The following is a 133,666-nucleotide window of genomic DNA, read 5'->3' as shown; positions in this document are numbered from 1 at the left end:
AAAAAAAAAAAGAAAAGGCGGAGGATAATAAATGGCACTCCAAATCATAGTGTTGCTCGTGGTATATATAAATTCCTTCAAAATGCTCATTTGGTGATCACAATCAACTAAAGTAGACGAACATGTGGCTATAATGTTGACACAGATATTCCCCAGCCACAGCCAATCAGCACCATAGTATGTTCTATACTTCACATAACACAGGTTAACAGAAGGCTTACATAATGTACATTTGTGGCTTTGAATAAACTTTTAATCATAGAGGTAACCGAAGTATACGAAGTCTCCTCAGTTGCTTTAAGTATTACATTTTCTCAACTCACCATTTATGCTATACATTCAATAAATCTAATCACAAATATAAACAATACATTAAGTAGGTGTTTTATGTAAGATAATGACGATGCTAATAGTGGCTTACATTTCTAAGGATGATATATCTACCATAACATGTAAATATTACAGCTATTATTTGTTCAGCTGACAATTGTTGCAAGACATCTTATTACCTCTGATTTAATTTCAAGCATTTAGAAGTTCGGCAGGGTGACGTGTAATCAATATTGTAACTTCTAACCACTTTAGTTTGAAATTAGATTGCTCCTATAATTCCGGCGCCTTTTTGGGACATCTTCCAAAATTGGTAATGCAATGTTGCATCTTATTGACATTTAAAACTAGATGGTCTTCATAGAAAAAGATGAGAAAAAATCTATCTTCAATTATGCAACACCAATATATATATAATAACATATATAATTCAGTCGTCTAAATTCTGATTAATAATGATCAATATAAAAATAACCCTCCCAAAGAGGGAGGATGCTTTCCTGTCAATTGAACATTTTATCACCATGGGTATTTACCAATTGACATATATAGTAAATGTACCCCACACTTGGATTCTGAAAATGTCATTCTTGTTTTTTTGCTAAATATAGTGTAACTCCCTCTACGTTTCGAATTTGTGTTAATATAGTTATATGAAATACGTGGGTTGTAGTAATGTCAGCAATAACGTATTCAACAGACTAGTATAAATTAGATGTTAAGTAAGATAAGAATTAATTTTAACAGAGAGTCTAGCAAGAGGGTCGTTGATACCTTTAATATTTATTTTTGAAGTCTTCTAAAATGGGAACCGGAATCAGTAAAGAAAAAGAAAATGACAGAACTGGCGCAATATTCGACGCTATACGACACGAAAAGTTTCTGCTGGCTGCAGATCTAATTTCAAAAAGTACAGGGGTAAACTGCATTAACTTTTTTGGTAGCACGCCATTGATAGAAACCTGTAAGTACCGTAGAAATTCAATCAGAAAAAGGAGTATAGTTGAATGTGACCGAGAGTCATTTGTTAAATTCCTTATCGAAAATACTTGTGATAGCAGCAAATATGATATATATGGATGGACAGCTCTTATGTATGCAGAAAGGAATGGTCATAGTAATATTGCTAATATTTTGGAGAAAACAGAAGAGAATTATTAATTGGAAGTTTTAATAAAAGAAAATGTTGGACATAAAACAGGTCCTAGTAACCTTATGAAAATAGAAAAGAATTCCCGTTGCTGAGTGACAACTTAAACTACGGCTTGAAAGATTTGTTAGCTATTTGTTGTAGATATTTATTCAGAAAGTAATCCAACTTCGTCTTGAGTGTAATAAAAGGACATGTGGAATAGCTCTAACCAAACAAAAAACCAGAGAAGACAAATCCTCCTTTTGAAATTTGCGGTTCTGATCTTAAAAATAAGATTGTAGCTCATTCCAAGCTACGACGATCTGTTTGTCAAATATTTCATGTCAAACTTTGTAAATATTATATGTATGTTCTTTAAGATTGTTTAAAAAATTATATGTGTATAAAACAAACTATAATATATAGAACTATATTATATAAGTATAACATTTACTGTAATTGTATGTTCCTGTGACACAAAGAAAATACAGATACAAATTATTTACTCATAAAGAATTTTTATGGCTATCGCAATATAAAGTTTTTTATATCATTATTTTTTTTATTTTTACATCAGTAACAAAAGTAAATGAAATATAACCCGACCAAAGATCAAAAACAGCCGGAGGCTACCGATGGATCTTCAGCGCAGCGAGAAAATTCCGCACTGGAAGCGGGCCTCATTACACAAGAAACCAAAGACTGAGCAACTTGAAGCCCACCAAAAATAAATTGGGAATCTAAGGTGCTTCTGGAGGAAACACAAATCCTGCTCTTCTTTTTGCATTTCATCTTCGCTATTCAATTATTACAATTCAGATTCCTCCTCTCCACAGTTGGCGGATCAAGATAGAACTTCTGATCCACGAGATCATGATTTTCATTGGTCTCAATTGCAACTGGCTCCATCCAATCAAAATGCGCGAAGAAAATGATCAAATGTTAATGTAGAAAATGAAAATAAACAATTACCACGTGCTGATTGTGCAACAAATTTTTTACCCGAACTATATAGATTGACACATTTTATGTTATTTATCAAATAATTGGAGTTCCTGTGTATGTTTCTTGTGCAAATGTTAGAATGTAAACTTATATATTCGAATCCTGCATCACGAAATTTTTACAATTTGTACAATTTATACAACCATATTTTCACCTCCACGTTGAAGAAAGTTCAAGTGCTGCAAATGGTAAAAAATGATGAATAGGTGTTACTCTGGTCTACCGGTAATTGGCGAGAATTGTAATCACAAACGCTGGGATCTGCCAAGGGTTGAGACTAGAGGAGTAGATCGTAACACTTTGCTAGCGAAGGTGGTTGCACCTGTTATGTTCCTCATTGTTATCACAACTATATATCAAATTTTTAATATTAGAATAGTCTTTATTTGTTAAGATTTTGTTTAATTTCTAATTATTTTTATTTGAGATTTTAAAATAATATTGCAATGAAACTAAACCACAGTAAAATGCAAAAGTCGGGATTCTTCTTCGTAAAAATTATGTTCCAATAACGCCACATGATTTTTCCAATTGTAAAAATCGAAGGCTTTGTACGGATGATGCTCTATCGATTAAGATCTTGAAAATACATAATATTTATCTGCATTGCATTATTACGAGCCTTATGCATCAGTATCATTTTAGAAGACGAGAATATTTACTAGCTACAAAGCATCACTAAATGTAATTTTAGGCTTTTTGAGAACTTAAAACTAATGTCTGAATTGTTGTCAAGGGGAATTTCCATATGTTCAAGATAACACGATATAAAAAGTGTTTTGTAAGGGCAAACTAAAACAAAAAGAGGTTCAAGACATATTACCCTAGATTACATACACAAGGAATGATCTACAAGTAAGCTCTGTCGTCAATTGATTTATGTACAAAATTGTTATTCAAACATATTTTCTCAATTGTTATGACTTTTAAGAGAGGTATTTCACTTGACCATGTATTTTTTTTTAGAACAGTGGTTTTTGAATATTATTACATCACCACGTAGCCATGATATATAAAAATAATAGAAACTGAACCAAAGATTGTAGCTTTATACGTTCTGAAGACAAAAAGTCAACATAAACATGCTTGAACTTAAAAAAATGTACACAACTTCCCTTTTTCGATGAGATTATTGCCATTTTTTTAGTATTTTTTTCCAAACAAACTGCTGAAAGGGGCAGAGACGCTAATCAATGTTCTTTTGTGATAATTTTTTTTTATCTTTTGTTGAAATTATTTAGTGTGATTTATTCTGATTGCATAAAATTATCCAGATGTATTGCACCTGCGTCTCTAAAAACATCACAAAGGATCTCCTTTGTGCACAAAAGGATATTTAATAAAAAAATAAGAATAAGTTTTGAATTTCTTGCGCAAAACTAATGAAAATAAAATAGATAGTTTAAGATAAATTAATTGCTTTGATAGTGAAAATAATTTAAACAAACTTGAAAGAAAATATACCTGTTGAAGTCTAGATAGACTTGACACGTCGTTGTATTGAGTGTGCATCATGTTGAATTTGTATAGCTTCATTGTTTCAAAGAAGAAATTTCTCATTTTATATTCCTTTATTTCTGATAAAATTTTGAGTAAAATGGTTTAATTTCTCATTTCTAACTTCAAAAGACGATATCTTTGATCGCTGCTTGTGAAATCTATATATAGAAAACTTGTATATTTTTTCATATGTCTAAATTTTTTGTTTTTTTTTAATATGAAACTTTGTAAAATCTTATAGAGAAGGGCAGTAAACTTATGCATATCCGTACCAATTACAAAACACGGTTTCGTAAATCTTCTACTTAATTATAATTTAACTAAAGTATTTTAATAAAAATCTATATTTTTTTTTTCGTAGGAAATCATTTTCCCCCTATTTTATAAGCCATTTCTTGTTCTTTATGCACTTATCGAACTCCCTCCTTTGTGGTCCTTAGTGCTTGTTTGTGCTCCTTTGAGCACAAAGGAGGTCCTGTGCGGTGTTTTTAAAGACCGATTTGCACCTACCATAACCAACTGTTTTTGTAACAAGTTTACAAATATGCATATAGGGAATGTGTAAAGGGTATTTTTATTCCGCAAGAACTAGACAAACATCAACCTGTATGTATTCAAATATTTTTGTGAAACATGATTTATATGATTATAAAGAGGATTGATGGTATACACGTCAATGCTGATAACGAAGACTGTCAAGAATTATGTTTGAATGTAATGACTTCCGGTAATTTTCTAAGACAATTCGACAAATTCTAACCTATGAAATGATGACACATATTTTTACTCTTTTTTTTTGTATTCAATCTGTCTTAAACATCAGTCCAAAACATATTTTTTTCTATTTGATCTTTTGGTAAATTTGAATAAAATAGTAATATCTTTAAGATATCAGTAACAAGTTTTATATGCAATTACATAGATCAATAATGAAAGTAAGACACAAACATTTACATGTACATATATTAAAATAACAATTGAAATGAATAGTTAGAAGAGAAACTGACATCACCAAAGCAAAAAAAGCACAACGACGGAAAGAGAAACAAAAGTTCACTAAGTAAAACACAGACACGCAAAAGGCTATACAATACAAACTGAAAAAAAGCCAGAGTTTAATTAAGGTTATCTGTTTGGGCAAATAAGACAAAATCTCGCCAGGTGTGTTGCGCATTGTAAGTACATTCGATGATAAGTCCTAATTTTTTTGATTGCGCAATCGAAGAAAAAAATGACCCTACGATAATTTGATCATGTTCGTGGTTATCTGCGACACAGATGTTTCTTATAGATTAACCAGCTTTGATAAAACGTTCTATACTTCAAACAACATAGATTAACAAACTTTGTGTCTGTTAAACTATTCAAAAAGGTTTAATTGTGTTTCACAATTATGATGACCTTTAAATACGGAGTCTTCCGAAGTAAACAAATGCATTAATTTGTCACATTAATTTCTTTAAAAGTTACTTTTCTAATATTCGTGACACATGAACTATCCCCCGGCAATTCAGATCTCACATACAAACAAGACCTTTAGCAGAGCAGTTTTGAACACAATATCAAGGGGGTCCTTGATGTGGCTTACATTTATCACAGATAATATTATGTACAATGCCATGCTCCTGTGTAACTATCTTTTTGTTTATGTGTTAAATTATTCATCTTATCATTATAAATGAATCAACACCCAGCTTTGTAGACGTTTGTCAAAATGAAAATATAAACTGTTACGATTGCCTATTCGATTTCTTTACTTGTCTTGTTGTATTTCTAAATCAACTTCATAAATTTGTTATGCATAGTCTTCGAAGTGACATCCCCAAACATGTAGTATAAAAATAACAAATTAAAAAAGTCGTCACAAAGATGTAACTCTCGTAGTGTTGTTGTTATAAAAATATTTTATTGCATGTAGTGATTTATGATCAGGGACATAAACAATGACATCATGGCATTAGGTGGTATTATCAAGTTGGTAGCAAATACACTATTGAATACCAATCTCCTTATAATTTCTTGTTTGCCTTCGCCATTTTTAATAGCAAAACAAACTGTTATAAATGTAGTACGGAGCTACACTTTACTTATCTAAAGGATTGACGACAGCCTATGTGCCGTATGTGAATGTTTTCCTCTAGAACATTAATGAAAAATATATATATATATTTTTTTTTAAAAGATTCATTCATGTTGAATTGCACTTTCAAATAAAATAAGAGAACATTTTTCATGAAGCATAAGAAATAAAAGGTATTCTTATGTCTCCAGCTGTTGCTGTACAGAAAGACGTTAACAAAATGTCTAGATTTATTTGTCAAATTCGCGAGTAAATCTTATGCACGAAATATTTTTGTATATTTTGATCTGAGCGTCACTGATGAGTCTTATGTAGACGAAACGCGCATCTGGCGTACAAAATTATAATCATGGTACATTTGATAACTATTTACACCACTGGGTCGATGCCACTGCTGGTGGACGTTTCGTCTCCAAGGGTATCAGCATCCCAGTAGTCAGCATTTCGGTGTTGAAATGATTATCAATTATCAAGTCATTTTTATAAATTATAAATTTCCTGTTTACAAAACTATGAATTTTTCGGAAACTAAGTATTGTTCTTATTCTAAACATAGATGACCTTAGCCGTATTTGGCACAACTTTTGGAATTTTGAGTCCTCAATGCTCTTCAACTTTGTACTTTTTTGGCTTTATTACTATTTTCATCAGAGTGTCACTGATGAGTCTTATGTAGATGAAACGCGAGCCTAGTGTATCAAATTATAATCCTGGTACCTTTGATAACTATTATACTCAAGAAAAATGACAATGTTCAAACCGAAAACCATGTCAAATAGCTTTTATTATTCAATTATGTATTATTTGTGTATTTGTTGGCTAGCGTTATCTAATGTTTTTCTTGGAGGTTTTTTTTTATATTGATAAACGAAAAAAGAATTCAATATGTGTAATATTGCATTTACAAAACATTATGATTAAATACTGAAAATCAATCAATGACCGAACTTCAGTTAATATCGATGCCGTCTGAAATAAGACCAGGAGATTAACCATTAGATTAATGGGTTATAGCCATTGTTATATCATAGTTAGTTTATGTGTGTGTAACATTTTTACGTTGTGTTTCCGTTGTGTCGTTTGTTTTCTCCTATATTTGAGTGTGATTTCACATTACTATAAGACGTGTCACGGTACTTTTCTATCCCAAATTCATGTATTTGGTTTTGATGTTATATTGGTTATTCTCATCGGATTTTGTCTAATGATTAGTTCGTTGCTGTGTGTGTTACATTTTAATGTTGTGTCGTTGTTCTCCTTTTATATTTAATGCGTTTCCCTCAGTTTTAGTTTGTTACCCCGATTTTGTTTTTTGTCCATAGATTTACGAGTTTTGAACAGCGGTATACTACTGTTGCCTTAATTATAATTTCCGAAAGTTAATGATATCTACCAAATTCCCTTTATTTTTTATACACTTATTTTACAGTTAGTGTTTACAATCTAAGTCAACAAATTTCAGGGAATATTTTAACATAAAAAGTAGCCTTCCAAAACAGAATTTGAAAAATGAAAAAATTAGGGGGCCAAAGACGGGCCCTATCGTACTTTGTCCTTTTCAAGTGATGATCACACCAGGGAGTCTTGTGTATTTATGTATTATCACTGCCAACAATCAATAATACAAGACAGATATGCGCACAATGTCTATAATTTTGTTCCTCCCTTGATACTCACGAAATGACATTTCAAATCCAGGTGTAAGGTTAAGTTACTTCAAACTGTTAAATGCCCCACAGTCAAAAACTGTTAGAAGCAACGTCGTTTTTTAATTACTTTTCATCATTATTACTCAATATAATGTAGAAATCTCAAAGGACTAATTACAGTTTTTATTTTCTGCTACTTGTATGATTTTAATAGACATAGAAGGTCGTCATTACTAATTGGTTGCTAATTCACGGGTTTGAACAGACTGTTAAAACAATGTCTAGAAACAATTGCAAAACATCTGTGCATAACAGAATGTGCATCTACAACGAAAATAACAAAAGTGGTTATTTTTTACTCCTGCAATAGTGAATTCTGCTTTGATAACGATATGGAAAATTGTTTAACTCAAATATACTCGAGTTGAATTTTCAATTTATCTCTTCATTCATGTGAATTTCATCTACCTGCCACCCTTTGTTTTTTTCATGTTTGAACAGTTTTCACAAACACCCTTCGATTCCGACATTTTAACGTTCACTTTTAAAGAGTGTCACGCGACAAAGGAGAAAAGTTAATAAATGAAAAATGGACAAATTGAGGGTCGATTTATATAGATTCAAGGTCGTCAGTCGACTACAGGAGCAACAAGGCGACGAATCTTTTTTGGACGGTCAAATATACACTTTTTTTCATATGGAAAGAGGTCTGACGTCCTACAACACAAACTTGTCTGGCAAAACAGCTGTTTAAAGTCAGAGCAATCTCGGACTATTTGGGACGAATTGGTCTACAGTTCGATAAAAGCATTTTAGTTCAACCCTATAATGAAAACATACAATAATAAAACCGACGTACGTTCATTACATGTTCTAATTTTTCTTTTATATATAGCATCGAGTTTAACGTTAAGCCAGGAGGTATGTATAAATTTGTTTCAAAATTTTGTTATCCAAATATTCCCAAAAAAAAAATAGTCGGAAAAAAGTGAAATCACACAAATACTGAACTCCGAGGAAAATTCAAAAGTAAAGTTCCTAATCAAATGGCAAAATCAACACATTAAACGAATAGATAACAACTGTCATTTTCTTGACTTGGAACAGGCATTTTCTTATGTAGAAAATGGTGGATTGAACCTGATTTTTAGCTATATTATTTTAAATCGAAAGAACTTTAGAAAGCTTTGTACTCACATAATTTTTATTTTTTTGCATTAGTATAAAGAGCTTCCGATGTCATATTCTTATGGATTAATTTACTTTTGATTGTTCAATATCCAGTGGAAATTAATTCATATTCAGGTCGTATTGGCAACTATAATATTATGCATGACCATGCATATTTCAAAAAACTAAACGCTTATGTATTTCCTTACTTTAATTGCTATTTTATTTCTTCTAATTTCTGTAGAGAAGTGGGGTAATCATAGTCATTAAAGTATTGTTCTGGACTCGCCAGTTTTGATGATGCAGTCAAGAAGAATAGCCCAAATACAGAAAATAAATTAAACAGTTCTTTTTTTAAAGATCTTTATGGGTTTATGAAGGCTTTCATTTTTCATAAATTGTATAAATAGCAAAAATGCTCATGTTGAAACTTGTTTTAAGTTTGAATGGTTGTTAATTGTTAATTTGTATTACGAATAATTCGTAGAAGTTCTTTCGGGTTAAGGGTTAAAACGCTTATTCATATCCAACTGTTTTTTTTTTTGTCATGTTTTCCTTGTAGCATACCCAAATCAAGTTCATTTATTGGCCAATGCCTTTCATCAAGGGCACTTTTGTATTCGTACGGACACTCACAACCTAAATGGATATTAAAACATAGACAATAAAGCCGATTTCTTTAATCAATTTAAGTTTTTAAAATATATGATCGATCATTTGAAATTTGATTTAATTAAGGAATGACTGTAATATTTTTTCTGTCTATGAAGAAATAACATAAAAAAAATGTGGTGCACACTGAATAACGCATGTAGTGGGTTATTTCAAAGTGTGCACCATATTTTTAATGTTATTTCGAATAAACAGATAAAATATTACAGTTATTTCTTATAATTTACTTTCATTAAAATCCATTTTAACCGGAGTAAACCATGAAAAAACGTTGACGACGTCACGGTGACATGACTAAATTATGTCTCTGGGCTGATAAACTAAACAACGTCAGCCAATCAGAAGACGCGTTACATCCAAAATTAAATTATTTGGATATAAATACTGACTTCATGAAGGATCCTACGATCCTTTGGGTCTAACAACAAAGCACCACATGGGAACAACCAGTTGGTATAAAACAAAAACTCACACTTGTCCTCTCAAATGTCAAGATATTTTTCCCCAACATTATTGATACTCTCAATACGTTGATAACAATTAATAATGTATCACAAACTCTATACGTGATATTAACACCATCCTTAGTATCAGCAATGACGTATTCATTTACATGTATATATAAGTTTTAACAAAATTGAAATCACAAAGGGAACGAAGAGATGCTCTGATACTGATATAACTTTTAAGATTTGTGTTTTTATCTATAGGTTTATCCTTTCAAAATGGGAACAGGTTGTAGTAAGGACAACGAAAATGACAGAATTGGAACTTTATTTCGAGCTATACGACGAGAAAGGTTTCAACTGGCTGCAGATCTGATTTCAAAAGGTACAGGAGTAGACTGCATTAACTACTTCGGTAGCACGCCACTAATAGAAACATGTAAACACCATCGAAGAACAAGGAAAAGGAGTATAGTGGAATGTGACCGAGAGTCCTTTGTTAGATTCCTGATCGACAATTATTGTGATGTAAGCAAATATGATATATATGGATGGACAGCTCTTATGTATGCAGAAAAGAATTCTCATTATAACATTGCTGATATTTTGGAGAAAAATGAAGGTAAAAATGGAAAAAGATACGTATACAGTGATGAAAGTGAATAATTATTTGCGAATGATATTAAATGGGGACACAGGACAGAATGTCTTCAATCAAATAAAACAGAAAAATCTTGTTTGCTTAAGGAGTACTCAGGCAAAAGCGATCAAGTTCGTTTTGGAAAGTTTTTTTTCAAATAACACTTGAAGATCATTCAAAACCACATCTTTATATTTGGATAGGATGAATTGTATAAAATGTTTATATTAAACAAAAAATTGTTTTATGTGTAAAATAGGAAATATATGTTCATACAACTATATAACTATATGCAACAAAAATTAAAATGTATGTATGCTTATTTTAATTAAACATTGAAAATGAATAAATTATTATATAAATCAATTTTTCACAGCTTTTTGAAATTCATTAATGTAATTTTCAACAACAAAAAAGAATTTGAGAAAAAAAACGTCCGTTTTACGAAGTCTTATGATCATCATCATGAATTTGGTAACCGATAAGATATATTTGCGTATTAAAAACTCACCAACGATATGTTGTTGCTGTCTAAGACTTTTAGATACCAGTAAAGCGGTCTAATCTGTATTTTGAAAGTTTTTTACCTGTTCCTGATTGTTATATTTTTACTGAGCACGGGCTGATGGTGATGCAAACGTAGCATGTTGAAACAGCCGGTCCTTCTCCTTTTGGAGGTCATACATTTCCTTCTGTTTCTGTTTGCAACTTTGATGTTTCTCTTTCTAATCGAATGACGAGATTTAAACGTCGAGAATCTACTGTTATATTATTTATATTCAAATATAATTTCACCAAAGCTAAAAAAGATAAGTCTTAATAAGACTTAATTGATAACCTTGAAACTTCAAGGGTTTTTCGTGTTACGAATATCAGGATATTGAACTGATTCAAGAGACTAATTTATGAACGTGTAAAAAATTGAAAACAACACGTTTAATATTTGAAATCTGAAGATGTATAAGTACCGAAATTACCTACAATGACTCGCAGAATAATGTAAACACACACGATCAGATTTTCAAAAGTTTAATTTTTGACGGTCTGATGTTTCCCAGTAGATTTTCGAGAAAATCATTATATGTTTGCTTTTAATATCTCTTTAGTATATTTCGTCCCCTTTGAACACTAAGCAGACTTTATATAATCATTCTAAAATAACAGCATACAGATATAAGTAAAATATGACGGATGTTTATTAGACAAAAAAATAATTATATTATTTTTACATTGCATATATTTATAGATTAAGAATGTATTAAGAAACTAAGGTTTCAACTCCCGCAGGCAAAGTTGACATTAGATGGATTTTTTTTATCTCCTTTTATGTCATATAGCTCTGCAATTGTTTCGGTTGTTATATATCCTTGCTTTAATATATTTGGCTTTGAGCGTTCCTGGTGTAGGTTAACAACGATAAAAGCTTTGGATGCATGATAGTCGATTATCTTTAATGTAAATTGTTGATGAAATGATAATATGCATCCAGGTAATATAACTCCAAGGTTGCTTTCATATTTTTCCGTACACCCGAGTCTCATCATTCTAATTATATATGCGATGCATTTTTGAGAGTATTGAAAGTCTATTCGAATTAAAACCGTACTTGCTTATTTCTTTTTTATTGATCTTTTGGTCGTTTGTCGTTTTTGTAATAGCACTGTCATCTTGTTTTGTCTTATGAGTATCTTTTATCTCTCTTTTTGGAGTTCGAATTCATGTCTAGACAGAACTTCACGTTTTAAAATTAAATCGAAAACTTATTTTTTGCAAAATTTACAAAGTTTATCTACTGAGATTTACCTAAGCTTCACCTTATAACTTATGGGGTTGAATGTTTCTTTTGTATCGTCTGCTTCTGACTTAATTATAGAAAGTGGCAAAACACTGAATATTTGGTATATTGATACCCCTGAAGATTAACACAATAAATATTAATGCTCAATTGTTTTTTTTTTTTTTTAGATATGCTTCTTCTTTTTTTTCTAATGCATTATTAACCTGCATTATTAAACAAATTATGTAAAATGTTGATTGCAACGAGACATAAACCACCCAATAAAAGAAAACTTAAGCAACTTCTACATGTCAACATATGGTTTTCAATGATAGACATATATATGTATATGACGCCCCAAATAGCACCGATTCTTATGGAATTGTTAATAAATTTTTCAAAGACTAAATCTTTGGAGTAACATGAGTATGTTAGAGGTTTAAACTTATCAGTGAGATCTACTGTTATTCTAGATTGATGGAACATTAAGTGTGTTAAACAGTACCAGTTTTTTTAGTTAATTGATTTTTAATAGTATTTATATGCAGAAAACCTGATAATGAATACATACGTCCTTTAAACTGCATGAGGCTTTAACATGTCGACAATGACGTCTACAATTACTTGAATACTTTTTTTTCAAATAAACATGCAGACCACTGTGCACTTTAATTTCATTCAAAGAAGATTTTTTTTTGGTTGGCATATACAAGACCCTACTTAATGTTGGAAAGTATAAAGCAAATTATTCTAACAGGAATTCGAGCCTCAAATATATTTTTTTTTATTTAAAAAAAAAAACCAAAATTTAAAACAATTTCAAATTCAACAAATCGCTTATTTAAAACATTGGGTTCATTTTGAAATATCACACAACGTGACAGAACAACTTCATATCAAATATAGCTGTAAATATAATTTTATATTCAATTCTTATTTAATTAATTCTTCTTTCATTTGAATGGGATTCAAATATCATGGATTCATCATCTTTTTTTAGAGTGTTTGTCATCACAAAATCTCACACAGATTCAATTACTTCGCGCACCACATTCGTTCTTCTCTTTCTATTTTCTTTTACCAATAACTTTTTAATTGTACTTGTCTAAATATCTGAAGATAAACCTTTTGTTCTGCAACTAGTTTTAACACATCTTTAGTATGTAAATGCAATATTTCTAAAACAAAATCCTCTGATTTGAAGAAAAAAGCTTAAAGATTGCCGAAAATGTAGGCTTTGTCCGTTTGAGCATCCTGATGTAGATTTTGTGTGTGGAGTAATTTACTTTGTGATTAAAATGGAAATATGCAATAGGTACGCGTTCAGTCGCTACCGCATTATTTCAATTGTCAATTTGTATTGTTCATTTTGGGGGTTAAGACCTCAAGCTGTTGATGATATAAAAAAAATATAATCTTTGTATGAGGTCGATACAATGATATATCGACATTAAAGAAGTATATCGACTGCATACGAAGTCGTGATAAAAAGCTAAATTAAGCGTTTAGCCATCACATTTCACCATGCTTACATTCCTGGATACCACCGCGGTTGAGAGTCTTATATTTTTTATTTAAGTGGTAGTCGGGCTTAGTACAAGGCTACACAAATCAATGGCTCACAATTGCGATGAACAACAAGCTTTAAAAGGTCCCAAAATTGCCTTTTGTAAACCATTCAAACAGAGAAACCAACGGTCTAATCTAAATAAAAACGAGAAACGAAAAACGAAAAACGAAAAACACTTATGAACCACATCAACAAACGACAACCAATGAACATCAGGTTCCTGACTGAGGACAGGTGCAATCAAATGCAGCGAGTCGCCGACCTTCACACTACCATGCAACAATAGTGTAACATCAAAACATATGAAGACACACTATAAAATAGCAATTGAAATGGCTTAACTCAATCAAAAGACATATCAACAAAACATGTGAACATACATTAAACGAATACATTTGATCTATGACACAATGTAAAAATAAAATTAAAACTCTTCTCATACATGATGTATATAAACTATTTAATATCAGATGCTACTTTGATTGGATTGGATTTAAAGATTGATATTATCTTCCATCTCAAATAGCATGGTTTAATCTACAACTGAAAATATTTTCAATCGATTTTATAAAATAAAATATATAACTGTTTTGATTGAAACAAAATTCAAAATAATGCTTCAACCCTTGTACAATTACGCTAACTAAAGTACTAACACTTAATTAATGATAGAGTTTATTTTATAATCCTTATTCACAACTAGCTGCATTCTGTTCCTGCAATATCTCGTGAAGAGATGAATTTCCTATTTACCGCCATGGACGTGTAGATGTGTTCTGCTTAGTTTCGAGAAGTGGTAATTTTAGTACTTCTTTTTTGTGTTGTCCATCCTTCTCTATCACAGGAGAGTCTTGTTTGAGAGGTAGATTTATACTTGGTAATCTTAACTGCTCGCTAACTCTCATACTTTGATTTAAGTCAGGAGTAGAAGTTTGGCCATTTTGTGTACTTGTATTCTGTTCGTATTCCGACTGTTGTTTATCAAGAGACGACTCATCTGCTGATATTCCAGAATCTATAAAATTTTAGCGAGTATAACTATTTATCAAATGAACTCAGATAGTAGGTATACAAAAGAATGTCAAAACTCGAACTTCAATACAAAAATACTGTACATGAAATTAACATTAAACTTATTTCGTGTGTCGGAAGAGATATTCTGAATTTTCCCTCATCTCAACATTAAATTCCAAACACAGTATATGTATTAACTGTAGCCAATCAGATCAGAAAAATCCATAGGAAAAGTGAGGTAATTTTAAATAAATTGTTGTCACTTATGAGTTTGAATGTACATTTGGTATCTTTCGCCTTTCTTTTAAAAGGTATTTGTTTGCACATGTATGATTATTTCAAGAAATTTAGATTCGTCATCACTTTAGCTACATATACAAACTTTAGATATATCGTTATAACTTTACTGTTATCAAAATTCAAATCTTTAAATCTCAGTTCTTAGTGCTTTGATATTGACATGGTTTGCAATATACTATTCTAAAATTCCCTGTTGATAATGACATTAACGGTACCAATTGTTCTGCACCAGATGCGCATTTCGACAAATAATGTCTCTTCAGTGATGCTCGTGGCCAAAATATGTAACATCCAAAGCTTATATAAAAGATGTAGAGCTATAATCCAAAAGTTCCAAAAGTATAGCCAAATCCGTGAAAGGAATCAGAGTTTTGCATGAGGGAGATACATTCCTTAATTTATAATATTTTTTATCATTTTGTAACAGCAAATTTAATAACACAAAAAATCCGTATTTTCATGCCAGTACCGGAGTACTGGCTACTGGGCTGGTGATACCCTCTTGGACTAACAGTCCACCAGCAGAGGCATCGATGATACATTAGGAAATGATTAAGAAACTAAGATCCAACTACCTCCTACACATTCCGGCTTTCAAATATTTAGTTTCCTGATGAAGCTTAAAACGGAAAAACTTTTCTAAGTTGTTTTATTGGGGTATAGATAATCTCATTTATTCCTGTTGATATAAAGTACATTTAGAGACATTTTCTTTCCAATTATAATTTAATTACCCTGGAATTCAGAATTATCTGCTTTTATTCTTTCTATAGTATTATTAGCATGTTGCGTCGCGTCAGAAACTGTCTGATATTCTGTGTTGTCATTTTGTCTTTCTGTGTTGACTGTAGAAATAATAGTATCTGAAATATAACGACAGCAATAAGAAAATGATTATTCAAAAACAAGTTATAGACCAAGAACAATTATAAAAGAGTTGTATCTGTTTTGTAATTCTTGTCAGTCTAATTAATATTCAACCATATTCTTCTTTTTTCATACTTGACAGTAAAGTACAAAAAAAACAGACAATAATAAAGAGATAAATGCTAGACCGCAGAAATCCTAACAAACAAAGTTCAGATACAAAAGGCTGTTGCAACAAAACAATGTAAACTCAGCTAGCTAATTATAATCGCGAAACAAAGCTCAATAACAATCTTAGGATACAAGCTTTGTGAAATCTCACTTATTTTGTGAGCGGTCGTTCCTGTTTACAAATATGTGGATTAAAAAATCTTATTGAAATTTTTTACAGTTTAATTATGCTTATTTTTTCCTTGAAATAAGACAAAATTAGTTAAATATTTACCTGGACTTTGAGTAAAATTACTTTCAGTAGTCTTTGGTGATTTAGTAGACGGACTTTCTACTACGAAATTTGTTTCAGTGGTTTTTGGTGGTTTGTGTTTCGGCTTTGATTTCAATGGTCTAACTTTGTTATTCGTAACGTTTTTTCGAGTAAGTGGAATGAGTGTAATTTGTCGCACCGGAGTTGGAATAACTGTATACGGACTCTTCTTTTTCTTATTCATTTTCTTCTTCTTTGTTTTTTTCCGAACTTCAATGTTCTCAACTTTGTGATTTCTATTAGGCATTGGTCTCAAAAGAGTATATGATCGCCTTAATGGTTTTGCAAGTGGATTGTGGAACTGTTCTTTTTCAAATTTAGTTAATGAATTCGATCGTATCGGAAACATATAGTGAGGCACCGGTCTTACAGATGTATCATTCTTCTTTATAATCGAAGGAATTTCTTTTTTATAATTAACTTTCTTTTCCTTTATTGACATTAACACATGTGTTTGAGTTCGTTCTGTCACAAGGGATTTCAACGACGATGCTCTAGACAATTGTATTCTCCTTGGCGTTGGAGTTTGCAAGTCAAACAATGATTGTGACCTGTGCAGTGATGCAACAGAGCCTGACCTAGATAATATACTTGTTCTCGATCGAGACATATTTCTCTCTGAGTTAGATATTGGCATGAATCTTGTTGGTGGTCTAGATATCTTATCATTTACACCATCAACACCGGTATCGTCATATCTAAGCCCGTACTTGGAAACTGTATAATCAGCCAAATCTAAACATTCTTTGGTAGTTTCCGGAATTGGTCCAAATTTTCGCAAATCAGTTTGTGACTGAAAAGCAGATTTATTTGAAGCTCTCTTAGCTGTTCGCCATGGCCACGGGAGATATTTTGGCGTCGGTGTTTGAGGTTCGGGTAAAGAAGGCATAATTTTCTTTCGTTCTTTTTGAAGTTCTGTTTGTGACGTCATATCTGAAAATCATTATTTCATTCAGTACAGTAATACAGTTCCACTCAAAAATACATGAACTAAATGGAAACAGATTTCATAAAGAACATTTGTTTTACTAAACCTAATATTCAGTTCTAATAAATTTATGCACTTGTAAGTCAATTTCCCTTGTGTGATGTGACTGTGTATCATTTAGATACTATAAATAATCGTAATCTTATAGTATTTCAATAATGTAAATGCTTTTAAGGTTATAATTTCGTCAACAATAGTTACAGTGGCAGTTCTTTTCGCTGTATGTGTTATTATAAAACTTTAACGTAGAAAAAATTATATCATGAATTACCAAAAGAACACAAATGATGGTTAACCGTTTCATACTAGAAAAAAGACGTCCAAAATACACAAACAACATCGAACAAAGCCAGGGTACATATATCGTCACATGGCACATGCACATGCAACATGTAGTGAGGTTTAATAAACTTTATTTCTGCGTACGAACAAATGCACCTCTTTTTTCATTAAAGCCATGTGTCTTAAAGTAGAGACCATGATAAATAATAAATAAAAACAGCACCGCCCAGCTACCAACAGTACGACAGTTAAATCAAAGAAGATAATGAAAGACGACATAGCAGGGTCAAAATGGGCTCGTAACTGCAAGGAGAGAGCAAAGATAGACTTATTTCCTTTGGTATGTAGAACCATTTTACCGTATCAGATACTATTAATATTAGCAAAAAAAAAAAACATGTTGACTTTTTCAAATAAAAAAAATAAATAAAAAAAAAAAAGAGCATTTTGTTTTCCAATTTACACTCAACAGACACGTATGAAGCCTTTTAGGTCAGTTGACTTTTCTCGTATGTAACTTAATGCGGACGCATATCAAATGACTAAATCTTCATAAACCAAACAACGCCTTTGTTCTTTAACCTAATATGATTGATAGCGATAAACTTTTAATGAATTACATTATTGAATATATCAGACTAATTTGGATTCATTGGTGTTTACAATTGAACAGTTCAAATTCTTAAAATCTTAAGAATATACTCTACAGTAAACTACCGTACCCTTTGTTATACTTTTCTTTTCGACGGGTGGTATAAGTTCTTGCTTAGGTGCTTCCCAGTAATGTGAAAAATCAGGATCTAACGATGGTTCATTAAGAATCCTGTCATCATCGTCTGAAAAATACAAAAATATTTTAATTCTTTCATAAACAACAAAAAAGAAGTCACCATATTCACAAAAATGGTTTAATAAAATTTCAATCAAGTAAGATGACAAAAGTTTTAAACACAGGTGTATGTGGCAGGGTTCTGTGATTATTATATAGCAAACGTGCATACACGGGGCCTCGGTGACTGAGTGGTTTATGTAGCTATAGTTTAATTCTGTATTACTATTCTGTCGACACTGAGGTTGTGAGTTGAACCTCTCACACATTAATTTACTAGAATTGTCTGTTCTCCAACCCACGGTGGGAGGTTTTCTCAAGACAATCAGTCTTCTCAAAAATCAAAATTGGCCGCCACGACAAACACATATGACAGACATGACCCAACGACATGCAACTACTGGAATACAGGCTCTTGACTTGGGACAGGCACATGCATACTGTATACGGGTTAAATATCTTCCAAGGCCACCTCCGACCATTAACTTGGAACAGTGGTTTGACATTAAAACAAACTATAATCAAAATCAGTTGTATTGAAAAGGGCTTTACTCATTAGATCGATAAGAAACATGATGCAGATTTATGTTTAGATGATTTAAACCTGTTATATAATGATCTCTGATGAGATAAAATTTCATGCACCCATGAAGTACAGAAAAAAACTCGCTATCATAATGAATAGAGAACAGAGAAAAGCTCTATATCACAAATATTGAGATCTAAATTTGAATAAAACTCAATCTAACAAAACTAGGAAATAATATTAAAAGCCAAGAATTTGGTAACAAAATTACAAAGAAAGTTGTGAATAAATATTTTCAAAAAAGATGACTTAGAACACTTTTATAGTCAGTAAAACCAGTTTTCTCTAAAAGTCTAATTACATCCAACAGATAATTCTACAAGTGGAAGATGATAAATCTTTTAACAACACTATTAAAAGATGTTCGTGACAACTTTTAACACTTTTTTAAAATGTTGCAAATGACATAGGCCATGGCACTATTGTTAAAGAAAACACTAAATATTAATGCTAACACACAATATGATAAACACCAACACATTTTGACACTGCAGGCAAACTGGTGAAAAGATCAATATAAACATGAAAAACCTAGGTAGATAAATTATAATCTGAGCTACTGACGTTGGTGCACCCTACCTAACAATCATATAACAACACTTATAGACAACATGCTAGTATCAAATGAATATCCAAATTTCCAAACAGATTAAAAGAAGCTCAAGTCGTAAGTATATGAAACGTTTATGTCTGAATATTTAATTGAATATAATAGCTTACTATATGGTATGGTTTTTAATCTTTTTAGAAGGCCGTCCTATGACATTCTGTTGCTGACAACCTCTAGTGAGTATTACCGTCTGAGCATTCATTTCAATTTTCCCTATTTTTATCGAATTTTATTGAAAACATATTTCATGCTTTTGTCTATGCATTTAGAGAAGGTTAAAGATGTCAGAAATGAACAATCACAGCATGTTGCCCAGCCATATTCTGTATGTGCCTGTCCTAAATCAAGACCTGCAAATCAACTGTTGTCGTTGGTTGCTCTCTGTTATTTTTGTTTTCTGCTTCTCGTTTAAGCATAAATCCATCCATTGTCATTTTTTTTCGGATTGTTTTACATTTTTCCAAGCTGGTATTTTTTATTAGTTTACTATATGATATGGTTTTTAATCTTTTGTTGAAGGTCGTTCTATGACATTCTGTTGCTGACAACTTCTAGTGGGTATTATCGTCTGGGCATTCTTTCAAATTTCCCTATTTTTGTTTATGTTTTACGATAAAATATGATAATGTCTATTTCGCAAGTTCAGTATACATAAATATAAATTTTCGAACAAATGATGTGTGACTTACCTAAGCCTTGAGCTTGTTTTATCTTGAACAACTTAAGTCTTCGGTCGATGATGGCCCGTTGCTTAGCAACAACTTTATGTCTATGAATGCAGTACAGAACCAGTAACAACAAAAGAATTATAAACAATATGGCTCCTAGTACTCCGCCAATAATTGCACCAACATTTACACTATCTGTTGTTAGAATGGGTATTGGTGATTCTGTTGTTGTTGTAGATGTCTCCGTTGTTGTTTCGTCATTTTCAGTTGTTACTTCTTCAGTCGTTGTTGCTTCCTCTGTTGTTGTTGTGGTTTCTAAATATGTTTTGGAAATAGTGATGATATTTTTATTTCGCATTGGAAGTTCTCGATGTTACAAATTAGAGATAAGAGTTATTCGTAACAAGTGAATAAAAAGATGATTGCAAAACATTATTTTGACTAAAAGTTCCAACATATTTCTAACTAAGTTAACAATCATTCGGGAAAGGTATTTCTCATTCCTATGAGTATTATTCATTCACAGTTGATTAAGTTAAGGTTGAGATTGGTAAGGCATCCATAGCATTTGTGTATTTAAACATCATTTGCAACATTTGTGTATTCAAAAAGGATGGTATTAGTCTTCTTCCTTTCAAGAGACATTATCTGTACCATTTTTTTTTAAATATGACACAGTAAAAAATAACTAGAAACAATATACTATTGTCCTGCTGAACTGCATTTAACCTATAACATGTCGGTTTTGTCGCTATGCAACTCTGCTTAAATCAAAAAAAAAAAAAAAAAGCAGATTTTCACTTTTTTAAGATTTAAATTCCACGTTTAGCTTACTGATTGACAGCATAAGAATCATTTTTTTGCTGTAGTAATGTTAATAATTTGGAATGATCCTTCATAAAAGAAACAAGCCATTTCTGATAGATTAATGATATAAACCTTATTCTAAACATCAAATAAACTAGCTAGATTTTTAAAAACTTACTTACCACAAGTACCTGAAACAAAAAAAAATCTATTATAGATATAGACTTTACATTTTTGGGTGTTGTTAAAAAGAACTTCAAGTCACAACGATCTTTTGTTTTATTTTGTTTGGTTCATTCGTTGCGTCAGATTTTCACCTTCGTATACCAATCATCTCCATCATTTACCCATACAATGAATAGAGATGTATAATTGTTTGGACGCTTAATAATGTGTCATAAATCAGGTCAGATTTTATATATATAAGTGTAAATTACAAGTTAAATTGTCGCTGACTTTCCAGCGTTTCTATATTAAACTTCTTAGAGCCAAAAGTTGAAGTAAAAAAAAAATGTGTTTCAAATCATTAAATGCTGGCACGTTGAAATGACGCATAGCATTGAACAGTTAAATATATAGAGGGACGGAAAGGACACACTTGTGTTTTCCTTTCATCTGTTTTATGTCAGTTAAACTCGTTTTAAAATTAAGTTTCAATGTAAACCTTTTTTAAGTCAATAGATATAGATTAATCAGTCAATAATTCAGTGTGTGTTGTTTGTTGCTGTTAACATCATACATTAGGTCGTTAGATTTCTTATTTGCATTGGTTTTCGTTTAACATTTCAGGTCCTTCTATAACTTGCTGTGCGGTATAGTTTTTGCTTATTATTGAAGGCCATGCGGTGGCCTTTAGTTGTTGGGGTTTTTTTGTGTTTTTTTTTTACGTCTACGTCATTTAGTCTCTGTTGGAGGTGTCTTTAATTGGAAATCACACCACATCTTCCATTTTTAACAACTCTTTTTTTTTATTCGACACAAAATAAATTTTATAATATTTAACCTACATCGGTCATTTCAAAGGTCAATAAAAGTACACAAAAAAAGGTAACTGATCCCCCAAAAAATGAAGCATAAATTGTTCACAGTCAACCTCAGAAAATGTTTTCTGGTGTTATCATGCCCTTAACATTACACTACCATTGCTTTGTGATTACTAGGTGTATAGGGATCAATTGAGTTTAACTGGACAATGTTCAATTCGTTTTAATTAAACTTGAAATTGAAGGTGTAGCTAGCTGTCAAATTCATATTTACCTATTTGAATCAATTCTTATGTTTTATTTATATCTAAATTATAAAAAGTCTGAAATAAACAATTCACAATGCATGGGCTCGATAATATGTATCAACATGTCGTGTGTATTTTAGTTTAGACGCCATCTTATTAACAATCGAGATGAGCATTGGTGACTGACGACGGTCATATAACCCGATCCAGTGGTTGTTGTATATCATTTTTGGTTTTCTTTCTTAGTTTTCTCGTATGAATTGTCTTACTTTTGTGAGTTCGGGACCTGTGTACAGGTATGGGTTTTATTAATGGTTGAAGACCGTACGGTGACCTAAACTTCTATGTCATTATCTCACTTGGGGGGAGTTGTCTCATATGAAATCATTTCAAATCTTACTATTTCTATATTGAATTTATTCTGACGTTAGAATTCTGGCGATCTTGAACTATTAAATAACAACAACTGTGATTGTCATATCGTATCAGTTACATTCTGGCGATCTTGAACTATTAAATAACAACAACTGTGATTGTCATATCGTATCAGTTACATTCTGGCGATCTTGAACTATTAAATAACAACAACTGTGATTGTCATATCGTATCAGTTACATTCTGGCGATCTTGAACTATTAAATAACAACAACTGTGATTGTCATATCGTATCAGTTACAGACTTGCTGACCTTACCGTTAGGCGTGAGGGTCAGTAGGGCACCATCAGAAGGTAAAGAGCTGTAAGACTGATCGGCATCACATCGCTTCTGCGCATAACTCACTTGTACATCTCCTGACGTCACACCCTGAACAGCCTTCATTAGAAAAAAAATACTTACATTAAGATTTTAAGACGTGCAGAAGATAATTGATAATAGCAAATATCATTCAAATTAATTTATTATTCTAGTACATAATGATAATACAAAATAAATCATAAAAACCAAATAGTTTTTTTTACTGATGGATTATCTTTCTCTTGAAATGACATTCCTACCAAACAATTTTTAAAATCAATACTGGTCATAGGAGGACAAATTTTATGTCTTACTATTCTTTTTTCAAACGACGAGAAGACTACCAAGTCCACAGAATTCTACATACACATTAAATACTGAGCAACAGGAACACTACAAAAAACCTGTGATGATCTCAATCGTCTCATAAAGGGAAAGCAGATCCTGTTCAGTTCTGCAGATTCATTACATAGTTCTTTGGTCGTGCCGAAGCTTGTTTTCTATTTCTTTGGTCGTGCAGAAGCTTATTATCTATTTTTCATTTCGTGAAGAAGCCTATTTTCTATTTCTTAAATGGTGCTTTTTTTTATTTCTTTGGTTGTGCAAAAGCTTATATTTTATATTTTGCTTCGAGCAGAAGCTTATTTTCTATTTCATTTTAAGAATCTTTTGTACATGAAATTGATACATGTAAATTTAAGCTATAATCTTACGTACAGCGCATGTAAATCTAAACGTTGTCAACCCATTTACACTGGCATCATAGTTATACAACGATGTGTATAGAGTGCCTGAGCCATCATCTATAGTGGCAACACAACCTATTCTTCCTTCCGCTGCAAAAACATATGACATTCTTTAATATCTAATGAAAACATCTAAATAGACATGTGAAAAAGGGAAAGGTATGACTATTAGATGAGAAATAATACTTTTGGCATAAATACAGTAGTGGAGTTTTTTGTTTTATTGTTGTTGGTTTTTTCCTTGTTCTTTTGCGTTTTTTGTTGTTGTTATTTTTGTTTATATAAAAAAAAAGAAGATGTGGTATGATTGCCAATGAGACAACTGTCCACAAGAGACCAAAATGTCACAGACATTAACAACTATAGGTCACCGTACGGCCTTCAACAATGAGCAAAGCCCATACCGCATAGTCAGCTATAAAAGGCCCCGATATGACGGGAAACGTGAAAACTAACGGTCTTATTTATATAAAAAAGATGAACAAAAAACAAATATGTAACACATAAACAAACGACAACCACTGAATTACAGACTCCTGACTTGGGACAGGCACATACATAAATAATGTGGCGGGGTTAAACATGTTAGTGGGATCCCAACCCTCCCCCTAACCTGGACAGTGGTATAACAGTACAACATAAGAAACTATAATAATCAGTTGAAAAAGGCTTAACTCATCAGATGGATTTTTTTTATTTGTTTGCTTGCTTGTTTATTTTTCTTTTCATTTTTTGAGAAAGGCGGGAAAACGTCATGAAAATTAGTTTTTCATCATGCATCATACAATATAATTAAAAAGCCTATTTTAGTTTTCCAAATTATATTTTTTCACTTACAGGAGTATGCAATACGCTCAGCACATTTCGTATAGTCAAAGTTCATCTCTTGTTGTCCAGGGCAGGCAGAGATAAAACTGTTTGTAGCGCACTTGTCTCCACTGCCTTCATTGAAGATGTAGGTAAAGTTTCTGTGTAGCGGGTATGGACAATCGGTCAAAGCGTTTTCTTCAGAACCTGTGATAAAAGTATTAACAAATGAATTACTCAAACATAAGTGTTTATGACGTATTCACAGTTCACACTAACGAAAGTTATAACAATTTCAGCGATTACCATTATTTCCTCAGCAGAAAATACTATATTTATGAGATATGTCAGCAAAACTGGCCAAAATCAAATTTATCAAAGTAGAACGTCATCTTAATAATTGACCCTCGATGTCCTGTCTCCTTATTGTTTTAAACTTTCTCATTTGTACTGAATATGAACTCTTTCATTCACATTTTTTTTAATTCATAGTTAAACCTCAACTCCCCCTCCCAAAACTATACATGTGCCTTTACCCAAGTCAGATGCATGGTCAATGATTTTCTTTAGCTGTGCAATCAAGTATATTAACTGTTAAGACTTAATTGTCGTTTTGGTCGCTGTCTCATTAACGTGTGTATAGCATATTTTATATTTCTTTAATGTTTTTATTAGTTTATGAATACTTAGTAAATTAATAACGATGTTATAATATCCAATTGGTATGCTAGAGTAAAACTAGTAACCACGTATCACGGTGCAAAGCTTTTTGTTTCATTCGATATTCATGTCATATTGAAATTATTACGATACAACAGTTGGTTTTCATGGATGATTCTTGGTGTGGCTTAGATGCATTTAAATGACTTATAAAATTGGAAGAACGTCATGAAAAGGAGAAAAAAAATATAGACTGTCTGACAGTATGTGTTATGCTATAGGATTACGTCTTGGTGGGAAAGCGCCCATAGTCAAAATTTGATACATTTATATTCATCCACTTTCCTATAATCTGTATAACACGGTATACTACTGTTGCCTTTATTTAGTTTTATTCACAGTTTCCTTTGTTTGTTATGTACGGTCTGGATGGAAGTGGTCTTCGTTTATTTTTTCTTTAATTATTTAGAACTATTGTCTCTATTTTTTATATGTGTTATGTATGTATGGCACAATCGGCACTATAAAAAAACAGCACAATTAACACCTCAAAAGTTGAATACAACAAATATAAAAGCTTACATCATTTGTGATACTGCGAAGCACTCTTTACCTTTTTTTAAAAGTTAGTATTTAATTACAATACCTATTTTAACCATGCTAATGAATTCAGCAGTAGATGGTGTTTCTGTACATAATGCTGCAGCCGGATTACCAGGAGTTGCTGTGGCAGCATAAACATTTATACGTTCGTTAGAAAACTGGTTATTTGTAGCTATAAATAAAAAATTAATATGAACTAAATCAGATTTGCAGAGACGTTGCTTTTTGGCTTTTAAGTAAAAATAGAGAACAAAAAGATGAAGTTATCATTAAATAAAAAAAAATAACCAGCTTTTAATTTCTAGCATTCATATGACATATTTTGCAACTGGACATTAAACAGGCAATACAATAGTCAAAACAATATTAATACAATTTCTCTATACTCGTTTTATCATTATTGCAAGATCTAGTGGTTAAATTAAGACTGACTTATTCTTTTTACAATTTAAAATGCATTTAAAAAAAAGGTGGATAGCTCTTTAACATCCAGTAACAAATTTTACATGCATACTCAGGACAAGCAATTTCAAATTTGATATGAATACTAACGCTGCTAAATACGAAACTGTTCAACATGATGTCTTCGAGAAGACCAGCATTTGGTAGAAGATACTTTATTGTTCAAGACTTTAGATTGACTCGGCTGGAGTTTGGACCCTCAATCACCCTAGGTGAATCAAAAGTTCGGTTGAATTTTAGGAAAAAAACTACGATAGAATATGTTTATCCTCCCTTTCTTGTTGTCATGGATTGAATGCACATTTTTTGCATTGGCTAGAGGTATAGGGGAGGGTGAGATATCATAAACATGTTTAACCCCACCGCATTTTTGCGCCTGTCACAAGTCAGGAGCCACTAACCTTTGTTAGTCTCATATTATTTTTAATTTTAGTTTCTTGTGTACAATATGGAGTTTAGTATGGCGTTCATTATCATTGAACTAGTAAATATATTTGTTAAGGGGACAGCTGAAGAACGCCTCCGGGTGCGGGAATTTCTCACTTCATTGAAGACCTGCTAGTGACCTTCTGCTGTTGTCTGTTCTATGGTCGGGTTGTTGTCTCTTTGACACATTCCCCATTTCCATTTTCAATTTTACATAGAAGATTATTTATTTTCATGCTTATTTTTGGCTGAAATTCATACTTACGTGAGTGCATATAGAAATAATGACTGTTGGAATTTTCTGCTTGAATATTCATACATATATAAGCGTAGGATGACGTAGAAAAATAGTTAAAAAGTTCCGACCTGTAATTAGAAAGTAAAAGTTCTACTTACGTTAAAAAGAGATTTTATAACAAGTTGACAATAAGTAATTCAGACTATGCAAGTCTTCATGATTTCAGAATTAAGACACTTTGTATAAAATTGAAAGAATGCATAAAATTTCCCACATTTTAAAACGAAAGCTTGCACTTCCTTTGTTGTCAGCCAAGATTGAACAGGCAAAAACTACCAACTTTCTAACATAATTTCAGGCAAGCTGTTACTGTAAGGCGGACAGTGTAGTTTTGGTTAATTATTGATTTCCATGAAATTATTAGTCTAATAGCAAAAAAAGAATCGTTTTTCCGTATATTTTTTTTTTTTATTTATTTAATAAAACCTCGCCCGTTATCTTTATCAGCAAAAGCTTTTTACTTTGTATTATACTTACTGTAAAATGATATATGGAGACGTAGCATCATTAAAGCATGTCCAGTCGGTAGACGATTTACCGTTTATCTGGAATGCATGTTCTCCTAAAGTTAGTGTATTACTGGTTATGGTGATTGTTCCATATGCATTGCTATTCCATGTACCAATGAGACCACTGTCAAATGTACATCCGTTTACTGAATTACAAACACAATTATTATCCCTATGTTTGAAGGGACTGAATTCATGAGCTACATTGATTGAAATTTAAACAATATGACACGAAGTGAGGTAACTATAGAAAAAAGAGAGGAAATGAACAAAAAACAAAAATATACATTTTCTATAAAGTAATTCACACGTTCTAGATATACAATCATCTACCTAATTTCAATCCTTCTTAAAATAAACGATGTCAATTATTATAACTTTATAGGAAAAATATTTCATGGTAATGTTCATAACAAAATATGGAATAAACGGGACGACGTTTATTTTCTATTTGTTAACATTCCATTCCTTAATGGGGTGTTCCGTTCTCTCCTTCTTATAGAGTGTATACACATCAGTTTATTTTATAAATACCTTTTTATACTTAAGGTCTTTTATTGACGTTATATTTTGAATAATGAAAAGTATTACAGCATGTAAATGGGTAAACAAAACTTGTCAAAATGACAAATATAGAGATACATTGATAGAATATGATTCCGGTTGCTGGTTTTCAAAAGGAAGTGGCATGTTACATAATGCTTTAAACGGAAAGATAACCCGTAAAGCTTTATACTTTAAGAATTTTCTACACTCCTTCTTTTAGGCGTAAAGTTTTTGATAAAGGAAAAGTCTTGATGTTTAATCAAAGTGTCTGTTTTTTTAAGAGGGAAACAAAATTGATTTGGCTTATGTTTAGTTTGAAGTAAGATGAAAAAGGTGTTTCGGTTTGATTTCTGCTTTGACATTTTGTACAGTTTATTCTTAGTATGCTACATGTACAAGATCGCTTACTGCTGTACATCGTATGTCGTTGATGTATGGTGAATACACAGATCTTTATGTTGCAAAGTTTTAATGAACTTCTTGTCAGTCCACTTTGTTGAGAATGAAATAGGACGAGTTGATAAACGATATAGTTTAGATGTTCATGTGCCTATTCAAAGTCATGAATTTCGTTTGTGGTTGTCTCTAACTTAATGTGTTTTTGTCATAAAAAAATTATATGTGCAAGGTGACCTATATATTTTTCTTTTTCAAACCTGTAATTGTAATACTTCATATCTAAAATATGAGAAATTTCTATAAGACATTTCTTATTGAAAATAAAACTGGTAGCGAAAAAAGGGGTATATTCCCCATATAACTTTACAATATCAGCTGGAAAAATAAGATCATAATTCTCTGTAAGTTCCAATATACCATTAAATATTTTTGTCTCAAAATGGTAATCAGAATCAAGAGTATGTCTTCTCCTAATTGGTTTTTGTGTAGCCGATATTCGATATCAGAAGATACTCCGTGCACTTTGCATTATACAACGCAAAATATTCATAAAATGAACTATGAAGTTTTTTCCACGCTGTTACGAGACACGTATATTTATGTCTGTTTAATTTCAACTCGTAGTTATTGTATTTTGCAATTTATCTTTAAAAGGAGTCTATTATTTAAATACTATACCTACCAGTGGCTGAAAAGACAACAACATACAGTATCGTATGAGATAAACAATTCTTCATTTTTTGTCCACCATAATTCACTTTCGGTAAATATTTGATTTTTCTGTTGTTTTAAAGGTAAATGGACTGATTAACGACGAAACAAAAGAATTATGTCAGTTTTAATAAAGTAAAAAATTGGAACTGTAGAGTGAATACAAAGTTTAAAGAACTTGATCTTAATCAGTATTGTAATATTGAATGTATTTTGAGCAAGTCTGTTATTAAAGATATTGAAAACAATATATTTATTATGTACCAAAATAATTGGCATTTAAATTTACTAGCTAATGAAAGCAGTAAATTGCGTACTTACAGGTTATTTAAATCAAATTATTGTACAGAAAAATATTTAAGTATTACTATGCCCGGTAAATTTAGAAGTGCATATGCTAAATTTAGAGCAGGTGTTGCTCCGATTAAAATTGAAACTGGCAGATATGAAGGTATAGATGTAAATGAAAGGTTCTGTTTTAATTGTAGAAAAAATGATTTGAATATAATTGAAGATGAAAAACATGTTTTATTAGAATGCCCAGAATATGCAGATCTGCGAACGATATCTTTTAACAGTGTATGTAATATAGAAAGTAGTTTTAGTAATTTAAGTAATGAAGAAAAGTTTTTATTTATGTTTCATGATGATAGAGTTTGTTACTTTACAGCAAAATCTGCCATGAAGTACTTTTTAAGAGAAAGTGTATTTTATACTCGTAATAAGTTTCTATAATGTTGTTTGTTTTCTTTTGTATAAGTGTTTTTAATAGTATGGTGTTTTATGCTAAGATATATTGATATATGTAATAGATGTAATATAAATGTATTTTAATCTGTGTTTTTACAGTCTCTCATAACTCTTTTTAGAGTGGCTCTTTTTTATAAATTGTTAATATTATATTGTGTTGTATATTAAATGTTTTAAAGAGGTGAGACTCTAATAAATTATTTGTTTGTTTGTTGTTTGTTTTTTATGTTTTAGCTTTTGCCCTGAGTAAATGAGCGGGAACAATAAACATATGTTTCAAATTAAATGGGTTAATTAAATGTGAATGATTAATCACCGTTAAATATATTTGGACGGCCCTTTCTTTGTTAAAGTAAAATTAAGATCCGTATCAGTGAATATGTTAAGTAATCATGACGTGTCCTATCTGAATATAAATATCTAATAATGCAATCACTAATAGAAACTTATATATAAACAATTGAAAAGTTACATACGTAATGACACGAAATCAACATTATTATAATTATTTGCACCCGCAACCGTCCTTTCGGCTCTTCAGAAAATAACTGATGTGGCAACGTATGATACTAAAAGTTATAAACAGCTCCAGCAAAAAGGCGGCAGACTTATTACGAGGATGATATTTTAATTAATTCATTTGATATGTTTCCCTCAATTTTAGGTTTGTAACCCGGATTTTTTTCCCAATCGATGTTATATGACGTTTGAACACCGGTATACTGCAGCTGCCTCCCCCCCCCACCCCCCCCACCCCAAAGTTTTAAAGGGTCAGGCATATAATCATATACAACAGATAAACTATATGGTTACTAGAACGAAAACCTTTTTGTAACTTTGTAACAGCGACGACGGACATAAACAACAGAAAGATTGAATAAAAAAGCTACTATTAGCAATGAACCTACATAAAGAAGCAGGCCTATACGATTTAACACCTACAGTACTAAAAAAGATGGCATTAAAAGTAACACCATTCCTAACAATGATATATAGAAGATCATATCTCACGGGAAACAGCAAGTCTATGCCCAGTTTTAAAGAAAGGGAAACATTTCAAAGCTATTAATTATAGACATGTACCTATTACCTCCATCTGCTGCAATACTTAGTTCAATGACAATGTCATGATTTTCGGCTAAAGGATATTGTTCTATTTTTTCATAATTTCGAACCATTCAAGGAATGTATCTCCCACATGCATAGCTCTGATTCCTCGTATTTAACTTTTATCTTCTTGGGGTTTTTTTTATTCTGCCCTTCAATATTTGCTTGGATTTCAAATATCCTGGTCTCGAATATCACTAAAGAGACATTTCAAAATCGTCGAAATGCGCATCCGGTGCAGTACAATTAGTACCGTTAATGTATCACTACCACTCAGTCGAGAACTCTGCTGGTCGACTGAGGGTACCCGAGAGTGTCACCAACCTAGTGACCAGTACTTCGGTACTAGAATTAAATTACGGATATTATACTGTATACATTTGGTGTTATAATTTTTTTAATTAAGGAATATATATCTTTCTTGTGCGTAGCTTAGATTCTTTGTCATTTTTTTGGATTTACGATTGGTTCTTTTTAGTTTGTCTGCTCTTCAGCTGTGTGTATGTTTATTGACTTAAAATATTTCGATCATTATTGAAGAGACATTAGTAATCGAAATGTGCAATTGATGGAGAAAATACACATTTTTTTAAACAACTTTATAATCAATATTCAGCTTATTATCCTATTAGTCAATATCAATCTATAGAAAAGAAAATACGTCAATGAAATTGATTTTTTGGCTCCGAAGATTACCTTGAAAATCCGTCGCAGATGATTTCATTCTATGTAAAAAGTCAGTCGTAGGTGGTAAATGCTCAGTTTGTTCTTGTTTTCTGACAAATGTTTCAGATTTCATTCCAAGGTTTGGAGAAGACTGATCTGTTTCTTAAAATATAACAAGATAGTTGAGGATAGAGCAATACAAATATAAATTAAAACAAATGAATTGCTGTTGATTGTTGATAAATCTTCCCATCAGATAGGAAAAAAATCATATGCTATATACCCTTATTTGAATAAAGTAATTTCAATCAATATGTGAGTAACTTTGGGTAACATTAATCCAAGCCATTTTTTTCTGTGCAATTCCACGCAAAATTTGATATTACATGTACTAGTGTTACACAAATATTATATTTTCCCCAACATTTACATTTTTTCATTGCAAGATACCGTTAAAAATAATTTTGTAATGAAAACACGTTACTATTTTTTTTTAATTCAGGTCTTTTTAATTCCTCCCTAATATTTACACTTTTTACCGAATACAAAGAGACCCAGTTAACTACACGAGAACAGCAATCAGGCGTTTATTGTTTATAGCATACATCAAGCCGTTGGTTTTAGCTTTAGATTTTTGAGATGGCGTAGTCATTTGATATGTTTCCCTCAATTTTAGGTTTGTAACCCGGATTTTTTTCCCAATCGATGTTATATGACGTTTGAACACCGGTATACTGCAGCTGCCTCCCCCCCACCCCCCCACCCCAAAGTTTTAAAGGGTCAGGCATATAATCATATCCAACAGATAAACTATATGGTTACTAGAACGAAAACCTTTTTGTAACTTTGTAACAGCGACGACGGACATAAACAACAGAAAGATTGAATAAAAAAGCTACTATTAGCAATGAACCTACATAAAGAAGCAGGCCTATACGATTTAACACCTACAGTACTAAAAAAGATGGCATTAAAAGTAACACCATTCCTAACAATGATATATAGAAGATCATATCTCACGGGAAACAGCAAGTCTATGCCCAGTTTTAAAGAAAGGGAAACATTTCAAAGCTATTAATTATAGACATGTACCTATTACCTCCATCTGCTGCAAAATATTGAAGCATATAGTTGCCAGCCACATAATGAATCATGGAGATAAGAATAACACCCTCGTGCTCTAAAAATGTAGCACGGGTTTAGAAAACAGTTGTCATGCGAGACACAACCAGTGGAGATTATTCACGACATTATAAGGAACTTTGACAAGTGACAACAAACAGACTTTCTAGTCGTAGATTTCTCGAATGCCTACGACAAAGTAAGCCACATTCTCTTAATTCACAAACCTGGTCAATATAGAAAGAAAGGAAAAACATATGCTTCGATAAAAGGCTTTCTTTATGAAAGAACACAGCACTTTGTCATAGAAGGGGCGAAGTCTGACATTATAAATTTAGAGTCCGGAGTATCAGGTATCAGTACTGGGAAACTATTTATAGCATATAACTATAAGAAGACAACAAGCTAGCAGTGGGAATAAAAATGGATGTTGCAGTTCCACCCCGATAAATGTGTAGTTCTACTAATCACCAAAAAGAAGGAACCAATAAACAAAAATTACTTCGTCCACGGACACAACTTAGGAAATGTATCATTAGTTCAATTCAATCATGTCTGATCGATCTATATGATCATTGAAATAATTTTCGGTATGATTACCAACTCCATATCTCATAATGATAGAATGTCAAGACCACTCAGTTAAAGCTATTTATAAAACCAGTGACATAGATTACATCTAATATAATTTATTTCTAAAGTGCCCTTTCCATTTAATGAAGTTAAACGTAACTTTGTTGACACAGTAACCATGGTAAAATATTTCCCTATATTCATAAGAAAGGTTACAATTATCACTTTATCTCAGTGGCGAATTTCTTGACCCATTTTTCTTGGATGATGTTTTCATGAGATAGATATAACTCTCTGCGATATATATTTTTCCTAGAAGAATTAGATCTAATGCTCAAAGTTTTGTTTGAAGCAAGAAAGAATAATTCAATGGAGAAAAAAATGTATTTATAAGTTGAAGAGTCTTCCTCCTTTTGTGATTTTGGTTACAACGTTACGTAAATCTGCGTTTCCATATTTTTTAATCGATTATAAAATTAACTATTCTAAAAGGCTTCAATCCCGATTGCCTCACCTTGGTTTAATTGAAGCATCTACCAGTACGATAATTACCGATAGCAGCATAATAACAACTTCGGTCCTGACGCAAAACCTCACCAGAGACATAGATACTACAGGGTAACTACGAATACAAAGAATAGCCATAACTTATGGACAATACTAGTACACTTACGCCCAATTCAACATAAAAGAATATAAAAAGACAAACATGATGGAACAATTCACGAGGCAGTTTTTGCGTTTGGATAATTTCAATTGAGAATGCACACCTACGTCCCTTTTCTAAAACAATAATTATGAGGATCTGGAAGATGCAACGGTAGTTAACAGATCTTCAAATATCTTTAATTGATTTTTTGTCAGTACAAAAAACCGAAGGTGTCGCTCGAACTCTAAGAGGGGTGCATCCGGTTCTATTAATAGCGTTTCATTTATGACTGTGAATGCATCACTTGCTATTTGAATTGAAACACAGAAGTCAAAGACACCATTGTTTATTATAAATTTATTATAATGTTAGTACCGAAGCACTGACTAATGAGATGATTGTCCAATCGGTGACTAGTAATTCATCGATCACAAGCAATAGTATCGACCAGTACTAGTAGATGAAATTGATACTTAATAAATTTCGTGCATCTGAAGCTTTACTAGATTTTCTATCATCTGGAACGCTTATATTCAAGTTATGTAAAAGATAAAGATGTATAAATACTACCGAGTCGTAGGTGTAAAATATCTCTAAGAGATCAATATAACATATTTTTATGGAACATTAAATTCCGATTGGAACCTGTTAGTGTTAAAGGATTTAGTAAAACACCTGTTTTAATATACCTTCTATTCAAAAATAGAAATTTACTGATTTCTTTTATGTAAATAAATTTGATATTTTCTATCAACAGTTTTGCATGTTCTTTTGTTCTCTTATAAAAAAAAACATTTTTAAAAGACAAATATTATCATTATGAAGAATTCCGTCTTTATTGTTTCTTTTTTCACACTATCATAAACTTTATCGCCACGGTCTCACATAACTCTTCTGTTTTGTCTCGAGGTTAGGAAGTTTGATTTGTTCATCATTTTTCTGTTGTTCAGTATTACCAACTTCTGAGTTTGTCGTTATACTTGGAAGTTTAGTAGCACAGTACGATCTTTGTCTATCTAGTGATGACTCATCGGCAGATATGCCAGAATCTATAATAGAATAAAAACAGTTTTACATTCATAATACATATTCGAGTAAAACAATAACTTTTTCACCATTTTTTAAGTTGAGTTTGTAATGTAAGTGTAATACTTAGTTCAATGACAATGTCATGATTTTCGGCTAAAGGATATTGTTCTATTTTTTCATAATTTCGAACCATTCAAGGAATGTATCTCCCACATGCATAGCTCTGATTCCTCGTATTTAACTTTTATCTTCTTGGGGTTTTTTTTATTCTGCCCTTCAATATTTGCTTGGATTTCAAATATCCTGGTCTCGAATATCACTAAAGAGACATTTCAAAATCGTCGAAATGCGCATCCGGTGCAGTACAATTAGTACCGTTAATGTATCACTACCACTCAGTCGAGAACTCTGCTGGTCGACTGAGGGTACCCGAGAGTGTCACCAACCTAGTGACCAGTACTTCGGTACTAGAATTAAATTACGGATATTATACTGTATACATTTGGTGTTATAATTTTTTTAATTAAGGAATATATATCTTTCTTGTGCGTAGCTTAGATTCTTTGTCATTTTTTTGGATTTACGATTGGTTCTTTTTAGTTTGTCTGCTCTTCAGCTGTGTGTATGTTTATTGACTTAAAATATTTCGATCATTATTGAAGAGACATTAGTAATCGAAATGTGCAATTGATGGAGAAAATACACATTTTTTTAAACAACTTTATAATCAATATTCAGCTTATTATCCTATTAGTCAATATCAATCTATAGAAAAGAAAATACGTCAATGAAATTGATTTTTTGGCTCCGAAGATTACCTTGAAAATCCGTCGCAGATGATTTCATTCTATGTAAAAAGTCAGTCGTAGGTGGTAAATGCTCAGTTTGTTCTTGTTTTCTGACAAATGTTTCAGATTTCATTCCAAGGTTTGGAGAAGACTGATCTGTTTCTTAAAATATAACAAGATAGTTGAGGATAGAGCAATACAAATATAAATTAAAACAAATGAATTGCTGTTGATTGTTGATAAATCTTCCCATCAGATAGGAAAAAAATCATATGCTATATACCCTTATTTGAATAAAGTAATTTCAATCAATATGTGAGTAACTTTGGGTAACATTAATCCAAGCCATTTTTTTCTGTGCAATTCCACGCAAAATTTGATATTACATGTACTAGTGTTACACAAATATTATATTTTCCCCAACATTTACATTTTTTCATTGCAAGATACCGTTAAAAATAATTTTGTAATGAAAACACGTTACTATTTTTTTTTAATTCAGGTCTTTTTAATTCCTCCCTAATATTTACACTTTTTACCGAATACAAAGAGACCCAGTTAACTACACGAGAACAGCAATCAGGCGTTTATTGTTTATAGCATACATCAAGCCGTTGGTTTTAGCTTTAGATTTTTGAGATGGCGTAGTCATTTATAGTTTTAAATTCGAGACCATTTTTATTCTGCATAGGCCTGTCTTGGTTTAGATATTTTTGCCCGTTTTATATATTTAGCTATTACGTTTTCATCTTAATCGAACCAGATTAATCTTATTGTAGTCACATAATTATTATGCCAAAGAACTTATACTGTAGCATATAAGCAATAGTTATTAGTTATCATGAATAATAATACCTGGCGTGTTATCATTTTCTGCTGTTGTCGACTTGTTTGACGAACTTCCAGTGTTAAAGTTCGCATTAGTCTTTGATTTTCGCTTCTTGTTTGAGTCTACAGGTTTAACTTTATTGTTAGAGCCTTTTTTCTGGCTTAATGTTACAATCGGAGGAAGAGCTCTTGGCGTGATACTGTCCATATATGGACTGTTCTTACTTTTCTTTCCCTTCTTTTTCTTCTTTTTCAATGTATTTTTCTTCGGTCTATTTATTTTGTCGGACAGTGGTACCATTTCTGTTTTCGATCTTGGTAGAGTCTGGGAGAGAGGATTTTTGTTCATCTTTTTCTCAAATTTAGTAAGCGAATTTGATCTTATAGGAAACATGTAATGTGGGACTGTTTTATTATATTGTTTTGTTTTATCTATTATGGAGGGTCTATCTTTCTCATTTATAATTTCTGTTTTATTTACTACATCTGGTTCATTTATTCCCTTCTCTTCTTCCATCAAAATTTCTGTTTGTGTTCTGTCTGAGAAGGTTCCGATTGACCCAGTAGATAATGCTCTATACATCTGTATTCGCTTTAGAGCAGGTGTCTGTATATCTTTTGTCAAAGCAGCTGAACTTACTCCAGTGTTTATGACTGGTTTGTGTATTATCAAAGGTAATTGTGTTCCCTTCGGTGGGGCAAAAGAATTAAATGTAGTACTTGGTGTTGGTATCTGAATGTCTTGCATTGATAAAGGATCTATCGTCGATACCACCTGACTGTCAAGATCAGTTGTTGATGTTGCTGGAATATCTTCCATTGAATGGGACCGATAGAACGAGTCATCTGGACTAGAATTGCGTGTTGGTGGGCGAGTTTCGGTCGATTGAGGCTCTTTAAGAGAGGGAAGCGAGTTTGATCTAGAGATAACTGAACTTTCCCTAGACATGCGCATCAAAGATTTTGGTGGTGGTATAAATTTTGTTGCTTGTTTAGAAAGTTTTTTGTCGGAAATGGGAATGCCTGTGTCATCATATTTTATTCCATATTTAGATATTGTATAGTCAGCTAAATTTCCCTTATCTTGTTTTGAAACTAAGGCAGAAGCTCTTTTTGCGGTTCTCCATGGCCATGGCATATATTTTGGTGGTGGTGTTTTTGGTGGTGGAGTTGGCGGCGGCGGTGGTGGTGGTGGTGTTGGAGGTTTTCGAAAATTTATGTTCTTAAGTTTTTTAAGAAGTTCTGTCTGAGACATCGTATCTATAAGATAATAAAAACAAAGAGAATTTAGTATTTTCAATTCCATAATTTTTTCAATAACATACGCATAGTGTGAGTACGAGACATGGCTATCATCTTCAGGCAAAAAAAATATTTTATTTTTGAAACTTAGTAGAAAATCAATGTTCGAACTTTAAAACGTTCTTGATTTTAGAAAACTTAATGATTACTATTTACGAGTACTATAGGATACAGGATGGGATTCATCAGTAAACAAAACAAATGATATAATCGTTTGCACAGCAAAAGATTCAGGAATATTTTCCTTCAGTTCATCTTATGATCAAATGTTTTGAAGAAAAAAAATGAGCACATATATTTTTAATGGACCTAAATAAACAGCAAATGTTGGTCAGTTTAATTTTCCCTTAGTGATTTGCAACTCAAATAGTCAACAACATAATGGAATTTCAAAATTAAGTGTGTCATGTTATTCATGACAATACTGAAAAAACTTGCAACTGCAAAATGGTACCATTAAGACTGATAGTTCACAAGGAGCTAATGCTATATATAGCTAACAATAGGGTAACATCGTGGATAAAAGTATTAAACAGCAGTGAAAACAAGCTTACTTCCCGTTACAAGCACCGAAGTTCACCTTTCTTGTTTTGGGGCTTTCTAAATTTTTTGTTACGATTATTTTTATATTTATCCTGCATATTGCTTCAAACGCAATGACTCTTAGTTGTGAATTTTACCCACAAAAGGAAATGAAGAACCACTGGAGATTGATTTTTTATACATCAAATATGTATCTAAGCCCGATTTCACCAAAGTTTTAACTCAACTGATCGAATGTAACAACAAGAAAAAAGGGAAAAAATGATGATGGAATCCTTTGAAACATATAAACTGACTTTTATATCCAGCAGATAACAGACTTCAAAAAAGTTGATATGCACAGACTTATATTCTGTCATCCATACTATACATGTTCAATAGAAATTTCATAGTGAAGATGTTAAATGAAATAATGAGTAAACAGTTTGAAGGAACATATTTTTACCTGTTGTGACGTATCGCCTTAAAGGTCCAATGGGATCTTTTGTGGGCGTGTCCCAGGTCTCTGGATATTCAATAGATGGTATTGATCCATCATCGCTCTGATCATCATCTGAAATATTTGGAAACTGAATAAATCTAACTCAGTTAAATAATATTGTGATCAAGGTAAAAAAACGTTTACTCTTGATTTTGGTCATCAAATGGTTACTTTGATTTGATAAAACAAATTCCATTTATTTCAATTTAGTGGTTATGAAAAAGAACAGTTTCAGCTTCCCTAAAAAATAGGGGATAATACATATTTTATTAAGTTTTGATCAAGTGTATAAATTATGGCGCGTTAATAATTTTTCTGTAGACAATTCCTTTGTAGGAACAAAACATTCCCTTCGAACAGGAGATGAACTCATCAATTCCAATGAAAATGTCAACCTTTCCTCTTTGAAGGCACATAGGTATTTTATCATATGAATAGATTAACCAAACGACAGCTTGGGCTAGATCAACACCCATTCTTCATCAAAAGACAGATTTAATACGATATTGAAAGCTCAAGAATATCTGTGAAAATCACAAAGGATTTGCTTTAACCAATAACATTTAAAAAAATATGACTTAAGACAACTTCTAAAGAGGATTCTGACTTTACACAGGCAAATGAATAAGTTACGATGTAAAACCAGTTTTGTTTTAATATCCTATCTCTCACCATTTATTAATCGTGATAAATTAATCAAAAGGTATATAAAAGAACATGCAAAAAAAATAAAATCCAATTCATTGCAATTAACTTTTTAAAAGAAACGGTATCAAATAAGTATATACAAAACAACAATTGAATTGAAGTGCAGACTGCTGGTCTTGTGATATCCTGGTTCACGAAACGTCCACCAGTTGCATAGCGACAATGTTAAACTAATTGTAAAAAAAGCTAATAAAAATGCTTAAAATTCAGCAGGCATTTGTCAACTCAAATCAAAATATTTTAAAACAATCAAATAGTTGTTTCGTTTGAACTCTTGTTCAACGCATGTTCAAATAATTTAACACAAATGATGTAGCGATCAAAATGTTTATAATTGAATCTTGCAGAAATAGTTATGCATAGGATATTATCACTTACCCAAACCATCTTCAACTTTAACCAAATCATCCTTAGCATCCGGCGCTTTCTTTTTCCGCAGAAGACAATACAGAATAATTAACAATAATGAAATAACCAGTAAACCACCCAATACGGCGCCAACTATAGGCCATATGTTACTATCATTAGAATCAACAGCAGCTGACTCTGTTGTGTTAGTCATAGTTTCTGTCGTAGTTGCCTCCGGTGTTGTTGTCGGAGTAGCTGTTGTTGTGGTAGTAGTTGTCGTTGATGTTGATGTAGTGGTTATTTCTGTTGAAATTATTTAATAAATACTAATGAATAAAAGAAAATTACTGTAGTAAACATTTTACCTCAACAAGTAGTTTTGTTTTTTTTTTTTTTGGGGGGGGGGGGGGGTTATACATTTATACATTATATCAATGGCTGGAGTTATAAAACTGACACAGTGATATGTTTCGCGACGGTATTCTGTTGAATGAATAAATTTTGAATCAAAAACAGTGATTGAAAAAAGACACTTAGTTTGCACAGTTTGTTTTTAATGTTTTAACATTTATTTTTGAGGTGGAGAAAATGTTGATCGAGCATTTTTTCTATAATTGTAATCGATGTCTAAATTTGCCTCGTAATTTTAGATTCAAAATAAAACGTTTCAGCCAGAACAAAATATTTTGAGATAGTTATCCTCAACTCTGATAACATGGGGCGGTCATGTTAATTGTCCGCTGGGTAACAGGAAACAAACAAAATGGAAACCAATGTTGGTCAATTCAAAGTTCCGTTCGCAAAGCTGTTTCCGGATTGCGAAAAAAAAGTTTACAACATGCTCCAGTTGCAAAGAGATTTTACTACTTTTAGGTGAGCTTAACTATACATTTTGTTGAATACAACGATGATAAATTACAGTTTTATGTAAAGGTTAACCCACAATCATGCATTAAAAACAATGATAACACTTACAAGGATGTAGTAATCAAAAATTAAAGCGTACTTCGTGTTGGTATGTTATAGTTAAATTTAATTTCTATTTAAATAAAAAAAAAACTGTTGCCATTTGCCAAAATCCCCAAAACACTTAATAAGTAGCTTTTTTAGGATTTCTTATTTAATTCCATTTTCTGCTTTCATTATTGTTTCCCATTGTGAATGGTTTAAATTTTTTTATTAATTGTGTTGTTGTAGATCTCTGAAGTGTTTATGTCAGAAATAGTTCCCAAGAAAATTAAATTTTGTCTATACATACCACATGTACCTGAAATATTAATAGATATGAATTAGTATGACGAATAACAATGCGTTATCATTTTCTGAATACATTAAATTTAGAATTGGTAATTTTTTGAACATTGCTTTCCGGACAAAACATAATTAATTTGAATTGCTCTTTTTGTCTCCAAAATTGTATAAAACAATTGCCGTCTTTTTTTTTCGGTAAATATGTGGTTTATATGACTTTTTTATACCATTGAATATCTGATTTTCAAAAGAAACATTATTGTTTAATAAACTGAATGTGACTTTTTTCGTTTGTAATATTGGTTATTTCAAGCATTTCTGTCACGTTTTGTCATAATCAATTCAATAGTTTTAGAAAACAATCTAGTATAATGAAAGATAACATCTACAGCGATTCGAGCAAATTTTCTTCGACAAATCCAAACCAAGCCGCATCAAGATAGAATATAGTTTGGACCAATAAATGATCAAATATTTATCTTATCTGCCTACAAACAGTTGAATATGATACTCAAGATGATTTTAGGAAGATAAATACCACTAATGAACCTCTTTGTCTTCTTTATAGGGTCTCTTTTGGTCAATTCATACCTCCCATTTCCTCAAAATTTCAACTTTTCAGGCCAATAAGTAAAAATAATGCGGTAACTTTCACTCATTTATGATAGGAATATTATAATAAATGAGTTATTGAAGTATTTTAGCAGAATGAACAATCCATATATAATAGAAGATTATGTTTACAATGAATTCAGCTTCATCGTCAATATCAAAACTTAATAGCGATATTCTTAGACTTATGTTTCTCCAATAGAATTAACTTTAAAATAGGTTTGCTGATAATAAAGAAACAATTGCACCAAGGGTTTTTGGTGGTAAAATGTAAAATTATATTCGAAAGTGTTGCGGTCGTCGTCATCATACTTTGTTTTACAATTATGGAATGTTTATTTGTCATGAGGGTTCAACTTGTTCTACTGGAAGTGCGTTTCCTTTGCCAAATTAACACAGCGAAGTTGACAACCCATTTTTCAAAAAATAATGATTATGTAAACCTTCTACCGCCCTGAAGAAATCCAATAACGAAAAGGGAATAATAAAAAAATGTGACAAGAACTTTCTGTTTATGCAATAGCAACGATTTACTATATATATATTTATATCACACATTTCAAATCATAAAATACCATTTGGAGTCAATGTAATTAGTCCTCCATTTTTTCGTGTTCCAAAAGTTGGTATGGTGGTGTATGTCTGATCGGCAACACACTGACCCGGTGTATAGGTCACCTGAATATCTCCAGATGCTGCATTTTGGACTGCCTTAAAATAAAATTCATTTTGTTCATCTGATGCATCAAAGTCAGAATATGAATTACTGTAAAATCATTGTTGGAATACTAAATGAAAATTAAGAGAAGTTTTGTGCTATTTTTCTATATTTACAAAATTACATTTTTTTGCGTTACGAAATGATCACCAAGCGTTCAATGTTTTCTTAAAATGGAGAATTTAGTCCTAAATTAGTATCGTTAAAAGGTTTGTGCTGTTTGTGCTGTTAGTGCTGTTTATGTCTTATTTATGTACTATAATATCCTCGCCTGTTCTTTTTTTTTTATTATTCACTGCTGCCCTTTTAACTTGTTAACTCAGTTCACCTTATATACAAGCTAACTATGTTGTGGTTGTTGCTAATCTTACCGCACAAGTGAATCTGTATGTAGTCAATCCGTTAACTGTATCGTCAAAATTATACAAAGACGTATAGTGTGTCCCAGATGAATCATCGATGATAGACGCAACACAACCAAGTCTGCCAAATGCTGCATTAGATAAAAAGATTTATTATAAAAAACGTGATTTAATTATGTAAGATCTCGTCCAAACTTGTATTGATTTGTATCGCTTTTTTTGTCGATTAAAAAATGTAGTTGTTTGTCTCTATTTTTTCTTTTATGCATTCCATTTACATTAGACATTTTTTTAGAAGATCCTATGATATGTATCATTGTCAAAGGCTGTATAGGTGTAGATATTGAATTTGTTTTGATATCTTGATGGTTCATTTATGTCTTATTTTGTCAAACTAAAAAATATGTAGCAAACATATGTATGTCAGCGACTGACAAAACTCGAGATTAATTTTTTTCTACTGTTGACAGAATAAACACGAGTCTTATATTCGCCTCTTTTATTTTTTCTTCTCCTTGATTTGCCCCACATCTCATTTCATTTATATTTACATTACGATTTCACTACATACTCGTATACGCTATTTTATTGGCACATTTGTCGTAGTCAAAGTTCAACTCTTGTCTGCTAGGACACACTGAGACAAATCCGTTGTTCGGCGAGGAACATATATCTGTTCCATCAGTGTTGAAAACATAGGTAAAATTTCTGTATAGGGGATCTGGACAATCAGCTAAAGCAATTTCCTCTGAACCTTTGAATAAAGAAAAAAAATGTTTTTCATGTCAATTAGATGAAACATTTATGGGTGAAATTACTGCACAAAGTTATTGCAATTGAATTCTTTGGTTTTATCATTTTTACTCCTTTTATTAAGATATTGAAGATTATCCTTATATCCTTATGCATCAAGTCTTGTTTAACTGTTCCGTTCGTCTATTTTTCTATTCGTCGAAATTGTAGGAAGAGCTGTTCCTGTTATAATTCATTTTTGTGCATTACGCTAGAGGTACGCGTAACAGGTCGTTCACGTACCTCAACTGATATTTATTGGTGATAGATGAATGGTCTGTGTTGTATCACCCAATATTCCATCATTATAACTAAGGTTTTACACAACTTAATATATAAAAAGTCTTATCATGAATTGCATTATCTGCTAAACTGCTAGTTATACATGTAAATAAAAAAAATGGTTTTCTGTATTTTAAAGGCGCTTTCATGCTTGTTTGACCTGCCGCTTTTTGCGCCTATTTTCTAATCTATCCTGAACCGCAAAATTAAAAAATTTTCAATACTGTTCTTTATCTCCATGTTGTCACCAGTAACAAGTAAAATTTAACTTGAGCAATTTTTGTCAAACGGTTCATAAATAATTACACGGAAACTACATAAAGTGTTATTCTAAAAAAACTATCAAAGAATATAACTCCTGAATGTTAAAGAAGAAAATTGACCATACCAAACTTGATTTCATTTTTTTTTCATAAGTAACAACTTATTAAGATTTGAAAACAATTTATAAACGGAAATTGTTTGCACTCGCAAGCCCGCACATCGCCCGTCGCTTGCCTGTCGTACTTCGCCATTTTAATAACCGTATTATCTTAAAGGAAAACCCGATTTACTTACTTAAATTGGTCAAGAAAATGTTTTTTGTCATACTGTATATATGCGAAAATATTTGCTGCTTGACATTGAACAAAATCTATGTAAAAATAAAAAAAAAAATACAAATATTTGAATGAGTGTCAAACCCCATCCATTAAAAAGTAGACAAAAATATCTTTTACCAAAGCCAGATTTATTTTTGTCATATTAAAATGAATATTTACCTGTCCTGACCATGCTAATAAATTCTGCCTTTGATGGTGTTTCTGTGCAAATTTCCGTTGCATTTCCCGTTGCATTTGATGCTGTTCCAAATATATGTATTCGCTCACTACCTATAAAAGTATTTTTTGCTGCAATGGAAAAAAAAACTACAACAACAAAATATTATAAAAGTTCATATGATAAAACGAAATTAATACATTTTTATATAGTTTCATAACCAATATTAACCCCATTATGAGTACAGGTTGTTACTTTATTAGTAATGGAGGGCAAGTGCATGTTGTTTCTTTATTTTTGCAAATTTTTTTCCCTGTATTTTTTCAGACTTGGTGATGTCTTTGTTTGTTCATGCTTGTTGTTCTCTTTTTGCGTGCCGTTCTTTTTATTTGTACATGGATGCTGTTCTCTTTTTTGTTCATGCTTGTTGTTGTCTTTATTTTATTTTTTATGCGTGTTGGTCTCTTTACTTGTTCATGCGTGCTGTTCTTAATATTTGTTCATGTTTGTGTTTGTCTTTATTTGTGCATGTGTGTTGTATTCTTTATTTGTTCATGTTTGTTGTTCTTTATTTGTTCATGCTTGTTATTCTCATTTTATGTGCATGCTTATTGTTCTTTTTATTTTTCATGCTTGTTGGTCTCTTTTTTTATTTATGAAATAGGTTCTGTCTATGTTTCTTTAATCAATAAGTGTACGTATTTCTAAACCTGTCTTTGTTTTACTGTTTGGTGATTGGGAACATAGTTGATAAATATTTTACTAATCGAATATGATTTTGTAAGATGAATAACTGCTGAATGTTCGTTTTTTATATATTTTTTTGTCAAAAAAGGTTCTTATTGAAAATCTTTTATCCTTTTCTTTAAATGTTGATGAGGTATAATCCATAAAAAAGAGACGAAGTAAATTAAAAGAAGACATATTTCAATTTGCAATTACAAATATATCCATGAATAAATAATAAGCAGAATTTTTTGTTATTAATTTTGTACTTACGAGAATTCATATAGAAGTAATAGCTATTGTTATTGACTGCTGTTGCCTCCATGCAGATATAAGCAACGGACTCAGACGTATATAGTTCAAATATTTCAGACCTGTAAAACATTTAAATGGGTTTCTTTACAATTGTGTTAGTTATTGATAAGAAGCTTTCTTTTTTTGTCATTATATTTAGTTGAAATTCTAAATGATGCAAGCTTGTGTTTCCACATTTTGCTAACCAGCGCAAAGAAAAAGACCAATAGATAATTAAAATCTACAAACGTAGGTGTACCAGAAAGGTAATTTACTTAAAATAATTATTGGTTTAATAGTGGTGTCAATCGTGTTGCTCATCTCATAATAAAATTGTTCAAAAACATGTCATTAATAACTAAGAAAAGAGAAGGGGATTTTGATAGAATAATGGAACATTACGGATAGGAAATAAAACTCTAGCGAGTAAGGCACTACAGTTGGGTGCAGGGACAATTAAATAACGCGATAATGGAAGCTAGTAATTGTTTATGTTTGAAGACATTAAGAGATTGAAAATAAAGATAAGAACCCGTATGCATGATGGAACGACTTTAAAGAGGTTTAAAAAATGCTGAACAGACAGGTCAGGTTTGTCCTCGCGTAAACTTGATTTTATCCACAACATGTATATTTTTATTACTAAAGTCTATATAAACTATAATTAGAACATTTTGGAGAAGTATACAACTGATCATCATGTTATTGTTTTTGACAATCAAACAAACGGTATATTATGATAGAAAAATTTATATCAGGCAAGTCTAAAATAAGGGTTTGGCTATACCAGATATCACATAAACCTCATTCGATAATAGATTTGTATGTGTCACAGACACTTATCTCTGAAAACAACTGTATTGCAACATGAATTTTATCTAAATAAAAAAGAAAGTCTATGCACAATTCACTTTTTATCAACCTATGCTGAATATATGATACTCATATATAAGATGTAATTATGATATATAAAAAAAGAGGAGAAACTCGAAAAAGGGTCGTTCACTTTTTATAAATACGAAGCTATATCCAATTTTATTCGTAAATAAATTTAAAAAGAAAGTTTATATTGGGGGTCTTATGTTTAACTGGGAAAGTGTGATAAATACTCAAAGTAAGGTTGTACTTTAACTTTGAATACACATGAAAAGTTAGATTATATAGTTAAAAAAGACTGAATTTTAAATAAAAGTATATAAATACCTTAAAATAACATACGGTTCTGTGGAATTATCATGACACGTCCAGTCGGTTGTAGTCTTCCCGTTTATATTGAATGTATGACTTCCTAATGTTAGTACACTACTAGAGACGGTTATTGTATCGTAAACGTTACTAGTCCATGATCCAACTAAGCTACTATCAAACGTGCAATCAGCACTCACTAGAAGATAGAAATTATACAAGAATATAAATAAGATGCGGAATAGACCACAAATAATGGCTGTTAATTTGTTGCGCATGACAATGTACAAAATATAGTTTATTGGAAACGTTTTGATAACTTTATTCTACAAATTCACTTCGACTTAGATTTTAATTAACTGATTAAAATTATACAAATTAAAAGAATATTTGGTAAACTTCTTGCAGTATATCATGTGACTCTCCAACCCTTTTAACTTTGTAGTTCTATAAAACTTATACTCCAAAAGACTCGACCGGTACACACAAATCATTTAAACATCTAACAGGGAACGCTTCAATGGAACAATGTAAAAGTTACTTTGCTCCTGAAAACCCAATATTTTTTTTTCTCAAATACTTGCCATATTTGCATTAGAAAAATTTCGTTGATACAACATATACGATTCCTTCATATCCGTTGGTTGAATGCTTTGCAAATCAGGAAACTTTTTGGAACAATACAGTATAAACAAATACCACGCATTTACATGAATATGTAGGTTCGATCGCAACAATCTCGAAGGAACAAAATAAAAATCAGACAAGTACTATAATAATGAAAAGAGGTTTCTGTAAACATAAATCATACTGACGTGAATAAATTTGAGAATTTCCGCTTGTTCAAGACGGGAGTGGACACAAAGTAGGCAAAACTTCTATATATTTATAGTCAACTAGCTGTGCCAATCGGATGGATTAAATCAATTTTATTTTATTTTGTCGTAAGAATTGAACCTACGACATCCTGTAAAATAAGTTTATCTCTGATTTGTATTCGATATGTTTACATAATGTGAGTACAAAAACTGGGTTGTCCATTGTGGGTAAGTAGAATAAAGAAATCCATCTAGTTGGTGTGTTGGAATCACAATTGAAACTTACCAGACTGAATGTGCAGAACAAACAAAATTTCTGATAAAAATAAAATACATCCTTTCGTATCCATTTGTGTAATGTTTATAATGTCCTTTCCACCATTAATATTTAGAAGTTAGTGTTACAATAAAACTCATTGAATGACTTAGCTTATTTGTTTAAAACAAATGAAAAGGAACATTAGTGATATTCAACGATTTCATGGGGTCACGGGTAAGGAACAAGACTTAAATACTTTGACTTTGTTGATGTTAATCGAATGATTAAAGATTTCATTGGTTTCCATACAGTTTGTCCCATAACGTTCCCTTGTTTGTCTTATGATATTTATCTGTATTCTCTGTTGATATAATTTCGTTTTATAATTTTAGTTAATAATGCGTGTGCTCTTAATACTAGAAGTTGAACAACATTCATATGGGAAACAAGTTCGACTACTGGAATTTTTTTTATATATATTCTCATTCTGCTTATTTACTTTCTTTCTATTATGGTTATTTATATTATCAGTTTCTTTCTTCCATTCTTTTTTCGTTCGGTCTTGCTTTTTAATTTACTTTTTTAATTCTACCAAATTAAAATTCATCTATTAACTAAGTGATTTGAACCCTACATCTCGTAAGTAAAGTTCTTTTTATAAGGACGCGGTACATGAAAGGAAAGAGCCTGATGCACCTAAGCACTAGAAAATGAAAAATATTTGTACAAAACACCGGGGGGGGGTGGGGTGGGGGGGGTGGGGGGGGGAGTTGCAATTGTGGACTTAACAGTAAGCGCTCATAAAATAAATTATTAAATTTAAATGTGTTTTACTTTTGGAAGTGCAATGAAATTTTCAATGTTTTGAATGATAAAATCATCTCTTTTTTGGTTTGAGTGTGTTGTAAGAATCTGTTGCATTGATGAACTGATAAAAACAGTGTCAACAAATTAAAAACGAAGTCTTTAAATTTTTTACACATCTTTTCAATGCATTCCTTCGAAAATCGTCTACATTTTTGTTAAATATTGTCGATCCTTCAATTGAAATAAATATACAATCTATTGGTCTATTTAACAACCTCTCTTTTATGATAAACATATTCAAATAATTGGTGTTTAAAAAATGAAATGATTTTTACGACTTTTAATTTGTAGGTAATTAATCCGGTTGTTAATATCAACACATAGATACTAAACATGAACAAAGGTAAAATAACACATGCAATATTGAGTTACAAATTTAAAATCTTGTCTTTTGTTTAAACAATAAAACATGCGAAAAATAATCTAAAATTGTTAATTTGAATGGCAGGTTTTTGCCATAGGTTTAAATAGCCATCCTTTTGTAAAATATCAAAATGAAGAAAAAATGTTACATATTATTTTAATCTTTGGAATATTTCTGATGGATCAAAATGTTGGTACGTGACGTACGACTGTTTTATGGCTTGTTTCTGTTACTTCGTCAAAGTTGTGAGTATTTTTGTATATGTAGTTCTATAATAATTCCGAGGTGTGTTACATACTTCGTTTGCCGGTACAACTATATATTTTTCGTCCCATCAAATCAAATAATCACAAGATTGACTCATCAACATATTGATGGCACCAGAAAAACTATAACTTATAATTCAACATCACTAATAAAAGCAAAAAGCTCCTTAACGACTAGCAAAACAATGAAAGTTATGGTTCCTGTTATAAATGGACAGTATTCAAGATTGATAAACATCTTAAATAAGGTGATGTTGATTGATTTCAAATGAAACAAATATGAACCAGAGACCAAAATGACGTTGACGTAATCAACTATAAGTCACCGAAAAGCTTAACATTGATCAATACTCATACCAAATAATTAGCTTAAAAAATACTTGACATGAAAAAAATAATAGAACCAACGGCCTTATAATTAATATAAGGACTAACGAAAAAAACAAATATAACATACTGCAATAAACAACAGAACAAATGCCACTTATTTCTTTAAAAAAATCTACTTTTAACATTCCTTTAAAAAATCTTTCCCATGTTTTCCTCTCATTAAACTCCTAGTTCAGATGATCAATTATCAAACATTTCATTGGAAGTTTCTTGCTCAGCGGAAGATATTTTACTGTAACTTTTTTATGGTTTTAAGGTGGTCTTTGTACTTATCCAAGTGATTTACGAGGAACATGGCACGACAGCGTTTATGGGACTATCGCCTTTACAGATTCTTCTATGAACATGGAGACGAAAACATTCGTTAGTGGTTTCACCAATACAAACTTTACTTGTCAACTAAATAATGGTGATATGTATGTATCAAAGTAAGTAACATTTATAACTATATATAAAATGACTGAATAAATAGTCAACGATCAATCTTACAGGGCGATGGATCATGCAATATGATTCTGTACACTACAAAATATAATATATAACAAGTCAAAAAGGGTACAACATCACCATTAAATAACTATAAAATGAACAAATATTAGATATTTCGGATAACAGATATCCTTCTTCGGTAATAGCTCGATGTCAAATGAATCATGTCAATATATTCAAATTGAGACACTATCAAAATCTTGAAAGTTTATACAATGTAAGCGGACATCACAGACGCTGGTAAAATTTTAAAATTTCCAAACACGGCGCAAAGATTTCAAAGATATGCCAAAAAAAAATAGTTATTTGCGATGTGAACTGGCACAACTCTAAATTTGGTATTGGGCTTCAAAATCTCATCGAAATTTATTTAATATTCCTCTCATCATTTAAATAGGTGTATCGCACGCCTGTCATACTACATTATTAGCCTGGTATCTTTGATGAGTTAATAATATATGTTATCACCTTAATGGCATATTTCTAGGACTCTATAATTTTTTTGTTACAAATGAATTTTATTTTGAAGAATATTAAATCAGACGACGAGGGATACGGTACAGGCAAATCTCATCAAAAAAGAATTCTTCAAAAGACATTTTAATATTCCATAACACGGTCTTCAACCAGTATATGTACAAGGAATGTATATTTTGTACCTAGAAATAAAAGAGATATGCATCCTACAAATACTTACTATTTGTTTTATTTTTCAGAAGTGTTGAGTCTGTCACGCTAGGTATTCTTGGTGGTTTTACTATTAATGTATGGATATGCTTCGAAATAAAATCATTAACGACTTCATCATTTTATTATTACCTCAGATCAAGTAAGTGGCTTTTTTTCTTCCAACAAGCTTTCAATTGATATTTGAATAAACTTCTATTTTGTCACCGTATTATTTTTTGTTTTACTGTTTAGTTTTTTAATTATCTTCAACTTTGCGTTTGATTCTGCCTTTTGTTCTGTTTTGATTCATGTTCTACTGATGGGTCTGACATAGACTCTTTCACACATTCCCCATTTCCATTTTCAATTTTATTTACGTAACGCGCATCTGGCGCACCAATTATAAGACTGTTGTCTTTGAAAAATGTTCGTGTATTTTTAAATAAAGAAAAGACATTTTCGTTAAAAAGACTTATAGCTTAAGTCTTTGACATATCATTTCAGGTGATCAAGACAATTTGAATTTTGGCGATGTAGTCCCTGTTGCAACAACGGTTACGAGTGTAACAGAAGCCGATGTGTGTAATACTTCACCAGGAGTCGGTGAATTTCATATGCTTGTAAATCCTGGTGAGTTGTTTAGAACTTAACTTATATAAACATAACAAGACTATTCTTTTTCCAAATATTTCATACGAATAACGATAATGAATGTTAAATATTTCAAATTACATTGAAAATAAGAATAGAATACTATGTCGAATGTTCATTATACTGAATCAGTATATTTCTAGGTTTTCTGGATTATTTCGACTGAAAACCTGACTTAGAACTGCATTTCTGTTTATCACGTAATCACAAAAAAAGAACACGAGACTACTGATTTCCTCACTTTGTATCAAAAACCGACAGAGAAAACATAAGAAGGCTTTACTGTAGTAGTTAATAGGTACTCCAAAAACGTCATATAAAAATGATTTAATTTAGATATATGATTTGTGTAAGTCTTTAATGGTAAACATGTCTGCGTATTCTTGTTGTACTAGTTAACTTATATATTAAACAGCTTCAGCAAAGGAAGGACTAAGCGCTGTTCCTGTACCTTTGCTTGGTGATTTTACCTATACCATGAACTTTGGAACCGCTTCATCGGAATGTGGAGTATCTGCTTACTGGGAAGGGTGTTCTAATACAACTATTATCACTCTAAATAATACTGCATGTGGAAGTCAGTTCGTTGGATATTCAGGTAAATATATAAAGTAGCTAATTTTTTTCAAATAAAACACAATATAATTGGGTCTAAAACATCTGAGTGAATGGTCTGTTTTACTTAAAACAGTGCCTTGCAATAAATCATATCTTCATTGCACTGATTTTGTCTTTTACTATTAATAAGATCGCGGGAGGAATTTAAAAATCTGGTTTTTTTTTTACCTTACTCATATTATCACTTACATTTCTGAAAACCAAAGATAGTTCCGTCGTCTTTTCGTGCTACCTACACAAGTTATTAGAGAGTATGGAGTGACCCATCAACAGTTTGATTGCCCAATTATGAGCCACGATAAATATCACGTGAGCTTTCCATCCATAGCATCTACTTTTTTTAATGGGAGTCATGTTTTTAGGTCTTTATTTTTGTTTAGATTAATATTTTATGTTTGGATTTTTTCTAATTTTGGTCATCATATTGTATGCTTTTTGTCCCGTGATATCTTGATATCTTTTTATTGTTGTTCAACAGATCTTTTTTTGTGTTATTAATTTGAATTCATACTTATTCAATTTGAAAGTATGATGCATTTGATGACATTTTTGAAATATTTTTACGAAAGAAACAGCATAGCAGCTATCAGACGAAGTATGAAGAATACGTTTGTTCAAAAGACACATTGTGTTTATTCAGAATCAAAAGTTGTTTACCGATGTTTTACTCTCATAAATTCATTTAGAACATACAAGCCAATGGTGCAATAAAGGCTTAGGGAATCGCATTAACTCCAAAAAGGGCACTTTTTGATGAGTTGAAAGGAAAAGCGTCATCTGATATGCATGCTTCACTCGAAATGTGAATCAACACTCGGTCATTCCGCACAAGTGAACATTTCAGGCAAACGTAGGACAGCCAGTAGTTATTTTATTGACGCAACAATGTAGCAAATAAAACTATATAAACATTTCTTTTTTAGTTTACCATTAGAGTTATAGTAGTTGCAATTTATGATCGAGCAGTTAATCAGTGAAAGTCTAAAATTGTCGGAATGGAGAACAATACTCTTTTTATATGGTTCAAAATAAAAATTCACAATTTTTCATAAACTCAGCTTTTATTTAAAGTTTTAAACATATTTATGTATATTGGATATGGAAACAAGTTATTTCAAGTTATATTAATCGCTTTACACTTTGCGGGTGTGAGTGCTACCTTTTAGCGGCATTAGCAAAATCTACAGTGGTGTCTTTTACGTTAACTATGAAATCACACATATAACTTAGCAATTTAGTAAAAAATAGTTTCTGTTAATGGAGCAAAGTTATTCATTCTTTTCACTAATATATAAATTATAGCTGATGTTATATTAATGCAGTTTTATGTTAGGCTAATATCTTCCCTACTACTGGTTATCTTTAACACACATTATTTATCTAGACAAAAAAAATACCCTTAGAAAAAAGACTATGTGGTATGATTGCCAATGAGACATCTCTCCACAAGAGCCCAAATGACACAGAAATTAACAACTATAGGTCTTGCTTGTTTTATAGCGAAAACCTAGTTAAACTAACTACCTAAACAAAACAAATCCAATCAATGACAAAAAGCTCGACTGACTTTCAAATTCATTATACATTACATACTATGAATAAATCTATATATTATTATTATTCATTCCAGCGTCTGGATCATTAGGTTGTATCACATCATTCCAAGATACAACAAGTACCAGTGTTTATTATGTAGGGGTTTACAACTTTGATACTTCTGTCAATGGAGCGTCAACAAAACGATTTACGTGTTTTGTGAGTAAAATAAAAATGTTAATGTTGCATTTTGTTTTTGATTATTTTTGCTATCATATTATTGCTTTACATGAAGCGAATCGAGTGTGCATACAGAATCACTCGCATACACACCTACATATACTCTTCTAATGGTAAGACTTACAATCACCTTCCCCCCGAAAAACAATCAAGCTGGTGTAAGGGTGTCCTAAAATGACTATGAGTTGAATTTTTTTTTTGCTTCGTATGACTTAGGTGGGCCTCATTATGACTTTAAGATGAAAATATTAATAAAAGCGCTGCTCTTTTGTTTTTATGGGTTTTGCTGTGCACATACTGATTTTGTGTCATGAATGGATACTCCATATCCTTCCGTTTATATTCTTTCAAGAAAAAAAAACAATAATTATATTCTTCTGACATTATAAGTTATTATCTACTGTTATGACCGAACTGAGAACAGAATTTAACAACGTGAGGTCTTAAATTTTTTGTTTATATTATTTTTAGACGGTTGAATTTGATACCAATATTACAATGGTCAGTCAAAGTCCAAATAAATGTTCATCGGGTTCCAGTCCGACGGTTCTTCCTACAGATGGTGCTCTTCTTCAACTCACAACTGTCAGTAAGTTGTTAACATTACAAATATTGATTTTGAAGATTCACTTTGTTTTTTCACCTTTTTTTTCTATGTTTATATACTACAGCATAAACTTATTCAAAAAATTGTCAAAAATTGTCACTCAAAATATGCTATGTAATTTTCAATGTTTATGCAAATATCTTGCTTTAGGACGGAATAAGTCATACTTCGTGAAAAGCCACTTTCATTCAAACAAAAAGTTCTTTGAAACTGATATTAACAAGATGCTTGATTTATTGTTAAATGACGACACATTTGTTACGTTTTTATAACCTGTTTTTAATAGACAATCGGCATCTTGTCTTCTTGTCGATTTGTTCTTATGATTTATTTAAGATATACCTCATACAGAAGCTTCCTATTGACACTTCAGTAGTGTCTGCATATGGATTAAATATCTCCCAGTTGATACGATACTCCAGAGTTTGTGTTTCCTTCCTGATTTTCCTTGATAGCTGGTTTCTGGTTTCAAGGAATCTATTGAACCAAAGTTTGTAGCTTTGTAGTAGTAAAGTTGATGCAATCCCATCTAAAGTTTTAAGGATTCCATCATGGTTTAGTTAACTATTATGGAATATCCGTGCCACAGATGAACAGAAATATGTGCCGATTGTCTAAGTTAGATTCCGTTCCTATTGTCTAAGATTATAACATCCCCAACTGAGACTTACACGACGATAGCACTAGAGAAGCAGGATTTGTTTGTCCTCCTGTGTATCTGAGATTACCCATGTTTTAGGGTTATTGTATACCTTTTTCGCAATGGTTTTGTTGGTCTATCTTTGGTATCTTCCAACATGAACACATTTACATAAGTAACCATGAATTAAATTATGACTTTTCGAAAGCAATTCGAAGGTATAGGTTTATATTGAAGTAATATTTGTAAAGGCCATATACGAAATCCTTTTTGACTGTGTTTCCTGTTTCTTTAAGAGCACATACAAATGCAAAGCCATAATTAAAGGTACTAGTGTTAGATATATGAGTAATAATGCCACTGTTTTGCTCAGATAAAGATTGGTATGATCAATTTAACATTATTGCTGCCATAACCATTTCAATTAAAACTTGCCATAAAGTGTTTATCAAGAACATAATATACATTAGAAATGTCTTTTACTTACAAAATCAAAGGAATACTTGCAATCGAGGTTATATTTTTAGGGAAAACAACGTACAAACTATCATGAATCTTAAAGATATATCTGGTTATGATAATTAATGCTATCGATTGTGTTATAAAATACATTTTATGGATCAAGTTAATCAATGTCTTTCTCAATTTTAATTATACACTATTTTCAGCATCCTGTGGTGAGTATTAACTTGCTTTAAATTCTAGGTACAACCGATCGAATACTTTACAAAATGATTTTATATTACCGTTCCCAACCGTTGTACATTTGTATCAACTGAAATTTTTCAAGAGTTATAATGTTGCCAATTAATTGCTAAGTGTTGAAATCAATAATACACTAGTCCATATCTTGAATTTGATCTAGTTCTACCTTATCATTTAAAATACTAGCTCAAATAAACTCCTCATAGATACCAGGATTAAAATTTTGTATTTGCACTAGACAAGCTTTTCGTTTACAAAAGACTCACTACTGACGCTCGAATAAAAAAAAGTTAAAAAGGCCAACAAAGTCCGAGTTGAAGAGCATTGAGGACCAAACATTCCTAAAATTTTTGCCAAATACAGCTAAGGTAATCTATTCCTGAGGTAGAAAAGCCTTAGTATTTCAAAAATTCAAAGTTTTGTAAATAGTTAATTTATAATAATGACCATATCAATGATAATTCGTGACTACTGGGCTTGTGATACCCTCGGGGAATAAAAACTTCACCAGCAGTGGCATCGACCCAGTGGTTGTAAATAAACTCATCATAGATACCAGGATTGAAATTGTGTATTTGCGCCAGACCAAACTGACTAGCGGGAATATTGGTTCATATATGTATGCTGTATTGATTTGTAAACAAAAAGGAATGTTTAATATAATGATCTCTTAAATTACTTTAGCTTTTCTAAAATAACCGAGTAATACATTGATATTTGCTAGCCACTTGTTCTATCTGATTATTTTAATAAATTTCTTGATATCATGATTTGCTATTCTATAGTCTATAGGAATGTCGAGGGGAGGGGTGACTTATGTTGGTAAAAAATTTACCGGTATATACGATAGTTATCAAAGGTACCAGGATTATAATTTAGTACGTCAGACGCGCGTTTCGTCTACATAAGACTCATCAGTGACGCTCATATCAAAATATTTATAAAGCCAAACAATCACAAAGTTGAAGAGCATTGAGGATCGAAAATTTCAAAAAGTTATACCAAATACGGTTAAGTTAATCTGTGCCTGGGATAAGAAAATCCTTAGTTTTTCGAAAAATTCAAAGTTTTTTAAACAGAAAATTTATAAAAATGACCACATTATTGATATTCATGTCATCAGACTTCATATTGTATGTTTATTATTTCTTGAGTGCTTATAAAATGTTTAACTATTCGAGTTGCTCTACCCCAAGTCATATTTGGTACAAATGTTTTTTTTTTCTTCGGTTTTCAATGCTCTTTAAATCTTTAAATTATATAGGGCTAAAAATATGCATGTAACTTTTTTACATCTATGTTATTTATTAAAATATTTTCAAAAGCGTACACCGTATGTTGTGATGACAATTTTTTAGTTTAGTCATCTAGTTGCATTACTTTCGGTTTTCACATTTGTGTGCAAACATAGCAATTATCCGCAATCTTTTAGATTCTTAAACAACGAATCAGCCGAACATCAGTTTAATCTCTCTACTTTCAGCACCAGTAACACCGCCCGATGATCCATTGTCTATTGCAGCAATCTTTGCAATAGTGTTCAGTCTTATGTTAATCATATTTCTGGGTCTAGTAATTGGTATTTGTTGTTATAGAAGTTATATTGAAAAACACACAAAGAAAATCATTATCAGTAAGTATAGTCAAATTTCCATGATCTTGTCAATCAGCAAATGGTAAATTGCATTATATATATTAGAGATAACAGTGGTTTATCGATTTTCAAATCTTATAAATGCATTAAACAAATAGATACGAATCAATGTAATGAAACGAAGAATATCATGAAATCAAAAGAACAGGGTATCGGTTGTCATGCATGCATCTAACGCCATTTGAATCTCCTATTATGTTTAATTTTTGAAAATCTACAGCAACAATGTATTTATGTAATCAGAAAAAGCAATCAACCGTTTGTCACATGGGCTAATGCAAAGAAGAAATAGAAAAATTCTGAAATAATACAGAATTAAGATAACAATATCTGAAAACAGACAGATTCCAGACCACACAAACCAAAGATAACAGTATTCTAAATCAGAATTTGGTTCGATCTTGGATTAGATTCATTAGTATCTATTCATTTTGTATCGATAGTTGTATCTAATATTAAATTATTAAAGCAATCATAAGACCGATAGTTTATAATTTAGTTAGAATTTTATTTTATTTAATATTCAGTCATGCAATTGATTACTTGCAATGGAACAGATCTTTTTCCCAAATGCGTTCAATCCAAAGAGAGATAAATAAACGGAATATTACTGCAAATCAATCAAATTTCAAATATTTCGAAAAATAACTAGAAAATGTGAATGTCTTATTCGCCAAAATGAGGTCTATCGTGGAATAATCAAACTGCTAGATTCAAAAATGTTACCTTATTCGTACCGTTTTCAAAATAGATTTTTAACCAAAGCGGTCGAGGCATTAAAGGAGCACTAGCTATATTCAAAAGTGTTACCTTATTCGTACCGTTTTCAAAATAGATTTGTAACCAAAGCGGTGGCGGTAAAGGAGCACTAGCTACGAGATATATAAAAAATCTAAAATATAATATTTTTTGTTCAATCATTAATAAAAAAAGGAAATAGTGAAATAATTGTGAAATAATTGTTCAATTTTGTCAAAATAAGCTAAAAAAAACATTGATGATAAATTATTCACTCGCATGTGAATAATTCGACCTCATATTGAATCCGTATTCATGTGAACTTGAATTTAATCATTTGATTGACTGGTTCGATCCAACAAAAAACACATTCTTATACAGGTAAAAACGATGATAAACATATATTTTTAATCTATAATATGAAAATAAACAGACCTAAAAAGATTCAATTACACGGGTTCGCTTAATCTTTTTATATCTATATTTATGTTTACATCGTTATATGGTCATCGGAGGACTTCGAAGGTCAATTCGATAGTTGATTGGTTGGGTTATATGACCGTCGGTGGTCACCTAGATGGTTATTAAGATGGCGTCTTAACAAAAATACACACGAAATGAAGCTACATATTTTAGAGCCCATGCCCTGTAAATTGTTTATTTTATACTTTTAATAGTTTGGATAAATGTGTTACATTCTTATAAATCAAATATGAGAATTTAATTCAAATCGGAGAACATGAATTTGACAGCTAGTGTCCCTTTAACGTCAATACATACAACACAATATATAGTGTAATAAATCAAAATATGTATGTTTATGTGCGTGACAAATGCAAAATGTTTAGAATTTCTTCTCTTAGATTAGAGTTAGAGAATAAATCTAATTAGCATATTAATAGATTATTTATTTTTTATTTTTATTAGTTCCAAAAACTCTTCCTAGAGGAGCCCATACTGTGTTTACTTTGTCAGACACCAATACCATGGTAAACAAGGAAATAATAACAGAGCCTAAACTTGTAGTGAAACCAATCAGGAATGGTCAACCACAGAGCATGGAACTTCAACAATGGAAACAAAACGCCGAGTTTCAAGAACCAGAAGGACAGCTTAAATTAGTAACGAAACCACAACCCCACATAGCGACAATAGACACAATGAAAAGTCGAGTTGCTACCCAGGTGCGTGAAGAAAGTGAACGTAAACGTAACCAGGCGCTGGTTATCGACAGAGTGAAAACTAACTTAGAGAGAGAATTGCGTGTTATCGCAGTGTTAAAGGCTAAGGATGCTGCAAATAAAGATGCATATAATAGAGAAGCAGCAGCCAGTAGAATGAGCAAGGCAGCATCCATTTTTCCACCTCAAAGTAGAATGAGTCAATATGTTCATGACCCTCAGGCAAAGAGTCGAACAATGAGCATGCGCAAAAATAAAATCACAAATGGAACAATTAAAACAGCAGCTCATGACAATAGTTTTAACAATTCTTTTAGTTATGATCCTAGAACTTCAACACCATTATCGATTCAGAGACCTTCTAGTATTGATATGGTTATGTCTGAAGCAAATTTATCAGTGTTTTCAGTTGATTTAAAACCCAGAGCATCCAAGACCCCAAGACCTCAACCAGATATAACGGTGACTAAAAGAATTAGGGATACAAAGAAATTCCCTACCATTAAAGAACTTAGTAATATGCCAGGAGAATTTCAAAACTTTGAACGATGAATTGTATTTAATAGATTAATAAGAAACAATAGTCATATAACAATTTATTTTTCATTTTATATGCATTAGTTTTATATTTTCCGTTAAGAAATTGCATCTTTATTTATCATAAACTTGTTTTAACTAAATTTTAAACTGTATATGTTTTACGTTGGATATAAACTTTTGCAAGGACAAGTTCATCGGTAATTATAAGACATAAAAACATCAATCTTGATAGAATATAGTGAATGGTGTTTAAACTTCATTCTCCGTTCAATTTATGTTGGAATTATATTTATCAAAGGTACCAGGATTATAATTTAGTACGCCAGACGCGCGTTTCGTCTACATAAGACTTATCAGTGACGCTCATATCAAAATCTTTATAAAACCAAACAAGTAAAAAGTTGAAGAGCATTGAGGATCCAAAATTCCGAAAAGTTGTGCCAAATACGGCTAAGGTAATCTATGTCTGGGATAAGAAAATCCTAAGTTTTTCAAAACCACTATTACAAACCCTCATTCTAACCATTACAAATTTACAGCTATCATTTCGGATATTCCAAGTCACAGACTTTTCAAACCAGTTCGCATTGGAAAGATGAAAAAAGAGGAAAAGATCTTGTCTTAAACTTTCCTTTGCCAACTAAGGTCTCGATTCCGTCTACTTGGGCAATATCCTTCATCATAAATTAGTTCAAACGCAAATGCCTCCCTATTTTAAAGATCAGTATGTACCAATCATGTCTTATACATATGGTCCGAGACCACAATTGTCGTCCCTTGATTTTCGTTGTTCACGAATATAGTCCCTATTGTTAACAGTGGGTTACTTGCCAATAATTTTTAAACCCCTTCCAAATTTATTTCTCCATGTTTAATGCCTCAAATTGTAAGTAGTGGGGTGAAATTACACTGTAAAAAAATTTGGGTCCAGAATTTTACAGGAAAGTAGTGATTTGGTCCAGCTGAAAAAGGTTAAAAATTAGCACTTCGGAAGCTGTCAAAAGATTTCAAGACACCCTAAACACAAAATTGTCCATATTTTGAGTTAGAGGCGATGAAGTTTTCTATAATTTTGATATAACTTGTCCCAAAAGTAGTACAACACACTGTAAAAATTTCATTGAGAAAGCGCAGGTGGGATTTTTTTAATTTTCATTTATGTTCTAAAAGAAATGCACTACGAATTAATTGTGTTCTCGGACCTAAGAGGTGAAGTCTGTAAATATAGAATCTGTACTTTGGCAACTTCCCTAAATGATTTGGTGGTGTCAATTTGTCAAATAGCATGAAACTAAAGGATTTAAACTTTTATTTTATAGAATTTCTTCAAAAATGACAAATTTTAGCATTTTATGGTCAAAATAGGCATTTTAAGGCTTTTTCAATATTGATGCAAACATGGCATCCTGACTTTCTATCTGAAAGGTTTTCATGTGTCAATACTTGTGTTTCTATGCCTTTATCTAGTTCTTTTACTTGTTTATGAACTCAGAATCTACAGAAAAGAAGATTATCTCAGACAATATGTACAAAATGTGTTGTATAAATGACCCTTGTCTAACGCCCTGTTTGGATGAAGTCAAAAGTGGGGTTCTTGGTACATAAAATTTGAAGTCCACAATCAAGAGCTCACTAAATTTGTATCAAAAGCACTTTACAATGTCTATTGTACCTGTTCCATCTCACATAATATCTTTCTTTTCTTCTGTAGGATAGCAAGTGGTTTAAATATAAGCCTGTTGAGACTAAAATTGCATTCAAGTTTTTCATTAAAAAGGCAAAATTCTTTGTATCAGACCATACTGTCTGTAAGAAAAGTTAATTGCAAGAGTCTTTCTGTGCTCAGATTTGTTGTATCATGTCACATGAGTATAGAAATGATAAAAAAGACACAATTTTTTATTTCTTATAGCCTCAATATGCATTTTTTAATGTAAATATGTGGCACGGCCTAAATTGACCCTTATTTTTTTCCAGTCTTACTTGGCTTAAGACCCTTTTAAACTAATATGATGTGTTATTTGTGACTTTTCTTTCCATTTAAAGTACATTCAATACATATGTAAGGATTATTTATAACCAAAAAGCTTCACAAATTTAAAATTGCTGGAAAAAATTACATCTTCATGTAAGGCCCCCTTTCATTGAAAAACCTCAATTTTTAGGCCCAGGCTGATATAAATTTGACTTTTGAATAATTATGCTAAGTCTGATAAATCAAATGAGTACTCTATTGCTTTAAGTACATAATAAATGATATATTAGAGCATTTAAAAAGTATTTTTTGGCAATATTTTAATTTTCAAAGCCCAAAATGTTGATAGTTGAAATTATTCAATTTTAACGTCAAAATTTAACACGCAAAGATGAGTATAGAATTTAACATATTGTCTATAATATATATCCTATTGTTATGAAACTTTGCAAGCAGTGTTATAATTTATTAAGCTTTGGTCATACCAAGTTTTTTTAAGATTTGTCAACTCTTTCTATCCTATTAGGTCCGAGACCACAATTGTCGTCCCTTGATTTTCGTTGTTCACGAATATAGTCCCTATTGTTAACAGTGGGTTACTTGCCAATAATTTTTAAACCCCTTCCAAATTTATTTCTCCATGTTTAATGCCTCAAATTGTAAGTAGTGGGGTGAAATTACACTGTAAAAAAATTTGGGTCCAGAATTTTACAGGAAAGTAGTGATTTGGTCCAGCTGAAAAAGGTTAAAAATTAGCACTTCGGAAGCTGTCAAAAGATTTCAAGACACCCTAAACACAAAATTGTCCATATTTTGAGTTAGAGGCGATGAAGTTTTCTATAATTTTGATATAACTTGTCCCAAAAGTAGTACAACACACTGTAAAAATTTCATTGAGAAAGCGCAGGTGGGATTTTTTTAATTTTCATTTATGTTCTAAAAGAAATGCACTACGAATTAATTGTGTTCTCGGACCTCTTTAAGAGGTGAAGTCTGTAAATATAGAATCTGTACTTTGGCAACTTCCCTAAATGATTTGGTGGTGTCAATTTGTCAAATAGCATGAAACTAAAGGATTTAAACTTTTATTTTATAGAATTTCTTCAAAAATGACAAATTTTAGCATTTTATGGTCAAAATAGGCATTTTAAGGCTTTTTCAATATTGATGCAAACATGGCATCCTGACTTTCTATCTGAAAGGTTTTCATGTGTCAATACTTGTGTTTCTATGCCTTTATCTAGTTCTTTTACTTGTTTATGAACTCAGAATCTACAGAAAAGAAGATTATCTCAGACAATATGTACAAAATGTGTTGTATAAATGACCCTTGTCTAACGCCCTGTTTGGATGAAGTCAAAAGTGGGGTTCTTGGTACATAAAATTTGAAGTCCACAATCAAGAGCTCACTAAATTTGTATCAAAAGCACTTTACAATGTCTATTGTACCTGTTCCATCTCACATAATATCTTTCTTTTCTTCTGTAGGATAGCAAGTGGTTTAAATATAAGCCTGTTGAGACTAAAATTGCATTCAAGTTTTTCATTAAAAAGGCAAAATTCTTTGTATCAGACCATACTGTCTGTAAGAAAAGTTAATTGCAAGAGTCTTTCTGTGCTCAGATTTGTTGTATCATGTCACATGAGTATAGAAATGATAAAAAAGACACAATTTTTTATTTCTTATAGCCTCAATATGCATTTTTTAATGTAAATATGTGGCACGGCCTAAATTGACCCTTATTTTTTTCCAGTCTTACTTGGCTTAAGACCCTTTTAAACTAATATGATGTGTTATTTGTGACTTTTCTTTCCATTTAAAGTACATTCAATACATATGTAAGGATTATTTATAACCAAAAAGCTTCACAAATTTAAAATTGCTGGAAAAAATTACATCTTCATGTAAGGCCCCCTTTCATTGAAAAACCTCAATTTTTAGGCCCAGGCTGATATAAATTTGACTTTTGAATAATTATGCTAAGTCTGATAAATCAAATGAGTACTCTATTGCTTTAAGTACATAATAAATGATATATTAGAGCATTTAAAAAGTATTTTTTGGCAATATTTTAATTTTCAAAGCCCAAAATGTTGATAGTTGAAATTATTCAATTTTAACGTCAAAATTTAACACGCAAAGATGAGTATAGAATTTAACATATTGTCTATAATATATATCCTATTGTTATGAAACTTTGCAAGCAGTGTTATAATTTATTAAGCTTTGGTCATACCAAGTTTTTTTAAGATTTGTCAACTCTTTCTATCCTATTAGGTCCGAGACCACAATTGTCGTCCCTTGATTTTCGTTGTTCACGAATATAGTCCCTATTGTTAACAGTGGGTTACTTGCCAATAATTTTTAAACCCCTTCCAAATTTATTTCTCCATGTTTAATGCCTCAAATTGTAAGTAGTGGGGTGAAATTACACTGTAAAAAAATTTGGGTCCAGAATTTTACAGGAAAGTAGTGATTTGGTCCAGCTGAAAAAGGTTAAAAATTAGCACTTCGGAAGCTGTCAAAAGATTTCAAGACACCCTAAACACAAAATTGTCCATATTTTGAGTTAGAGGCGATGAAGTTTTCTATAATTTTGATATAACTTGTCCCAAAAGTAGTACAACACACTGTAAAAATTTCATTGAGAAAGCGCAGGTGGGATTTTTTTAATTTTCATTTATGTTCTAAAAGAAATGCACTACGAATTAATTGTGTTCTCGGACCTAAGAGGTGAAGTCTGTAAATATAGAATCTGTACTTTGGCAACTTCCCTAAATGATTTGGTGGTGTCAATTTGTCAAATAGCATGAAACTAAAGGATTTAAACTTTTATTTTATAGAATTTCTTCAAAAATGACAAATTTTAGCATTTTATGGTCAAAATAGGCATTTTAAGGCTTTTTCAATATTGATGCAAACATGGCATCCTGACTTTCTATCTGAAAGGTTTTCATGTGTCAATACTTGTGTTTCTATGCCTTTATCTAGTTCTTTTACTTGTTTATGAACTCAGAATCTACAGAAAAGAAGATTATCTCAGACAATATGTACAAAATGTGTTGTATAAATGACCCTTGTCTAACGCCCTGTTTGGATGAAGTCAAAAGTGGGGTTCTTGGTACATAAAATTTGAAGTCCACAATCAAGAGCTCACTAAATTTGTATCAAAAGCACTTTACAATGTCTATTGTACCTGTTCCATCTCACATAATATCTTTCTTTTCTTCTGTAGGATAGCAAGTGGTTTAAATATAAGCCTGTTGAGACTAAAATTGCATTCAAGTTTTTCATTAAAAAGGCAAAATTCTTTGTATCAGACCATACTGTCTGTAAGAAAAGTTAATTGCAAGAGTCTTTCTGTGCTCAGATTTGTTGTATCATGTCACATGAGTATAGAAATGATAAAAAAGACACAATTTTTTATTTCTTATAGCCTCAATATGCATTTTTTAATGTAAATATGTGGCACGGCCTAAATTGACCCTTATTTTTTTCCAGTCTTACTTGGCTTAAGACCCTTTTAAACTAATATGATGTGTTATTTGTGACTTTTCTTTCCATTTAAAGTACATTCAATACATATGTAAGGATTATTTATAACCAAAAAGCTTCACAAATTTAAAATTGCTGGAAAAAATTACATCTTCATGTAAGGCCCCCTTTCATTGAAAAACCTCAATTTTTAGGCCCAGGCTGATATAAATTTGACTTTTGAATAATTATGCTAAGTCTGATAAATCAAATGAGTACTCTATTGCTTTAAGTACATAATAAATGATATATTAGAGCATTTAAAAAGTATTTTTTGGCAATATTTTAATTTTCAAAGCCCAAAATGTTGATAGTTGAAATTATTCAATTTTAACGTCAAAATTTAACACGCAAAGATGAGTATAGAATTTAACATATTGTCTATAATATATATCCTATTGTTATGAAACTTTGCAAGCAGTGTTATAATTTATTAAGCTTTGGTCATACCAAGTTTTTTTAAGATTTGTCAACTCTTTCTATCCTATTAGGTCCGAGACCACAATTGTCGTCCCTTGATTTTCGTTGTTCACGAATATAGTCCCTATTGTTAACAGTGGGTTACTTGCCAATAATTTTTAAACCCCTTCCAAATTTATTTCTCCATGTTTAATGCCTCAAATTGTAAGTAGTGGGGTGAAATTACACTGTAAAAAAATTTGGGTCCAGAATTTTACAGGAAAGTAGTGATTTGGTCCAGCTGAAAAAGGTTAAAAATTAGCACTTCGGAAGCTGTCAAAAGATTTCAAGACACCCTAAACACAAAATTGTCCATATTTTGAGTTAGAGGCGATGAAGTTTTCTATAATTTTGATATAACTTGTCCCAAAAGTAGTACAACACACTGTAAAAATTTCATTGAGAAAGCGCAGGTGGGATTTTTTTAATTTTCATTTATGTTCTAAAAGAAATGCACTACGAATTAATTGTGTTCTCGGACCTCTTTAAGAGGTGAAGTCTGTAAATATAGAATCTGTACTTTGGCAACTTCCCTAAATGATTTGGTGGTGTCAATTTGTCAAATAGCATGAAACTAAAGGATTTAAACTTTTATTTTATAGAATTTCTTCAAAAATGACAAATTTTAGCATTTTATGGTCAAAATAGGCATTTTAAGGCTTTTTCAATATTGATGCAAACATGGCATCCTGACTTTCTATCTGAAAGGTTTTCATGTGTCAATACTTGTGTTTCTATGCCTTTATCTAGTTCTTTTACTTGTTTATGAACTCAGAATCTACAGAAAAGAAGATTATCTCAGACAATATGTACAAAATGTGTTGTATAAATGACCCTTGTCTAACGCCCTGTTTGGATGAAGTCAAAAGTGGGGTTCTTGGTACATAAAATTTGAAGTCCACAATCAAGAGCTCACTAAATTTGTATCAAAAGCACTTTACAATGTCTATTGTACCTGTTCCATCTCACATAATATCTTTCTTTTCTTCTGTAGGATAGCAAGTGGTTTAAATATAAGCCTGTTGAGACTAAAATTGCATTCAAGTTTTTCATTAAAAAGGCAAAATTCTTTGTATCAGACCATACTGTCTGTAAGAAAAGTTAATTGCAAGAGTCTTTCTGTGCTCAGATTTGTTGTATCATGTCACATGAGTATAGAAATGATAAAAAAGACACAATTTTTTATTTCTTATAGCCTCAATATGCATTTTTTAATGTAAATATGTGGCACGGCCTAAATTGACCCTTATTTTTTTCCAGTCTTACTTGGCTTAAGACCCTTTTAAACTAATATGATGTGTTATTTGTGACTTTTCTTTCCATTTAAAGTACATTCAATACATATGTAAGGATTATTTATAACCAAAAAGCTTCACAAATTTAAAATTGCTGGAAAAAATTACATCTTCATGTAAGGCCCCCTTTCATTGAAAAACCTCAATTTTTAGGCCCAGGCTGATATAAATTTGACTTTTGAATAATTATGCTAAGTCTGATAAATCAAATGAGTACTCTATTGCTTTAAGTACATAATAAATGATATATTAGAGCATTTAAAAAGTATTTTTTGGCAATATTTTAATTTTCAAAGCCCAAAATGTTGATAGTTGAAATTATTCAATTTTAACGTCAAAATTTAACACGCAAAGATGAGTATAGAATTTAACATATTGTCTATAATATATATCCTATTGTTATGAAACTTTGCAAGCAGTGTTATAATTTATTAAGCTTTGGTCATACCAAGTTTTTTTAAGATTTGTCAACTCTTTCTATCCTATTAGGTCCGAGACCACAATTGTCGTCCCTTGATTTTCGTTGTTCACGAATATAGTCCCTATTGTTAACAGTGGGTTACTTGCCAATAATTTTTAAACCCCTTCCAAATTTATTTCTCCATGTTTAATGCCTCAAATTGTAAGTAGTGGGGTGAAATTACACTGTAAAAAAATTTGGGTCCAGAATTTTACAGGAAAGTAGTGATTTGGTCCAGCTGAAAAAGGTTAAAAATTAGCACTTCGGAAGCTGTCAAAAGATTTCAAGACACCCTAAACACAAAATTGTCCATATTTTGAGTTAGAGGCGATGAAGTTTTCTATAATTTTGATATAACTTGTCCCAAAAGTAGTACAACACACTGTAAAAATTTCATTGAGAAAGCGCAGGTGGGATTTTTTTAATTTTCATTTATGTTCTAAAAGAAATGCACTACGAATTAATTGTGTTCTCGGACCTCTTTAAGAGGTGAAGTCTGTAAATATAGAATCTGTACTTTGGCAACTTCCCTAAATGATTTGGTGGTGTCAATTTGTCAAATAGCATGAAACTAAAGGATTTAAACTTTTATTTTATAGAATTTCTTCAAAAATGACAAATTTTAGCATTTTATGGTCAAAATAGGCATTTTAAGGCTTTTTCAATATTGATGCAAACATGGCATCCTGACTTTCTATCTGAAAGGTTTTCATGTGTCAATACTTGTGTTTCTATGCCTTTATCTAGTTCTTTTACTTGTTTATGAACTCAGAATCTACAGAAAAGAAGATTATCTCAGACAATATGTACAAAATGTGTTGTATAAATGACCCTTGTCTAACGCCCTGTTTGGATGAAGTCAAAAGTGGGGTTCTTGGTACATAAAATTTGAAGTCCACAATCAAGAGCTCACTAAATTTGTATCAAAAGCACTTTACAATGTCTATTGTACCTGTTCCATCTCACATAATATCTTTCTTTTCTTCTGTAGGATAGCAAGTGGTTTAAATATAAGCCTGTTGAGACTAAAATTGCATTCAAGTTTTTCATTAAAAAGGCAAAATTCTTTGTATCAGACCATACTGTCTGTAAGAAAAGTTAATTGCAAGAGTCTTTCTGTGCTCAGATTTGTTGTATCATGTCACATGAGTATAGAAATGATAAAAAAGACACAATTTTTTATTTCTTATAGCCTCAATATGCATTTTTTAATGTAAATATGTGGCACGGCCTAAATTGACCCTTATTTTTTTCCAGTCTTACTTGGCTTAAGACCCTTTTAAACTAATATGATGTGTTATTTGTGACTTTTCTTTCCATTTAAAGTACATTCAATACATATGTAAGGATTATTTATAACCAAAAAGCTTCACAAATTTAAAATTGCTGGAAAAAATTACATCTTCATGTAAGGCCCCCTTTCATTGAAAAACCTCAATTTTTAGGCCCAGGCTGATATAAATTTGACTTTTGAATAATTATGCTAAGTCTGATAAATCAAATGAGTACTCTATTGCTTTAAGTACATAATAAATGATATATTAGAGCATTTAAAAAGTATTTTTTGGCAATATTTTAATTTTCAAAGCCCAAAATGTTGATAGTTGAAATTATTCAATTTTAACGTCAAAATTTAACACGCAAAGATGAGTATAGAATTTAACATATTGTCTATAATATATATCCTATTGTTATGAAACTTTGCAAGCAGTGTTATAATTTATTAAGCTTTGGTCATACCAAGTTTTTTTAAGATTTGTCAACTCTTTCTATCCTATTAGGTCCGAGACCACAATTGTCGTCCCTTGATTTTCGTTGTTCACGAATATAGTCCCTATTGTTAACAGTGGGTTACTTGCCAATAATTTTTAAACCCCTTCCAAATTTATTTCTCCATGTTTAATGCCTCAAATTGTAAGTAGTGGGGTGAAATTACACTGTAAAAAAATTTGGGTCCAGAATTTTACAGGAAAGTAGTGATTTGGTCCAGCTGAAAAAGGTTAAAAATTAGCACTTCGGAAGCTGTCAAAAGATTTCAAGACACCCTAAACACAAAATTGTCCATATTTTGAGTTAGAGGCGATGAAGTTTTCTATAATTTTGATATAACTTGTCCCAAAAGTAGTACAACACACTGTAAAAATTTCATTGAGAAAGCGCAGGTGGGATTTTTTTAATTTTCATTTATGTTCTAAAAGAAATGCACTACGAATTAATTGTGTTCTCGGACCTAAGAGGTGAAGTCTGTAAATATAGAATCTGTACTTTGGCAACTTCCCTAAATGATTTGGTGGTGTCAATTTGTCAAATAGCATGAAACTAAAGGATTTAAACTTTTATTTTATAGAATTTCTTCAAAAATGACAAATTTTAGCATTTTATGGTCAAAATAGGCATTTTAAGGCTTTTTCAATATTGATGCAAACATGGCATCCTGACTTTCTATCTGAAAGGTTTTCATGTGTCAATACTTGTGTTTCTATGCCTTTATCTAGTTCTTTTACTTGTTTATGAACTCAGAATCTACAGAAAAGAAGATTATCTCAGACAATATGTACAAAATGTGTTGTATAAATGACCCTTGTCTAACGCCCTGTTTGGATGAAGTCAAAAGTGGGGTTCTTGGTACATAAAATTTGAAGTCCACAATCAAGAGCTCACTAAATTTGTATCAAAAGCACTTTACAATGTCTATTGTACCTGTTCCATCTCACATAATATCTTTCTTTTCTTCTGTAGGATAGCAAGTGGTTTAAATATAAGCCTGTTGAGACTAAAATTGCATTCAAGTTTTTCATTAAAAAGGCAAAATTCTTTGTATCAGACCATACTGTCTGTAAGAAAAGTTAATTGCAAGAGTCTTTCTGTGCTCAGATTTGTTGTATCATGTCACATGAGTATAGAAATGATAAAAAAGACACAATTTTTTATTTCTTATAGCCTCAATATGCATTTTTTAATGTAAATATGTGGCACGGCCTAAATTGACCCTTATTTTTTTCCAGTCTTACTTGGCTTAAGACCCTTTTAAACTAATATGATGTGTTATTTGTGACTTTTCTTTCCATTTAAAGTACATTCAATACATATGTAAGGATTATTTATAACCAAAAAGCTTCACAAATTTAAAATTGCTGGAAAAAATTACATCTTCATGTAAGGCCCCCTTTCATTGAAAAACCTCAATTTTTAGGCCCAGGCTGATATAAATTTGACTTTTGAATAATTATGCTAAGTCTGATAAATCAAATGAGTACTCTATTGCTTTAAGTACATAATAAATGATATATTAGAGCATTTAAAAAGTATTTTTTGGCAATATTTTAATTTTCAAAGCCCAAAATGTTGATAGTTGAAATTATTCAATTTTAACGTCAAAATTTAACACGCAAAGATGAGTATAGAATTTAACATATTGTCTATAATATATATCCTATTGTTATGAAACTTTGCAAGCAGTGTTATAATTTATTAAGCTTTGGTCATACCAAGTTTTTTTAAGATTTGTCAACTCTTTCTATCCTATTAGGTCCGAGACCACAATTGTCGTCCCTTGATTTTCGTTGTTCACGAATATAGTCCCTATTGTTAACAGTGGGTTACTTGCCAATAATTTTTAAACCCCTTCCAAATTTATTTCTCCATGTTTAATGCCTCAAATTGTAAGTAGTGGGGTGAAATTACACTGTAAAAAAATTTGGGTCCAGAATTTTACAGGAAAGTAGTGATTTGGTCCAGCTGAAAAAGGTTAAAAATTAGCACTTCGGAAGCTGTCAAAAGATTTCAAGACACCCTAAACACAAAATTGTCCATATTTTGAGTTAGAGGCGATGAAGTTTTCTATAATTTTGATATAACTTGTCCCAAAAGTAGTACAACACACTGTAAAAATTTCATTGAGAAAGCGCAGGTGGGATTTTTTTAATTTTCATTTATGTTCTAAAAGAAATGCACTACGAATTAATTGTGTTCTCGGACCTCTTTAAGAGGTGAAGTCTGTAAATATAGAATCTGTACTTTGGCAACTTCCCTAAATGATTTGGTGGTGTCAATTTGTCAAATAGCATGAAACTAAAGGATTTAAACTTTTATTTTATAGAATTTCTTCAAAAATGACAAATTTTAGCATTTTATGGTCAAAATAGGCATTTTAAGGCTTTTTCAATATTGATGCAAACATGGCATCCTGACTTTCTATCTGAAAGGTTTTCATGTGTCAATACTTGTGTTTCTATGCCTTTATCTAGTTCTTTTACTTGTTTATGAACTCAGAATCTACAGAAAAGAAGATTATCTCAGACAATATGTACAAAATGTGTTGTATAAATGACCCTTGTCTAACGCCCTGTTTGGATGAAGTCAAAAGTGGGGTTCTTGGTACATAAAATTTGAAGTCCACAATCAAGAGCTCACTAAATTTGTATCAAAAGCACTTTACAATGTCTATTGTACCTGTTCCATCTCACATAATATCTTTCTTTTCTTCTGTAGGATAGCAAGTGGTTTAAATATAAGCCTGTTGAGACTAAAATTGCATTCAAGTTTTTCATTAAAAAGGCAAAATTCTTTGTATCAGACCATACTGTCTGTAAGAAAAGTTAATTGCAAGAGTCTTTCTGTGCTCAGATTTGTTGTATCATGTCACATGAGTATAGAAATGATAAAAAAGACACAATTTTTTATTTCTTATAGCCTCAATATGCATTTTTTAATGTAAATATGTGGCACGGCCTAAATTGACCCTTATTTTTTTCCAGTCTTACTTGGCTTAAGACCCTTTTAAACTAATATGATGTGTTATTTGTGACTTTTCTTTCCATTTAAAGTACATTCAATACATATGTAAGGATTATTTATAACCAAAAAGCTTCACAAATTTAAAATTGCTGGAAAAAATTACATCTTCATGTAAGGCCCCCTTTCATTGAAAAACCTCAATTTTTAGGCCCAGGCTGATATAAATTTGACTTTTGAATAATTATGCTAAGTCTGATAAATCAAATGAGTACTCTATTGCTTTAAGTACATAATAAATGATATATTAGAGCATTTAAAAAGTATTTTTTGGCAATATTTTAATTTTCAAAGCCCAAAATGTTGATAGTTGAAATTATTCAATTTTAACGTCAAAATTTAACACGCAAAGATGAGTATAGAATTTAACATATTGTCTATAATATATATCCTATTGTTATGAAACTTTGCAAGCAGTGTTATAATTTATTAAGCTTTGGTCATACCAAGTTTTTTTAAGATTTGTCAACTCTTTCTATCCTATTAGGTCCGAGACCACAATTGTCGTCCCTTGATTTTCGTTGTTCACGAATATAGTCCCTATTGTTAACAGTGGGTTACTTGCCAATAATTTTTAAACCCCTTCCAAATTTATTTCTCCATGTTTAATGCCTCAAATTGTAAGTAGTGGGGTGAAATTACACTGTAAAAAAATTTGGGTCCAGAATTTTACAGGAAAGTAGTGATTTGGTCCAGCTGAAAAAGGTTAAAAATTAGCACTTCGGAAGCTGTCAAAAGATTTCAAGACACCCTAAACACAAAATTGTCCATATTTTGAGTTAGAGGCGATGAAGTTTTCTATAATTTTGATATAACTTGTCCCAAAAGTAGTACAACACACTGTAAAAATTTCATTGAGAAAGCGCAGGTGGGATTTTTTTAATTTTCATTTATGTTCTAAAAGAAATGCACTACGAATTAATTGTGTTCTCGGACCTCTTTAAGAGGTGAAGTCTGTAAATATAGAATCTGTACTTTGGCAACTTCCCTAAATGATTTGGTGGTGTCAATTTGTCAAATAGCATGAAACTAAAGGATTTAAACTTTTATTTTATAGAATTTCTTCAAAAATGACAAATTTTAGCATTTTATGGTCAAAATAGGCATTTTAAGGCTTTTTCAATATTGATGCAAACATGGCATCCTGACTTTCTATCTGAAAGGTTTTCATGTGTCAATACTTGTGTTTCTATGCCTTTATCTAGTTCTTTTACTTGTTTATGAACTCAGAATCTACAGAAAAGAAGATTATCTCAGACAATATGTACAAAATGTGTTGTATAAATGACCCTTGTCTAACGCCCTGTTTGGATGAAGTCAAAAGTGGGGTTCTTGGTACATAAAATTTGAAGTCCACAATCAAGAGCTCACTAAATTTGTATCAAAAGCACTTTACAATGTCTATTGTACCTGTTCCATCTCACATAATATCTTTCTTTTCTTCTGTAGGATAGCAAGTGGTTTAAATATAAGCCTGTTGAGACTAAAATTGCATTCAAGTTTTTCATTAAAAAGGCAAAATTCTTTGTATCAGACCATACTGTCTGTAAGAAAAGTTAATTGCAAGAGTCTTTCTGTGCTCAGATTTGTTGTATCATGTCACATGAGTATAGAAATGATAAAAAAGACACAATTTTTTATTTCTTATAGCCTCAATATGCATTTTTTAATGTAAATATGTGGCACGGCCTAAATTGACCCTTATTTTTTTCCAGTCTTACTTGGCTTAAGACCCTTTTAAACTAATATGATGTGTTATTTGTGACTTTTCTTTCCATTTAAAGTACATTCAATACATATGTAAGGATTATTTATAACCAAAAAGCTTCACAAATTTAAAATTGCTGGAAAAAATTACATCTTCATGTAAGGCCCCCTTTCATTGAAAAACCTCAATTTTTAGGCCCAGGCTGATATAAATTTGACTTTTGAATAATTATGCTAAGTCTGATAAATCAAATGAGTACTCTATTGCTTTAAGTACATAATAAATGATATATTAGAGCATTTAAAAAGTATTTTTTGGCAATATTTTAATTTTCAAAGCCCAAAATGTTGATAGTTGAAATTATTCAATTTTAACGTCAAAATTTAACACGCAAAGATGAGTATAGAATTTAACATATTGTCTATAATATATATCCTATTGTTATGAAACTTTGCAAGCAGTGTTATAATTTATTAAGCTTTGGTCATACCAAGTTTTTTTAAGATTTGTCAACTCTTTCTATCCTATTAGGTCCGAGACCACAATTGTCGTCCCTTGATTTTCGTTGTTCACGAATATAGTCCCTATTGTTAACAGTGGGTTACTTGCCAATAATTTTTAAACCCCTTCCAAATTTATTTCTCCATGTTTAATGCCTCAAATTGTAAGTAGTGGGGTGAAATTACACTGTAAAAAAATTTGGGTCCAGAATTTTACAGGAAAGTAGTGATTTGGTCCAGCTGAAAAAGGTTAAAAATTAGCACTTCGGAAGCTGTCAAAAGATTTCAAGACACCCTAAACACAAAATTGTCCATATTTTGAGTTAGAGGCGATGAAGTTTTCTATAATTTTGATATAACTTGTCCCAAAAGTAGTACAACACACTGTAAAAATTTCATTGAGAAAGCGCAGGTGGGATTTTTTTAATTTTCATTTATGTTCTAAAAGAAATGCACTACGAATTAATTGTGTTCTCGGACCTAAGAGGTGAAGTCTGTAAATATAGAATCTGTACTTTGGCAACTTCCCTAAATGATTTGGTGGTGTCAATTTGTCAAATAGCATGAAACTAAAGGATTTAAACTTTTATTTTATAGAATTTCTTCAAAAATGACAAATTTTAGCATTTTATGGTCAAAATAGGCATTTTAAGGCTTTTTCAATATTGATGCAAACATGGCATCCTGACTTTCTATCTGAAAGGTTTTCATGTGTCAATACTTGTGTTTCTATGCCTTTATCTAGTTCTTTTACTTGTTTATGAACTCAGAATCTACAGAAAAGAAGATTATCTCAGACAATATGTACAAAATGTGTTGTATAAATGACCCTTGTCTAACGCCCTGTTTGGATGAAGTCAAAAGTGGGGTTCTTGGTACATAAAATTTGAAGTCCACAATCAAGAGCTCACTAAATTTGTATCAAAAGCACTTTACAATGTCTATTGTACCTGTTCCATCTCACATAATATCTTTCTTTTCTTCTGTAGGATAGCAAGTGGTTTAAATATAAGCCTGTTGAGACTAAAATTGCATTCAAGTTTTTCATTAAAAAGGCAAAATTCTTTGTATCAGACCATACTGTCTGTAAGAAAAGTTAATTGCAAGAGTCTTTCTGTGCTCAGATTTGTTGTATCATGTCACATGAGTATAGAAATGATAAAAAAGACACAATTTTTTATTTCTTATAGCCTCAATATGCATTTTTTAATGTAAATATGTGGCACGGCCTAAATTGACCCTTATTTTTTTCCAGTCTTACTTGGCTTAAGACCCTTTTAAACTAATATGATGTGTTATTTGTGACTTTTCTTTCCATTTAAAGTACATTCAATACATATGTAAGGATTATTTATAACCAAAAAGCTTCACAAATTTAAAATTGCTGGAAAAAATTACATCTTCATGTAAGGCCCCCTTTCATTGAAAAACCTCAATTTTTAGGCCCAGGCTGATATAAATTTGACTTTTGAATAATTATGCTAAGTCTGATAAATCAAATGAGTACTCTATTGCTTTAAGTACATAATAAATGATATATTAGAGCATTTAAAAAGTATTTTTTGGCAATATTTTAATTTTCAAAGCCCAAAATGTTGATAGTTGAAATTATTCAATTTTAACGTCAAAATTTAACACGCAAAGATGAGTATAGAATTTAACATATTGTCTATAATATATATCCTATTGTTATGAAACTTTGCAAGCAGTGTTATAATTTATTAAGCTTTGGTCATACCAAGTTTTTTTAAGATTTGTCAACTCTTTCTATCCTATTAGGTCCGAGACCACAATTGTCGTCCCTTGATTTTCGTTGTTCACGAATATAGTCCCTATTGTTAACAGTGGGTTACTTGCCAATAATTTTTAAACCCCTTCCAAATTTATTTCTCCATGTTTAATGCCTCAAATTGTAAGTAGTGGGGTGAAATTACACTGTAAAAAAATTTGGGTCCAGAATTTTACAGGAAAGTAGTGATTTGGTCCAGCTGAAAAAGGTTAAAAATTAGCACTTCGGAAGCTGTCAAAAGATTTCAAGACACCCTAAACACAAAATTGTCCATATTTTGAGTTAGAGGCGATGAAGTTTTCTATAATTTTGATATAACTTGTCCCAAAAGTAGTACAACACACTGTAAAAATTTCATTGAGAAAGCGCAGGTGGGATTTTTTTAATTTTCATTTATGTTCTAAAAGAAATGCACTACGAATTAATTGTGTTCTCGGACCTCTTTAAGAGGTGAAGTCTGTAAATATAGAATCTGTACTTTGGCAACTTCCCTAAATGATTTGGTGGTGTCAATTTGTCAAATAGCATGAAACTAAAGGATTTAAACTTTTATTTTATAGAATTTCTTCAAAAATGACAAATTTTAGCATTTTATGGTCAAAATAGGCATTTTAAGGCTTTTTCAATATTGATGCAAACATGGCATCCTGACTTTCTATCTGAAAGGTTTTCATGTGTCAATACTTGTGTTTCTATGCCTTTATCTAGTTCTTTTACTTGTTTATGAACTCAGAATCTACAGAAAAGAAGATTATCTCAGACAATATGTACAAAATGTGTTGTATAAATGACCCTTGTCTAACGCCCTGTTTGGATGAAGTCAAAAGTGGGGTTCTTGGTACATAAAATTTGAAGTCCACAATCAAGAGCTCACTAAATTTGTATCAAAAGCACTTTACAATGTCTATTGTACCTGTTCCATCTCACATAATATCTTTCTTTTCTTCTGTAGGATAGCAAGTGGTTTAAATATAAGCCTGTTGAGACTAAAATTGCATTCAAGTTTTTCATTAAAAAGGCAAAATTCTTTGTATCAGACCATACTGTCTGTAAGAAAAGTTAATTGCAAGAGTCTTTCTGTGCTCAGATTTGTTGTATCATGTCACATGAGTATAGAAATGATAAAAAAGACACAATTTTTTATTTCTTATAGCCTCAATATGCATTTTTTAATGTAAATATGTGGCACGGCCTAAATTGACCCTTATTTTTTTCCAGTCTTACTTGGCTTAAGACCCTTTTAAACTAATATGATGTGTTATTTGTGACTTTTCTTTCCATTTAAAGTACATTCAATACATATGTAAGGATTATTTATAACCAAAAAGCTTCACAAATTTAAAATTGCTGGAAAAAATTACATCTTCATGTAAGGCCCCCTTTCATTGAAAAACCTCAATTTTTAGGCCCAGGCTGATATAAATTTGACTTTTGAATAATTATGCTAAGTCTGATAAATCAAATGAGTACTCTATTGCTTTAAGTACATAATAAATGATATATTAGAGCATTTAAAAAGTATTTTTTGGCAATATTTTAATTTTCAAAGCCCAAAATGTTGATAGTTGAAATTATTCAATTTTAACGTCAAAATTTAACACGCAAAGATGAGTATAGAATTTAACATATTGTCTATAATATATATCCTATTGTTATGAAACTTTGCAAGCAGTGTTATAATTTATTAAGCTTTGGTCATACCAAGTTTTTTTAAGATTTGTCAACTCTTTCTATCCTATTAGGTCCGAGACCACAATTGTCGTCCCTTGATTTTCGTTGTTCACGAATATAGTCCCTATTGTTAACAGTGGGTTACTTGCCAATAATTTTTAAACCCCTTCCAAATTTATTTCTCCATGTTTAATGCCTCAAATTGTAAGTAGTGGGGTGAAATTACACTGTAAAAAAATTTGGGTCCAGAATTTTACAGGAAAGTAGTGATTTGGTCCAGCTGAAAAAGGTTAAAAATTAGCACTTCGGAAGCTGTCAAAAGATTTCAAGACACCCTAAACACAAAATTGTCCATATTTTGAGTTAGAGGCGATGAAGTTTTCTATAATTTTGATATAACTTGTCCCAAAAGTAGTACAACACACTGTAAAAATTTCATTGAGAAAGCGCAGGTGGGATTTTTTTAATTTTCATTTATGTTCTAAAAGAAATGCACTACGAATTAATTGTGTTCTCGGACCTAAGAGGTGAAGTCTGTAAATATAGAATCTGTACTTTGGCAACTTCCCTAAATGATTTGGTGGTGTCAATTTGTCAAATAGCATGAAACTAAAGGATTTAAACTTTTATTTTATAGAATTTCTTCAAAAATGACAAATTTTAGCATTTTATGGTCAAAATAGGCATTTTAAGGCTTTTTCAATATTGATGCAAACATGGCATCCTGACTTTCTATCTGAAAGGTTTTCATGTGTCAATACTTGTGTTTCTATGCCTTTATCTAGTTCTTTTACTTGTTTATGAACTCAGAATCTACAGAAAAGAAGATTATCTCAGACAATATGTACAAAATGTGTTGTATAAATGACCCTTGTCTAACGCCCTGTTTGGATGAAGTCAAAAGTGGGGTTCTTGGTACATAAAATTTGAAGTCCACAATCAAGAGCTCACTAAATTTGTATCAAAAGCACTTTACAATGTCTATTGTACCTGTTCCATCTCACATAATATCTTTCTTTTCTTCTGTAGGATAGCAAGTGGTTTAAATATAAGCCTGTTGAGACTAAAATTGCATTCAAGTTTTTCATTAAAAAGGCAAAATTCTTTGTATCAGACCATACTGTCTGTAAGAAAAGTTAATTGCAAGAGTCTTTCTGTGCTCAGATTTGTTGTATCATGTCACATGAGTATAGAAATGATAAAAAAGACACAATTTTTTATTTCTTATAGCCTCAATATGCATTTTTTAATGTAAATATGTGGCACGGCCTAAATTGACCCTTATTTTTTTCCAGTCTTACTTGGCTTAAGACCCTTTTAAACTAATATGATGTGTTATTTGTGACTTTTCTTTCCATTTAAAGTACATTCAATACATATGTAAGGATTATTTATAACCAAAAAGCTTCACAAATTTAAAATTGCTGGAAAAAATTACATCTTCATGTAAGGCCCCCTTTCATTGAAAAACCTCAATTTTTAGGCCCAGGCTGATATAAATTTGACTTTTGAATAATTATGCTAAGTCTGATAAATCAAATGAGTACTCTATTGCTTTAAGTACATAATAAATGATATATTAGAGCATTTAAAAAGTATTTTTTGGCAATATTTTAATTTTCAAAGCCCAAAATGTTGATAGTTGAAATTATTCAATTTTAACGTCAAAATTTAACACGCAAAGATGAGTATAGAATTTAACATATTGTCTATAATATATATCCTATTGTTATGAAACTTTGCAAGCAGTGTTATAATTTATTAAGCTTTGGTCATACCAAGTTTTTTTAAGATTTGTCAACTCTTTCTATCCTATTAGGTCCGAGACCACAATTGTCGTCCCTTGATTTTCGTTGTTCACGAATATAGTCCCTATTGTTAACAGTGGGTTACTTGCCAATAATTTTTAAACCCCTTCCAAATTTATTTCTCCATGTTTAATGCCTCAAATTGTAAGTAGTGGGGTGAAATTACACTGTAAAAAAATTTGGGTCCAGAATTTTACAGGAAAGTAGTGATTTGGTCCAGCTGAAAAAGGTTAAAAATTAGCACTTCGGAAGCTGTCAAAAGATTTCAAGACACCCTAAACACAAAATTGTCCATATTTTGAGTTAGAGGCGATGAAGTTTTCTATAATTTTGATATAACTTGTCCCAAAAGTAGTACAACACACTGTAAAAATTTCATTGAGAAAGCGCAGGTGGGATTTTTTTAATTTTCATTTATGTTCTAAAAGAAATGCACTACGAATTAATTGTGTTCTCGGACCTAAGAGGTGAAGTCTGTAAATATAGAATCTGTACTTTGGCAACTTCCCTAAATGATTTGGTGGTGTCAATTTGTCAAATAGCATGAAACTAAAGGATTTAAACTTTTATTTTATAGAATTTCTTCAAAAATGACAAATTTTAGCATTTTATGGTCAAAATAGGCATTTTAAGGCTTTTTCAATATTGATGCAAACATGGCATCCTGACTTTCTATCTGAAAGGTTTTCATGTGTCAATACTTGTGTTTCTATGCCTTTATCTAGTTCTTTTACTTGTTTATGAACTCAGAATCTACAGAAAAGAAGATTATCTCAGACAATATGTACAAAATGTGTTGTATAAATGACCCTTGTCTAACGCCCTGTTTGGATGAAGTCAAAAGTGGGGTTCTTGGTACATAAAATTTGAAGTCCACAATCAAGAGCTCACTAAATTTGTATCAAAAGCACTTTACAATGTCTATTGTACCTGTTCCATCTCACATAATATCTTTCTTTTCTTCTGTAGGATAGCAAGTGGTTTAAATATAAGCCTGTTGAGACTAAAATTGCATTCAAGTTTTTCATTAAAAAGGCAAAATTCTTTGTATCAGACCATACTGTCTGTAAGAAAAGTTAATTGCAAGAGTCTTTCTGTGCTCAGATTTGTTGTATCATGTCACATGAGTATAGAAATGATAAAAAAGACACAATTTTTTATTTCTTATAGCCTCAATATGCATTTTTTAATGTAAATATGTGGCACGGCCTAAATTGACCCTTATTTTTTTCCAGTCTTACTTGGCTTAAGACCCTTTTAAACTAATATGATGTGTTATTTGTGACTTTTCTTTCCATTTAAAGTACATTCAATACATATGTAAGGATTATTTATAACCAAAAAGCTTCACAAATTTAAAATTGCTGGAAAAAATTACATCTTCATGTAAGGCCCCCTTTCATTGAAAAACCTCAATTTTTAGGCCCAGGCTGATATAAATTTGACTTTTGAATAATTATGCTAAGTCTGATAAATCAAATGAGTACTCTATTGCTTTAAGTACATAATAAATGATATATTAGAGCATTTAAAAAGTATTTTTTGGCAATATTTTAATTTTCAAAGCCCAAAATGTTGATAGTTGAAATTATTCAATTTTAACGTCAAAATTTAACACGCAAAGATGAGTATAGAATTTAACATATTGTCTATAATATATATCCTATTGTTATGAAACTTTGCAAGCAGTGTTATAATTTATTAAGCTTTGGTCATACCAAGTTTTTTTAAGATTTGTCAACTCTTTCTATCCTATTAGGTCCGAGACCACAATTGTCGTCCCTTGATTTTCGTTGTTCACGAATATAGTCCCTATTGTTAACAGTGACTTGCCAATAATTTTTAAACCCCTTCCAAATTTATTTCTCCATGTTTAATGCCTCAAATTGTAAGTAGTGGGGTGAAATTACACTGTAAAAAAATTTGGGTCCAGAATTTTACAGGAAAGTAGTGATTTGGTCCAGCTGAAAAAGGTTAAAAATTAGCACTTCGGAAGCTGTCAAAAGATTTCAAGACACCCTAAACACAAAATTGTCCATATTTTGAGTTAGAGGCGATGAAGTTTTCTATAATTTTGATATAACTTGTCCCAAAAGTAGTACAACACACTGTAAAAATTTCATTGAGAAAGCGCAGGTGGGATTTTTTTAATTTTCATTTATGTTCTAAAAGAAATGCACTACGAATTAATTGTGTTCTCGGACCTCTTTAAGAGGTGAAGTCTGTAAATATAGAATCTGTACTTTGGCAACTTCCCTAAATGATTTGGTGGTGTCAATTTGTCAAATAGCATGAAACTAAAGGATTTAAACTTTTATTTTATAGAATTTCTTCAAAAATGACAAATTTTAGCATTTTATGGTCAAAATAGGCATTTTAAGGCTTTTTCAATATTGATGCAAACATGGCATCCTGACTTTCTATCTGAAAGGTTTTCATGTGTCAATACTTGTGTTTCTATGCCTTTATCTAGTTCTTTTACTTGTTTATGAACTCAGAATCTACAGAAAAGAAGATTATCTCAGACAATATGTACAAAATGTGTTGTATAAATGACCCTTGTCTAACGCCCTGTTTGGATGAAGTCAAAAGTGGGGTTCTTGGTACATAAAATTTGAAGTCCACAATCAAGAGCTCACTAAATTTGTATCAAAAGCACTTTACAATGTCTATTGTACCTGTTCCATCTCACATAATATCTTTCTTTTCTTCTGTAGGATAGCAAGTGGTTTAAATATAAGCCTGTTGAGACTAAAATTGCATTCAAGTTTTTCATTAAAAAGGCAAAATTCTTTGTATCAGACCATACTGTCTGTAAGAAAAGTTAATTGCAAGAGTCTTTCTGTGCTCAGATTTGTTGTATCATGTCACATGAGTATAGAAATGATAAAAAAGACACAATTTTTTATTTCTTATAGCCTCAATATGCATTTTTTAATGTAAATATGTGGCACGGCCTAAATTGACCCTTATTTTTTTCCAGTCTTACTTGGCTTAAGACCCTTTTAAACTAATATGATGTGTTATTTGTGACTTTTCTTTCCATTTAAAGTACATTCAATACATATGTAAGGATTATTTATAACCAAAAAGCTTCACAAATTTAAAATTGCTGGAAAAAATTACATCTTCATGTAAGGCCCCCTTTCATTGAAAAACCTCAATTTTTAGGCCCAGGCTGATATAAATTTGACTTTTGAATAATTATGCTAAGTCTGATAAATCAAATGAGTACTCTATTGCTTTAAGTACATAATAAATGATATATTAGAGCATTTAAAAAGTATTTTTTGGCAATATTTTAATTTTCAAAGCCCAAAATGTTGATAGTTGAAATTATTCAATTTTAACGTCAAAATTTAACACGCAAAGATGAGTATAGAATTTAACATATTGTCTATAATATATATCCTATTGTTATGAAACTTTGCAAGCAGTGTTATAATTTATTAAGCTTTGGTCATACCAAGTTTTTTTAAGATTTGTCAACTCTTTCTATCCTATTAGGTCCGAGACCACAATTGTCGTCCCTTGATTTTCGTTGTTCACGAATATAGTCCCTATTGTTAACAGTGGGTTACTTGCCAATAATTTTTAAACCCCTTCCAAATTTATTTCTCCATGTTTAATGCCTCAAATTGTAAGTAGTGGGGTGAAATTACACTGTAAAAAAATTTGGGTCCAGAATTTTACAGGAAAGTAGTGATTTGGTCCAGCTGAAAAAGGTTAAAAATTAGCACTTCGGAAGCTGTCAAAAGATTTCAAGACACCCTAAACACAAAATTGTCCATATTTTGAGTTAGAGGCGATGAAGTTTTCTATAATTTTGATATAACTTGTCCCAAAAGTAGTACAACACACTGTAAAAATTTCATTGAGAAAGCGCAGGTGGGATTTTTTTAATTTTCATTTATGTTCTAAAAGAAATGCACTACGAATTAATTGTGTTCTCGGACCTAAGAGGTGAAGTCTGTAAATATAGAATCTGTACTTTGGCAACTTCCCTAAATGATTTGGTGGTGTCAATTTGTCAAATAGCATGAAACTAAAGGATTTAAACTTTTATTTTATAGAATTTCTTCAAAAATGACAAATTTTAGCATTTTATGGTCAAAATAGGCATTTTAAGGCTTTTTCAATATTGATGCAAACATGGCATCCTGACTTTCTATCTGAAAGGTTTTCATGTGTCAATACTTGTGTTTCTATGCCTTTATCTAGTTCTTTTACTTGTTTATGAACTCAGAATCTACAGAAAAGAAGATTATCTCAGACAATATGTACAAAATGTGTTGTATAAATGACCCTTGTCTAACGCCCTGTTTGGATGAAGTCAAAAGTGGGGTTCTTGGTACATAAAATTTGAAGTCCACAATCAAGAGCTCACTAAATTTGTATCAAAAGCACTTTACAATGTCTATTGTACCTGTTCCATCTCACATAATATCTTTCTTTTCTTCTGTAGGATAGCAAGTGGTTTAAATATAAGCCTGTTGAGACTAAAATTGCATTCAAGTTTTTCATTAAAAAGGCAAAATTCTTTGTATCAGACCATACTGTCTGTAAGAAAAGTTAATTGCAAGAGTCTTTCTGTGCTCAGATTTGTTGTATCATGTCACATGGGTATAGAAATGATAAAAAAGACACAATTTTTTATTTCTTATAGCCTCAATATGCATTTTTTAATGTAAATATGTGGCACGGCCTAAATTGACCCTTATTTTTTTCCAGTCTTACTTGGCTTAAGACCCTTTTAAACTAATATGATGTGTTATTTGTGACTTTTCTTTCCATTTAAAGTACATTCAATACATATGTAAGGATTATTTATAACCAAAAAGCTTCACAAATTTAAAATTGCTGGAAAAAATTACATCTTCATGTAAGGCCCCCTTTCATTGAAAAACCTCAATTTTTAGGCCCAGGCTGATATAAATTTGACTTTTGAATAATTATGCTAAGTCTGATAAATCAAATGAGTACTCTATTGCTTTAAGTACATAATAAATGATATATTAGAGCATTTAAAAAGTATTTTTTGGCAATATTTTAATTTTCAAAGCCCAAAATGTTGATAGTTGAAATTATTCAATTTTAACGTCAAAATTTAACACGCAAAGATGAGTATAGAATTTAACATATTGTCTATAATATATATCCTATTGTTATGAAACTTTGCAAGCAGTGTTATAATTTATTAAGCTTTGGTCATACCAAGTTTTTTTAAGATTTGTCAACTCTTTCTATCCTATTAGGTCCGAGACCACAATTGTCGTCCCTTGATTTTCGTTGTTCACGAATATAGTCCCTATTGTTAACAGTGGGTTACTTGCCAATAATTTTTAAACCCCTTCCAAATTTATTTCTCCATGTTTAATGCCTCAAATTGTAAGTAGTGGGGTGAAATTACACTGTAAAAAAATTTGGGTCCAGAATTTTACAGGAAAGTAGTGATTTGGTCCAGCTGAAAAAGGTTAAAAATTAGCACTTCGGAAGCTGTCAAAAGATTTCAAGACACCCTAAACACAAAATTGTCCATATTTTGAGTTAGAGGCGATGAAGTTTTCTATAATTTTGATATAACTTGTCCCAAAAGTAGTACAACACACTGTAAAAATTTCATTGAGAAAGCGCAGGTGGGATTTTTTTAATTTTCATTTATGTTCTAAAAGAAATGCACTACGAATTAATTGTGTTCTCGGACCTCTTTAAGAGGTGAAGTCTGTAAATATAGAATCTGTACTTTGGCAACTTCCCTAAATGATTTGGTGGTGTCAATTTGTCAAATAGCATGAAACTAAAGGATTTAAACTTTTATTTTATAGAATTTCTTCAAAAATGACAAATTTTAGCATTTTATGGTCAAAATAGGCATTTTAAGGCTTTTTCAATATTGATGCAAACATGGCATCCTGACTTTCTATCTGAAAGGTTTTCATGTGTCAATACTTGTGTTTCTATGCCTTTATCTAGTTCTTTTACTTGTTTATGAACTCAGAATCTACAGAAAAGAAGATTATCTCAGACAATATGTACAAAATGTGTTGTATAAATGACCCTTGTCTAACGCCCTGTTTGGATGAAGTCAAAAGTGGGGTTCTTGGTACATAAAATTTGAAGTCCACAATCAAGAGCTCACTAAATTTGTATCAAAAGCACTTTACAATGTCTATTGTACCTGTTCCATCTCACATAATATCTTTCTTTTCTTCTGTAGGATAGCAAGTGGTTTAAATATAAGCCTGTTGAGACTAAAATTGCATTCAAGTTTTTCATTAAAAAGGCAAAATTCTTTGTATCAGACCATACTGTCTGTAAGAAAAGTTAATTGCAAGAGTCTTTCTGTGCTCAGATTTGTTGTATCATGTCACATGAGTATAGAAATGATAAAAAAGACACAATTTTTTATTTCTTATAGCCTCAATATGCATTTTTTAATGTAAATATGTGGCACGGCCTAAATTGACCCTTATTTTTTTCCAGTCTTACTTGGCTTAAGACCCTTTTAAACTAATATGATGTGTTATTTGTGACTTTTCTTTCCATTTAAAGTACATTCAATACATATGTAAGGATTATTTATAACCAAAAAGCTTCACAAATTTAAAATTGCTGGAAAAAATTACATCTTCATGTAAGGCCCCCTTTCATTGAAAAACCTCAATTTTTAGGCCCAGGCTGATATAAATTTGACTTTTGAATAATTATGCTAAGTCTGATAAATCAAATGAGTACTCTATTGCTTTAAGTACATAATAAATGATATATTAGAGCATTTAAAAAGTATTTTTTGGCAATATTTTAATTTTCAAAGCCCAAAATGTTGATAGTTGAAATTATTCAATTTTAACGTCAAAATTTAACACGCAAAGATGAGTATAGAATTTAACATATTGTCTATAATATATATCCTATTGTTATGAAACTTTGCAAGCAGTGTTATAATTTATTAAGCTTTGGTCATACCAAGTTTTTTTAAGATTTGTCAACTCTTTCTATCCTATTAGGTCCGAGACCACAATTGTCGTCCCTTGATTTTCGTTGTTCACGAATATAGTCCCTATTGTTAACAGTGGGTTACTTGCCAATAATTTTTAAACCCCTTCCAAATTTATTTCTCCATGTTTAATGCCTCAAATTGTAAGTAGTGGGGTGAAATTACACTGTAAAAAAATTTGGGTCCAGAATTTTACAGGAAAGTAGTGATTTGGTCCAGCTGAAAAAGGTTAAAAATTAGCACTTCGGAAGCTGTCAAAAGATTTCAAGACACCCTAAACACAAAATTGTCCATATTTTGAGTTAGAGGCGATGAAGTTTTCTATAATTTTGATATAACTTGTCCCAAAAGTAGTACAACACACTGTAAAAATTTCATTGAGAAAGCGCAGGTGGGATTTTTTTAATTTTCATTTATGTTCTAAAAGAAATGCACTACGAATTAATTGTGTTCTCGGACCTAAGAGGTGAAGTCTGTAAATATAGAATCTGTACTTTGGCAACTTCCCTAAATGATTTGGTGGTGTCAATTTGTCAAATAGCATGAAACTAAAGGATTTAAACTTTTATTTTATAGAATTTCTTCAAAAATGACAAATTTTAGCATTTTATGGTCAAAATAGGCATTTTAAGGCTTTTTCAATATTGATGCAAACATGGCATCCTGACTTTCTATCTGAAAGGTTTTCATGTGTCAATACTTGTGTTTCTATGCCTTTATCTAGTTCTTTTACTTGTTTATGAACTCAGAATCTACAGAAAAGAAGATTATCTCAGACAATATGTACAAAATGTGTTGTATAAATGACCCTTGTCTAACGCCCTGTTTGGATGAAGTCAAAAGTGGGGTTCTTGGTACATAAAATTTGAAGTCCACAATCAAGAGCTCACTAAATTTGTATCAAAAGCACTTTACAATGTCTATTGTACCTGTTCCATCTCACATAATATCTTTCTTTTCTTCTGTAGGATAGCAAGTGGTTTAAATATAAGCCTGTTGAGACTAAAATTGCATTCAAGTTTTTCATTAAAAAGGCAAAATTCTTTGTATCAGACCATACTGTCTGTAAGAAAAGTTAATTGCAAGAGTCTTTCTGTGCTCAGATTTGTTGTATCATGTCACATGAGTATAGAAATGATAAAAAAGACACAATTTTTTATTTCTTATAGCCTCAATATGCATTTTTTAATGTAAATATGTGGCACGGCCTAAATTGACCCTTATTTTTTTCCAGTCTTACTTGGCTTAAGACCCTTTTAAACTAATATGATGTGTTATTTGTGACTTTTCTTTCCATTTAAAGTACATTCAATACATATGTAAGGATTATTTATAACCAAAAAGCTTCACAAATTTAAAATTGCTGGAAAAAATTACATCTTCATGTAAGGCCCCCTTTCATTGAAAAACCTCAATTTTTAGGCCCAGGCTGATATAAATTTGACTTTTGAATAATTATGCTAAGTCTGATAAATCAAATGAGTACTCTATTGCTTTAAGTACATAATAAATGATATATTAGAGCATTTAAAAAGTATTTTTTGGCAATATTTTAATTTTCAAAGCCCAAAATGTTGATAGTTGAAATTATTCAATTTTAACGTCAAAATTTAACACGCAAAGATGAGTATAGAATTTAACATATTGTCTATAATATATATCCTATTGTTATGAAACTTTGCAAGCAGTGTTATAATTTATTAAGCTTTGGTCATACCAAGTTTTTTTAAGATTTGTCAACTCTTTCTATCCTATTAGGTCCGAGACCACAATTGTCGTCCCTTGATTTTCGTTGTTCACGAATATAGTCCCTATTGTTAACAGTGGGTTACTTGCCAATAATTTTTAAACCCCTTCCAAATTTATTTCTCCATGTTTAATGCCTCAAATTGTAAGTAGTGGGGTGAAATTACACTGTAAAAAAATTTGGGTCCAGAATTTTACAGGAAAGTAGTGATTTGGTCCAGCTGAAAAAGGTTAAAAATTAGCACTTCGGAAGCTGTCAAAAGATTTCAAGACACCCTAAACACAAAATTGTCCATATTTTGAGTTAGAGGCGATGAAGTTTTCTATAATTTTGATATAACTTGTCCCAAAAGTAGTACAACACACTGTAAAAATTTCATTGAGAAAGCGCAGGTGGGATTTTTTTAATTTTCATTTATGTTCTAAAAGAAATGCACTACGAATTAATTGTGTTCTCGGACCTAAGAGGTGAAGTCTGTAAATATAGAATCTGTACTTTGGCAACTTCCCTAAATGATTTGGTGGTGTCAATTTGTCAAATAGCATGAAACTAAAGGATTTAAACTTTTATTTTATAGAATTTCTTCAAAAATGACAAATTTTAGCATTTTATGGTCAAAATAGGCATTTTAAGGCTTTTTCAATATTGATGCAAACATGGCATCCTGACTTTCTATCTGAAAGGTTTTCATGTGTCAATACTTGTGTTTCTATGCCTTTATCTAGTTCTTTTACTTGTTTATGAACTCAGAATCTACAGAAAAGAAGATTATCTCAGACAATATGTACAAAATGTGTTGTATAAATGACCCTTGTCTAACGCCCTGTTTGGATGAAGTCAAAAGTGGGGTTCTTGGTACATAAAATTTGAAGTCCACAATCAAGAGCTCACTAAATTTGTATCAAAAGCACTTTACAATGTCTATTGTACCTGTTCCATCTCACATAATATCTTTCTTTTCTTCTGTAGGATAGCAAGTGGTTTAAATATAAGCCTGTTGAGACTAAAATTGCATTCAAGTTTTTCATTAAAAAGGCAAAATTCTTTGTATCAGACCATACTGTCTGTAAGAAAAGTTAATTGCAAGAGTCTTTCTGTGCTCAGATTTGTTGTATCATGTCACATGAGTATAGAAATGATAAAAAAGACACAATTTTTTATTTCTTATAGCCTCAATATGCATTTTTTAATGTAAATATGTGGCACGGCCTAAATTGACCCTTATTTTTTTCCAGTCTTACTTGGCTTAAGACCCTTTTAAACTAATATGATGTGTTATTTGTGACTTTTCTTTCCATTTAAAGTACATTCAATACATATGTAAGGATTATTTATAACCAAAAAGCTTCACAAATTTAAAATTGCTGGAAAAAATTACATCTTCATGTAAGGCCCCCTTTCATTGAAAAACCTCAATTTTTAGGCCCAGGCTGATATAAATTTGACTTTTGAATAATTATGCTAAGTCTGATAAATCAAATGAGTACTCTATTGCTTTAAGTACATAATAAATGATATATTAGAGCATTTAAAAAGTATTTTTTGGCAATATTTTAATTTTCAAAGCCCAAAATGTTGATAGTTGAAATTATTCAATTTTAACGTCAAAATTTAACACGCAAAGATGAGTATAGAATTTAACATATTGTCTATAATATATATCCTATTGTTATGAAACTTTGCAAGCAGTGTTATAATTTATTAAGCTTTGGTCATACCAAGTTTTTTTAAGATTTGTCAACTCTTTCTATCCTATTAGGTCCGAGACCACAATTGTCGTCCCTTGATTTTCGTTGTTCACGAATATAGTCCCTATTGTTAACAGTGGGTTACTTGCCAATAATTTTTAAACCCCTTCCAAATTTATTTCTCCATGTTTAATGCCTCAAATTGTAAGTAGTGGGGTGAAATTACACTGTAAAAAAATTTGGGTCCAGAATTTTACAGGAAAGTAGTGATTTGGTCCAGCTGAAAAAGGTTAAAAATTAGCACTTCGGAAGCTGTCAAAAGATTTCAAGACACCCTAAACACAAAATTGTCCATATTTTGAGTTAGAGGCGATGAAGTTTTCTATAATTTTGATATAACTTGTCCCAAAAGTAGTACAACACACTGTAAAAATTTCATTGAGAAAGCGCAGGTGGGATTTTTTTAATTTTCATTTATGTTCTAAAAGAAATGCACTACGAATTAATTGTGTTCTCGGACCTCTTTAAGAGGTGAAGTCTGTAAATATAGAATCTGTACTTTGGCAACTTCCCTAAATGATTTGGTGGTGTCAATTTGTCAAATAGCATGAAACTAAAGGATTTAAACTTTTATTTTATAGAATTTCTTCAAAAATGACAAATTTTAGCATTTTATGGTCAAAATAGGCATTTTAAGGCTTTTTCAATATTGATGCAAACATGGCATCCTGACTTTCTATCTGAAAGGTTTTCATGTGTCAATACTTGTGTTTCTATGCCTTTATCTAGTTCTTTTACTTGTTTATGAACTCAGAATCTACAGAAAAGAAGATTATCTCAGACAATATGTACAAAATGTGTTGTATAAATGACCCTTGTCTAACGCCCTGTTTGGATGAAGTCAAAAGTGGGGTTCTTGGTACATAAAATTTGAAGTCCACAATCAAGAGCTCACTAAATTTGTATCAAAAGCACTTTACAATGTCTATTGTACCTGTTCCATCTCACATAATATCTTTCTTTTCTTCTGTAGGATAGCAAGTGGTTTAAATATAAGCCTGTTGAGACTAAAATTGCATTCAAGTTTTTCATTAAAAAGGCAAAATTCTTTGTATCAGACCATACTGTCTGTAAGAAAAGTTAATTGCAAGAGTCTTTCTGTGCTCAGATTTGTTGTATCATGTCACATGAGTATAGAAATGATAAAAAAGACACAATTTTTTATTTCTTATAGCCTCAATATGCATTTTTTAATGTAAATATGTGGCACGGCCTAAATTGACCCTTATTTTTTTCCAGTCTTACTTGGCTTAAGACCCTTTTAAACTAATATGATGTGTTATTTGTGACTTTTCTTTCCATTTAAAGTACATTCAATACATATGTAAGGATTATTTATAACCAAAAAGCTTCACAAATTTAAAATTGCTGGAAAAAATTACATCTTCATGTAAGGCCCCCTTTCATTGAAAAACCTCAATTTTTAGGCCCAGGCTGATATAAATTTGACTTTTGAATAATTATGCTAAGTCTGATAAATCAAATGAGTACTCTATTGCTTTAAGTACATAATAAATGATATATTAGAGCATTTAAAAAGTATTTTTTGGCAATATTTTAATTTTCAAAGCCCAAAATGTTGATAGTTGAAATTATTCAATTTTAACGTCAAAATTTAACACGCAAAGATGAGTATAGAATTTAACATATTGTCTATAATATATATCCTATTGTTATGAAACTTTGCAAGCAGTGTTATAATTTATTAAGCTTTGGTCATACCAAGTTTTTTTAAGATTTGTCAACTCTTTCTATCCTATTAGGTCCGAGACCACAATTGTCGTCCCTTGATTTTCGTTGTTCACGAATATAGTCCCTATTGTTAACAGTGGGTTACTTGCCAATAATTTTTAAACCCCTTCCAAATTTATTTCTCCATGTTTAATGCCTCAAATTGTAAGTAGTGGGGTGAAATTACACTGTAAAAAAATTTGGGTCCAGAATTTTACAGGAAAGTAGTGATTTGGTCCAGCTGAAAAAGGTTAAAAATTAGCACTTCGGAAGCTGTCAAAAGATTTCAAGACACCCTAAACACAAAATTGTCCATATTTTGAGTTAGAGGCGATGAAGTTTTCTATAATTTTGATATAACTTGTCCCAAAAGTAGTACAACACACTGTAAAAATTTCATTGAGAAAGCGCAGGTGGGATTTTTTTAATTTTCATTTATGTTCTAAAAGAAATGCACTACGAATTAATTGTGTTCTCGGACCTAAGAGGTGAAGTCTGTAAATATAGAATCTGTACTTTGGCAACTTCCCTAAATGATTTGGTGGTGTCAATTTGTCAAATAGCATGAAACTAAAGGATTTAAACTTTTATTTTATAGAATTTCTTCAAAAATGACAAATTTTAGCATTTTATGGTCAAAATAGGCATTTTAAGGCTTTTTCAATATTGATGCAAACATGGCATCCTGACTTTCTATCTGAAAGGTTTTCATGTGTCAATACTTGTGTTTCTATGCCTTTATCTAGTTCTTTTACTTGTTTATGAACTCAGAATCTACAGAAAAGAAGATTATCTCAGACAATATGTACAAAATGTGTTGTATAAATGACCCTTGTCTAACGCCCTGTTTGGATGAAGTCAAAAGTGGGGTTCTTGGTACATAAAATTTGAAGTCCACAATCAAGAGCTCACTAAATTTGTATCAAAAGCACTTTACAATGTCTATTGTACCTGTTCCATCTCACATAATATCTTTCTTTTCTTCTGTAGGATAGCAAGTGGTTTAAATATAAGCCTGTTGAGACTAAAATTGCATTCAAGTTTTTCATTAAAAAGGCAAAATTCTTTGTATCAGACCATACTGTCTGTAAGAAAAGTTAATTGCAAGAGTCTTTCTGTGCTCAGATTTGTTGTATCATGTCACATGAGTATAGAAATGATAAAAAAGACACAATTTTTTATTTCTTATAGCCTCAATATGCATTTTTTAATGTAAATATGTGGCACGGCCTAAATTGACCCTTATTTTTTTCCAGTCTTACTTGGCTTAAGACCCTTTTAAACTAATATGATGTGTTATTTGTGACTTTTCTTTCCATTTAAAGTACATTCAATACATATGTAAGGATTATTTATAACCAAAAAGCTTCACAAATTTAAAATTGCTGGAAAAAATTACATCTTCATGTAAGGCCCCCTTTCATTGAAAAACCTCAATTTTTAGGCCCAGGCTGATATAAATTTGACTTTTGAATAATTATGCTAAGTCTGATAAATCAAATGAGTACTCTATTGCTTTAAGTACATAATAAATGATATATTAGAGCATTTAAAAAGTATTTTTTGGCAATATTTTAATTTTCAAAGCCCAAAATGTTGATAGTTGAAATTATTCAATTTTAACGTCAAAATTTAACACGCAAAGATGAGTATAGAATTTAACATATTGTCTATAATATATATCCTATTGTTATGAAACTTTGCAAGCAGTGTTATAATTTATTAAGCTTTGGTCATACCAAGTTTTTTTAAGATTTGTCAACTCTTTCTATCCTATTAGGTCCGAGACCACAATTGTCGTCCCTTGATTTTCGTTGTTCACGAATATAGTCCCTATTGTTAACAGTGGGTTACTTGCCAATAATTTTTAAACCCCTTCCAAATTTATTTCTCCATGTTTAATGCCTCAAATTGTAAGTAGTGGGGTGAAATTACACTGTAAAAAAATTTGGGTCCAGAATTTTACAGGAAAGTAGTGATTTGGTCCAGCTGAAAAAGGTTAAAAATTAGCACTTCGGAAGCTGTCAAAAGATTTCAAGACACCCTAAACACAAAATTGTCCATATTTTGAGTTAGAGGCGATGAAGTTTTCTATAATTTTGATATAACTTGTCCCAAAAGTAGTACAACACACTGTAAAAATTTCATTGAGAAAGCGCAGGTGGGATTTTTTTAATTTTCATTTATGTTCTAAAAGAAATGCACTACGAATTAATTGTGTTCTCGGACCTCTTTAAGAGGTGAAGTCTGTAAATATAGAATCTGTACTTTGGCAACTTCCCTAAATGATTTGGTGGTGTCAATTTGTCAAATAGCATGAAACTAAAGGATTTAAACTTTTATTTTATAGAATTTCTTCAAAAATGACAAATTTTAGCATTTTATGGTCAAAATAGGCATTTTAAGGCTTTTTCAATATTGATGCAAACATGGCATCCTGACTTTCTATCTGAAAGGTTTTCATGTGTCAATACTTGTGTTTCTATGCCTTTATCTAGTTCTTTTACTTGTTTATGAACTCAGAATCTACAGAAAAGAAGATTATCTCAGACAATATGTACAAAATGTGTTGTATAAATGACCCTTGTCTAACGCCCTGTTTGGATGAAGTCAAAAGTGGGGTTCTTGGTACATAAAATTTGAAGTCCACAATCAAGAGCTCACTAAATTTGTATCAAAAGCACTTTACAATGTCTATTGTACCTGTTCCATCTCACATAATATCTTTCTTTTCTTCTGTAGGATAGCAAGTGGTTTAAATATAAGCCTGTTGAGACTAAAATTGCATTCAAGTTTTTCATTAAAAAGGCAAAATTCTTTGTATCAGACCATACTGTCTGTAAGAAAAGTTAATTGCAAGAGTCTTTCTGTGCTCAGATTTGTTGTATCATGTCACATGAGTATAGAAATGATAAAAAAGACACAATTTTTTATTTCTTATAGCCTCAATATGCATTTTTTAATGTAAATATGTGGCACGGCCTAAATTGACCCTTATTTTTTTCCAGTCTTACTTGGCTTAAGACCCTTTTAAACTAATATGATGTGTTATTTGTGACTTTTCTTTCCATTTAAAGTACATTCAATACATATGTAAGGATTATTTATAACCAAAAAGCTTCACAAATTTAAAATTGCTGGAAAAAATTACATCTTCATGTAAGGCCCCCTTTCATTGAAAAACCTCAATTTTTAGGCCCAGGCTGATATAAATTTGACTTTTGAATAATTATGCTAAGTCTGATAAATCAAATGAGTACTCTATTGCTTTAAGTACATAATAAATGATATATTAGAGCATTTAAAAAGTATTTTTTGGCAATATTTTAATTTTCAAAGCCCAAAATGTTGATAGTTGAAATTATTCAATTTTAACGTCAAAATTTAACACGCAAAGATGAGTATAGAATTTAACATATTGTCTATAATATATATCCTATTGTTATGAAACTTTGCAAGCAGTGTTATAATTTATTAAGCTTTGGTCATACCAAGTTTTTTTAAGATTTGTCAACTCTTTCTATCCTATTAGGTCCGAGACCACAATTGTCGTCCCTTGATTTTCGTTGTTCACGAATATAGTCCCTATTGTTAACAGTGGGTTACTTGCCAATAATTTTTAAACCCCTTCCAAATTTATTTCTCCATGTTTAATGCCTCAAATTGTAAGTAGTGGGGTGAAATTACACTGTAAAAAAATTTGGGTCCAGAATTTTACAGGAAAGTAGTGATTTGGTCCAGCTGAAAAAGGTTAAAAATTAGCACTTCGGAAGCTGTCAAAAGATTTCAAGACACCCTAAACACAAAATTGTCCATATTTTGAGTTAGAGGCGATGAAGTTTTCTATAATTTTGATATAACTTGTCCCAAAAGTAGTACAACACACTGTAAAAATTTCATTGAGAAAGCGCAGGTGGGATTTTTTTAATTTTCATTTATGTTCTAAAAGAAATGCACTACGAATTAATTGTGTTCTCGGACCTAAGAGGTGAAGTCTGTAAATATAGAATCTGTACTTTGGCAACTTCCCTAAATGATTTGGTGGTGTCAATTTGTCAAATAGCATGAAACTAAAGGATTTAAACTTTTATTTTATAGAATTTCTTCAAAAATGACAAATTTTAGCATTTTATGGTCAAAATAGGCATTTTAAGGCTTTTTCAATATTGATGCAAACATGGCATCCTGACTTTCTATCTGAAAGGTTTTCATGTGTCAATACTTGTGTTTCTATGCCTTTATCTAGTTCTTTTACTTGTTTATGAACTCAGAATCTACAGAAAAGAAGATTATCTCAGACAATATGTACAAAATGTGTTGTATAAATGACCCTTGTCTAACGCCCTGTTTGGATGAAGTCAAAAGTGGGGTTCTTGGTACATAAAATTTGAAGTCCACAATCAAGAGCTCACTAAATTTGTATCAAAAGCACTTTACAATGTCTATTGTACCTGTTCCATCTCACATAATATCTTTCTTTTCTTCTGTAGGATAGCAAGTGGTTTAAATATAAGCCTGTTGAGACTAAAATTGCATTCAAGTTTTTCATTAAAAAGGCAAAATTCTTTGTATCAGACCATACTGTCTGTAAGAAAAGTTAATTGCAAGAGTCTTTCTGTGCTCAGATTTGTTGTATCATGTCACATGAGTATAGAAATGATAAAAAAGACACAATTTTTTATTTCTTATAGCCTCAATATGCATTTTTTAATGTAAATATGTGGCACGGCCTAAATTGACCCTTATTTTTTTCCAGTCTTACTTGGCTTAAGACCCTTTTAAACTAATATGATGTGTTATTTGTGACTTTTCTTTCCATTTAAAGTACATTCAATACATATGTAAGGATTATTTATAACCAAAAAGCTTCACAAATTTAAAATTGCTGGAAAAAATTACATCTTCATGTAAGGCCCCCTTTCATTGAAAAACCTCAATTTTTAGGCCCAGGCTGATATAAATTTGACTTTTGAATAATTATGCTAAGTCTGATAAATCAAATGAGTACTCTATTGCTTTAAGTACATAATAAATGATATATTAGAGCATTTAAAAAGTATTTTTTGGCAATATTTTAATTTTCAAAGCCCAAAATGTTGATAGTTGAAATTATTCAATTTTAACGTCAAAATTTAACACGCAAAGATGAGTATAGAATTTAACATATTGTCTATAATATATATCCTATTGTTATGAAACTTTGCAAGCAGTGTTATAATTTATTAAGCTTTGGTCATACCAAGTTTTTTTAAGATTTGTCAACTCTTTCTATCCTATTAGGTGAAGTCTGTAAATATAGAATCTGTACTTTGGCAACTTCCCTAAATGATTTGGTGGTGTCAATTTGTCAAATAGCATGAAACTAAAGGATTTAAACTTTTATTTTATAGAATTTCTTCAAAAATGACAAATTTTAGCATTTTATGGTCAAAATAGGCATTTTAAGGCTTTTTCAATATTGATGCAAACATGGCATCCTGACTTTCTATCTGAAAGGTTTTCATGTGTCAATACTTGTGTTTCTATGCCTTTATCTAGTTCTTTTACTTGTTTATGAACTCAGAATCTACAGAAAAGAAGATTATCTCAGACAATATGTACAAAATGTGTTGTATAAATGACCCTTGTCTAACGCCCTGTTTGGATGAAGTCAAAAGTGGGGTTCTTGGTACATAAAATTTGAAGTCCACAATCAAGAGCTCACTAAATTTGTATCAAAAGCACTTTACAATGTCTATTGTACCTGTTCCATCTCACATAATATCTTTCTTTTCTTCTGTAGGATAGCAAGTGGTTTAAATATAAGCCTGTTGAGACTAAAATTGCATTCAAGTTTTTCATTAAAAAGGCAAAATTCTTTGTATCAGACCATACTGTCTGTAAGAAAAGTTAATTGCAAGAGTCTTTCTGTGCTCAGATTTGTTGTATCATGTCACATGAGTATAGAAATGATAAAAAAGACACAATTTTTTATTTCTTATAGCCTCAATATGCATTTTTTAATGTAAATATGTGGCACGGCCTAAATTGACCCTTATTTTTTTCCAGTCTTACTTGGCTTAAGACCCTTTTAAACTAATATGATGTGTTATTTGTGACTTTTCTTTCCATTTAAAGTACATTCAATACATATGTAAGGATTATTTATAACCAAAAAGCTTCACAAATTTAAAATTGCTGGAAAAAATTACATCTTCATGTAAGGCCCCCTTTCATTGAAAAACCTCAATTTTTAGGCCCAGGCTGATATAAATTTGACTTTTGAATAATTATGCTAAGTCTGATAAATCAAATGAGTACTCTATTGCTTTAAGTACATAATAAATGATATATTAGAGCATTTAAAAAGTATTTTTTGGCAATATTTTAATTTTCAAAGCCCAAAATGTTGATAGTTGAAATTATTCAATTTTAACGTCAAAATTTAACACGCAAAGATGAGTATAGAATTTAACATATTGTCTATAATATATATCCTATTGTTATGAAACTTTGCAAGCAGTGTTATAATTTATTAAGCTTTGGTCATACCAAGTTTTTTTAAGATTTGTCAACTCTTTCTATCCTATTAGGTCCGAGACCACAATTGTCGTCCCTTGATTTTCGTTGTTCACGAATATAGTCCCTATTGTTAACAGTGGGTTACTTGCCAATAATTTTTAAACCCCTTCCAAATTTATTTCTCCATGTTTAATGCCTCAAATTGTAAGTAGTGGGGTGAAATTACACTGTAAAAAAATTTGGGTCCAGAATTTTACAGGAAAGTAGTGATTTGGTCCAGCTGAAAAAGGTTAAAAATTAGCACTTCGGAAGCTGTCAAAAGATTTCAAGACACCCTAAACACAAAATTGTCCATATTTTGAGTTAGAGGCGATGAAGTTTTCTATAATTTTGATATAACTTGTCCCAAAAGTAGTACAACACACTGTAAAAATTTCATTGAGAAAGCGCAGGTGGGATTTTTTTAATTTTCATTTATGTTCTAAAAGAAATGCACTACGAATTAATTGTGTTCTCGGACCTAAGAGGTGAAGTCTGTAAATATAGAATCTGTACTTTGGCAACTTCCCTAAATGATTTGGTGGTGTCAATTTGTCAAATAGCATGAAACTAAAGGATTTAAACTTTTATTTTATAGAATTTCTTCAAAAATGACAAATTTTAGCATTTTATGGTCAAAATAGGCATTTTAAGGCTTTTTCAATATTGATGCAAACATGGCATCCTGACTTTCTATCTGAAAGGTTTTCATGTGTCAATACTTGTGTTTCTATGCCTTTATCTAGTTCTTTTACTTGTTTATGAACTCAGAATCTACAGAAAAGAAGATTATCTCAGACAATATGTACAAAATGTGTTGTATAAATGACCCTTGTCTAACGCCCTGTTTGGATGAAGTCAAAAGTGGGGTTCTTGGTACATAAAATTTGAAGTCCACAATCAAGAGCTCACTAAATTTGTATCAAAAGCACTTTACAATGTCTATTGTACCTGTTCCATCTCACATAATATCTTTCTTTTCTTCTGTAGGATAGCAAGTGGTTTAAATATAAGCCTGTTGAGACTAAAATTGCATTCAAGTTTTTCATTAAAAAGGCAAAATTCTTTGTATCAGACCATACTGTCTGTAAGAAAAGTTAATTGCAAGAGTCTTTCTGTGCTCAGATTTGTTGTATCATGTCACATGAGTATAGAAATGATAAAAAAGACACAATTTTTTATTTCTTATAGCCTCAATATGCATTTTTTAATGTAAATATGTGGCACGGCCTAAATTGACCCTTATTTTTTTCCAGTCTTACTTGGCTTAAGACCCTTTTAAACTAATATGATGTGTTATTTGTGACTTTTCTTTCCATTTAAAGTACATTCAATACATATGTAAGGATTATTTATAACCAAAAAGCTTCACAAATTTAAAATTGCTGGAAAAAATTACATCTTCATGTAAGGCCCCCTTTCATTGAAAAACCTCAATTTTTAGGCCCAGGCTGATATAAATTTGACTTTTGAATAATTATGCTAAGTCTGATAAATCAAATGAGTACTCTATTGCTTTAAGTACATAATAAATGATATATTAGAGCATTTAAAAAGTATTTTTTGGCAATATTTTAATTTTCAAAGCCCAAAATGTTGATAGTTGAAATTATTCAATTTTAACGTCAAAATTTAACACGCAAAGATGAGTATAGAATTTAACATATTGTCTATAATATATATCCTATTGTTATGAAACTTTGCAAGCAGTGTTATAATTTATTAAGCTTTGGTCATACCAAGTTTTTTTAAGATTTGTCAACTCTTTCTATCCTATTAAGAGGTGAAGTCTGTAAATATAGAATCTGTACTTTGGCAACTTCCCTAAATGATTTGGTGGTGTCAATTTGTCAAATAGCATGAAACTAAAGGATTTAAACTTTTATTTTATAGAATTTCTTCAAAAATGACAAATTTTAGCATTTTATGGTCAAAATAGGCATTTTAAGGCTTTTTCAATATTGATGCAAACATGGCATCCTGACTTTCTATCTGAAAGGTTTTCATGTGTCAATACTTGTGTTTCTATGCCTTTATCTAGTTCTTTTACTTGTTTATGAACTCAGAATCTACAGAAAAGAAGATTATCTCAGACAATATGTACAAAATGTGTTGTATAAATGACCCTTGTCTAACGCCCTGTTTGGATGAAGTCAAAAGTGGGGTTCTTGGTACATAAAATTTGAAGTCCACAATCAAGAGCTCACTAAATTTGTATCAAAAGCACTTTACAATGTCTATTGTACCTGTTCCATCTCACATAATATCTTTCTTTTCTTCTGTAGGATAGCAAGTGGTTTAAATATAAGCCTGTTGAGACTAAAATTGCATTCAAGTTTTTCATTAAAAAGGCAAAATTCTTTGTATCAGACCATACTGTCTGTAAGAAAAGTTAATTGCAAGAGTCTTTCTGTGCTCAGATTTGTTGTATCATGTCACATGAGTATAGAAATGATAAAAAAGACACAATTTTTTATTTCTTATAGCCTCAATATGCATTTTTTAATGTAAATATGTGGCACGGCCTAAATTGACCCTTATTTTTTTCCAGTCTTACTTGGCTTAAGACCCTTTTAAACTAATATGATGTGTTATTTGTGACTTTTCTTTCCATTTAAAGTACATTCAATACATATGTAAGGATTATTTATAACCAAAAAGCTTCACAAATTTAAAATTGCTGGAAAAAATTACATCTTCATGTAAGGCCCCCTTTCATTGAAAAACCTCAATTTTTAGGCCCAGGCTGATATAAATTTGACTTTTGAATAATTATGCTAAGTCTGATAAATCAAATGAGTACTCTATTGCTTTAAGTACATAATAAATGATATATTAGAGCATTTAAAAAGTATTTTTTGGCAATATTTTAATTTTCAAAGCCCAAAATGTTGATAGTTGAAATTATTCAATTTTAACGTCAAAATTTAACACGCAAAGATGAGTATAGAATTTAACATATTGTCTATAATATATATCCTATTGTTATGAAACTTTGCAAGCAGTGTTATAATTTATTAAGCTTTGGTCATACCAAGTTTTTTTAAGATTTGTCAACTCTTTCTATCCTATTAGGTCCGAGACCACAATTGTCGTCCCTTGATTTTCGTTGTTCACGAATATAGTCCCTATTGTTAACAGTGGGTTACTTGCCAATAATTTTTAAACCCCTTCCAAATTTATTTCTCCATGTTTAATGCCTCAAATTGTAAGTAGTGGGGTGAAATTACACTGTAAAAAAATTTGGGTCCAGAATTTTACAGGAAAGTAGTGATTTGGTCCAGCTGAAAAAGGTTAAAAATTAGCACTTCGGAAGCTGTCAAAAGATTTCAAGACACCCTAAACACAAAATTGTCCATATTTTGAGTTAGAGGCGATGAAGTTTTCTATAATTTTGATATAACTTGTCCCAAAAGTAGTACAACACACTGTAAAAATTTCATTGAGAAAGCGCAGGTGGGATTTTTTTAATTTTCATTTATGTTCTAAAAGAAATGCACTACGAATTAATTGTGTTCTCGGACCTAAGAGGTGAAGTCTGTAAATATAGAATCTGTACTTTGGCAACTTCCCTAAATGATTTGGTGGTGTCAATTTGTCAAATAGCATGAAACTAAAGGATTTAAACTTTTATTTTATAGAATTTCTTCAAAAATGACAAATTTTAGCATTTTATGGTCAAAATAGGCATTTTAAGGCTTTTTCAATATTGATGCAAACATGGCATCCTGACTTTCTATCTGAAAGGTTTTCATGTGTCAATACTTGTGTTTCTATGCCTTTATCTAGTTCTTTTACTTGTTTATGAACTCAGAATCTACAGAAAAGAAGATTATCTCAGACAATATGTACAAAATGTGTTGTATAAATGACCCTTGTCTAACGCCCTGTTTGGATGAAGTCAAAAGTGGGGTTCTTGGTACATAAAATTTGAAGTCCACAATCAAGAGCTCACTAAATTTGTATCAAAAGCACTTTACAATGTCTATTGTACCTGTTCCATCTCACATAATATCTTTCTTTTCTTCTGTAGGATAGCAAGTGGTTTAAATATAAGCCTGTTGAGACTAAAATTGCATTCAAGTTTTTCATTAAAAAGGCAAAATTCTTTGTATCAGACCATACTGTCTGTAAGAAAAGTTAATTGCAAGAGTCTTTCTGTGCTCAGATTTGTTGTATCATGTCACATGAGTATAGAAATGATAAAAAAGACACAATTTTTTATTTCTTATAGCCTCAATATGCATTTTTTAATGTAAATATGTGGCACGGCCTAAATTGACCCTTATTTTTTTCCAGTCTTACTTGGCTTAAGACCCTTTTAAACTAATATGATGTGTTATTTGTGACTTTTCTTTCCATTTAAAGTACATTCAATACATATGTAAGGATTATTTATAACCAAAAAGCTTCACAAATTTAAAATTGCTGGAAAAAATTACATCTTCATGTAAGGCCCCCTTTCATTGAAAAACCTCAATTTTTAGGCCCAGGCTGATATAAATTTGACTTTTGAATAATTATGCTAAGTCTGATAAATCAAATGAGTACTCTATTGCTTTAAGTACATAATAAATGATATATTAGAGCATTTAAAAAGTATTTTTTGGCAATATTTTAATTTTCAAAGCCCAAAATGTTGATAGTTGAAATTATTCAATTTTAACGTCAAAATTTAACACGCAAAGATGAGTATAGAATTTAACATATTGTCTATAATATATATCCTATTGTTATGAAACTTTGCAAGCAGTGTTATAATTTATTAAGCTTTGGTCATACCAAGTTTTTTTAAGATTTGTCAACTCTTTCTATCCTATTAGGTCCGAGACCACAATTGTCGTCCCTTGATTTTCGTTGTTCACGAATATAGTCCCTATTGTTAACAGTGGGTTACTTGCCAATAATTTTTAAACCCCTTCCAAATTTATTTCTCCATGTTTAATGCCTCAAATTGTAAGTAGTGGGGTGAAATTACACTGTAAAAAAATTTGGGTCCAGAATTTTACAGGAAAGTAGTGATTTGGTCCAGCTGAAAAAGGTTAAAAATTAGCACTTCGGAAGCTGTCAAAAGATTTCAAGACACCCTAAACACAAAATTGTCCATATTTTGAGTTAGAGGCGATGAAGTTTTCTATAATTTTGATATAACTTGTCCCAAAAGTAGTACAACACACTGTAAAAATTTCATTGAGAAAGCGCAGGTGGGATTTTTTTAATTTTCATTTATGTTCTAAAAGAAATGCACTACGAATTAATTGTGTTCTCGGACCTAAGAGGTGAAGTCTGTAAATATAGAATCTGTACTTTGGCAACTTCCCTAAATGATTTGGTGGTGTCAATTTGTCAAATAGCATGAAACTAAAGGATTTAAACTTTTATTTTATAGAATTTCTTCAAAAATGACAAATTTTAGCATTTTATGGTCAAAATAGGCATTTTAAGGCTTTTTCAATATTGATGCAAACATGGCATCCTGACTTTCTATCTGAAAGGTTTTCATGTGTCAATACTTGTGTTTCTATGCCTTTATCTAGTTCTTTTACTTGTTTATGAACTCAGAATCTACAGAAAAGAAGATTATCTCAGACAATATGTACAAAATGTGTTGTATAAATGACCCTTGTCTAACGCCCTGTTTGGATGAAGTCAAAAGTGGGGTTCTTGGTACATAAAATTTGAAGTCCACAATCAAGAGCTCACTAAATTTGTATCAAAAGCACTTTACAATGTCTATTGTACCTGTTCCATCTCACATAATATCTTTCTTTTCTTCTGTAGGATAGCAAGTGGTTTAAATATAAGCCTGTTGAGACTAAAATTGCATTCAAGTTTTTCATTAAAAAGGCAAAATTCTTTGTATCAGACCATACTGTCTGTAAGAAAAGTTAATTGCAAGAGTCTTTCTGTGCTCAGATTTGTTGTATCATGTCACATGAGTATAGAAATGATAAAAAAGACACAATTTTTTATTTCTTATAGCCTCAATATGCATTTTTTAATGTAAATATGTGGCACGGCCTAAATTGACCCTTATTTTTTTCCAGTCTTACTTGGCTTAAGACCCTTTTAAACTAATATGATGTGTTATTTGTGACTTTTCTTTCCATTTAAAGTACATTCAATACATATGTAAGGATTATTTATAACCAAAAAGCTTCACAAATTTAAAATTGCTGGAAAAAATTACATCTTCATGTAAGGCCCCCTTTCATTGAAAAACCTCAATTTTTAGGCCCAGGCTGATATAAATTTGACTTTTGAATAATTATGCTAAGTCTGATAAATCAAATGAGTACTCTATTGCTTTAAGTACATAATAAATGATATATTAGAGCATTTAAAAAGTATTTTTTGGCAATATTTTAATTTTCAAAGCCCAAAATGTTGATAGTTGAAATTATTCAATTTTAACGTCAAAATTTAACACGCAAAGATGAGTATAGAATTTAACATATTGTCTATAATATATATCCTATTGTTATGAAACTTTGCAAGCAGTGTTATAATTTATTAAGCTTTGGTCATACCAAGTTTTTTTAAGATTTGTCAACTCTTTCTATCCTATTAAGAGGTGAAGTCTGTAAATATAGAATCTGTACTTTGGCAACTTCCCTAAATGATTTGGTGGTGTCAATTTGTCAAATAGCATGAAACTAAAGGATTTAAACTTTTATTTTATAGAATTTCTTCAAAAATGACAAATTTTAGCATTTTATGGTCAAAATAGGCATTTTAAGGCTTTTTCAATATTGATGCAAACATGGCATCCTGACTTTCTATCTGAAAGGTTTTCATGTGTCAATACTTGTGTTTCTATGCCTTTATCTAGTTCTTTTACTTGTTTATGAACTCAGAATCTACAGAAAAGAAGATTATCTCAGACAATATGTACAAAATGTGTTGTATAAATGACCCTTGTCTAACGCCCTGTTTGGATGAAGTCAAAAGTGGGGTTCTTGGTACATAAAATTTGAAGTCCACAATCAAGAGCTCACTAAATTTGTATCAAAAGCACTTTACAATGTCTATTGTACCTGTTCCATCTCACATAATATCTTTCTTTTCTTCTGTAGGATAGCAAGTGGTTTAAATATAAGCCTGTTGAGACTAAAATTGCATTCAAGTTTTTCATTAAAAAGGCAAAATTCTTTGTATCAGACCATACTGTCTGTAAGAAAAGTTAATTGCAAGAGTCTTTCTGTGCTCAGATTTGTTGTATCATGTCACATGAGTATAGAAATGATAAAAAAGACACAATTTTTTATTTCTTATAGCCTCAATATGCATTTTTTAATGTAAATATGTGGCACGGCCTAAATTGACCCTTATTTTTTTCCAGTCTTACTTGGCTTAAGACCCTTTTAAACTAATATGATGTGTTATTTGTGACTTTTCTTTCCATTTAAAGTACATTCAATACATATGTAAGGATTATTTATAACCAAAAAGCTTCACAAATTTAAAATTGCTGGAAAAAATTACATCTTCATGTAAGGCCCCCTTTCATTGAAAAACCTCAATTTTTAGGCCCAGGCTGATATAAATTTGACTTTTGAATAATTATGCTAAGTCTGATAAATCAAATGAGTACTCTATTGCTTTAAGTACATAATAAATGATATATTAGAGCATTTAAAAAGTATTTTTTGGCAATATTTTAATTTTCAAAGCCCAAAATGTTGATAGTTGAAATTATTCAATTTTAACGTCAAAATTTAACACGCAAAGATGAGTATAGAATTTAACATATTGTCTATAATATATATCCTATTGTTATGAAACTTTGCAAGCAGTGTTATAATTTATTAAGCTTTGGTCATACCAAGTTTTTTTAAGATTTGTCAACTCTTTCTATCCTATTAGGTCCGAGACCACAATTGTCGTCCCTTGATTTTCGTTGTTCACGAATATAGTCCCTATTGTTAACAGTGGGTTACTTGCCAATAATTTTTAAACCCCTTCCAAATTTATTTCTCCATGTTTAATGCCTCAAATTGTAAGTAGTGGGGTGAAATTACACTGTAAAAAAATTTGGGTCCAGAATTTTACAGGAAAGTAGTGATTTGGTCCAGCTGAAAAAGGTTAAAAATTAGCACTTCGGAAGCTGTCAAAAGATTTCAAGACACCCTAAACACAAAATTGTCCATATTTTGAGTTAGAGGCGATGAAGTTTTCTATAATTTTGATATAACTTGTCCCAAAAGTAGTACAACACACTGTAAAAATTTCATTGAGAAAGCGCAGGTGGGATTTTTTTAATTTTCATTTATGTTCTAAAAGAAATGCACTACGAATTAATTGTGTTCTCGGACCTAAGAGGTGAAGTCTGTAAATATAGAATCTGTACTTTGGCAACTTCCCTAAATGATTTGGTGGTGTCAATTTGTCAAATAGCATGAAACTAAAGGATTTAAACTTTTATTTTATAGAATTTCTTCAAAAATGACAAATTTTAGCATTTTATGGTCAAAATAGGCATTTTAAGGCTTTTTCAATATTGATGCAAACATGGCATCCTGACTTTCTATCTGAAAGGTTTTCATGTGTCAATACTTGTGTTTCTATGCCTTTATCTAGTTCTTTTACTTGTTTATGAACTCAGAATCTACAGAAAAGAAGATTATCTCAGACAATATGTACAAAATGTGTTGTATAAATGACCCTTGTCTAACGCCCTGTTTGGATGAAGTCAAAAGTGGGGTTCTTGGTACATAAAATTTGAAGTCCACAATCAAGAGCTCACTAAATTTGTATCAAAAGCACTTTACAATGTCTATTGTACCTGTTCCATCTCACATAATATCTTTCTTTTCTTCTGTAGGATAGCAAGTGGTTTAAATATAAGCCTGTTGAGACTAAAATTGCATTCAAGTTTTTCATTAAAAAGGCAAAATTCTTTGTATCAGACCATACTGTCTGTAAGAAAAGTTAATTGCAAGAGTCTTTCTGTGCTCAGATTTGTTGTATCATGTCACATGAGTATAGAAATGATAAAAAAGACACAATTTTTTATTTCTTATAGCCTCAATATGCATTTTTTAATGTAAATATGTGGCACGGCCTAAATTGACCCTTATTTTTTTCCAGTCTTACTTGGCTTAAGACCCTTTTAAACTAATATGATGTGTTATTTGTGACTTTTCTTTCCATTTAAAGTACATTCAATACATATGTAAGGATTATTTATAACCAAAAAGCTTCACAAATTTAAAATTGCTGGAAAAAATTACATCTTCATGTAAGGCCCCCTTTCATTGAAAAACCTCAATTTTTAGGCCCAGGCTGATATAAATTTGACTTTTGAATAATTATGCTAAGTCTGATAAATCAAATGAGTACTCTATTGCTTTAAGTACATAATAAATGATATATTAGAGCATTTAAAAAGTATTTTTTGGCAATATTTTAATTTTCAAAGCCCAAAATGTTGATAGTTGAAATTATTCAATTTTAACGTCAAAATTTAACACGCAAAGATGAGTATAGAATTTAACATATTGTCTATAATATATATCCTATTGTTATGAAACTTTGCAAGCAGTGTTATAATTTATTAAGCTTTGGTCATACCAAGTTTTTTTAAGATTTGTCAACTCTTTCTATCCTATTAGGTCCGAGACCACAATTGTCGTCCCTTGATTTTCGTTGTTCACGAATATAGTCCCTATTGTTAACAGTGGGTTACTTGCCAATAATTTTTAAACCCCTTCCAAATTTATTTCTCCATGTTTAATGCCTCAAATTGTAAGTAGTGGGGTGAAATTACACTGTAAAAAAATTTGGGTCCAGAATTTTACAGGAAAGTAGTGATTTGGTCCAGCTGAAAAAGGTTAAAAATTAGCACTTCGGAAGCTGTCAAAAGATTTCAAGACACCCTAAACACAAAATTGTCCATATTTTGAGTTAGAGGCGATGAAGTTTTCTATAATTTTGATATAACTTGTCCCAAAAGTAGTACAACACACTGTAAAAATTTCATTGAGAAAGCGCAGGTGGGATTTTTTTAATTTTCATTTATGTTCTAAAAGAAATGCACTACGAATTAATTGTGTTCTCGGACCTAAGAGGTGAAGTCTGTAAATATAGAATCTGTACTTTGGCAACTTCCCTAAATGATTTGGTGGTGTCAATTTGTCAAATAGCATGAAACTAAAGGATTTAAACTTTTATTTTATAGAATTTCTTCAAAAATGACAAATTTTAGCATTTTATGGTCAAAATAGGCATTTTAAGGCTTTTTCAATATTGATGCAAACATGGCATCCTGACTTTCTATCTGAAAGGTTTTCATGTGTCAATACTTGTGTTTCTATGCCTTTATCTAGTTCTTTTACTTGTTTATGAACTCAGAATCTACAGAAAAGAAGATTATCTCAGACAATATGTACAAAATGTGTTGTATAAATGACCCTTGTCTAACGCCCTGTTTGGATGAAGTCAAAAGTGGGGTTCTTGGTACATAAAATTTGAAGTCCACAATCAAGAGCTCACTAAATTTGTATCAAAAGCACTTTACAATGTCTATTGTACCTGTTCCATCTCACATAATATCTTTCTTTTCTTCTGTAGGATAGCAAGTGGTTTAAATATAAGCCTGTTGAGACTAAAATTGCATTCAAGTTTTTCATTAAAAAGGCAAAATTCTTTGTATCAGACCATACTGTCTGTAAGAAAAGTTAATTGCAAGAGTCTTTCTGTGCTCAGATTTGTTGTATCATGTCACATGAGTATAGAAATGATAAAAAAGACACAATTTTTTATTTCTTATAGCCTCAATATGCATTTTTTAATGTAAATATGTGGCACGGCCTAAATTGACCCTTATTTTTTTCCAGTCTTACTTGGCTTAAGACCCTTTTAAACTAATATGATGTGTTATTTGTGACTTTTCTTTCCATTTAAAGTACATTCAATACATATGTAAGGATTATTTATAACCAAAAAGCTTCACAAATTTAAAATTGCTGGAAAAAATTACATCTTCATGTAAGGCCCCCTTTCATTGAAAAACCTCAATTTTTAGGCCCAGGCTGATATAAATTTGACTTTTGAATAATTATGCTAAGTCTGATAAATCAAATGAGTACTCTATTGCTTTAAGTACATAATAAATGATATATTAGAGCATTTAAAAAGTATTTTTTGGCAATATTTTAATTTTCAAAGCCCAAAATGTTGATAGTTGAAATTATTCAATTTTAACGTCAAAATTTAACACGCAAAGATGAGTATAGAATTTAACATATTGTCTATAATATATATCCTATTGTTATGAAACTTTGCAAGCAGTGTTATAATTTATTAAGCTTTGGTCATACCAAGTTTTTTTAAGATTTGTCAACTCTTTCTATCCTATTAAGAGGTGAAGTCTGTAAATATAGAATCTGTACTTTGGCAACTTCCCTAAATGATTTGGTGGTGTCAATTTGTCAAATAGCATGAAACTAAAGGATTTAAACTTTTATTTTATAGAATTTCTTCAAAAATGACAAATTTTAGCATTTTATGGTCAAAATAGGCATTTTAAGGCTTTTTCAATATTGATGCAAACATGGCATCCTGACTTTCTATCTGAAAGGTTTTCATGTGTCAATACTTGTGTTTCTATGCCTTTATCTAGTTCTTTTACTTGTTTATGAACTCAGAATCTACAGAAAAGAAGATTATCTCAGACAATATGTACAAAATGTGTTGTATAAATGACCCTTGTCTAACGCCCTGTTTGGATGAAGTCAAAAGTGGGGTTCTTGGTACATAAAATTTGAAGTCCACAATCAAGAGCTCACTAAATTTGTATCAAAAGCACTTTACAATGTCTATTGTACCTGTTCCATCTCACATAATATCTTTCTTTTCTTCTGTAGGATAGCAAGTGGTTTAAATATAAGCCTGTTGAGACTAAAATTGCATTCAAGTTTTTCATTAAAAAGGCAAAATTCTTTGTATCAGACCATACTGTCTGTAAGAAAAGTTAATTGCAAGAGTCTTTCTGTGCTCAGATTTGTTGTATCATGTCACATGAGTATAGAAATGATAAAAAAGACACAATTTTTTATTTCTTATAGCCTCAATATGCATTTTTTAATGTAAATATGTGGCACGGCCTAAATTGACCCTTATTTTTTTCCAGTCTTACTTGGCTTAAGACCCTTTTAAACTAATATGATGTGTTATTTGTGACTTTTCTTTCCATTTAAAGTACATTCAATACATATGTAAGGATTATTTATAACCAAAAAGCTTCACAAATTTAAAATTGCTGGAAAAAATTACATCTTCATGTAAGGCCCCCTTTCATTGAAAAACCTCAATTTTTAGGCCCAGGCTGATATAAATTTGACTTTTGAATAATTATGCTAAGTCTGATAAATCAAATGAGTACTCTATTGCTTTAAGTACATAATAAATGATATATTAGAGCATTTAAAAAGTATTTTTTGGCAATATTTTAATTTTCAAAGCCCAAAATGTTGATAGTTGAAATTATTCAATTTTAACGTCAAAATTTAACACGCAAAGATGAGTATAGAATTTAACATATTGTCTATAATATATATCCTATTGTTATGAAACTTTGCAAGCAGTGTTATAATTTATTAAGCTTTGGTCATACCAAGTTTTTTTAAGATTTGTCAACTCTTTCTATCCTATTAGGTCCGAGACCACAATTGTCGTCCCTTGATTTTCGTTGTTCACGAATATAGTCCCTATTGTTAACAGTGGGTTACTTGCCAATAATTTTTAAACCCCTTCCAAATTTATTTCTCCATGTTTAATGCCTCAAATTGTAAGTAGTGGGGTGAAATTACACTGTAAAAAAATTTGGGTCCAGAATTTTACAGGAAAGTAGTGATTTGGTCCAGCTGAAAAAGGTTAAAAATTAGCACTTCGGAAGCTGTCAAAAGATTTCAAGACACCCTAAACACAAAATTGTCCATATTTTGAGTTAGAGGCGATGAAGTTTTCTATAATTTTGATATAACTTGTCCCAAAAGTAGTACAACACACTGTAAAAATTTCATTGAGAAAGCGCAGGTGGGATTTTTTTAATTTTCATTTATGTTCTAAAAGAAATGCACTACGAATTAATTGTGTTCTCGGACCTAAGAGGTGAAGTCTGTAAATATAGAATCTGTACTTTGGCAACTTCCCTAAATGATTTGGTGGTGTCAATTTGTCAAATAGCATGAAACTAAAGGATTTAAACTTTTATTTTATAGAATTTCTTCAAAAATGACAAATTTTAGCATTTTATGGTCAAAATAGGCATTTTAAGGCTTTTTCAATATTGATGCAAACATGGCATCCTGACTTTCTATCTGAAAGGTTTTCATGTGTCAATACTTGTGTTTCTATGCCTTTATCTAGTTCTTTTACTTGTTTATGAACTCAGAATCTACAGAAAAGAAGATTATCTCAGACAATATGTACAAAATGTGTTGTATAAATGACCCTTGTCTAACGCCCTGTTTGGATGAAGTCAAAAGTGGGGTTCTTGGTACATAAAATTTGAAGTCCACAATCAAGAGCTCACTAAATTTGTATCAAAAGCACTTTACAATGTCTATTGTACCTGTTCCATCTCACATAATATCTTTCTTTTCTTCTGTAGGATAGCAAGTGGTTTAAATATAAGCCTGTTGAGACTAAAATTGCATTCAAGTTTTTCATTAAAAAGGCAAAATTCTTTGTATCAGACCATACTGTCTGTAAGAAAAGTTAATTGCAAGAGTCTTTCTGTGCTCAGATTTGTTGTATCATGTCACATGAGTATAGAAATGATAAAAAAGACACAATTTTTTATTTCTTATAGCCTCAATATGCATTTTTTAATGTAAATATGTGGCACGGCCTAAATTGACCCTTATTTTTTTCCAGTCTTACTTGGCTTAAGACCCTTTTAAACTAATATGATGTGTTATTTGTGACTTTTCTTTCCATTTAAAGTACATTCAATACATATGTAAGGATTATTTATAACCAAAAAGCTTCACAAATTTAAAATTGCTGGAAAAAATTACATCTTCATGTAAGGCCCCCTTTCATTGAAAAACCTCAATTTTTAGGCCCAGGCTGATATAAATTTGACTTTTGAATAATTATGCTAAGTCTGATAAATCAAATGAGTACTCTATTGCTTTAAGTACATAATAAATGATATATTAGAGCATTTAAAAAGTATTTTTTGGCAATATTTTAATTTTCAAAGCCCAAAATGTTGATAGTTGAAATTATTCAATTTTAACGTCAAAATTTAACACGCAAAGATGAGTATAGAATTTAACATATTGTCTATAATATATATCCTATTGTTATGAAACTTTGCAAGCAGTGTTATAATTTATTAAGCTTTGGTCATACCAAGTTTTTTTAAGATTTGTCAACTCTTTCTATCCTATTAGGTCCGAGACCACAATTGTCGTCCCTTGATTTTCGTTGTTCACGAATATAGTCCCTATTGTTAACAGTGGGTTACTTGCCAATAATTTTTAAACCCCTTCCAAATTTATTTCTCCATGTTTAATGCCTCAAATTGTAAGTAGTGGGGTGAAATTACACTGTAAAAAAATTTGGGTCCAGAATTTTACAGGAAAGTAGTGATTTGGTCCAGCTGAAAAAGGTTAAAAATTAGCACTTCGGAAGCTGTCAAAAGATTTCAAGACACCCTAAACACAAAATTGTCCATATTTTGAGTTAGAGGCGATGAAGTTTTCTATAATTTTGATATAACTTGTCCCAAAAGTAGTACAACACACTGTAAAAATTTCATTGAGAAAGCGCAGGTGGGATTTTTTTAATTTTCATTTATGTTCTAAAAGAAATGCACTACGAATTAATTGTGTTCTCGGACCTAAGAGGTGAAGTCTGTAAATATAGAATCTGTACTTTGGCAACTTCCCTAAATGATTTGGTGGTGTCAATTTGTCAAATAGCATGAAACTAAAGGATTTAAACTTTTATTTTATAGAATTTCTTCAAAAATGACAAATTTTAGCATTTTATGGTCAAAATAGGCATTTTAAGGCTTTTTCAATATTGATGCAAACATGGCATCCTGACTTTCTATCTGAAAGGTTTTCATGTGTCAATACTTGTGTTTCTATGCCTTTATCTAGTTCTTTTACTTGTTTATGAACTCAGAATCTACAGAAAAGAAGATTATCTCAGACAATATGTACAAAATGTGTTGTATAAATGACCCTTGTCTAACGCCCTGTTTGGATGAAGTCAAAAGTGGGGTTCTTGGTACATAAAATTTGAAGTCCACAATCAAGAGCTCACTAAATTTGTATCAAAAGCACTTTACAATGTCTATTGTACCTGTTCCATCTCACATAATATCTTTCTTTTCTTCTGTAGGATAGCAAGTGGTTTAAATATAAGCCTGTTGAGACTAAAATTGCATTCAAGTTTTTCATTAAAAAGGCAAAATTCTTTGTATCAGACCATACTGTCTGTAAGAAAAGTTAATTGCAAGAGTCTTTCTGTGCTCAGATTTGTTGTATCATGTCACATGAGTATAGAAATGATAAAAAAGACACAATTTTTTATTTCTTATAGCCTCAATATGCATTTTTTAATGTAAATATGTGGCACGGCCTAAATTGACCCTTATTTTTTTCCAGTCTTACTTGGCTTAAGACCCTTTTAAACTAATATGATGTGTTATTTGTGACTTTTCTTTCCATTTAAAGTACATTCAATACATATGTAAGGATTATTTATAACCAAAAAGCTTCACAAATTTAAAATTGCTGGAAAAAATTACATCTTCATGTAAGGCCCCCTTTCATTGAAAAACCTCAATTTTTAGGCCCAGGCTGATATAAATTTGACTTTTGAATAATTATGCTAAGTCTGATAAATCAAATGAGTACTCTATTGCTTTAAGTACATAATAAATGATATATTAGAGCATTTAAAAAGTATTTTTTGGCAATATTTTAATTTTCAAAGCCCAAAATGTTGATAGTTGAAATTATTCAATTTTAACGTCAAAATTTAACACGCAAAGATGAGTATAGAATTTAACATATTGTCTATAATATATATCCTATTGTTATGAAACTTTGCAAGCAGTGTTATAATTTATTAAGCTTTGGTCATACCAAGTTTTTTTAAGATTTGTCAACTCTTTCTATCCTATTAGGTCCGAGACCACAATTGTCGTCCCTTGATTTTCGTTGTTCACGAATATAGTCCCTATTGTTAACAGTGGGTTACTTGCCAATAATTTTTAAACCCCTTCCAAATTTATTTCTCCATGTTTAATGCCTCAAATTGTAAGTAGTGGGGTGAAATTACACTGTAAAAAAATTTGGGTCCAGAATTTTACAGGAAAGTAGTGATTTGGTCCAGCTGAAAAAGGTTAAAAATTAGCACTTCGGAAGCTGTCAAAAGATTTCAAGACACCCTAAACACAAAATTGTCCATATTTTGAGTTAGAGGCGATGAAGTTTTCTATAATTTTGATATAACTTGTCCCAAAAGTAGTACAACACACTGTAAAAATTTCATTGAGAAAGCGCAGGTGGGATTTTTTTAATTTTCATTTATGTTCTAAAAGAAATGCACTACGAATTAATTGTGTTCTCGGACCTAAGAGGTGAAGTCTGTAAATATAGAATCTGTACTTTGGCAACTTCCCTAAATGATTTGGTGGTGTCAATTTGTCAAATAGCATGAAACTAAAGGATTTAAACTTTTATTTTATAGAATTTCTTCAAAAATGACAAATTTTAGCATTTTATGGTCAAAATAGGCATTTTAAGGCTTTTTCAATATTGATGCAAACATGGCATCCTGACTTTCTATCTGAAAGGTTTTCATGTGTCAATACTTGTGTTTCTATGCCTTTATCTAGTTCTTTTACTTGTTTATGAACTCAGAATCTACAGAAAAGAAGATTATCTCAGACAATATGTACAAAATGTGTTGTATAAATGACCCTTGTCTAACGCCCTGTTTGGATGAAGTCAAAAGTGGGGTTCTTGGTACATAAAATTTGAAGTCCACAATCAAGAGCTCACTAAATTTGTATCAAAAGCACTTTACAATGTCTATTGTACCTGTTCCATCTCACATAATATCTTTCTTTTCTTCTGTAGGATAGCAAGTGGTTTAAATATAAGCCTGTTGAGACTAAAATTGCATTCAAGTTTTTCATTAAAAAGGCAAAATTCTTTGTATCAGACCATACTGTCTGTAAGAAAAGTTAATTGCAAGAGTCTTTCTGTGCTCAGATTTGTTGTATCATGTCACATGAGTATAGAAATGATAAAAAAGACACAATTTTTTATTTCTTATAGCCTCAATATGCATTTTTTAATGTAAATATGTGGCACGGCCTAAATTGACCCTTATTTTTTTCCAGTCTTACTTGGCTTAAGACCCTTTTAAACTAATATGATGTGTTATTTGTGACTTTTCTTTCCATTTAAAGTACATTCAATACATATGTAAGGATTATTTATAACCAAAAAGCTTCACAAATTTAAAATTGCTGGAAAAAATTACATCTTCATGTAAGGCCCCCTTTCATTGAAAAACCTCAATTTTTAGGCCCAGGCTGATATAAATTTGACTTTTGAATAATTATGCTAAGTCTGATAAATCAAATGAGTACTCTATTGCTTTAAGTACATAATAAATGATATATTAGAGCATTTAAAAAGTATTTTTTGGCAATATTTTAATTTTCAAAGCCCAAAATGTTGATAGTTGAAATTATTCAATTTTAACGTCAAAATTTAACACGCAAAGATGAGTATAGAATTTAACATATTGTCTATAATATATATCCTATTGTTATGAAACTTTGCAAGCAGTGTTATAATTTATTAAGCTTTGGTCATACCAAGTTTTTTTAAGATTTGTCAACTCTTTCTATCCTATTATAAGAGGTGAAGTCTGTAAATATAGAATCTGTACTTTGGCAACTTCCCTAAATGATTTGGTGGTGTCAATTTGTCAAATAGCATGAAACTAAAGGATTTAAACTTTTATTTTATAGAATTTCTTCAAAAATGACAAATTTTAGCATTTTATGGTCAAAATAGGCATTTTAAGGCTTTTTCAATATTGATGCAAACATGGCATCCTGACTTTCTATCTGAAAGGTTTTCATGTGTCAATACTTGTGTTTCTATGCCTTTATCTAGTTCTTTTACTTGTTTATGAACTCAGAATCTACAGAAAAGAAGATTATCTCAGACAATATGTACAAAATGTGTTGTATAAATGACCCTTGTCTAACGCCCTGTTTGGATGAAGTCAAAAGTGGGGTTCTTGGTACATAAAATTTGAAGTCCACAATCAAGAGCTCACTAAATTTGTATCAAAAGCACTTTACAATGTCTATTGTACCTGTTCCATCTCACATAATATCTTTCTTTTCTTCTGTAGGATAGCAAGTGGTTTAAATATAAGCCTGTTGAGACTAAAATTGCATTCAAGTTTTTCATTAAAAAGGCAAAATTCTTTGTATCAGACCATACTGTCTGTAAGAAAAGTTAATTGCAAGAGTCTTTCTGTGCTCAGATTTGTTGTATCATGTCACATGAGTATAGAAATGATAAAAAAGACACAATTTTTTATTTCTTATAGCCTCAATATGCATTTTTTAATGTAAATATGTGGCACGGCCTAAATTGACCCTTATTTTTTTCCAGTCTTACTTGGCTTAAGACCCTTTTAAACTAATATGATGTGTTATTTGTGACTTTTCTTTCCATTTAAAGTACATTCAATACATATGTAAGGATTATTTATAACCAAAAAGCTTCACAAATTTAAAATTGCTGGAAAAAATTACATCTTCATGTAAGGCCCCCTTTCATTGAAAAACCTCAATTTTTAGGCCCAGGCTGATATAAATTTGACTTTTGAATAATTATGCTAAGTCTGATAAATCAAATGAGTACTCTATTGCTTTAAGTACATAATAAATGATATATTAGAGCATTTAAAAAGTATTTTTTGGCAATATTTTAATTTTCAAAGCCCAAAATGTTGATAGTTGAAATTATTCAATTTTAACGTCAAAATTTAACACGCAAAGATGAGTATAGAATTTAACATATTGTCTATAATATATATCCTATTGTTATGAAACTTTGCAAGCAGTGTTATAATTTATTAAGCTTTGGTCATACCAAGTTTTTTTAAGATTTGTCAACTCTTTCTATCCTATTAGGTGAAGTCTGTAAATATAGAATCTGTACTTTGGCAACTTCCCTAAATGATTTGGTGGTGTCAATTTGTCAAATAGCATGAAACTAAAGGATTTAAACTTTTATTTTATAGAATTTCTTCAAAAATGACAAATTTTAGCATTTTATGGTCAAAATAGGCATTTTAAGGCTTTTTCAATATTGATGCAAACATGGCATCCTGACTTTCTATCTGAAAGGTTTTCATGTGTCAATACTTGTGTTTCTATGCCTTTATCTAGTTCTTTTACTTGTTTATGAACTCAGAATCTACAGAAAAGAAGATTATCTCAGACAATATGTACAAAATGTGTTGTATAAATGACCCTTGTCTAACGCCCTGTTTGGATGAAGTCAAAAGTGGGGTTCTTGGTACATAAAATTTGAAGTCCACAATCAAGAGCTCACTAAATTTGTATCAAAAGCACTTTACAATGTCTATTGTACCTGTTCCATCTCACATAATATCTTTCTTTTCTTCTGTAGGATAGCAAGTGGTTTAAATATAAGCCTGTTGAGACTAAAATTGCATTCAAGTTTTTCATTAAAAAGGCAAAATTCTTTGTATCAGACCATACTGTCTGTAAGAAAAGTTAATTGCAAGAGTCTTTCTGTGCTCAGATTTGTTGTATCATGTCACATGAGTATAGAAATGATAAAAAAGACACAATTTTTTATTTCTTATAGCCTCAATATGCATTTTTTAATGTAAATATGTGGCACGGCCTAAATTGACCCTTATTTTTTTCCAGTCTTACTTGGCTTAAGACCCTTTTAAACTAATATGATGTGTTATTTGTGACTTTTCTTTCCATTTAAAGTACATTCAATACATATGTAAGGATTATTTATAACCAAAAAGCTTCACAAATTTAAAATTGCTGGAAAAAATTACATCTTCATGTAAGGCCCCCTTTCATTGAAAAACCTCAATTTTTAGGCCCAGGCTGATATAAATTTGACTTTTGAATAATTATGCTAAGTCTGATAAATCAAATGAGTACTCTATTGCTTTAAGTACATAATAAATGATATATTAGAGCATTTAAAAAGTATTTTTTGGCAATATTTTAATTTTCAAAGCCCAAAATGTTGATAGTTGAAATTATTCAATTTTAACGTCAAAATTTAACACGCAAAGATGAGTATAGAATTTAACATATTGTCTATAATATATATCCTATTGTTATGAAACTTTGCAAGCAGTGTTATAATTTATTAAGCTTTGGTCATACCAAGTTTTTTTAAGATTTGTCAACTCTTTCTATCCTATTAGGTCCGAGACCACAATTGTCGTCCCTTGATTTTCGTTGTTCACGAATATAGTCCCTATTGTTAACAGTGGGTTACTTGCCAATAATTTTTAAACCCCTTCCAAATTTATTTCTCCATGTTTAATGCCTCAAATTGTAAGTAGTGGGGTGAAATTACACTGTAAAAAAATTTGGGTCCAGAATTTTACAGGAAAGTAGTGATTTGGTCCAGCTGAAAAAGGTTAAAAATTAGCACTTCGGAAGCTGTCAAAAGATTTCAAGACACCCTAAACACAAAATTGTCCATATTTTGAGTTAGAGGCGATGAAGTTTTCTATAATTTTGATATAACTTGTCCCAAAAGTAGTACAACACACTGTAAAAATTTCATTGAGAAAGCGCAGGTGGGATTTTTTTAATTTTCATTTATGTTCTAAAAGAAATGCACTACGAATTAATTGTGTTCTCGGACCTAAGAGGTGAAGTCTGTAAATATAGAATCTGTACTTTGGCAACTTCCCTAAATGATTTGGTGGTGTCAATTTGTCAAATAGCATGAAACTAAAGGATTTAAACTTTTATTTTATAGAATTTCTTCAAAAATGACAAATTTTAGCATTTTATGGTCAAAATAGGCATTTTAAGGCTTTTTCAATATTGATGCAAACATGGCATCCTGACTTTCTATCTGAAAGGTTTTCATGTGTCAATACTTGTGTTTCTATGCCTTTATCTAGTTCTTTTACTTGTTTATGAACTCAGAATCTACAGAAAAGAAGATTATCTCAGACAATATGTACAAAATGTGTTGTATAAATGACCCTTGTCTAACGCCCTGTTTGGATGAAGTCAAAAGTGGGGTTCTTGGTACATAAAATTTGAAGTCCACAATCAAGAGCTCACTAAATTTGTATCAAAAGCACTTTACAATGTCTATTGTACCTGTTCCATCTCACATAATATCTTTCTTTTCTTCTGTAGGATAGCAAGTGGTTTAAATATAAGCCTGTTGAGACTAAAATTGCATTCAAGTTTTTCATTAAAAAGGCAAAATTCTTTGTATCAGACCATACTGTCTGTAAGAAAAGTTAATTGCAAGAGTCTTTCTGTGCTCAGATTTGTTGTATCATGTCACATGAGTATAGAAATGATAAAAAAGACACAATTTTTTATTTCTTATAGCCTCAATATGCATTTTTTAATGTAAATATGTGGCACGGCCTAAATTGACCCTTATTTTTTTCCAGTCTTACTTGGCTTAAGACCCTTTTAAACTAATATGATGTGTTATTTGTGACTTTTCTTTCCATTTAAAGTACATTCAATACATATGTAAGGATTATTTATAACCAAAAAGCTTCACAAATTTAAAATTGCTGGAAAAAATTACATCTTCATGTAAGGCCCCCTTTCATTGAAAAACCTCAATTTTTAGGCCCAGGCTGATATAAATTTGACTTTTGAATAATTATGCTAAGTCTGATAAATCAAATGAGTACTCTATTGCTTTAAGTACATAATAAATGATATATTAGAGCATTTAAAAAGTATTTTTTGGCAATATTTTAATTTTCAAAGCCCAAAATGTTGATAGTTGAAATTATTCAATTTTAACGTCAAAATTTAACACGCAAAGATGAGTATAGAATTTAACATATTGTCTATAATATATATCCTATTGTTATGAAACTTTGCAAGCAGTGTTATAATTTATTAAGCTTTGGTCATACCAAGTTTTTTTAAGATTTGTCAACTCTTTCTATCCTAAGAGGTGAAGTCTGTAAATATAGAATCTGTACTTTGGCAACTTCCCTAAATGATTTGGTGGTGTCAATTTGTCAAATAGCATGAAACTAAAGGATTTAAACTTTTATTTTATAGAATTTCTTCAAAAATGACAAATTTTAGCATTTTATGGTCAAAATAGGCATTTTAAGGCTTTTTCAATATTGATGCAAACATGGCATCCTGACTTTCTATCTGAAAGGTTTTCATGTGTCAATACTTGTGTTTCTATGCCTTTATCTAGTTCTTTTACTTGTTTATGAACTCAGAATCTACAGAAAAGAAGATTATCTCAGACAATATGTACAAAATGTGTTGTATAAATGACCCTTGTCTAACGCCCTGTTTGGATGAAGTCAAAAGTGGGGTTCTTGGTACATAAAATTTGAAGTCCACAATCAAGAGCTCACTAAATTTGTATCAAAAGCACTTTACAATGTCTATTGTACCTGTTCCATCTCACATAATATCTTTCTTTTCTTCTGTAGGATAGCAAGTGGTTTAAATATAAGCCTGTTGAGACTAAAATTGCATTCAAGTTTTTCATTAAAAAGGCAAAATTCTTTGTATCAGACCATACTGTCTGTAAGAAAAGTTAATTGCAAGAGTCTTTCTGTGCTCAGATTTGTTGTATCATGTCACATGAGTATAGAAATGATAAAAAAGACACAATTTTTTATTTCTTATAGCCTCAATATGCATTTTTTAATGTAAATATGTGGCACGGCCTAAATTGACCCTTATTTTTTTCCAGTCTTACTTGGCTTAAGACCCTTTTAAACTAATATGATGTGTTATTTGTGACTTTTCTTTCCATTTAAAGTACATTCAATACATATGTAAGGATTATTTATAACCAAAAAGCTTCACAAATTTAAAATTGCTGGAAAAAATTACATCTTCATGTAAGGCCCCCTTTCATTGAAAAACCTCAATTTTTAGGCCCAGGCTGATATAAATTTGACTTTTGAATAATTATGCTAAGTCTGATAAATCAAATGAGTACTCTATTGCTTTAAGTACATAATAAATGATATATTAGAGCATTTAAAAAGTATTTTTTGGCAATATTTTAATTTTCAAAGCCCAAAATGTTGATAGTTGAAATTATTCAATTTTAACGTCAAAATTTAACACGCAAAGATGAGTATAGAATTTAACATATTGTCTATAATATATATCCTATTGTTATGAAACTTTGCAAGCAGTGTTATAATTTATTAAGCTTTGGTCATACCAAGTTTTTTTAAGATTTGTCAACTCTTTCTATCCTATTAGGTCCGAGACCACAATTGTCGTCCCTTGATTTTCGTTGTTCACGAATATAGTCCCTATTGTTAACAGTGGGTTACTTGCCAATAATTTTTAAACCCCTTCCAAATTTATTTCTCCATGTTTAATGCCTCAAATTGTAAGTAGTGGGGTGAAATTACACTGTAAAAAAATTTGGGTCCAGAATTTTACAGGAAAGTAGTGATTTGGTCCAGCTGAAAAAGGTTAAAAATTAGCACTTCGGAAGCTGTCAAAAGATTTCAAGACACCCTAAACACAAAATTGTCCATATTTTGAGTTAGAGGCGATGAAGTTTTCTATAATTTTGATATAACTTGTCCCAAAAGTAGTACAACACACTGTAAAAATTTCATTGAGAAAGCGCAGGTGGGATTTTTTTAATTTTCATTTATGTTCTAAAAGAAATGCACTACGAATTAATTGTGTTCTCGGACCTAAGAGGTGAAGTCTGTAAATATAGAATCTGTACTTTGGCAACTTCCCTAAATGATTTGGTGGTGTCAATTTGTCAAATAGCATGAAACTAAAGGATTTAAACTTTTATTTTATAGAATTTCTTCAAAAATGACAAATTTTAGCATTTTATGGTCAAAATAGGCATTTTAAGGCTTTTTCAATATTGATGCAAACATGGCATCCTGACTTTCTATCTGAAAGGTTTTCATGTGTCAATACTTGTGTTTCTATGCCTTTATCTAGTTCTTTTACTTGTTTATGAACTCAGAATCTACAGAAAAGAAGATTATCTCAGACAATATGTACAAAATGTGTTGTATAAATGACCCTTGTCTAACGCCCTGTTTGGATGAAGTCAAAAGTGGGGTTCTTGGTACATAAAATTTGAAGTCCACAATCAAGAGCTCACTAAATTTGTATCAAAAGCACTTTACAATGTCTATTGTACCTGTTCCATCTCACATAATATCTTTCTTTTCTTCTGTAGGATAGCAAGTGGTTTAAATATAAGCCTGTTGAGACTAAAATTGCATTCAAGTTTTTCATTAAAAAGGCAAAATTCTTTGTATCAGACCATACTGTCTGTAAGAAAAGTTAATTGCAAGAGTCTTTCTGTGCTCAGATTTGTTGTATCATGTCACATGAGTATAGAAATGATAAAAAAGACACAATTTTTTATTTCTTATAGCCTCAATATGCATTTTTTAATGTAAATATGTGGCACGGCCTAAATTGACCCTTATTTTTTTCCAGTCTTACTTGGCTTAAGACCCTTTTAAACTAATATGATGTGTTATTTGTGACTTTTCTTTCCATTTAAAGTACATTCAATACATATGTAAGGATTATTTATAACCAAAAAGCTTCACAAATTTAAAATTGCTGGAAAAAATTACATCTTCATGTAAGGCCCCCTTTCATTGAAAAACCTCAATTTTTAGGCCCAGGCTGATATAAATTTGACTTTTGAATAATTATGCTAAGTCTGATAAATCAAATGAGTACTCTATTGCTTTAAGTACATAATAAATGATATATTAGAGCATTTAAAAAGTATTTTTTGGCAATATTTTAATTTTCAAAGCCCAAAATGTTGATAGTTGAAATTATTCAATTTTAACGTCAAAATTTAACACGCAAAGATGAGTATAGAATTTAACATATTGTCTATAATATATATCCTATTGTTATGAAACTTTGCAAGCAGTGTTATAATTTATTAAGCTTTGGTCATACCAAGTTTTTTTAAGATTTGTCAACTCTTTCTATCCTAAGAGGTGAAGTCTGTAAATATAGAATCTGTACTTTGGCAACTTCCCTAAATGATTTGGTGGTGTCAATTTGTCAAATAGCATGAAACTAAAGGATTTAAACTTTTATTTTATAGAATTTCTTCAAAAATGACAAATTTTAGCATTTTATGGTCAAAATAGGCATTTTAAGGCTTTTTCAATATTGATGCAAACATGGCATCCTGACTTTCTATCTGAAAGGTTTTCATGTGTCAATACTTGTGTTTCTATGCCTTTATCTAGTTCTTTTACTTGTTTATGAACTCAGAATCTACAGAAAAGAAGATTATCTCAGACAATATGTACAAAATGTGTTGTATAAATGACCCTTGTCTAACGCCCTGTTTGGATGAAGTCAAAAGTGGGGTTCTTGGTACATAAAATTTGAAGTCCACAATCAAGAGCTCACTAAATTTGTATCAAAAGCACTTTACAATGTCTATTGTACCTGTTCCATCTCACATAATATCTTTCTTTTCTTCTGTAGGATAGCAAGTGGTTTAAATATAAGCCTGTTGAGACTAAAATTGCATTCAAGTTTTTCATTAAAAAGGCAAAATTCTTTGTATCAGACCATACTGTCTGTAAGAAAAGTTAATTGCAAGAGTCTTTCTGTGCTCAGATTTGTTGTATCATGTCACATGAGTATAGAAATGATAAAAAAGACACAATTTTTTATTTCTTATAGCCTCAATATGCATTTTTTAATGTAAATATGTGGCACGGCCTAAATTGACCCTTATTTTTTTCCAGTCTTACTTGGCTTAAGACCCTTTTAAACTAATATGATGTGTTATTTGTGACTTTTCTTTCCATTTAAAGTACATTCAATACATATGTAAGGATTATTTATAACCAAAAAGCTTCACAAATTTAAAATTGCTGGAAAAAATTACATCTTCATGTAAGGCCCCCTTTCATTGAAAAACCTCAATTTTTAGGCCCAGGCTGATATAAATTTGACTTTTGAATAATTATGCTAAGTCTGATAAATCAAATGAGTACTCTATTGCTTTAAGTACATAATAAATGATATATTAGAGCATTTAAAAAGTATTTTTTGGCAATATTTTAATTTTCAAAGCCCAAAATGTTGATAGTTGAAATTATTCAATTTTAACGTCAAAATTTAACACGCAAAGATGAGTATAGAATTTAACATATTGTCTATAATATATATCCTATTGTTATGAAACTTTGCAAGCAGTGTTATAATTTATTAAGCTTTGGTCATACCAAGTTTTTTTAAGATTTGTCAACTCTTTCTATCCTATTAGGTCCGAGACCACAATTGTCGTCCCTTGATTTTCGTTGTTCACGAATATAGTCCCTATTGTTAACAGTGGGTTACTTGCCAATAATTTTTAAACCCCTTCCAAATTTATTTCTCCATGTTTAATGCCTCAAATTGTAAGTAGTGGGGTGAAATTACACTGTAAAAAAATTTGGGTCCAGAATTTTACAGGAAAGTAGTGATTTGGTCCAGCTGAAAAAGGTTAAAAATTAGCACTTCGGAAGCTGTCAAAAGATTTCAAGACACCCTAAACACAAAATTGTCCATATTTTGAGTTAGAGGCGATGAAGTTTTCTATAATTTTGATATAACTTGTCCCAAAAGTAGTACAACACACTGTAAAAATTTCATTGAGAAAGCGCAGGTGGGATTTTTTTAATTTTCATTTATGTTCTAAAAGAAATGCACTACGAATTAATTGTGTTCTCGGACCTAAGAGGTGAAGTCTGTAAATATAGAATCTGTACTTTGGCAACTTCCCTAAATGATTTGGTGGTGTCAATTTGTCAAATAGCATGAAACTAAAGGATTTAAACTTTTATTTTATAGAATTTCTTCAAAAATGACAAATTTTAGCATTTTATGGTCAAAATAGGCATTTTAAGGCTTTTTCAATATTGATGCAAACATGGCATCCTGACTTTCTATCTGAAAGGTTTTCATGTGTCAATACTTGTGTTTCTATGCCTTTATCTAGTTCTTTTACTTGTTTATGAACTCAGAATCTACAGAAAAGAAGATTATCTCAGACAATATGTACAAAATGTGTTGTATAAATGACCCTTGTCTAACGCCCTGTTTGGATGAAGTCAAAAGTGGGGTTCTTGGTACATAAAATTTGAAGTCCACAATCAAGAGCTCACTAAATTTGTATCAAAAGCACTTTACAATGTCTATTGTACCTGTTCCATCTCACATAATATCTTTCTTTTCTTCTGTAGGATAGCAAGTGGTTTAAATATAAGCCTGTTGAGACTAAAATTGCATTCAAGTTTTTCATTAAAAAGGCAAAATTCTTTGTATCAGACCATACTGTCTGTAAGAAAAGTTAATTGCAAGAGTCTTTCTGTGCTCAGATTTGTTGTATCATGTCACATGAGTATAGAAATGATAAAAAAGACACAATTTTTTATTTCTTATAGCCTCAATATGCATTTTTTAATGTAAATATGTGGCACGGCCTAAATTGACCCTTATTTTTTTCCAGTCTTACTTGGCTTAAGACCCTTTTAAACTAATATGATGTGTTATTTGTGACTTTTCTTTCCATTTAAAGTACATTCAATACATATGTAAGGATTATTTATAACCAAAAAGCTTCACAAATTTAAAATTGCTGGAAAAAATTACATCTTCATGTAAGGCCCCCTTTCATTGAAAAACCTCAATTTTTAGGCCCAGGCTGATATAAATTTGACTTTTGAATAATTATGCTAAGTCTGATAAATCAAATGAGTACTCTATTGCTTTAAGTACATAATAAATGATATATTAGAGCATTTAAAAAGTATTTTTTGGCAATATTTTAATTTTCAAAGCCCAAAATGTTGATAGTTGAAATTATTCAATTTTAACGTCAAAATTTAACACGCAAAGATGAGTATAGAATTTAACATATTGTCTATAATATATATCCTATTGTTATGAAACTTTGCAAGCAGTGTTATAATTTATTAAGCTTTGGTCATACCAAGTTTTTTTAAGATTTGTCAACTCTTTCTATCCTATTAGGTCCGAGACCACAATTGTCGTCCCTTGATTTTCGTTGTTCACGAATATAGTCCCTATTGTTAACAGTGGGTTACTTGCCAATAATTTTTAAACCCCTTCCAAATTTATTTCTCCATGTTTAATGCCTCAAATTGTAAGTAGTGGGGTGAAATTACACTGTAAAAAAATTTGGGTCCAGAATTTTACAGGAAAGTAGTGATTTGGTCCAGCTGAAAAAGGTTAAAAATTAGCACTTCGGAAGCTGTCAAAAGATTTCAAGACACCCTAAACACAAAATTGTCCATATTTTGAGTTAGAGGCGATGAAGTTTTCTATAATTTTGATATAACTTGTCCCAAAAGTAGTACAACACACTGTAAAAATTTCATTGAGAAAGCGCAGGTGGGATTTTTTTAATTTTCATTTATGTTCTAAAAGAAATGCACTACGAATTAATTGTGTTCTCGGACCTAAGAGGTGAAGTCTGTAAATATAGAATCTGTACTTTGGCAACTTCCCTAAATGATTTGGTGGTGTCAATTTGTCAAATAGCATGAAACTAAAGGATTTAAACTTTTATTTTATAGAATTTCTTCAAAAATGACAAATTTTAGCATTTTATGGTCAAAATAGGCATTTTAAGGCTTTTTCAATATTGATGCAAACATGGCATCCTGACTTTCTATCTGAAAGGTTTTCATGTGTCAATACTTGTGTTTCTATGCCTTTATCTAGTTCTTTTACTTGTTTATGAACTCAGAATCTACAGAAAAGAAGATTATCTCAGACAATATGTACAAAATGTGTTGTATAAATGACCCTTGTCTAACGCCCTGTTTGGATGAAGTCAAAAGTGGGGTTCTTGGTACATAAAATTTGAAGTCCACAATCAAGAGCTCACTAAATTTGTATCAAAAGCACTTTACAATGTCTATTGTACCTGTTCCATCTCACATAATATCTTTCTTTTCTTCTGTAGGATAGCAAGTGGTTTAAATATAAGCCTGTTGAGACTAAAATTGCATTCAAGTTTTTCATTAAAAAGGCAAAATTCTTTGTATCAGACCATACTGTCTGTAAGAAAAGTTAATTGCAAGAGTCTTTCTGTGCTCAGATTTGTTGTATCATGTCACATGAGTATAGAAATGATAAAAAAGACACAATTTTTTATTTCTTATAGCCTCAATATGCATTTTTTAATGTAAATATGTGGCACGGCCTAAATTGACCCTTATTTTTTTCCAGTCTTACTTGGCTTAAGACCCTTTTAAACTAATATGATGTGTTATTTGTGACTTTTCTTTCCATTTAAAGTACATTCAATACATATGTAAGGATTATTTATAACCAAAAAGCTTCACAAATTTAAAATTGCTGGAAAAAATTACATCTTCATGTAAGGCCCCCTTTCATTGAAAAACCTCAATTTTTAGGCCCAGGCTGATATAAATTTGACTTTTGAATAATTATGCTAAGTCTGATAAATCAAATGAGTACTCTATTGCTTTAAGTACATAATAAATGATATATTAGAGCATTTAAAAAGTATTTTTTGGCAATATTTTAATTTTCAAAGCCCAAAATGTTGATAGTTGAAATTATTCAATTTTAACGTCAAAATTTAACACGCAAAGATGAGTATAGAATTTAACATATTGTCTATAATATATATCCTATTGTTATGAAACTTTGCAAGCAGTGTTATAATTTATTAAGCTTTGGTCATACCAAGTTTTTTTAAGATTTGTCAACTCTTTCTATCCTAAGAGGTGAAGTCTGTAAATATAGAATCTGTACTTTGGCAACTTCCCTAAATGATTTGGTGGTGTCAATTTGTCAAATAGCATGAAACTAAAGGATTTAAACTTTTATTTTATAGAATTTCTTCAAAAATGACAAATTTTAGCATTTTATGGTCAAAATAGGCATTTTAAGGCTTTTTCAATATTGATGCAAACATGGCATCCTGACTTTCTATCTGAAAGGTTTTCATGTGTCAATACTTGTGTTTCTATGCCTTTATGTAGTTCTTTTACTTGTTTATGAACTCAGAATCTACAGAAAAGAAGATTATCTCAGACAATATGTACAAAATGTGTTGTATAAATGACCCTTGTCTAACGCCCTGTTTGGATGAAGTCAAAAGTGGGGTTCTTGGTACATAAAATTTGAAGTCCACAATCAAGAGCTCACTAAATTTGTATCAAAAGCACTTTACAATGTCTATTGTACCTGTTCCATCTCACATAATATCTTTCTTTTCTTCTGTAGGATAGCAAGTGGTTTAAATATAAGCCTGTTGAGACTAAAATTGCATTCAAGTTTTTCATTAAAAAGGCAAAATTCTTTGTATCAGACCATACTGTCTGTAAGAAAAGTTAATTGCAAGAGTCTTTCTGTGCTCAGATTTGTTGTATCATGTCACATGAGTATAGAAATGATAAAAAAGACACAATTTTTTATTTCTTATAGCCTCAATATGCATTTTTTAATGTAAATATGTGGCACGGCCTAAATTGACCCTTATTTTTTTCCAGTCTTACTTGGCTTAAGACCCTTTTAAACTAATATGATGTGTTATTTGTGACTTTTCTTTCCATTTAAAGTACATTCAATACATATGTAAGGATTATTTATAACCAAAAAGCTTCACAAATTTAAAATTGCTGGAAAAAATTACATCTTCATGTAAGGCCCCCTTTCATTGAAAAACCTCAATTTTTAGGCCCAGGCTGATATAAATTTGACTTTTGAATAATTATGCTAAGTCTGATAAATCAAATGAGTACTCTATTGCTTTAAGTACATAATAAATGATATATTAGAGCATTTAAAAAGTATTTTTTGGCAATATTTTAATTTTCAAAGCCCAAAATGTTGATAGTTGAAATTATTCAATTTTAACGTCAAAATTTAACACGCAAAGATGAGTATAGAATTTAACATATTGTCTATAATATATATCCTATTGTTATGAAACTTTGCAAGCAGTGTTATAATTTATTAAGCTTTGGTCATACCAAGTTTTTTTAAGATTTGTCAACTCTTTCTATCCTATTAGGTCCGAGACCACAATTGTCGTCCCTTGATTTTCGTTGTTCACGAATATAGTCCCTATTGTTAACAGTGGGTTACTTGCCAATAATTTTTAAACCCCTTCCAAATTTATTTCTCCATGTTTAATGCCTCAAATTGTAAGTAGTGGGGTGAAATTACACTGTAAAAAAATTTGGGTCCAGAATTTTACAGGAAAGTAGTGATTTGGTCCAGCTGAAAAAGGTTAAAAATTAGCACTTCGGAAGCTGTCAAAAGATTTCAAGACACCCTAAACACAAAATTGTCCATATTTTGAGTTAGAGGCGATGAAGTTTTCTATAATTTTGATATAACTTGTCCCAAAAGTAGTACAACACACTGTAAAAATTTCATTGAGAAAGCGCAGGTGGGATTTTTTTAATTTTCATTTATGTTCTAAAAGAAATGCACTACGAATTAATTGTGTTCTCGGACCTAAGAGGTGAAGTCTGTAAATATAGAATCTGTACTTTGGCAACTTCCCTAAATGATTTGGTGGTGTCAATTTGTCAAATAGCATGAAACTAAAGGATTTAAACTTTTATTTTATAGAATTTCTTCAAAAATGACAAATTTTAGCATTTTATGGTCAAAATAGGCATTTTAAGGCTTTTTCAATATTGATGCAAACATGGCATCCTGACTTTCTATCTGAAAGGTTTTCATGTGTCAATACTTGTGTTTCTATGCCTTTATCTAGTTCTTTTACTTGTTTATGAACTCAGAATCTACAGAAAAGAAGATTATCTCAGACAATATGTACAAAATGTGTTGTATAAATGACCCTTGTCTAACGCCCTGTTTGGATGAAGTCAAAAGTGGGGTTCTTGGTACATAAAATTTGAAGTCCACAATCAAGAGCTCACTAAATTTGTATCAAAAGCACTTTACAATGTCTATTGTACCTGTTCCATCTCACATAATATCTTTCTTTTCTTCTGTAGGATAGCAAGTGGTTTAAATATAAGCCTGTTGAGACTAAAATTGCATTCAAGTTTTTCATTAAAAAGGCAAAATTCTTTGTATCAGACCATACTGTCTGTAAGAAAAGTTAATTGCAAGAGTCTTTCTGTGCTCAGATTTGTTGTATCATGTCACATGAGTATAGAAATGATAAAAAAGACACAATTTTTTATTTCTTATAGCCTCAATATGCATTTTTTAATGTAAATATGTGGCACGGCCTAAATTGACCCTTATTTTTTTCCAGTCTTACTTGGCTTAAGACCCTTTTAAACTAATATGATGTGTTATTTGTGACTTTTCTTTCCATTTAAAGTACATTCAATACATATGTAAGGATTATTTATAACCAAAAAGCTTCACAAATTTAAAATTGCTGGAAAAAATTACATCTTCATGTAAGGCCCCCTTTCATTGAAAAACCTCAATTTTTAGGCCCAGGCTGATATAAATTTGACTTTTGAATAATTATGCTAAGTCTGATAAATCAAATGAGTACTCTATTGCTTTAAGTACATAATAAATGATATATTAGAGCATTTAAAAAGTATTTTTTGGCAATATTTTAATTTTCAAAGCCCAAAATGTTGATAGTTGAAATTATTCAATTTTAACGTCAAAATTTAACACGCAAAGATGAGTATAGAATTTAACATATTGTCTATAATATATATCCTATTGTTATGAAACTTTGCAAGCAGTGTTATAATTTATTAAGCTTTGGTCATACCAAGTTTTTTTAAGATTTGTCAACTCTTTCTATCCTATTAGGTCCGAGACCACAATTGTCGTCCCTTGATTTTCGTTGTTCACGAATATAGTCCCTATTGTTAACAGTGGGTTACTTGCCAATAATTTTTAAACCCCTTCCAAATTTATTTCTCCATGTTTAATGCCTCAAATTGTAAGTAGTGGGGTGAAATTACACTGTAAAAAAATTTGGGTCCAGAATTTTACAGGAAAGTAGTGATTTGGTCCAGCTGAAAAAGGTTAAAAATTAGCACTTCGGAAGCTGTCAAAAGATTTCAAGACACCCTAAACACAAAATTGTCCATATTTTGAGTTAGAGGCGATGAAGTTTTCTATAATTTTGATATAACTTGTCCCAAAAGTAGTACAACACACTGTAAAAATTTCATTGAGAAAGCGCAGGTGGGATTTTTTTAATTTTCATTTATGTTCTAAAAGAAATGCACTACGAATTAATTGTGTTCTCGGACCTAAGAGGTGAAGTCTGTAAATATAGAATCTGTACTTTGGCAACTTCCCTAAATGATTTGGTGGTGTCAATTTGTCAAATAGCATGAAACTAAAGGATTTAAACTTTTATTTTATAGAATTTCTTCAAAAATGACAAATTTTAGCATTTTATGGTCAAAATAGGCATTTTAAGGCTTTTTCAATATTGATGCAAACATGGCATCCTGACTTTCTATCTGAAAGGTTTTCATGTGTCAATACTTGTGTTTCTATGCCTTTATCTAGTTCTTTTACTTGTTTATGAACTCAGAATCTACAGAAAAGAAGATTATCTCAGACAATATGTACAAAATGTGTTGTATAAATGACCCTTGTCTAACGCCCTGTTTGGATGAAGTCAAAAGTGGGGTTCTTGGTACATAAAATTTGAAGTCCACAATCAAGAGCTCACTAAATTTGTATCAAAAGCACTTTACAATGTCTATTGTACCTGTTCCATCTCACATAATATCTTTCTTTTCTTCTGTAGGATAGCAAGTGGTTTAAATATAAGCCTGTTGAGACTAAAATTGCATTCAAGTTTTTCATTAAAAAGGCAAAATTCTTTGTATCAGACCATACTGTCTGTAAGAAAAGTTAATTGCAAGAGTCTTTCTGTGCTCAGATTTGTTGTATCATGTCACATGAGTATAGAAATGATAAAAAAGACACAATTTTTTATTTCTTA

The 133,666-nt window shown here is 30.9% G+C and overlaps 6 protein-coding genes across 7 annotated transcripts; 2 read left to right on the top strand and 4 right to left on the bottom strand.

Moving 5' to 3' along the window:
• Positions 1-14,151: 14,151 nt before the first annotated feature.
• Positions 14,152-21,378, bottom strand: LOC143063895 (uncharacterized). Its single transcript, XM_076236332.1, has 5 exons — positions 20,621-21,378; positions 18,629-18,742; positions 16,598-17,569; positions 16,020-16,148; positions 14,152-14,986 (listed from the first exon to the last, which is right to left on the bottom strand). The coding sequence occupies exons 1-5, from the start codon at positions 20,955-20,957 to the stop codon at positions 14,721-14,723; spliced, it is 1,818 nt and encodes a 605-aa protein (XP_076092447.1). The 5' UTR covers positions 20,958-21,378; the 3' UTR covers positions 14,152-14,720.
• A 1,301-nt stretch (positions 21,379-22,679) lies between these two features.
• Positions 22,680-29,605, bottom strand: LOC143062508 (uncharacterized). Its single transcript, XM_076234180.1, has 8 exons — positions 29,512-29,605; positions 27,853-28,030; positions 27,343-27,443; positions 26,233-26,361; positions 24,957-25,133; positions 24,091-24,209; positions 23,331-23,451; positions 22,680-22,696 (listed from the first exon to the last, which is right to left on the bottom strand). The coding sequence occupies exons 1-8, from the start codon at positions 29,564-29,566 to the stop codon at positions 22,680-22,682; spliced, it is 897 nt and encodes a 298-aa protein (XP_076090295.1). The 5' UTR covers positions 29,567-29,605.
• Positions 29,606-34,737: 5,132 nt separating this feature from the next.
• On the bottom strand, positions 34,738-40,805 carry LOC143063894 (uncharacterized). Of its 2 annotated transcripts, none has more exons than XM_076236331.1 (5): positions 40,465-40,805; positions 39,343-39,450; positions 37,080-38,312; positions 36,255-36,380; positions 34,738-35,456 (listed from the first exon to the last, which is right to left on the bottom strand). In XM_076236331.1, the coding sequence occupies exons 1-5, from the start codon at positions 40,646-40,648 to the stop codon at positions 35,275-35,277; spliced, it is 1,833 nt and encodes a 610-aa protein (XP_076092446.1). In that variant the 5' UTR covers positions 40,649-40,805; the 3' UTR covers positions 34,738-35,274. The 2 variants fall into 2 exon arrangements, with proteins under 2 accessions (XP_076092446.1, XP_076092445.1); XM_076236330.1 differs by having other exon boundaries at positions 36,255-36,386; positions 40,465-40,804.
• A 41-nt stretch (positions 40,806-40,846) lies between these two features.
• Positions 40,847-48,646, bottom strand: LOC143063893 (uncharacterized). The gene is made up of 7 exons (XM_076236329.1): positions 48,520-48,646; positions 47,434-47,614; positions 46,210-46,310; positions 45,213-45,341; positions 43,949-44,131; positions 43,387-43,508; positions 40,847-43,008 (listed from the first exon to the last, which is right to left on the bottom strand). Exons 1-7 carry the CDS (start codon positions 48,581-48,583, stop codon positions 42,862-42,864), a joined length of 927 nt encoding a protein of 308 aa, XP_076092444.1. The 5' UTR covers positions 48,584-48,646; the 3' UTR covers positions 40,847-42,861.
• Positions 48,647-49,775: 1,129 nt separating this feature from the next.
• On the top strand, positions 49,776-56,637 carry LOC143063891 (uncharacterized). The gene is made up of 8 exons (XM_076236326.1): positions 49,776-49,968; positions 50,636-50,807; positions 51,585-51,697; positions 52,042-52,167; positions 52,604-52,786; positions 54,437-54,561; positions 55,054-55,171; positions 56,498-56,637. The coding sequence occupies exons 1-8, from the start codon at positions 49,911-49,913 to the stop codon at positions 56,515-56,517; spliced, it is 915 nt and encodes a 304-aa protein (XP_076092441.1). The 5' UTR covers positions 49,776-49,910; the 3' UTR covers positions 56,518-56,637.
• A 1,299-nt stretch (positions 56,638-57,936) lies between these two features.
• On the top strand, positions 57,937-60,799 carry LOC143063892 (uncharacterized). The gene is made up of 2 exons (XM_076236327.1): positions 57,937-58,167; positions 59,854-60,799. The coding sequence occupies exons 1-2, from the start codon at positions 58,083-58,085 to the stop codon at positions 60,657-60,659; spliced, it is 891 nt and encodes a 296-aa protein (XP_076092442.1). The 5' UTR covers positions 57,937-58,082; the 3' UTR covers positions 60,660-60,799.
• Positions 60,800-133,666: the final 72,867 nt, after the last annotated feature.

This window comes from Mytilus galloprovincialis, chromosome 2 (assembly GCF_965363235.1).
Source record: "Mytilus galloprovincialis chromosome 2, xbMytGall1.hap1.1, whole genome shotgun sequence".
Classification (NCBI taxonomy): domain Eukaryota; kingdom Metazoa; phylum Mollusca; class Bivalvia; order Mytilida; family Mytilidae; genus Mytilus; species Mytilus galloprovincialis.
The sequence above is the reverse complement of the archived record's forward strand: the minus strand, read 5'-3'. Positions and strand labels throughout refer to the sequence as shown.

Bases quoted from the DNA above. Each gene is read 5' to 3' on its own strand.
- LOC143063892 (XM_076236327.1), top strand. From the start codon at position 58,083: ATGTTAATCATATTTCTGGGTCTAGTAATTGGTATTTGTTGTTATAGA. The intron at 58,168-59,853 runs GTAAGTATAGTC...TATTTTTATTAG, and splicing joins CACAAAGAAAATCATTATCA to TTCCAAAAACTCTTCCTAGA.
- LOC143063893 (XM_076236329.1), bottom strand. From the start codon at position 48,583: ATGGATACGAAAGGATGTATTTTATTTTTATCAGAAATTTTGTTTGTT. The intron at 47,615-48,519 runs GTAAGTTTCAAT...TCTATCTTCTAG, and splicing joins TGTTCTGCACATTCAGTCTG to TGAGTGCTGATTGCACGTTT. The intron at 46,311-47,433 runs GTATTTATATAC...AATGTTTTACAG, and splicing joins GAACCGTATGTTATTTTAAG to GTCTGAAATATTTGAACTAT.
- LOC143063895 (XM_076236332.1), bottom strand. From the start codon at position 20,957: ATGCGAAATAAAAATATCATCACTATTTCCAAAACATATTTAGAAACC. The intron at 18,743-20,620 runs GTAAGTCACACA...TGTATTTTTCAG, and splicing joins AAAACAAGCTCAAGGCTTAG to ACGATGATGACAGGATTCTT. The intron at 16,149-16,597 runs GTAAATATTTAA...GTTATATTTCAG, and splicing joins TAATTTTACTCAAAGTCCAG to ATACTATTATTTCTACAGTC.
- LOC143063894 (XM_076236330.1), bottom strand. From the start codon at position 40,648: ATGACTAACACAACAGAGTCAGCTGCTGTTGATTCTAATGATAGTAAC. The intron at 38,313-39,342 runs GTAAAAATATGT...ATTATCTTATAG, and splicing joins AAGGCGATACGTCACAACAG to ATACGATGTCTCAGACAGAA. The intron at 36,387-37,079 runs GTATTATTATTC...TTATATTTTAAG, and splicing joins AGAAAATGATAACACGCCAG to AAACAGATCAGTCTTCTCCA.
- LOC143063891 (XM_076236326.1), top strand. From the start codon at position 49,911: ATGTTGGTACGTGACGTACGACTGTTTTATGGCTTGTTTCTGTTACTT. The intron at 49,969-50,635 runs GTGAGTATTTTT...TATGGTTTTAAG, and splicing joins TCTGTTACTTCGTCAAAGTT to GTGGTCTTTGTACTTATCCA. The intron at 54,562-55,053 runs GTGAGTAAAATA...TATTATTTTTAG, and splicing joins CAAAACGATTTACGTGTTTT to ACGGTTGAATTTGATACCAA.
- LOC143062508 (XM_076234180.1), bottom strand. From the start codon at position 29,566: ATGAAGAATTGTTTATCTCATACGATACTGTATGTTGTTGTCTTTTCA. The intron at 27,444-27,852 runs GTAAGTATAATA...TTCTAATTACAG, and splicing joins TCTCCATATATCATTTTACA to GTCGGAACTTTTTAACTATT. The intron at 24,210-24,956 runs GTAAGTGAAAAA...ATGTTTTTGCAG, and splicing joins TGAGCGTATTGCATACTCCT to CGGAAGGAAGAATAGGTTGT.